At 29.1% G+C, this 144,179-nt stretch overlaps 1 long non-coding RNA gene across 2 annotated transcripts; it reads right to left on the bottom strand.

Moving 5' to 3' along the window:
- Window positions 1-32,966: 32,966 nt before the first annotated feature.
- On the bottom strand, window positions 32,967-98,733 carry LOC129908176 (uncharacterized). Of its 2 annotated transcripts, XR_008771231.1 has the most exons (6): window positions 97,782-98,733; window positions 80,713-80,757; window positions 69,285-69,319; window positions 57,276-57,318; window positions 47,893-47,924; window positions 32,967-33,619 (listed from the first exon to the last, which is right to left on the bottom strand). It is a non-coding gene; the product is annotated as an uncharacterized LOC129908176 (long non-coding RNA). The 2 variants fall into 2 exon arrangements; XR_008771230.1 differs by lacking the exon at window positions 57,276-57,318.
- Between the last annotated feature and the right edge of the window lie 45,446 nt (window positions 98,734-144,179).

Below are 144,179 nucleotides of genomic sequence, written 5' to 3'. Positions count from 1 at the left end.
AAGAAAAAATTAAGACCTCTTTGAAGATGCAAAATCATGGAAGAAAAAGTCTTTACGATTGATCAGAACTTTATTAAGAAAAATAATTAACTTAAGACCTCTTTAAGGATGAGAATACTTTATGTAAGAAAAAGTCTTCATATTGAATGAGGAATTCTAGAAACAAAATGTATGACCTTAAGACCTCTTTAAGGATGCGAATTAATGTAAGAAAAAAGTCTTCATATTGAATGAGAACTTCTCGAAACAAAATGTATGACCTTAAGACCTCTTTAAGGATGCTAAATTATGCAAACAAAAAAGTCTTCATATTGAATGAGAACTTCTAGAAACAAAATGTATGACCTTAAGACCTATTGAAATATGCGAATTTATGTAAGAAAAGAGTCTTCATATTGAATGAGGACTTCTAGAAACAAAATGTATGACCTTAAGACCTCTTTAAGGATGCAATTTATGAAAGGAAAAGTCTTCTTAATAAATCAGGAATTCACGAAGCAAAAAGTATTACCTTAAGACCTCTTTAAGAATGCGAATTCATGTAAGAAAAAAATCTACATATTAAATAAGAACTTCACAAAGCAAAAATTATGACGTTAAGACCTATTGAAGGACGCGAATTAATGTAAGAAAAAAGTCTTCATATTGAATGAGGACTTCTAGAAACAAAATGTATGACCTTAAGACCTCTTTAAGGACGCGAATTAATGTAAGAAAAAAGTCTTCATATTGAATGAGGACTTCTAGAAACAAAATGTATGACCTTAAGACCTCTTTAAGGATGCGAATTTGTGTAAGAAGAAAGTCTTCATGATGAATGAGGAATTATAGAAACAAAATGTATGACCTTTAGACCTCTTTAAGGATGCAATTTATGAAAGGAAAAGTCTTTATAATAAATCAGGCCTTCACGAAGCAAAAAGTATTACCTTAAGACCTCTTTAAGAATGCGAATTTATGCCAGAAAAAAATCTACATATTAAATAAGAACTTCACAAAGCAAAAATTATGACCTTAAGACCTATTGAAGGACGCGAATTAATGTAAGAAAAAAGTCTTCATATTGAATGAGAACTTCTCGATACAAAATGTATGACCTTAAGACCTCTTTAAGAATGCGAATTCATGTAAAAAATCTACATATTAAATAAGGACTTCACAAAGCAAAAATTATGACCTTAAGACCTATTGAAGGACGCGAATTAATGTAAGAAAAAAGTCTTCCTATTGAATGAGAACTTCTCGAAACAAAATGTATGATCTTAAGACCTCTTTAAGGATGCGAATTTATGCAAGAAAAAAGTCTTCATATTGAATGTGGACTTCACGAAGCAAAATGTATGACTTTAAGACCTCTTTATGGATGCGAATTTATGAGCTCAAACGAAACAGCTTGACGTTGGGCGCCAGATAAGATAAATCACTAAAAACGCTCAATATTTCTTAAATTTACAATCCTTTGAAAAGTAATGCTAAATCGAAATTAAAAGATGTTCGAAAACTCTCAATTGTTACCGTATAGCACTTTAGTATTAATGAATTCTGCTAAAGCACGTTGACATTTTCTTGTTGTTTTGTATTATTTTTTGTTATTTTTTACACATCACAGGTATCGCATATATATATTTAAATTTCCTATACAACAATTGAAAGCTAATCCCCATGGATGCACAGTTTGGCTTCCCGAACCGAACAGAACCGACAACAAAACCGCGACAACAATGTCAAAGATGTTTACAACAAAAATAAAAATTAAATCGACTCTCCCAACCCAACCAACATCTATAACAGAAACAACAACAATAAAAAGCTAAATCCACTTCCTATCATATGCTCTCGACTCTCCACCCCCTAAAGCAACACCACCAACAACCAGAGTGTAACATGGTGGGTACGCGCGGGTGACAGATACCCATTGCCCATATCAACTATCACCATTATAACCTGGAGCTGGAGTGTTGTTTGCTGACTCTCTTTCCGCCCTGCACCGCGGCCAATGTGGGGGTTCCTGCCATCAGGGCAGACATAGCGTCGTCGTGGACGTGTCGTCATCTTCATCCTCATCATCGCCAGCCACCAGCACCATGATCGTCGTCATCGGTCTTTTGTTGGAGTAACCTCCATTCCACTACCTACCTGTGTGCGGTGGGCAATGGATTCCACATGTCATTTTTTTTCTTTTCTCTTTTTTTATTTTAATACGCTTACCAATTTAATTTTTACATATATATTTTTAACAGCAGACATAACAATATGCATGTTTTTGTATTTAGCATTTAACTTTAAGGCATCCGCACAGTTTCCATTCCACACAAACAAAAGGCAAAAAGAAAGGAATTTGATGTGTGGCTCTATTTCATATCTTTGGGTCGGGCGTTGGCGTTGTTTGGTTGCTTGGTGTGGTTGTTGTGTTGGGTTGAAGAGAGTTTGGAGGCGGTTTGTGTCTGGGATTAAGTGGATTTGTTACTTTTTTTTTTTTTTTTATTTTTTGTCTTAGCAAATCGATACCGCAGGCTTTGACTGTGACACGTGCAACGACGACGACGGAAAGATTACAACAAAACAATAAATGTTCGCGAAAAATGAAAAAAAAAACCTACATTAATCCGTCAATTTGCTATAAATTTATTATTAGCATTTCGTTGTTTACACTAATTTTTATTTGACACCTACTTTGCACCTTTTGTGGCATAATATTCATCAGACTTCGACACAAGAATATATCGATATTTTTGTGTGGTGTTTCGGTTTGTTGCTATTGTCTTTGACGATGTTGTGTGGTCTTGTTGCATTGCACCTTGTTATCTAATTAAAGGTGTGCCTTTTTCCGTCTGTCTGTTAATTTTGCTATAAGAGTATGTTATCTCCAAAACAAGCATCTTAGTCTTTTTGTTTTGAACAAACGTTTATGTAAATATTTATGAAATGGAAATAGGTGTGAACGCGTGTTGGTTGTTCTATATGGCGCCTCTATGTGAGAGAAGATTGTCTTAACCATCGCAAATGACGCTATGATTTTTAAAGTGCGAAAAGATGTTAGATTAGGTAGTTTCACTTAAACCACTTTGAATGAATTCTTTGTATGAGAACCTAAGGTAACTTGGTTTTCAACTATTTTTTTTTTCTTTTTTGTATTTCACACGTTTTTTTTAAGGTAAGGGGTGATGTTAGTAGATATCTTGCCTACTCGTATATTCCATCCATGCAAAATAATCGCCTAGAACTATTGAGAATCCAAAAAAATTGGTTTTAGCACCTAGTTATTTACTTAGCTTGGATATTTGTGCAAGGTTTTTTTATGAAAAATGTCAAAAGACGAATTTTCAGTGATTTCACTAAAAAAAAATTGAAACTTTTTAAACCCCCAAATGATACTGACAAAAAAGCACATCCTTTATAATCGTGTAGTTATGTTGATAATAGGACGGCTTGTACCAAAACTCACTTGACTTTTTGAGATAAAATTTAAAAAAAATATTTCCTAAAAAATAGTTACACATACGCCACAGTGATCCGTAAATAATATTATTTGTTTCTTGAATGACCTACTTAGGTCTGATTCGTTTGGGGTTCTTTTGAACAACCATTTTTTAATCAATTTTCAAAAAAAAACATAATTATAAAATGTAATAATGTAGTTTTTTTTTCAAAATGGCAAATGGATATTTTATTGTCAGCTGGGAAAATTTATATCAATACGTAAAAAAATGATTTTGAATATTTTTTTTCCGTGGCGTTTTTTTAAACTTTATAAAAAATTATTTTACATTTGAAGGAATTTTTACACTTCAATTTCCATTTTTGTTTATGTAACTCCCATTGATTGAGAAATTTCTTAAACATCCGCTCAAGTTAAGTAAAAATCTTGACTTGAGGAAAGTTTATTCTCAATCCCGCTAAGCAACAAAAAATCTTTATTTTTGATACGTTTTTTTTTTTTTTTTAAATTGCTTAACATATCTTCTTAGGTAGCTTTTAGGAAAAAAATATTGTTAAAGAAAGCATAATATCATTACAAAAAAATTAAAAATATTTTGCTCAAAAACTTGGCTTTTTTTGACCAAATGCAGATTTTACTGTCTCTTCGAAAAAACACCCTTTCACCAAAATTTTTTTTATAAAAACTCTTGATTCTTGCTTTCTATCCCAAAATCAATGTTTTTACCAAATTTCATTAGGGTGACCCATCATTTTTGTTTTCACTCAAAAAAACACCGTGTTAACCATGATATTTTTATAGACACTTTAGATTCTTGTTTCTTATCTTAAAAGTAACATAATTGCTAAATTTCAATAGGGTACCACTAATATTACTCTAGTATTACACACTTTTTCAAATATACCCATATTTTCTTTACTTCTTAAAAAAACACCCTTTCACATAAAAAAAATTTATAGACTTACATTATTCGTAATTTCCATTGGAAAGAGAACATATTTAATGAATTTCGTAAGGGTACCATTTATACCATTGATTTTATCGGACTTATCGCGGATTTTTCCCTATTTCCCAAAAAAAACACCCTTTAACCTAAAATATTTGTATAGACGTTTTGAGTTCTTGGTTTCTGTTATAAATGAAACATTTTAACCAAATTTCATTGGTGTAACAATTTTTTCCTAGTTTTTGTGGTACTAATTCCGAATTTCATCATTTCTTAAAAAAACACCCTTTTACTCAAGATAATTTTGTACACTTTTTTAATTCTTAATTCTTATACCAACCAAAACATTTACACCAAGTTTTAAAAATTATTAAAATTTAGGCCAGCTGTTATGATACCTTCCTCACACACAACTTAACAAATCAAAAAAACACCCTTTCACCAAAACTAATTTTAAGAACTTTATGAATCCTTTGTCCCTGCTTTATCTTAAACCTTCATCCCGAATTTCATCAGTGTAGCATGTTTTTCCCATGGGTTTCGGTTATATTTTACCTGTTGAAGTCAAAAAACAAGCACCCTTGTTTTCAATCGGCTATAACTTTTTTTTAGAGCAATCGTATTGACTTAATTTTTATGTCATTAGAATCAGCATCAAAAAATACCTTGAAAACATGTGTCATATGATGATATTCGACAAACAATTTTTTTCAGTACCTATATTTTTGACCTTCACCCCCTCCCTCTTGTCCGCGAAAAAACACCCTTCCACCCAACTTTTTTTTATAGACCTTTTTTGTACTTGGCTCTTATCCCAAAAGCAAACTTTTTGCCAAATTTCATGAGTGTAACAATTTTTTTTCTTTTCAATGCCTATTTTACCTGTACCTACTATAAACGCTTCTGCATAAACATTTTCGTTGAAATCAGTTTTATCGCTTACGAGAAATTCAGAAATACAAAACAGCGTGATTTTGGCAGGCATCGTTAACTCCTTTTTTAATATTTTTTTTTTTTAACTAAAAAACTACGTTTTTGAAAATAAACTTTTCCATTTTCGTTATATGACATCTAAAATGCAAATAAAATTGGTTCAGTCTTTTACGAGATATATACGCAAGTAAAAACAATGTTAGTTTTAGCAAACAAACGGCTTTGCCATGTTTTCACTATCCCAATTTTTTAAATCAAATTTAATTGACATTGTTAGAACCCTTTTTGAGAAAATTGCAATAGCTCAAATACATATTACAAAATTACAAAAGAAAAAAATTCTGTAACAAATTTCAAGCAATTTTAAACATCAACAAAATAATTGTATTTAGATATTTTCGTCCGCAAACTTAAGACTTATTTTAGCAGGGCTTATTTTAGCCAAGGTCCTTATAAATGAATATTCGTGATTATGCTTTGATACCTGTAAAAGTTATTATTAGCGGCCATAAATATGGTACCTATATTAGTTAATTTCGGTTAAAATTTGCGAAAAAAAACATAAAACAAAAATAAATATTTCAACTAAAAAATTATAATATTAAATATTACATTGATGTTTTACAAATCAATTTAATTTGCTTAAAAATAATATATCTTCTTGTTGCATTCTACTACTTTTTTTTTAATTGTTAGAAGACACATTATTTTAAGGATAAAAAAATATATTTTACCACCGAGACACGTTTATTCAATAAATCTTTGTATGTACTTAAATAAAATGACATTTCCGTTCACATTCTCGTTGATTATTCAGGAAATATAAAAAAAAATCTTAATTAATTTAACGATTAAAAATAAATATAAAACAAATATGTATATCTACTTACTTGTCTTGCTAGGATACCTACTTTATTACTACCTACTGTTTCTAAAAAATCTAATAAATTTGATTTATAAAAAAATCAACTCAAAATTTGTATTTTGCATTTTATTGATTTAGATAAGATTTTTTGATTTTACTTTTTTTTTTTCATTTGATATTTTTTTTTATTTTTGAATATGCATAAAAAAAACAGTTTTTATTACTACACTTTCCAAACCTACAAATAAAACAAATTAAAAAAAAAATTAAAAAAAATCTTTTTTTATTGGTTGTGTTGATCAAATATAGATGAGAATTAATTGTTTTAAGTCATAAAATATACGTGCTACTAGAATAAATAAAAGTATTTAAAAGCTTTACGGCGTTATCTTTTGAATGTCAATTTTTGTTGTTTCTATTTTTTTTTTTCTATTCTATCATTTAAGACTACTGGGCATTTTTTATTACCCAATAGATTGATCATAAGTAGTCTTCTATGAATATTGATGCATTTGATTTTTCTACTGGATAAAAATAATAATTAAAAATATACAAATAAATTTTAAAGATTTTTTTTCTGAAATTCTTTGTTATTTTGAAAGGGTTTTGTCAAAAATTAAGAAAATAAAGGTCAAAAATTTCTGTTTCATCTAATTGCAAAAATAAAATTTATTTTTTTGAATTTACCTCCATCCGTTAAGCAATCTATGATCTAGCAACATAAATATACTCGTAATAATAAATTTGCATTTTTTTATTCATATAAAAAGCCATTAAAACATATCTATTTTTAAAAATCTTACTCGGACACTCTATGAGCATGAAGTCACAAAAAAAATTAAAATAAAAAAAAAAACACGAGTGAGTGTAAATTTATTGTAAATTTCCATGCGCTATTATCATATCTCTTTATATGAGAAGAAGATCCTAATCTGGACAAGACAAGCATACCGACACGACATTATAGACGCGCGCGTTCTTTTCCCTATCTCTGACAGTTTTTTTTAATTTTCTATTTATTTTTTTTATTTATTTTAATTTTTTTCTAACCACAATGCCCAGCCCAACCCTGATGTGTAAACCTCCATAGAGAGCTCCATCATTCTAATGGAATGAGTTTTTTTTTTTTTGCCTAGGGACAGGGTATAAACTTATGCGAGTTGTGACGTTATGAGCGGTGCAGCTTTCTAAGGTTAATAGACCTATACAATGTTTGATAATGATCATCATCAACATCATCGTTATTATTGTTTTGTGTGTTTTGACTTATTTTTCGCGCCAATTTTTTGTTTTTTTTATCAAAGCACGCTTGGCTTGGATTTTTAGGCTTGAAGATTGCCAAAAAAAAAGGGACTCATACTCGTAGAACGAAATTTAAATTTTGTTTTTTTTTTCTCTCACGCTGGATTATTTTTTTTTTCTACTTTTTATTTAATATTTTATCCACGATGGACATCGCTCATAATCACATTCACGTGTTAGAGAAATTTCAGCTTTTTTCAACGAGCCCCACCTTTAAAATATTTTCCTACTTGTTCCGACACAATCGGACACGTGGTTAAAGTGGAAGATGCTTAAGTTTTATTCCTTGTTGACAATTTTATTGACTTAACTGTGAAAAAAAAATAAGCAAAAATATATTATAAAATAAAAATAATAATAAAATCAACAATTTTTTGTATTTGTGTTTGGGTATAGCTTTCAGATCGGACAACTTGTAAGAAATGGTCATCGTTATTTTTGAATTGCATCATCTTTTATTTATTAGTTATTTTTTCTTGTTATTGTTGATAAACAAACTTTGTATAGAGTCAATAATTTCTCTGAGCGTTTTTAATGAGAAATATAAAACAAATTGTTGATGGGAATGGCCCTTAAGAAAATAAACAAAGTTTGTATTTAGTATAAATATTAGTTAGACGATATTGGAAAAACCGAAAAAAAGTTTCTTAGAAAGCAAACAATACATTTCAAGAGAATATGAATTCATGAAGATCGCTTAGATGTACAAGGAATTTTGGTGGAAAGATTCTTGGAGTTTCAAAAGCAACGATAGTAATTATTGTTGGAAAGAAAAATTCTTTTATTTTTAAGTTTTTTTTTACAATACTTATTTATGACACACAATGGCCTATTTCATAAAACCCTTTTAACAGCTTTTTACATCCTAAAATGACGTGGAATCATTTTCAGCTGATGCTGGTATGTGGGTTCAAAGTCGAATCCGTTCAAATCTCTCAAACTTGACAAAGAATAAATCTGTGTCAATTCTGAATTTCCATTAGCGACAAGAAGGAATGTTTAAGTCATTTTAAAATTTAATAACAATAAATCGACAATTCAAAAAATGATATATCGCTCATATTTTTGGATTTTATTTAAAATTAAAGAAAAAAAATTATTTGAAAGTTATTTTTTTTGGATGATTAAGAAGATAGAGAAAGTTTATCTAGAATTTCAAATTTTATCTAAATTATTATGAAAGTGTTTAAAATAATTGGCTTAACAATAAAAAGATCCTAAAATCAATACACTAAGAATGCATTATTAGCTTCAACTGAATTTAGATTCCTCTTACACCTTTAAGATATGAATAATATTGTTTAAACGATATTTTCTGTGAAGAAAAAATCATATTTTTACATATTTTCTTAAGTTTAAAAATGCGTGTGATTGCTAACCAAAATAGTTTGAAAAACAGCGTCGACAATTTTTTTTATTATTTATGTTTTCTCATTTTGGACACTAGCTATTTCTTTTTTTTTTGTATTTGATGAATTTTTTTACGATCTTACGATCTTTAGCACTTAATTATATTCATAGTAACAGGCAATAAAGTGTTTTTTTTTTCGGATCGAATGAAATGATTAAATGTTTTTAGACCAAATTAATGGAAGAGTGTGTTTCGTTTTTTTTTTTTTATTTGATTTTATTACATTAACTTTTAGTATAGATACACCCTTTCTCATCCGGTTGGAAATTTTGAACTGATTAATAAATCAAAATGTTGGTTTATATTTGGATCTTTGTGAGTATTCTTATCGTAAAAGGTGTTTCCGTTTGATCTATAACAATCAAGTTCGAATTAATTATTTGGTCAATTTACATGATTTAGAATCAAAACTAAAATATTAATATTTATGACTTAATGGGAAGACCATAAATTCTAATTTTGTCAAGGATTTAAGTGGGTTTGGTAAACCCTAATGGGTATTATGTATATTTTGTTGGTAATTTTGATCAAATTAAATTAAGACGACAAAAATTATAATTTAATTGTCTCTGTGTTTCGAAAGTGAGATGTTATTAAGAAATAAAAAGAAATAGGAAAGAACATTATTATAAATCTTATAATAAATTAAAATTTCTTTGAGACAATAGAATTTATAAAATGTTAATTTTCACTCAAATGTCAAATCTGTAAAAAAAAACTAACAAAAATAAATAATAAATATTTGGTATTGTTCGATTTGATAAATTTAAAAGTATATTCAGAATGAGAACTAGGGGTTCTAATATTTTTGATTTTTTTTTTTTTTTTTTCGTAAAGTAAAGTTGTCAAGCGACCACTTAATAAAATATTACGATGATAAGAAATGAAAATGTGAAAATTTGTAGAACATTATTGAGAAGAGCTGTTAAAAATTGAAAATGATGTTCATTACCGCCATAATCAAATCTGCAATCACATTCGAGAAATTTTCAGAATAGCCTTTTGGTTTAAAAGAAAAGTAATTATTCCTATAAAACTTATTCTATAAAATGTTGCTATAATCGATTAACCACTAGCGAGTTAGTCGGTTCTGATTGTTAAACATATTCAGGGGAAGTTACCCAAACAAAAAATTTCAAATGTTAGTTTAATAAATTTGGTAGGTATAAGGATAAAATATAAAACAAACGATGCATAGGTATATCATATGAAATTTAAATACACTCCTGCTCAAATTGAACGCACATCCTATTTATTTTAAAGTAAAGTCCTGCTATTACTTTATGCCACAGTATCATGGTTATTTTCTCAAATAAGACAAAAGTGATCTTAAATTCAAGGTATGGAATAAAATGTTTGTCGGGAAGATTTGGGAAGAGATTTGCTGAAGTCTGTCTGTTAACCCGCGAACCTTTTAGAGAAGAGTCATAAAATTTCATGGAGTTAAATCTGCTTTACAACACCTACGGAGTTAGCGAGCCTTTCTAGACATAAGTTAAGTACCCAAAAATACTTGACTGATGCCCTCGAACAGCATCTGGTTCCAATCACCCCTAGATTTGGTCCACAGTTTAGTCTGATGCACGATAATGCATGCTAGAGTAGTTTAAGAATATCTTCAAGATTTTAATATTCAGCTTCGGATGAACCACACAGGAATCTGGATTTGAATTCAATAGAACATGTGTAGGAAATATTGAAAAGATGCATTCGCGACCGAAATCCACCTCCAAACAGTCTTGATCAACTGAAAACTTCAGTGAAAGAAGTGTTACAACAAAACCTTCAAAAGTTAATTAGTGGAATGAACAAACGACTCCAGGTTGTCATATGCGCTAGAGGAGACTATACCAAGTATTGCATACAATTATGGGAAAGAACAGTCAATTGCTTTCATTTTTTTTAATTTTTCTTCTTAGAACAAAAATTATTTCATAATCAGTTTTCAGACCTTGAATTGTTAAATTTGGTTTATCTTTTTTTTTGGTTGATAATACTGTTGCATTTTAGCATTTTTTCGACTTGCTAAACAATAAGAAAACACAAAAAAATGCACCAAAGAATTTTAAAGCCTTTTAAAATAAGATGCAGGGGTATAACTTCAGATGAAAAATGTGTGCATTAATTTTGAGCAGGAGTTTAGTTTTAGTTCTTCATTAATAGTAAATTGAAAAAAAAGACTTGTAATCTACGAATACGAACGTAATGAATACCTTCTTCTTTTATTTTTTACTTGGGATATACATAGGTACTATAGGGCAAGTTTAGGATTCGTAAAAAAAAATCGAACTCGAGATAACAATTTTACATGACATTACGATGATGGAGAATGCCAAAAAAGTGGGTCCGGCAATTCTGTCTGGTCTGTCTGTAGGAACCTCGAGCTACAGCCCAAACTACTGGAGCTATTTTCTTCAAACTTGATAGTTAACAGTTTTGGGTGATTCCCTAGAGGACAACTTAATTTTTTTTTTTAGGACCGAAAATAACGGTACCTGTCATGTAACGGAAATAGAAAAGTACATTTTATTCAAAAACGGCTCTTACGATTTTGATTAAAATTTTTGTGTGTAGTGAAACACATAGGGGAAAGTGGCCTAAAATGGCACCCCAAGGTAAAATGGCCCCCTTGCTAGAAATCGTTGAATCGAAAATAATTAGAAAGTTTTATGAACGCGATTCTTTAGTTTATCTGGCAAAACCAACATATACGAAATTTCAAGCCATTATTTGAAATTTGACAGGTCAAACTGTCTCTATCCACATCAAAAAGTACACTCGTTAAAATTTTGTGAAATTTTTTTTGCAAAAAAAAAGTATGAAAAACATTGTATTTTGGAAAAAGAAGTTAATGTGTGTACGCATGAAGTATTTCTTATTAATTTACTGAAATAAGTTGGTTTAAAACGATTTTAAATTTTTTGGTGTAAAAATTAAATTGAAAAAACTCAAAATGGGCAAAATGGCCTACTTAGTGCTCGGGTAAAATGGCATACTTATTTCACATGTCATTTTAAATTTTTTTTCACATTTTCATTTTTTTAAAGTGAAAATAGTTGCTATTTATGAACGATGTACAGAGAGGAAGTCCTGGACTGAGGAAAGCCCTTGATTCCGTCAAAAACCTGGAAAAAAGCATCCAAAACACTCAAAGTTGCAAAAACTACAAAAACGAGACGAGCAACCAACATGAACTGGGTTTTGAATGACTCGATGAAAGATCTGGGGGGATTAAGCACCACTTGTTCAAAAAAAATGGAAAAGAAGACCTTTGACTCAATTTTGCATTTAAAATCACGTATGTTTGGACAGTGTGCCATTTTACCCGGTTAAATTTGATCAGTGAAATTTGTAGACGTCTTGAAAATTAAAAAAATTAAATACTTTTTGGAACTTTTTCAACTCGCAAATGAAAAAAATGTGAGAGTAATATATTAAACTTTGAAAAGTATATAGCATTTAAGTTTGAATGCTACTGGTTTTCGAGATATAGGACATTTTCCTTAGGGGGGCCATTTTAGGCCACCTTCCCCTAAAAGCTTTCTAAATAAAAAAAATATTTTTTGTACCGTTATCGGTACCTGCCATAGAACGGTTTTTTTGATTTATGAATTTCTCGTAAACGACAAAACATATTTCGACCAAAATTTTTATACAGAAACGTTTAAAAAATTATTATCTAAAAAATTTAAATATTTTTCAAAAAACAACTTTTTGTATTTTTTTTTTTTGTGAAAAATCAATTTTTTGGAAACGGGTTGGTGAAAAACCTACTTAGTTTTTTGTAAAAGATCATTTAAAGCTATATTTAATTATTTATAAAAACAGATTTCATTTTTCTTGCACCACTTATGAAATTCCGTCAATATCAAATTTTAAATTTTCCCTTATTTTGTTCAATGAAAAACTTTAACATAAGAGTTACTTTTGCATGAGAGCAAGTACGTGCGACCCCAGTCGTGCGATTTATTTTTTTTCAACTTCAGCTTGAAGTTTGAATAAACCTTAATATTTTTATAATCTACTATCTTTATAAAATTTAAACTGCAACCAAATTTTTTTTCTCTGAGAAAGCATGTTTTGTTGAATTCAAATTGTAATATTTTTCGATCTATAACTTCAGCTTTGAAAAATTTTATAGTTTTTTAAATACTGCAATATTGGAACAAGTTTTTAAAATAATAAACAACCACACAATTTTTCTTAGCGTGTTGCAATGAAATAAAAGTAAAAATTAAGAAAATGGTGTATGAAGTAAAAAAATTTTGTTCAATCAATGCTTTCTTACTATTAAACAATGTTTTAATGAAGGAATAGTAAAAAACAAAAATCAATTATGGGCGGAGGAAGCAAAATACTGTTCCCAAATAGGGATTTTTTTGAAATTTCACAAAAACTGCATTTAATCGAATCCCGTATGTAAGGATTTTGGATGAACAAGTTTCCAAAATTCATTTTTAATTGAATTTAAATAATATAATAATTTGACTCAGCACAAAATGGTAAAATTTTGTTTCTGTCCCAAGATGATTAAAATATAACATCAATTGAATATAACAACAAAACAATTTATAAACAAATATGTGAGTACCTGTGAGAACCCAAAAATAGTAAAAAGTTTAAAATTTAATTTAGCTTCGAATTTCATTTAGGTATCACATAAAAATTCATTAAAAACAGTTTAACTGAATTTTGCAAAGCATAAATATTGTTAAAATAAATTTACTAGTTAACTCAAATTAAATGGTGTAGTATTTTTAATTTATTAAAATTAATTTAACTAAAATCATTGTTAAAACGATTTCGTTTAAAGTTTAAATTTTTGGAAAGTTAAACAAAAATGTAAAAAAATTCTTATACAAATGTTGCTCTTGTAAAACTGTAGATATTATATTGGTGAAGCATATAGAAAACTTTGCTTTTTACGTTTGATATACTTAAAAAAAAACTGCTGTAGAAAAGAGAAAAAATAATTTAAATTCTAAAAAATTGGTTGATTTGAAAATTTATAACGTTTTGAGAAATTTATAAAAAAATAATGAAAGAAAACAAAAAATAGAGTTCTTCATAGAAATAGCTTAGAATAGTGATGTAGAGCAAATTCGCCAACCTCTCGCAGACCGACGGAAAAACCTCGATTTCAATAGTTTTCTGTTTCGTCCAAAGATCAAGTAAAAACTATTTTTTTCCACTTTTAAATTCGTATATTTTGAAAGCTTTATTATTTATTGCCATGTAAGCATATCATAAATTTAAAAAAAAAAAAAAAACTATTTCGTCAAATGAGGAGTGACATTTCACAAAAGTATAAAATCACTTTTTGGGTACTTTTTTTCAAAAATATAAGTATGCAACTCTGTTCTTCACATTCAAATTTCTTATTTAACCAGATCAAGTTAAATGAAAACAGCAAGTTTATCCCACAAATCATGTTTTGAACATGTTGAAAATGGTTTTAGTTTTTTCGATTTTTTGAGAAATTATAAAAAGTGTGTTTATCCTCTTTTGAAAAGTCGCTCCTCAAGTAGCAAAAGAATTTTGAATCTCACATTACTTTGATTTTATCTAATCTTTAAATTATTTTCTCCCCTTTTTACATAATTTCAGGAAATATGTTTGTCTTTTCGTAAGACTTCGAGTTCAGTAAGTTAAAATTTAACACACAGTAAAACAAGAAAATCTTAATAAGATTCATCTATTAGTTTCCAATAAAAATGAGTTGGGATAAATGCTTTGGAATAATTTAAATTATAGAGCATCCATACAAAAGAGCTTTTAAATAAAATTGGCTTTGGAGCGATCTCGTGATTCCGTGAAAAATTATCTCTTATTGTGAAAAAAAGAGCCAACTTTGAAATATTATTTCTCGAAGCTAAGTCCACTGTGAAAATCGACAAAACTTCTCGTCAAAATTACTAATGAAAAGAAACCACTTTAAAGTGCAAATTTTTTGTGAATTATCTACTTTTTTTTTTACCCTATCAATTTCAAATATTTTTGTACCTAATAATATTTCATTTAAAAAAGTGATACAAAATTTCACGTTCTTTCTTTTTTTTTTGGAGAAATATGAGCAATAAAAAAATACCAATCCATATACCTAGTAGAGGCACTACTTTCAAAAGAGTTTTTTCGTGTTTTCATAATAAAAATTTGAACACTAATTTAATCAATGTTTAAATAACTCTAGAAAACTTACAAGTAAGACCACTGAAACATAAATTTGTAGAAAGTTATATTTCCAAAAAAAAAATTTTTTTAACGGTAATCTAACAAAAAACAGACAAGTTATGAATTAATTTCTTAAATAAATGGAGAATTAATTATTAAATATCAAAATTTCACTAAAAAAAAATTTATAATATCTCTGTAATAATAAAAACATAAAAAAAAAATATTTTAATGTTCTGTTAAAATTTCAACTTTAATAGTTTTTAGTTTTATTAGGTAGGGACCACTTAAATATGCCACGTGTCATTTTCTCTTACGCATTACACAGAGAATCATTTATGAGAAAAAAAGGCGCGTAACTTGTTGTTTAAAATGTTCACATATTATTCTAAAGCCGCGAAGTGATGACGTAAACTTAAAAAAATAATATACAAAAAAACAAAAAAACACCACCATAAGTCCACTTGATTTAGGGCAGATCATAGGCGTAGCTTGTTTTTTTTTTTTTCTTTTATTTTTTTATTGGTCTTCAACTTTTTTTTAAATTTTTTTAAGATCATATCTGTTTAATATTTAACTAACCGGTATAATTTTAAATTTATTAGTTTGTTTTTTTTTTTCTATTATTATTATTATTAATTTTTGTATTTATTAAGGTTTTAGGGTATATTATACATAATTTTTTAATATATTCACTTTGAATCTTGAATGTTGTTCTTTTTTTTTATACTTAATTTATGTTGGCTATCGGCTCTCCAAGAGCACGGTATGAAGTTCCTACAATTCAAAATAATTCACGTAGGAACTCTATACCTCGCTTATGGCAAAAAGCAGACATAATTCTTAATTTTTTTTTTTTGTTCATTAAATATAGGTAATTCACATTCAATTATTTTTTTTTTTATTTTTTATATTTAAACGAATTTTTTATTACTTTCTTTTCAATCACACCCAATGAACGAAAAAAACACTTGCTATCCACTAAGTGTATGAACACAAAGTAGGCTTTAATATCCAGTATCCAGTTAGAATAAAAAAAAACGCATGCGTGGTACTTGATACTAATACGACCCGCGATCTATGGCCGATCAGTCACCGAGGTTAACTGACTGAATGAAATAACATTCCGTTACGCTAAGTTCCCAACAATCGAGAATCGACTAAAATGCACGGCCACTCGAATTCACGCTAATTCCGTTTTATCCGTTTCTTTCGTCGGAAAAGTTGTTTTTCTTACAACACAACACACCGAGGCATAAAAGCACACAAAAAAAAACGGTTTTTTTTTTTCTTCTTTTTACTGAGAACAAATTTTCCAATTAGGGAGACGTAGTGGAGAGTGTTAAAAATCACAAAACTGGAAGGCAAACACTTATTCGAATAAAAACCAAAGAGAAAAAGAGAGAGACTACGATCATATTCCTTCCAATAAAGGAATCAAACGAAAAACAGAAAAAAAACGATGACGAGACGATACAACACGAAAAAACCACCAACGAAGCGCAGCAACATTCACCAACAACGGTCCAAGTTAAACTGTACACCAGCACAGTTATTAGAACTTGGAAAACCACCAGCACAAGAAATGAGTAGGTACAAGAGCGCACCACCACCGAAACGACACAACTACAACGGGGAAACAACAACCGACGACTGTCGACAGTGACTGTGGTGGCGGCCACTGACTCGACTGTTGAATATTAAACCGTTGTTGATAGCCGACAAGACTTTTTTCTTCCCTTTTCGTTTATTTTTTTCGGTACACACTCACACTCACACAAAAACACTTATACTACATTTTAGGGGAGCGAAAAAGAGACCGATATAGAATAGCTACGAGATAACTGCACACGCACACTCCTTTATTTAACTGCTTTCCCCTTGCATTTTGTGTGCATGCACACATACATTCTTGAATTTATTTACAGTTTGTCGCGCGCGCGACTCCATAAGCAAACAATACACCCTCTGTCTCACTCATTTACGAGCGATTACTTTTGTCGCTTTGTAGCTTTGTATCTTTTGTGTATGCTACAAGACACAAAAACACACCCCCGCCCCTTGCAAGTACAAATTTCTTGGTTCCCTTTTCCCCTTCTTTTCATATTTTTTCTGTGTTATTCATGCTTTGACATATACGCACTTAAATTTTTGGTCGCAATTATAACGATTTTTTTCGGTTGATTTCATTTTGTACTTGCTTTCGTGATATTCGCCGCGTCACACATCTCGTCTCTGTAAGAGTGGCGGCCTAAATTTGGTTATTTGGCCTCACTGTACGCGTGTACCTACGTATCTATATGAAGTTCGAAGCGCACCAAAAACGGGATTAATGCTACTGGATAAAAGAGACAAACAAATAAAGAAGAAAGAAAGATCAAGATGAGAGGAATTATTTGCACACAGTTTTTTTTGTTGTTGTTGTTTTCACTGCTGTTGTTTAAGACAACAACAACAACAACAAGAAAAAAAGAGCCATAAACAAAAAATACCAAGACTGGAAACTTTCGTACGTCTTTCCCCCCATAACCCTTTTGTGTAAAGTGTTGTCTGTGAATATATGTGAAAGCCACCACGTTGGTTAGTGACGTTAACACGCACACATTTATAGATTCACGACATTCACCAATCATCGGACACGAACACAACAATAGGTCCACGACATTCACCACACCTCGCAGCTTGTAGGCAAACGTCAGTTGACCGCCGAGTTTCCAGTCTTGGTATTTTTTGTTTATGAAAAGAGCTTTCACGCTGTAAAAGTTCGATGATCGCTTGTTGTTTACGCGTCGGTGTCAGCGGCATGCTATTTTATTGGTTTTTTATTTTTTTTGTTTTTGTTGAAACCAAAATTGACTTAATTCGCTTTATACGTATATTTACACTTTTTTTAGGTTATTTTTACTGTTTTTTTTTTTTTTTTTGTATTTATTTTATTTTGACATTGATGAAAGTAGGTAAAGATATTTTTATGTTTTTTTCTTGTTCTTGTTTTTTGTTTACCGATACCTATTTACCTATTTATTGTATGGTTTTTTTTTACGCATTTAGGTATTTTTAAGTTTTTTTTTTTTTTTGTTTTATTGTTTTTATTTTTAGTGCGTGATTTTTTAAGTTTTATTATTATTAACATCTGTTGAGATGATAATTAAGCTTTTCACGTGCTAATGCTAATGGGATTTTTTTTTAAGCTGGTGGTCTAAGAAAATAATAGATATTAGTGAGTAATTTTGTTGACTTTTTAGAAATTGCGTTAAGTTTACACCTCTTTGTTTCTGTTAATCATTTTTCTTTTTAAATAGAATAAACAAATGGTATGGGTATCATCAGTAAAAGCTATTAGAGATGAAGCGTTTAGTCAAATAAATAATCAATCAGTCAGTCTTTTATGACATTTGAGTGGCGCCCAACTGGAGATTTTTTAGTTTTTTTTTTTTTTTTAATTTCGACGTCGTGTATGATAGGAGAAAGCAAATTGGTTATGGATATGTTTACACTATGATGGCCAAAAAGATATAAACAATTTTACAATATGTAACTTTTCGTTAAATGGCGCCCAATAAGGATGCGTCTAAAAAAAAATTATTCGTTCAATGGCGCCCAACAAATCACTTATTGTCAAGTATATTGTCATTGGCTCATAGGAATGCTAAATTAAGGTTTTAATTTTATTACATTAAGGACATACTTCAAAAGTTCAATAAATACAAACAGTAATTGTAAAAAAATGCAACTTTTTTTTTGTTAAATGGCGCCCAACTAGGGTGCAATTCTTTCTCTAGCAAACTTGTTTTACAGAAACCCATAGTTCTAAGTCATGAACATGATTAAATTATGTATTGTAAGTTAAAAGAAAGTCATAAATTGAATTAAAACTAAGAAAATTTGTAAGTAATGCAAATAATTTGTTAAATGGCGCCCAGTATTTTTGGTGACGCCCAGATAATAAAGTATACCAAAAAATTTTTTACTTCAGATTTTGTATGCCAGATTGGACATAATGTTAAATACAGTGAGTTGAGTGTGCATTATGAAAACTTGATAAATGGTGCCCAAATAAAACTTTCCTCTAGCAAATATATAATAAATGGCGCCCAACGAAAAAAAATATATAATTTTTTTTTTGAAAATATCAGCGAAAAACGTTTAAAAATAACATCCGAAAATGCTCATCTCTGAAACCTGCTATTGGATCTTTAATGACTACACAAAGCTATGGCTTTGTAGTTTAGTTAAGTGGAACTTGAAAACGTAGTTTTTCATATTTAATGCATTCGTGATTATATTTAGATAGGAATTCCAGTTTATTTCTACATTCTTGTTGAAATGTTCATAAATTAAAAAACAAAAATTTCTCAGAATTACTAAATAAGATCATCGCAATGCAATTATATATTTTTATAAACATTTAAATACATCACTGTCAATCATCCAGCATCGAGTATATACTTTATAAGGAGTTGAATCATTATTTTAAGAATAGGTACTTTTATTACTATAAATCACCGATAAAATATTTTATTCTTTTGAATTGTTTAAAATAAATGCATACAATGGCACTTCACATGTTCACACGTAATACAGTATGGTTAAAATTTTAACGAACCACAAAGATAACTTTGGTATTTTTTCTAGTGAAAAAAAAAAAAAAAAATTAAGTCGCAAAAATAAAGTGATAGGGTCAATGTGGGTAAATGTAAACAATTTCATGTCTTTTTTTTCTTTCGACTTTAGATTTTTTTATGTTTTCACGGAACAACTTGAATGGTATCTTCAAATGCAAATATGAAATGATGGCAATTCTTCTTTATAAATATAAACAAATATTTCCCAAATTGTTTACATTACTGTCAAATATGGCATGTTTACAAATACCCCACCATGTTTGTGTTTTTTTGCAAATTCGGGGTAAATGTAAACGGTGGTATAAAATTTAGAATTTCCTCTTTATCATATGGATAACAACTTGAAAAACGTTCAAGAAGGTATTTGACAAAAACTTTTTCAAATTCCAATAAAAGTTTTTGTTTTCTTCCTTTGATTCTTTATATAGGCGCCCAATATGCATCCTGAGCAGCTCTGAACGTAATATTTTTTGTTTTTTTACGTCAAAGGCCGATTTTGCAACATCATCCACTGAAAATGATGGTGTTGGCTACTTTAAAATGTGACTCCGCGGCACTTTAGCAGTAGTAATTGACTTAAAATATGTTATTTTTATTAAAACCAATAATTTCACCAAAAATGTATGTTTATATTTACCCCCAGAATACGTTGTTTACATTTACCCATTATGAAAAATATTCTGGGGTAAATGTAAACACATGCAAATCGACATAAATGTCCTGTATTTTAAAATTTGCTTGTATCACATAGAATCTACATCAAAATTAAAAACAAAAAAATATTTGCAAATTATACTGACTTTATTGAATCTGCAAAAATATTTAATTTTTCTGAAAGACTAACGACTTGTTTGGCACTTTAAAAAATTATCTTTCACGGAAAATACGCTCGTCGAATGAATTCTCTCTTGACAGCAATGAGCTTGACGTATAAGTTAAAAGATACATGCGTCCGCGATTTGTACTTATGTATGCATCAAATAGATTTAACTGAAGCTTGTTATGAGCCATGTTTTCATTTACCCCTGTTTACAATTACCCACATTGACCCTATCAAAACATTTACCATTGAATGTTAGTCATACCTACTATAGTAGTTTCTCTATTCTTTTCACATATTTTTCTTATTAATATAGAAGCTCTGACTAATGTTTTTTACGATTTTATACTGTGATTAGAACGTGAATTAAGTCACGTAATATGTTAATTGATTTATAAATTATTGCATGTATTAGTATATTTATTTATACAAAACTTTTTTTTTTTTTTTAATTTTTATAATTTACGCCCATGTCAATGTAACAAAGAAAAAAAAAAAGATTGATGCAACTTAAGATAATGAAAAACTGTCGTTTTTTTGATCATCACTTCTATTAGACATATGAACACACCCACAAAAGTGAACAAAATGTGCAAAAAAACAAGATTGCATCGAGAGATAAGAGTATGTGACTAGCAAGCAGTCATTTGCAAATTAAAATTAGCTAGTTTTTCAGTTTATAGTGATTGGGAGTGGTCTCTAAGACAAAATATGAAAAAAATGTTTTTTCTAAAAATTTAATTTTGGGTTTGAATAAAACAGGATATTCGTAAAAAAACTATGCAAGGTTTGAGCTTTGAAATCTAACTTGTCCCTTTTTAAATAAATGGGAATTTATAAAAAAAAAAATATATACATATTTATTTTAAAAATCCTGGAAATACTTTTAGAAATGAATTCCTCACATAAAAAAGTGAAGGGCTTAGTTATTGAAGTGTCTTGTGTTCAAGCTCTGTCAGTTTTATTGTATACAAACAAAAATGTATTAATACAACGAAACGAAACTCTCAAATGGCGCCCAACATAAGACTTTCCAGGCAAAATGTGAATATGCTTGTTACTTATTACACAATCATGTATAAGCAATGATATTTGTCACTATTTGAAATGATAATTTCAAATATTCATTCAAATTAAGGCGTTGAATGGCCTAAAACAATTTCTGAAATGGCGCCCAACGCAAGTCAATCAAGCTAAAATGTTTTAAAAACCGAAAAAAATCAATAAAAAATGGTAGAAACTAATAATCAAAATTGATTAAGAACAGATATTCATTCAATTTGATTATTTTTTTTTAAATGGCGCCCAACTGAGTTTCCCTAACTAGTTAATTTCTTACATTGCTTAAATGCCGCTGTAGAAAAAGTAGATAAAAACTGCATATGTCAGATTGTAAACCACAAAAGACCTCCCAACCTAACTTTTTATCGAAATTTTCTAAATTGATTTCACTACTATAAAACCATATTTGATTTTTTATAAATCTACAAAAAAATAAAATCAAAGGTATAGAGTAAATGTGTTGTGTATCAATTTCAGTACTAAGTGAACAAAAAAAAAAATATACGCTATATATCAGTAAAAATAAAACCAACTCAGCGTGTAGGTGTATCAAATAAGGCTTTTTTTTTTTTGAACAATTTAAATTATTTTCTGTCTGATTGCAAAAAAAAAAAACACTATCAATGCATTCATAGGTAAGGTATATAAAAAAAATATATATAAAATGCATCAGGGTTCCAGGTCGTTAATAAAAATATGGTCTCTTCCTCTCACTCAGACATTCTGATGATGGCATAAATGTCAGAGAGTCATTGAACGTAGTAGCAGTAGCGGATTGCATTCAACGCTTCGGCACGAGGATATCCAAATTTTTTAATACTTTTTTTTTATTTATTTTTTTTTTAAATTCGCTTCATTTTTTTTAAATAATATCTTTTTTTTTTCTTCTTTTTTTTAAAGTTATTTCCAATTGTTACGAAAAATATGCAAGTTTTTTTTTTTTGTTAATATCAAACCGCACATAAAATTCACGAATCGATACCTACTTCAATGTGAATGTGGTGTCGAAATGAAATGCACGATGCATTTGTTCAAAAAAAAAATGATTGCTGGCCTTTTATAGTAGGTAGACCTATAGAATTTATATTGAAGCGCGTCGCTCTTACTCCTCAAACTTCTCTGCGTGTGTGGAGATATATGCAATTTGGGAAATCAATTTTGTTTTTTTTTTTTTTTTTTTTTTTTTTTTTTTGAATTTGTGTATGGATTTCTCTCGTCAATTGATATTCTAGAGATAATATTTTTTTCTTATTTTTTTTGGAGATTCTTCTCATCAAGCAATTGATGCCATACACGTGCAGACAACAGAAATTCAGTTGATTGTGGTCAAAAAAAGAAAAGAAGAGGAATATCTTTAATTCGGCAAAAGAGATCCCAATAAACTGCAACTTTGTATTAATTTTACGATGGGAAAATTTTTTATTGATGATGATTATTGGTTTTGTGCTCGTGTGGTGGTTGGATTATTGTATCTCTTTTGAGCAAAAAGCTTTAATTAAGGAATCCCTGATGGTCAGTCTTTTGGAGCATGTTTTTTTTTTTTTTTTTTTTTTTTTTTTTTTTTTTGATAAAATACAAAATTTCTTAGTAAATATTTTGATTTCGTGAGGAAATGCTGTGAATTAAGGTGTCCTTCGATAAATAATTAGGTCATGTCTTCTGTTGTTTGTATGCCTAAAGAAAATTACTTCTAATGATTACTTATATAGTGTCGTGAGGGTCGATTTTTTTTTTTTTTTTTGTGGGGTGTTTTGTGAAGTATTATAATGGCGGCAATAACGCCCCCTAACTAAATATACAAACAAAGTTAAGAAAGAAATACAAAAATGTCCCAAATCGATTAGAATTCGTCCTTCCTCTTTCGAGGACATTCCACAGATATATGTATACTACCTACTTTGGGCTAAGTATAGATTCCCAACATGGTGGCAAATGCATGTCATGCGTGCGTACAAGTGCAACTTACATATGAATAAGGGTGTGTTACCCTCATATGTGAAGTCACAATTCCACATACTTACATATATCTATGAAGGATATATGAAGGATATTGTGTGGGATGTCCCGCCCCAAAAATTTCATGCGTAACATACTCCACAGTTCTAGTATAGAATATACCCTAACGGGATTGTGGAAAAAACGGATGTCGATTTCCTCTACCGTGAATGACAGGAAACGAGCCCTTAAGTTGGATTTTTTTTTTTTTTATTTTCAGGATATTCCTCCGACTATGCTACATATCGATTTACCCATTCTCCCCGAAACATATAAGCAAAATTAAACTAACGGCCGGGTATCAAAAAGGGGATTGCAATCTACGCATGTTGAAACAATGAATTTGCTGCCACAGCATGTGCGTGTTTTTCACTAAAAAAAAAAAAAAAAACAATCATAATTCATAACAAGAAAATGAAATAAAACAAAAAAAAAAAAAAACGAAACTTTGTTATGACATAACAACCCTTAAAGCTGGGGTTTTTAATATAACCTTCTCATACTTTCCTTCTTGTGTACCTACGAGTGCGGATTTGGATAATATGGGGTACTTGAAAGTTAACACAGTATAGACCCGACCCCTCTCTCTTGGAATTACTTTTTCCTGTCAGGTTGCTTTATGAAAAATTGGTAATAAAATTTATTACTTTCACTTCTTTATGTACGTAAGGACCCCCTTCATCTCCCTCTCTGTCTTCTCTTTCTGCATGGACAGAGGATGGGCGACCATATTTATGCAAATCAAATGATTTTTTTTTGTCGTGTTGTGTATAGTTAGAAATTCGTGTTGTTAAAGTGCGTGAGTATGTTTTTTTCCGAGGTATTTGCGAGGGTAAAGACATTTAATCCTTAGTTTTGTTGGTTTGGAATATAAGAGTTTTTGGTGAAAATTTATTAAGGGATTTGTTAAAGACAGCCATTTAAAGAGAATTATGATGACATTGTGAAGAAATGTGGAAGTAGGTTTGTTTGGGAAAATTGGGTTTTGTCCTTGAGAATAGGATAAGAGTTTGGAAGAAGAAGAAGATTTTGAATTTGAAAATTGATTTTATTTTTGAAACGTTTTACACTTTGGATGTAATAGATTTTTATTCAAAATACAGTTCAATTTTTTATAAATTTTTGTTTTCAGTGGCGCCCAACTGAAAAAAAGTTAACAAGTTCGGCTTCTTCATATGCTTAGAACTTTGTGATTTCTTGAGGATTTATTTAAGTTTAGTTCAGTGGACAGTTTTCTTATGTAAAAATATTCGATTTTTTGGTAGATTCTTTGAAAAAAATGGCGCCCAACAAAATTTTGGAGTTATTCTATTATCTAATTTTCATTTGCTTTTTAGGACAAACTGCTAAATGGCGCGCCATGGCGCCCAACTAGAGGGGTCAAACATTCTTTTTTTAGTTAATTGTTTTCCTATTCTTTTCAAATTTCAGTCCATACTTCCTCAGAGAGCATGCATATTCAATATTGTGTTTGCATGCATACCTACATCAAAAATGTTTTATCCTTAAGACTTATTTATTTTTTTTCTTAAATGGCGTCCAACTGAAAGTTTAAATCGTTCTTCCTCTGCTTGTTATTTTTTTTAATTTTTCAAAGGTTTAAAGTTAAATGATTAAAGTCTAGTAGTAAAATTCATATTGCGTTAGTTTTTATATATTTATTTTTTGTAAATTTTTGCTTGAAAAGTGGCGCCCAACACAGTTTGAAGTCAATATGAAGGAGTGTTTATGTTTTTCAATTTATAATTGAATTTTCGAAAAACAACTATTTCTTTTTTAATGTTATTCAATGCACTTCAATTCTCATAGAAAATAATTGCATAATAAAAGAGCATAGCTAAATTAGGCCCAGTTGGAAATTTTGGAAAAGTGGCGCCCAACAGAGTTTGACTTTTCGAAAGTTTTTCCCGTTTTATATCAAGTAAATGTCTTTAGGAATTAAGAAAAACAGATAAAAGCCTTACTAATAAGCTTTTATGATGCGAAAAAAAAAATTTTAATGGCGCCCAACTGGTGGCTAGAATAGTTCATACAAGGATACAAGCTAAATATTATTCTTGTTCTTTAAAATTTTATAGAAGTTTTGATATTTAATCTTTAAGAAAGATTTCATCATGCGTATGCTCTCAATTCTTATTTAATTAGCTTTTAAAAAAATGGCGCCCAACAGAAATTTGAAATCATGTTAAATGTGTGTTTTTAATCACTTTTAAGTGAAACCGATTTTGTTTTTATTTGACATTTGACTTAAATTTTATTAACCAAACAGCCCCAGAAAAAGTTTTTCCCCAAAGATCTCATAGCTTAAAACTGGACAAACTTTTGTCAAACAAGTGTTTTTCTAAACCACTGTCATAATTCTGTCATCTCTAAAAAACACAATCATAAAAGTCACTTCCAAAGACTAGTACACAATGTATCCTATCCCATACTCTATTCCATAAAAACAATTTGACATAAAACATAATTCCACACCGACAATCAAAATAATAAAGAGCATCAAGAATTTACAAAACTAAAAAAAAAACTCAAAAACTAAATTGTACTTCGTCATCTTTTCCTATGTTTGCCAACATACAAACACACATATTATTTTGTATGTGGGTTGCTCTTCAATGATGATGCTGATGATAATCATGATGATGTTGTGTTGCAGTAATTTTACACTTTTACTTGTTCATTTTGACATTTTGTCATGGCAATTTGCAAAATTAGACATTTGTCTCTAAAATTAGCCTTAACATTCCCCAGATGTTTTATTATATGAACAAATTTTTTAAACACACATATATCTCTTAAAAAAAAACACATACAAACAAAAATAATATGCATAGAAAATGCATACTATTACAATGATATAATTGACTTGACTCGCTCCTCCGCACATACAATAACCAAAACCGAAAAAAAAAAAAAATAAAATACTTTAACGTGCTTGACAAAAAATTCTTGTCATTTCTACAGAGACAAATTATAACAAGCTGAATGTCTACTTTATACAAACAACCACACACAGTATAATTTAGGAGAGTATTTCAAAAAAACATCCTAGTGTATCTATGTTTAGTGTATTTCTTTATTGTATATATGCATGATGATGATGATGCCCAGCGTCAATGAACTCGCACATCATCTCGGAAGAATGCAATATTTCATAAAAAATTTATTGTTTGTTTTACATAGAATTCATATTACCCTATTTTATGGAATTTGTTCGAACCAATTAAGCAAATTCAGTAAAGCTTTGAACTTTTAAGCTCTGAAAGCTTTTCTGAAGAAGTAATTTTATGTGTTTTTCCTTTATTAATCTAGGTAAGTTCTAAAGATCCTCTAAAATTATTTGAAATTTAGGATCTATCTTTACATACAAAAAAGCTTTATTGAGCTTTTTTGACAAAATGTCTTCAAAATAACTCTTAATAGAGTTTTCAGGTCTTAAAGATTAAATCCTTTAAAAAACGATTTTAATATTTAGTTACTGGCGCAGGTTTAGAATTATGGTTTTAAAGAGTTCTAATAAGCTTGTTTGTAGACGAAGAACTGTCAGAGCTTTAAAAAAGCTTTGTGAAAAGCTTTTTTGAACTACTAAACAAAAAACTTCTATATCCCAAGGTAAATAAAACTGAAAGATTTGTTGAATTTGAAAAGTAAGAGGTCCTAAAACAGGGTATATTGTTCTGACTTATCGAAAAGCTTAAAGCTCATCATCATCATCAATCCTTTGTTAATGGTAAAGTCAATTCCCCAAAAAAAAAAAGCGTTTCAATATGAAAACATTCCTTTACACTAATTAATTTTAATTATTAAAAGCTTTAAAGCTGCACAGATAAAGCTTTAAAAAAAACTATGCACGCATTTAACTTAAATAAGGACATGAATTTCAATGAGAATTATCTGTAAAATTACCTTGAAATCATCGTAAACAATTTCTAGTTTTTTTCCTCTCTGCTACAAGTTTCATCAAACTTATCATTTACCCTATTCAATATAAGGAGTATAATAATAATAAAAAAAAAATAAACAGTTAATGTTCTGTTGCTGCTGCTGTTGCCTCCATAAGCAACACGCTAAGTGTATCTTTTCCATCCGAATCTGCTACGTGCCGCACTCATTCATTTTATGCAAAAAAAAAAAAAACACAAAAATAACAAAAAAAAGGTCGAACTCAGAATTGAAATTCCGCAATTTTGAATTGTTACGCAAAAGTAAAGCAAAAAAGCAAAAAAAAAAATTGTATGAACCACAAGAAAAAAATAAAATAACGAACCGAAAAAATTACGCGGGACACGTTGAGCTCTAATTTAAACACAAACAAAGTGTTTATTTTATTTTTAGATACTTTACCCATTTTTGATTTCTGTCTTGCGTTATTTTTTTCTGAATTGTGAGGTTTACCTATTAGCTACTTTGCTTTGCTCTCATCATAAAATAAAATACAAATTTTATAAATATAGGTTTGCATATAAATATATATAAGACAAAATATTTATATAGATAAGAGAAAACCCACATAATTGCACAGATACACGACACATTCACTTGGGGTTTTTATAGAAGATACTACTTATATAGCACTCCTATGAAGCCAATTTAAATATTTCACATAAAGAAAAAAAAAATAAATAAAAACAGAATTATTAGCTTCATCATTCCCAAGAGGTGACATCAGATGTGTTTTGTTGTTGTTGTTGTTGTTAGGTTTTTGGATGGATGGTTTTTTGTTGTTGTTGTTGTCAAAGTGAATGGCGGAATGGTAATTGTGTATATAGATAGTTGTGTAGAGTAAAAAAAGAGCGGCAACAGCTTACCGCGAGTATCTATTTTTGATGCCGCATACGTAGTCTGAGTGTCTCTGAGTGATTTGTTTTGATTTGGCGAATTTGTGGTGAATTTTGAATATTTTTTCCAAATTCCTTCAGGCAGGGGTAATTGTGTTTCTTTTTTTTTTAAAGAGGGTCAAGTAGTGGTTTTTGAAATATAATGAAACTAGTTTATTCGTGAGAATAGATAGAAATCAAGAAAGAGAGCATTTCCAAAAACTGCTAAATGGCGAGCAACGAAACAAGGAAGCTGTAGAAATTTTAATTTGAAAGTGCGAATTCATATCCATTGATGCTAATCGTTTCTAATCAACTGGTTTTCAATTATTTTATTCGAATTTTTATTGTTAAAATGTTTTTCAAAAATATTTTTTTTTTTAAATGGCGCCCAACAGAAAGTTTGATACTTCTGACTTGAAGGAAAAATTTATTTAGTTCTATTTCTATAAGACATATTTAACCAATTTCAGATAAGAGAGCATCTTATCTTAAAAATCTGTAAAATATTCTTGTTTGCTAATTTATATGTCTTAAAGTGGCGCCCAACAAACTTCTGAAATACTTCATGTTGATAAAATGATAATTCAAAAGCGATTTTTTTTATTTCTTTGACTGTTTCAATAACAATTCAAAGCATTTTGGGAACTGAAGCCTCTTAAATGTGGGCTACAACAAGGAAATAAGTACCTAAATGGCGCCCGGGTAGGGACATAGTCAAGAAATCAGTAAAAATCTCTTGTCATATTTTTTCAAAAACGTTCAAATTATTCATATCAAAATCTTCGTCAAATTAAATTTAACAAAAAATACCAGAGTGACACATCAAATAGAAACAAAAATGCAAAATCCTGGAGGAGAGGTAAAAAAAAATATATTTTTTTTTTATTTTTCACTATAAATTCTACTATGCATTCTTAACATCTGTCTGGTAAAGAAACAATAGATCAACAACTATTTCCCACACACAAAACTTATACACATCAAAACGTGCGACAACTCTTATGCGGCGGCGGATTTTTTTCAGCCCCGGACAGCCCAAAAGTCTTGTTAGAAATCTCTTTTTTCTTTGTGTCTCTAATATGTGTGGATTTTTTTTTTTTTTAATTCAGAATGAGTTATTATCTCTGTGGGGACACAAAAGTTCGTTAACTGTTAGTTAAACAACAATATTTGACGTGCAAAAGATTAATGGCTCCGATGACGTTGTCTTATTTTAATTTTTGTTTAAAATTTATTTTGAGAACGATTCATATTTTTTGTGAGCCAAAATAATAAACTGAACAAAAAACAAAAAAATATCTACAAAAATTATTATGTATTGTACATTGTTAAAGTTTAAAAAAGAATAATGATTTGTTGTGGGGGATCAAAGAAAGTTTTTTTGTTTGATGGATTTAGTGAGGTAATTTTATTATTAAATTGAGTAAAGCTCTAAATAGAGGAAATAGAGATCAATTAAAATTGAATCTATTTTTATTCTTGAAATTCAAAATAACGAATGTACTAAAACAGTACTTAATAATCAACATATTAAGTGAAAAAATAATAGTAACAAAAATTAAACAAGAATCATAAAGTACTTTCTTTAAAGTAAATAATAATACTTTGTATTTACTTAAAAGAGGTTTAATTTTTCAAAAAAAAAAAAAAAATAATAATTTAAGTGGCGCCCAACAAAAAGTGTAATTCAAATTTTTTTTTCAAATCTTCAATAAACTTCGTACTGACATGATTTTCAACACTTTCAATGACCATGGACTTAAAATGGACCCAATTCATTAAATTAATGAATCTTATTCTTCCATAAACAAACATATTTTCTTTAAATGGCGACCAACAAAAGGTAAAATTCAAGCTTATTGAAAAATGAAGGAAATTTTCAAAAAAAAAAAAATTATTTTCAGAGCGTCCGTATTACTCGACTATGTTTGATTTATATATAATTTATCAAAAACTTGACAATTACTTCGCTAAATGGCGCCCAACAAAAGACAGATATCATAGCATTGCTATCTGTTTTTCAACGAATTTATTTCAACAATTTAGGATTATTCTAGAAAGACAATAAGAAGCTGGAGTTGATTAACTTTTTTTAACTATTGAGATCCTATATTTGAATGTTGTCCTTAAGTGGCGCCCAACAAAAGATAAAACTCAAGCTGGAGCAAACGTTTGGGAAACCTCCTCAGAAAAAATTATATTTATTGCATGTTGTGTAGTCAACAGACCTTAATTAAGTATTTAAAAAATGAAGATAGGTTACTTTTTTCATTTTAAAATTTTCGTTAAATGGCTCCCAACAAGAGATGGACATCAATATTATTCAAATCCATTAGGGTCAATGTGGGTAAATGTAAACAGGGGTAAATGAGAACATGGCTGATAACAAGCTTCAGTTAAGTCTATTTGACGCATACATAAGTACAAATCGCGGACGCATGTATCTTTTAACTTATACGTCAAACTCAATGCTGTCAAAGGAGAATTAATTCGACGAGGTTATTTTCCGTGAAAGATAATTTTTTAAAGTGCCAAACAAGTCGTGAGTCTTTCAGAAATATTAAATATTCTTGCAGATTCAATTAAGTCAGTATAATTTGCAAATACTTTTTAGTTTTGAATTTTGATGTAGATTCTATGTGAAACAAACAAATTTTAAAATACAGGACATTTATGTCGATTTGCATACGTTTACATTTACCCCAGAATATTTTTCATAATGGGAAAATGTAAACAACGTATTCTGGGGGTAAATATAAACATATATTTTTGCTGAAATTATTTGTTTTAATAAAAATAAAGTATTTTTAGTCAATTACTATTGCTAAAGTGCCGTGGAGTCACATTTTAAAGTAGCCAAATCCATCATCTTCAGTGGATGATGATGCAAGATCGGTCTTTGACGGAAAAACAAAAAAAATATGACGTTCAGAGCTGCTCAGAATGCATATTTGGTGTCTATATAAAGAATCAAAGGAAGAATACAAAAACTTTTATTGGAATTTGAAAAAGTTTTTTTCAAATACCTTCTTGAACGTTTTTCAAGTCGTTATCCATATGATAAAGAGGAAATTCTAAATTTTAAATCAGTGTTCACATTTACCCCGAATTTGTAAAAAAACACAAACATGGTGGGGTATTTGTAAACATGCCATATTTGACAGTAATTTCAACAATTTGGGAAATATTTGTTTATATTTATAAAGAAGAATTGCCATCATTTCAAATTTGCATTTGAAGATACCTTTGAAGTTGTTCCGTGAAAACATATTAAAATCTAAAGTCAAAAGAAAAAAAAGACATTAAATTGTTTACATTTACCCACATTGACCCTACACACTTTCTTATGAAAGTAATTTTCCAAGCTTAAAGGTTATATTTTCACATATAGTGGACCTGTTTCATAAGGTAAAAACTCTACTCTAATATTTTCGTTAAATGGCGCCCAACAAAGTACAAGCAAAAGCAATAAAATAATTTTTGCAAAAATATGAGTTTTTCTCAATATTTTTTATCAAATTCGATATAAATTTAGCACTTAACTTAACAACTCATCATAATACAACAACCATTTACTATGACTATGAGAAATATGAGAGCATAAAAATAACTTCATTCTTTTTATTTTGTTTACTCATAAAGATACATATTTTTAGATTAAAGGTCTTTCTTCAATCATCATTATCATCATCAGAGTGGTGGCCATACAGAATAAATAATACAAAGCTGAAAAAGAATAATGCCAAAGCCGAATGTGTGCAGTGTATATGTGCAATATGCAATGTGCATTGAAATTCGTTGCATATTGTGCGATTTATTCGCATCCGTTGCTATTTTAATTCACTAAATCAAGATATGGATGAAGAGAAGGAGGATTGCAAGCGCGATACAACGATGATGATGATGATGGCAAAAACTTGAGTCCAATCTCGATAAAAAAATAAAAAAAAAAAAATAGAATCTATGCCCTCTTGAACACTCAGATACTTCTAAATTCTGATATTGCACACTATAGTTCTTGGCTCTTTGAATGTAAAAATTTGTTCATTCCACAAACGCGATATGCAAGCACAATTGTGCTGCTTTTATTATTGCTTTTGTGTGTAAATTGCAATTCAATTATGACAGCTGACGTTTTGTAGAGAATCCCAAGACAACGACGCCAATATGCCGTCGATGATTATAACCGACAACGACGACGAATAGAAATCCCGTCGGGCGCATATCCGATCTTGAAGAGAGAGAACCTCAACCTCAAAGGGTAGGCTTTTTTTTCTAAGCAGTAAAAAATTCTTTTCATTCCTTAAGTGATTCGTTAAATGCAAATCAATTGACATTTTCTCTCAATCCGTGTTCCCACCCGTTACCCCGTTACACACAAGATGGCTATCATTGTATATATATTTCCATAGTACTATCATGAAGTAAAACGATCTTAGGAACTCTAGTGGTGACTTGAAAAAGCAGAATTTGTATGAAAAAAACACACTGAGCGCCACCTCAAAAAAGTGGCGACATCAACTAATACTAAATTCGACTTCATGATAGTACTATAGAAATATATATACAATGATGGCTATTCAAACGATGAACAATTTTCACACTAAAACTATAAACACCCGGTATAAGAAAAAGATACATGCCGCCTAGATAAAGATATGTCTTCTAGGTACCCACAGATACAAGCCAAAACCAAAGCCAGGCAGCAGCGAGCAGCTTCAAGCGTTAGCAGCGTATTGTAGTGGTGGATAGAGAGTGAGCATTATTGAAATGCAAATGAATTATGACATATCTGACAGATTCTCTTCTAGGGTATGTCATATTTCAAGTGGTGACGTGAGTGTACTCGTATAGTGTGTTGGATGTGAGATTCAACATTCAAGATTCGAGATGCGATGAGGAATTTTTTTCACTGCACCACACTGCACAGCAGATCTATCTCTTGATTGGCTTGCATATGTACGCGAGGCGAGTTGAGTCGAGTATAATTCTATTCGACGACCGACGAGAGTAGTTGAAGTTTATGATTGCGTAATCGATCATGGTTTTTCTATTATTTTATTTGTTTTTCTTGATTTTTTTTTTTTTTGTAATTATTATTTTTTTTTTTTCAAATAATAATGATTGCTCTTTGTGCCTTACTCTGTCAGTTCCACATATTATTATTAGATGAAGTAGTTTCTTGTTGTTTTTCTTTTTTGTTCTGGAATAAATCCAACTTGTTGAGAATCTAAAAAGAAAAGAAAAAAAATCTACTTGATTAAGACATTCGTTTTTGGTTTTTGATTTTAGTTTTTAAAGGATGAGTGATGGAAAAATGATTGAGATGTGACATCAAAAAAAAAGTAAGACAAAACAACACACCAATGGAATATACATAAAAGAAAAGAATTGAAAAATAAGTAAAAAAAAAAATGTAAATATAAATGCAATTTACGCACGAACTAGATTATTATTTATAGAAGTGCAGAATTTATTGACAGATGGTCAAGAAGTTGACGTCAAGTAATAAGTAATTGTGTTGTCAAGTATTATTTTTTTTTTTATATTTTTGTAAACTAAATAGATGATAATAAATGTTTTCAAGATGCCACATTTTTAGTTGGTCAGTGTTATTTGCTGGATTTAACACAATTGGCAAATATCCATAATTTATTCAGTTTTAATATAATTTCATATGAATGTAACTAAGATTGTATTAAACAAATACAAGGAATTATTATATTTTCAACAGATTTTAAATACTTGAAATATATTTCCGCTTTAGCAAACAATTTGGTGTTGTTTGTGTCATATTTTAGACATTTATTGCCAAATCAATAGTTTTTTTATGACGAATTATGTTTTACCTACTAATGACTGTCACACCCGTAACGGTACCAAAACGGATATTTCTTATAGTTTTTTCAAGATATTAATAACTTTTTATATAACTTTCTTCCTATTTTAACTTTACTAAAAATGAAAACCTGAAAACAAAATATCAAACTAAACTCCTGTAACACTTAACTCTCACACCCGTCCGGATGCCGAAATAGATATTTTTTGAAACTTTTTCAAAAAATGTTCAGAATATTTCCATATTACTTTCACTTTAGGTACTTTACCTTTACACGAAGAATTGTTAATAAACTATCAAATGTCACACCCGTAACATTTAACTGTCACAACAATTTGTACCAAACAAAATATTTTTGAAAGTTTTCCATAATGTTAAGAATATTTCCATATAACTTTCATCTGGTTTGTAACTGAAAGTTAAATTTTTAATGTCACACATTTTGTATTTAACTATGTACCTCACATCTTACCAAAACGGTTTTTTTTTTTGATAGTTTTTCAAAATGTTAGGAATATTTAAAATATTTTTCGGCTTATTTAACCTTTATGTTAAAATCTGAAAATAAAATATTAAATGTCACACCCGTAACATTTAATTGACCAAACAATAACTTTGCCAAAACCAATAATTTCGATAATTTTTATTGTTTTTTTCAACTTATATCTGGATAGATATTTCTTTTTTCATATGATCCCTTTTTTTAACCAAAACATTAACTACAAAGTATTGCTATTATTTTCGATGATAGCATCGAGCTAACAACAAACTATACGAAAAGGTATAATAAAAATCAACTTTAATTCCTCGTTATAAATAACACAAGAGTCATAATTATCAATTCACTTCACGACTCAAATAATACTAAATCTGTCACTCAAAAATGTAAATTGGTCCTTTGAGCTGGATTAAAACAAAAAGCAAAAAATACAAAAAACCTATTTATTAATTTATAATTCTAATCATACGAGCCATTTATTGATTGCATCTCTCGTCACACATTTCGCGCTGTCTTGCATCATCGCAATCATCATCATCCACACATCACATACAATTAATAAATCCAGCTGATTTTTATATCGAAAAAATCAAAATTCAAACACTTTATAAGCTACAATTTTTATTTCAACAATATTGCAATAAAATCAACAATAAAATTCACATTGCTATCACGTTCTTCACTTTGAAAGTATCCATACGATACGATCGACGTTAAAGTATTTTTATATTTTTCTTCTCCATTTTTTTTTTTTTATTTTTTTTTATTTAATTTTTGCTAAATTATACCAAAACAAGAACATTTTCTAAATGCCAGAAATATAAAAATACCAAAACTACTAAAATGGTGGTAAATTATATTTATTAAAAATTCTTAATAAAAAAAAAAAAAAAAAATCACAAAAACCTTTCGAATAAGAATAATTGTATATTTTTTATAATTAATTTTAATTTATATTACGTGACCGTCAATGGTGTTGCATATAGAATAAATATATAGAGGAACTCTCGCCATTATTCTCATAAATAATTATTCTTTGTTGTTTTGTTAAAGTATCATTTTTCTTAAATGATTTCTTTTACTCTTTGGCACCTTTGGTTTTGTTTGGTTTGCTTGGTTTGGTTTCGTGTGGTAAGCCCTGACTTCTGCATCGACACAACACAGATTAATTAAATAAAATACACATTGCCACTTGTTTAATGACTTTTGATACCATACATGGAATATCTATCTTTTTTCTCTCTCCGGACTCTCAGTTAAAAAAAAAAAAAGATACAATGTCTGTCTGGTCTACAAAGTATTGCCACTACTTCTGGTGGATAGTAGATTTATTTGAAATTCAAAAATCTATCTTTCAATCCAAACAAAGAAAAACCAAGATACAAGCCATTTTAAGCTCTGTAAATCTAGATTTATTTTATCATTAAAACTTCCACTCATTCTCAATTTTTTGTTTAGTTCTATGTTGTAAATGTATAGATACTTCTTGTGTATTTAATAGATACTTTTTTGAGAAGCTAAATTTAATTACCATAAAAGGAAACAATGTTGTGGTGTATCTTTGAGATTACTCTACTCTCTCGACGAGCACATTTTACCACATTACACACACCATTTTGGATGACTGCACAGAGATAAGATAGGATTTTAATGAGTTTTTGTTGCAAAATTACCATTAACACGAAATTATCATGATTAGGGGTTGCATTTTTTTGGTTTTTCATTTATTTTTCAAAAATTAAAAAAAAAAAAAAAAATCTGAAATTCAAGCCCACTTTTTCTTCATCACTCTCACACAGTCACGATTTTGTTATTTACTCTTCATCGTCACATATTTAAAATATTTTTATAATATATTTTTAACTCGTTAATAAAATATTGTTGTGATAATAAAAATATTGCTAAAAATAAATGTTTTTAATTTTAAACTTGCGATTTTATCATCGAACTGCGCGGAAATTTTAAATTATTTATAAAATACGAGACAACGACCGACAACCAACCGACACCGGGTTATAAAGTAAAGTATAAAAGAATTTATACATTTTATTATTGAAAAGAGGCAGGTTTTTTTTTTTTTCATTTCGATTTTTAATTGAATTACTTTTATTTTTATAAATATTTCTTTTTTGATAAACAATTAAATTTGTTGAGATGATATTGAACAATGTAATCAATTTTTATCAAAAAATACCTTTAAGCAGTTGCAGCCATACACTTGTTTATTATATGAAATATAATTGTTTGTGAAAAAGATATTTTTATGGTATAAGTAGGTTGTTATGGTAAACAAAAGAGAGAAAAAAAAGAGGACACAATCTGCAATCGATAAACAATAATGACAGGTTTTGTATGCGGGATTGATTCTTTATTGAAAAACACAAAAAATGTCAGGAATATTATGATAGCTGATGCGCAAAAGAGTATTGAAATATTTTTTTTTCTTTATTATCCCAAAATTCAATTATAAATGGAAATTATTTTCGAAAGAGGGTCATTACTCCTTTTTCAAGAATTTTAAGACTAAAACTGTGAACAATGTTATATCTTGACAAAATTTTGGGATTTTTTTTTTAACTTGGTATCTATTCAACTAAAAGTTTATTACAAATTTCAATCTCCACCACCCATGTCACTCTTTCATGTAAAAACAAACTTGGTGTGAACTATAATTTTTTATGCATTTATGCATGCTTGAGATATCATAATTTTATGGTTTTTCTCAAGAAAAGCTGTCATAGACATGATTTTATAAAAATTTCCTTTTGAATTCGCAATTTGTTTGTTTTTCTTGCGAAACGAATTCAAGTGTTGATCTCTTAGTTTTTTTTTCTTCATTTTGTCCTATCACCTTTCTATGATCACGATCACTTAATAATTCCTCACAAGAATCTTATAATCTGATAAAATTAGTAATTTTTTTATATTCAAAATAGATTTTGCATCATCATTAAATAAGATTATCACTTTAACAAAATCATTCGGCAATATTACCTACTATTGTATTTTAAAAAAAGAAAGATGTTTTGCTTTGCTTTTCACTATTTTTGTTTGGCTTTTATGTAATATCAACTTTAAAATTTCGCATAATTCTTTAATTATTTTTTCCTTACTTTTACAATTTTGCATTTGAATATTTTTTGCAATTTTTTTTCCGCAAATTTGCTTTCAGTGCTTGATTTTGCATTTAACTAAAAACTATGTCTCATTTTTATGAATATTATTAATTTAAAAGTTAGCAAAGTTAACTATGCTATTGAAAAAATTCCTTTTTTATATTCGCTGGCGCTGTTTCAATTCGCAGATTTTTGTTTTTTCTTAAGAAGATAAATAATTACAATTTCCCATTTTATTAAATAATAATTTTTCTCAAATAATTGAAGTTTACTACCTCATTTCGCAATAATTATTAAATATATTGGTTTGCGAAGTTTGCATTCGTTTGCAAACAAAAATTTAAAATGCCAACATTTTCAACAGATCAATACAAATTTTTCAAAATATCTTTTGGCAAAACATATGAATCATTGCATACATACTTATTATCTTCTTAGAATTCAATGTTATATTTTGAGAAGAAATGCAATTCAAAAGTATCATATTTCAATAAAAAATGGCTTAACCTACTTGCTAATTTATTATTTCGTCTCTTCGCATGAAACTGTATTTAAAGCAAATCGATATGATGTTTTGCATACAAATGATTGCGAAGTGTAATTTCGCAAATTAAATCATTTGCGAAGTAGATTTGATTAAGTTAGTCATTTGCGAAGAATATTTGAATACTTATTAGCAATTTTCTTTATCCGGCTCAAGGGACCAACAAAATGTATGTTCTCTAATCACCTACATAATATCATCAAAAGAAAAAGGTATTCATGTGTAACACCATTAAATAAAACATCGTCAAAAAACATGTAATAATGTCAGTAAAAAAAAAGTTGTTACAATAGAAACCATCAAACAACCAACACCTTGTCTATAAATTTCCGCTAAAAAATATATACTTTTTTATGAAACTCATTCATTTTAACAACTCTACTTCCCTATTAACCCTTTTTTTGTCTATTCGATTTTTTACACCTTCCAATTCATATAAAATATATCTATCTCCAGCCAAGTTTGACTAATGAATTGAATGTGAATGTCCTTTGGACTCTACATTATGTCCTTTTCATTAATTTCCATTTATTTGTCATTATGAAGTACCTATGTATGTTTTCCTTTTTGAAAACCATAAAAATGTTCTACAGTAAAGGAAATAAAATAAAGGATAATTCACAAAAAAAAATTATACATTCATGGTCAAAAAGTCTGAAATGTAATTTCATTAAGTGTGTTAAATACATAATCATTCACATCGACATGCATGGCCAATCAAAAAAGTATCTTTACAAAAAAAAGATACTAAAAGCAAACAAAAAAAGGAAAACCATGTCAAAAAGAAATATGATAGACTTCCTAATTTGGCACCACTGCACCTTCTCTCTGATGGCTCTACTCTATACTGGCAATGTCAATGCTGCTGGACTGGTAACATACAATTTTCACTTAAGATAAAAATCGCCACATAATTGCGCACAATGCATAAGCACAAACCACACCAAAGAGAGCCCACAGGAACTGTGTTGTACAGGACATGCAAACATCAGGGGAGGAAGTGGCATTATGCGAGTATACAACCAAAACTAACCTCACAAATTCACACAACCAGTCTCCCCATGTTGCTTGATTTATTTCCTGTTTTTCTCTGTTCTGTCATTTAAATGGATTTTCATTATAAAATCCAGAATTGGCTTTTAATTTTCTTTGAAAAAAAAAACCAAAAAAAAAACACAAAAAGTCGATACTAATCCAAAAAATAAAAAACATGTTAACGTAAAACCGAATGAATCCAATAAAAATGGGAATGTGATCCTCGAAAGGCGATATACACAGACCAGAGGGATAGACAACTCTCCAGTCTATAAAGCTTTAGACCGGAGCGCACCTTCGTGTGTCTAATGCATCTATACCTACGACTACGATTGCGACGACTAGGAGGTATAGATATACCTTCTCTGTTTTTGAAATTAAGATAAGCGATGTCAGTGTGTTATGTTTATTAATTAATAAAATATTTTCCATTGACATTATGACCGACCATCTGGTGGCAAAATCGAGAACCAAGAAGGACACTTGCGTTTGTGTGCGAGCAATTAAGGGTTCATCGACTTTTGAGATAGTAGGCTGAAAGTTAGGTATTTTAGTTTTTTGTCAACGTAGAAGTAGATTGGAATAGTAGGTAGTGGTTACTCCTGGTAATTAACTTCTATGCTCACTCGACTTTTTTACCGCACCACCGACCGCACCACCATCGTTATGGCTATCGTGGGCACATTTTTAATTAAATTTATGTCCAGTAGTTTGATTTTTATGACTATTTGTCACTGGTCTTATATACAACAAAAAATATGTTTATTAATGTCGCGACGTTGCGTGGTTTTATGTTTTGTGTGTTTTTTGGTGAATGGTTTTTGATATTAAACTTATGTTACTAGTTTTATAAAAAAAAGGTGGTATCCTATTTACCTAATAAATTTGTCACGTTACTTTCTGGATATATCCGGTTGTATGTTGGATAGCTTGAAACATGTACTCCGTCAGTATGCTATACCTGCATTTGCTTTTTGAGCTTAGGAGGTCTCAACAATGGTTATTGTCTGATAAAAACTCATTGAAAACAAAATAAAATTTATAAAAACGCCTCTGCAATTTCGCAAAGCTTTAAATACTTCGTTATGCAAAAAAATTGACTTTTATTCTAAGTGTCCGCTTTTTATTAACTTCGCAAGTTGTTTTGTTTGCGAAATGATACTTTGGAATAATTTTATTCGCAAAGATTTAATTCTGTTAAAATAATCGGTGCAATACTTTCCAATGAATTCCCAACATTTTTACCAAGCAAACATATAAATTACTTTGCAAAATGATAGTTTTGCAATCAATTTTTCCCAGTTCGCAAGTAATTTATAAAAAAAAAAAGAGTCCACGCAAAGATCACATCGATCTCTAAATGTAATTTGCATTACAAAATACAAATACTGACACATTTCGATATTTATTCTTGATGTCTCATGTTCTTATTTTGCAAGTGAGCAACTAAATTTGGAAGGCGATGCTTTGCAATCAAATTTGCAAATCTTGAAAGGAATCTTTGCATATTTTGAATTGCTGATGCTATATCGGTCATGTTGACAAAACATTTTAAATTCGCACTCCAATCATAGGTCTGTTTTGGTCATGCAAAATGAGAAATTCGCATTATATTTTTTAGCACTTTCAGTTTATCACTTTGCGAAGAACACGTACAGTGGACTTTCTGAAATGCGAACCCCAAAAAGTTGGAAATACACATTAAAGGTGTAAAATGGCCAAGAAGAGGAAATGCTTTGTAAAATTAATTCAACACAACACAATGTGCGAAGTAATCATTTGCTTACAAAAGTCATTACTTTCAGTATTTACACATTTTGATTTTGAAGTTAAGAAAATGACTTAAATAATTGTTGTCTTTGTTAAAAAAAAAAAAATCCAAAGTATGGTCAAAACGTTTACCCACATTCTAGAGATTTTCATATTATGGTAAATTGAACAAATCCACATGAGTTCCCATCAAAAAATCTTAACAAACCTCAATATGGATATGACTCTCTCTCTCTGCTGTATAATTTCAATTTCTCAACAAAAAAAAAAAAAACTTTTGTAACAACTCAAGTGAAAGCACAGTTTTCCACACAATATTTTGTTTTTTTTTTTTTTTTTTTTTTTTTCAATTCTTTATTGTTGAAAGATCTCTTTGTAAATTGTGAAGTGTGTGGTATATTTAGGCATCACACAACAGCAGGAATATAACTGAAAAACCAATTCCAAAATTTCAAACCCAGTAACATTCACACAAAACCCAACTGACATTCAATCAAAAAAAAAAAAAAAATAAAAAAAAAACGAATAAAAAAAGTTAGCATGTCTGCTACTTTAATATCCCTCCTTATTGAAACAGGAGATACCTATACTTATGTACTTATACAATATTTTTCGAATTATTCGTTTTGTATAACTTCAATTGAAAGCCTGTGATTAAAAAACATAAAAACAAAAACAAAAAACAAATCATTCGAGTATGTTTCGTTTTTTATTCACCCCAGAGGCATGTTAGTTGTTGTTGTATTGGTTCGGGTTTGGATAGTCTTCTTCTCATCCGATGATGATTGCTGTGGTTCTTCTACTCTTTTCATGATGATGATGAGGATGATGATCCATCTACCTACAACAATTCTACATGACAATTTTACTGCTCTGCTGCTTGCTGTGTTCAATGTTCGTGTTTGTTTCATCATTTTCATGGTCGGCTCGTCGGAAATGTAGTCCTCGTCAAGTTGTCAAAAATTATGACAACCATTATACAACACACACTGAACGTAAAAGCAAAAGCAACAAACCGAATGACGAACCAACAAACAAAAATTAACAAAAAAAAAATGTGAGTTTCATGTTTTCAACTCACACCCCCTCTAGCGGACGTTTTATTTTGTTCTTGTTGTTGTTGTTGTTGTCATCGTCATCATTATCATCAAGGCAAAGTTTTCTACTACAGTGGAATTGTTACAGACAAAAACCGAAAATTAATTGTAATTGTTTGTCAACAGTCATTTAGGAGTCCATCTCTGACAATGCAACTGACGACAAACGACGCCAATGGTTCGGGGAAACTCAACAACAACAACGACTATGACGATGTTTATCTGAAAGAAGGAGGAAAACAGAATACCTACACAATCCATATAACAATGGAACCACCTATTATCGGGAATCAAGCTCTCTTCCACATGCAATCCCGGTCTCGATCCGAATCCAGAGACAGAAACCCGAATGCAATGTGTGAGAGATGTTTAACAGGTTTTCTTCTTCTTTTTTTTTTTTTTTTCTTCTGTTGTGTTACGTTTTGCGGTCAAATATGACGAGTAAAATTGTTTCATTTTTCGAGTGAAGTAATTGTTTAACAAAAAAAAATTGAAAAAAAAAAAAATATAATAAGTTAAGGAAAGCGGGGGACGACATTCACGTCAACATTTGACGTCGACGACAACGAAAACGACTGATGGCACATAGGTATGCGTGACAGTTGTATTTTTGTCTGTAATTGATGTTAAATGTTGTCGAAAAAAAAAAATTAAATAAAAAAAAAAAAAAAACATATAAACTAAAACGCTATCATAATTAGCGACACAATCGTGCGTCCAGTCGTGCATGGTAAGATTTTGACAAAAAAAAACTTCAGCAGTCCACACATACCTTTGAGGTTGAAGGTGGAATTTTTTATAAATCCTACAAACCTCTAAAACAATTTGATTCTAGTCATTTGATTTTAAAAACAGTCCCTAAAATAGCTTAGTTGTTTAAACTTTAAACTTGAAATAGATTGCTTTGGAGATATTAGACTTTTTTCTGTAGATTTTTCAGTATTTCCTACCACCTTAATTTTGAAAAGTTTTTTGAACAAAAATTAAAGATAAAATAAAATGCCTCACAAAAAATGATCTCATGCAACCTATATACCTCTACCATTTTAATGCATACAAAATTTTCTCTTTTTCAAAATATTAAGGTCACATATTATTAAAAAAAAATAAACCAACAAATCAACAACTACAACAAAAAAAAGTCAAAACATCTCGTTTTTATAATGATTTTTTAATATTCACAATATTAACCACGCTATTGTGATTTTATGACCTTTTTCGAAACAATGAATAAATCATAAATCATAATTCCCAATAATGAAAGCTTTAAATCAAAAAATAATAAAAAAAAAAAACTTTCAGCTTGAATGCATAGCATACATATTCGATTTGTGTATAATAAAATATCTCTTTATGATAATATGCTAAAAATTCAGAGATATATGTAAATCTATATTAGTTTTCTTGTTTCGTTTTTATCACTCCTTAAAAAAAAAAATGGTTATATGGCATATCACATTCGATATAAAACATTTAAAATTAATTTAATAGCTTTTAAGCTGGGTTTTAAAAAAGACAAACGAAGTAGTATAGACAACAAATGAATGAAAAAATAAAATACTCATAAAACTATTCTATTTTAATCTTTAATCCGCCTATAAGTCTCAAATGGAGACAGTGTGCGCGCCTCCAATGAATATAATTTACCATAAACAGCATCATGATTTTTCCATTTATAGCTTTTTTCTAATTTTTTTTTTCTTTATTTTTTATAATTTATAGAAAAAAAAAAAAATAAATAAATATTTCCATTCGATCACTAATGAACCACGAAATATGACCAATTCCCATTTATAATTCATTAGCTCTCCTTCTAAGAGACATTGTTTCTATTTCACAGCCTGTTAAAAAGACTTAAATAAAGTGAAAAAAACTAATTTGCACCCACCACTCCCACTCTCATTTGTGTGTGACTTGACAATAATTATATATCGACTTCAACTCTGATGGCGATAAAAAAAATCCTCAAGATACCAATTGTCTTTCACTTAGCTTTTTTTAGCCAGAAATGGAGAAAAGATATATTTTTTTTTGTTGCTTAAAGATAAAAATAAATTTTATGTTCTTTATATTATTTATAAAAAAAGTGAGACTTGTAAATTTTATGCAACCACCAATCGAGTCCGCCTTTTTTTGCATTTTAAACGAATAAAAAGAATCACAAGACTGTTTCATTCCACAGTGGAAGGATTTTAACAATCTTATTATTGAGGTTTTATTGGATTGCAAGCAAAAGGATCATAAAATGAATTAAATTTGTGGTTGGTTTCAACGAAAGGAAATGGAAATAAATGTGATTTAGAGTTTGATACGAGTTCAATTGACTTCATTTAGTAAAGTCAGAGTCTCCATTTTTGATGATGGAGGTATGTGAAAGTTCAATGACAATATACTGAGGTTTAATGAATGTAACGAACCATGAATATTCAAAAAATATTCAGTAAATTTTATTGCTTCTTAAAGTCTGGATATTTTGAATAAGACTAGGGTCATAAGTCTGCATTAAACGATTTTCAGCTCGGAAGGTAAATTAAATCTTTTCTTTATCATTTTGGGGCGAATGTTCTTCTTGCTGTTCTAAAAATACTTTTAAAAAAAGTAGGAAAAGGAGATATTTAAGACTTAATTCACGAAATTTAGAAATGGCAGCCAACGACTTGTGACACGTTGTAGTGCATAATTAATTTTACTGCATTGCCTTTTTCAAGGCAGTCAAATACACTGCTCATCTCACATTCCCGAGACTAAACATTGTCTGCTAACTGATACAATTTGGCTAGCTTCTATACTGATATATCTACTTACATATTTGACTGATTTTGCTATAAGAAAACGGTGCACCTTTTGAACTAAAACGAATACCTTCATAAGAAAATTCATCACATGATGTCAATCTGACTATTTTTTTACAAGTTACTTATTTTAATATTAGGCAAAGCAATAGTAAAAAATATTTCATGTTACAATAAGAAAGTGGACACTCAATACTAACATTTTATTCTTACTTATTTTGACCAAAACTCAAAGCAAAATTTATAAAAATCTTTGAATAAGTTTAAAAATTGTAATAGATTAAAAATTTCGACTTTTGTTACTTTTAGTGTTTTTGTCTAGGTATAACTTTAAAAGCTAGCCGAATATTTTAATGATGCAACTTTTTGTTGAAAATTGAATTTCTTTTCGATCTTTTTTAAAAATTTAACCAAATAAAGTATTGTACTAAATATAAAAGCAAAAAATTAAAAAAAAACGTCAGTTTTGATGTTTTTACTAAAAAACTTATTTTTATGGTTTTTGAATTCATAAATATTCAACCATATGAAAAGGATGATGACTATATTTATTTACGTCATGAAATTAAATCCGGGTAAAATTGGATGTGAAATGTGACTTTTCCATTTGACTTTTTGAACAAATTTTCAATTTTTCTTAAACAAATGGCGACATGACCCAAAACAGTTTTTCTAGAGTGTTTTGCTTATTAGCTGAGCCTCAGCATTCATTTGGTGATTTTATTTTATCAGATTGGTCATTTATTACTCAAGATTTATCCCTGAATTATAAGAAAAAGCCCTAAAAATTCTATCCTTCCATTCTATCCGTCACACTTTGTAACGTTAGATTGTGTAGTCTTAAAATAATTTAAAAATTGTCTCTATAAATTAAAACCTCCATACTTCTTTAATGCCCACAATGCCTCATTGAATTAAAATAAGAATTAAGAAGAAGTAATAAAACTACCGAAATGCGATCAAATTTGTGTCCCTCAAAAACAAACTATACTCTCTGTTATCTAATACTCCCTTTTATATCAGAAACTAAATAGAAAAAAAAAATCCCTCCCACATAAAACAACTTGCACTTGTCCTATAATAAACCTGCCAGCCGAAACTATACATAATCTCTTCTCTCCCGAATCGACTTAAATACTAGATTTTTTTTTATTATTATTTTTTGGTTCCAAATGGTTAAAACTTAATGACATCCATTAAAAAAATATTTGAAAAATATTGATACAACCTAATAAAAATCAACTTCAATAAAATTAAGCCGCAACACATTCTCTCATATCGATGACACATTTTTTTTTTTTTTTGTTAGAAATGTTGATACCTACACCAAATTATAGTGCATCCAGATTGTTGTATTTGACAGATATTGAAAAAGAAAAAAATACGATTAGGTCTTAAATTTATTTAATCATTTCCAATAAAACAAAAATTAAACAAAACGAACTAGAAAAAAATCTCTATTATGGCATTTTGACATAGTTTTTATTTTCGACACAAGATACTTTTTTTTTGTCAATAAAGAATCTTGAAATCCTTAGGATGCAGATTTATAATATACTTTGTCATTAACACCAACCATGCATATTATAAACTTTTTGTAAATGCAAGGTGGGGAACACCATCAACTGATTCATCTTCGTCAGGGACGAAGTAAAGGGGCACGAAATGAGTACCCTCTCTCTCTCTTCAAATTTTGGGTGTTTTTTTTTTTTTTTTTTTTTTTTTTTTGTGACAAAAATATGTTTAATATTTTTAGAAAATATCTTTTGGCAGGTGCTTTGGTTGTGTATCTTTGAGCAATTTATCTTTCATATTCATAACAATCTTTTGATAGTATTAGTGTGGCGGTGTGACTTAACGGATATCGTTTAGTCACCAATAGCTCATTAGGAAAGACAAACAACAAAACTATCCTGAGAGATCGCTACTAACGATAAAGCAGGTGAGTTATAATAAAAGATATTGTATTTAAATATTAAAGATATAGGATTGAAAGTGAAACATAGTCTCTCAAAGAGAATACTTTGTTGTTTAGTAACAGAAATAAATTTAAAATTATTTTTTTTTTTGTTGTTGTCATAATAATTTTCATGCAAAGTATTAAAAATAGCCTCATATGAAAGAGTCCACGCAACGATGAATTTTTATACGCATTTTGAAGCTTTGTCATGGTTGTTGCACTTCACGCATGTTACGGGGATATAATATGCGTATCTGACAGTGCATCATGATTTTGTCGTCAGAATTTGAAAATGTAAAAATTACAAAAAAAAAAAAAAAAATCAAAATACACCTCATTAGATACACAGATACTCTCATACTATTCCTAAAGATACATTTTTGTTATTTTTTGTTATCGTATAGGTAAGATATTCACTATGATTGCGGTGTAAAATTTGGTTTGACACAGATACTTTACTTTTTTTTTTGTTCTGTGGTTATGTTTGTTCATCTTGTTTTTACTCGAGAATGTGTGTTTTTGTTGTTGTTATTGTTTATGCATCACACGGATTTGATTTGGAATTGATGATGATGACAGAGAGAATATTTGCCATTCCCATGCTTTGAACCAAAACATAATCGCTGATCTACTAATATTGACTGACGTTAACCATCAATGCGTGTAATTGTGTTACTTTTTGTTGTTGTTGTTGTTGTTGTTGTTGTTGTTGTGGTGTGTCAATAGATGGGAATTTTGTTTTGGTTAATCTTGATACTTAGAAATGATTATTTAGTTTAAAGTCACATCTTGTAAATATGGAATATATGGGAAAGTCATATAAGATTGGTTAACTTTAACGAAATTCTTACCATTTGAATCTTGAAGAAGATCCATCATGTATCTGGAAAAAAAGGAAAAAAATATTATTGTAGAATTTTTATAAGAAATTGAAAGATTAGTTATTTAATTCTAAAGTTGTTTGGACGAACTAACTCTATGACTGGTCCAAAATACTTTTTGGTAAGGACAGTGAATTTTGATTTACATTTTTTAATTTTTTAACTGCGTTACTTAACTGCAAACTTGAGTAATATACATATTATGCCACATTATATGGCAATTTTTTAAATTAAGTTGCAACCTAAATATCCCATACAGTTACATAAATTACAGAAACATTAATTTCAATTAAATATTTTTTAAATCATTGCGTTACCAAAAACTAACTTAAAAACTTCAACTTTTATAAAAAAACGCTCCTTTCTTAGGTTAGATGATAAATTCTGACGTTTTTAAGTAATGATTAGTCCAAAAATTATCAGAAATAATATGAAAAGTAACAAAAGTAAGTAACAAAAAGTAACGCAAGGGTAATCTTCATTAACTATGTAACTCAGTGATCACGCAATTAACACTCGCAAATATTTCATTGACTTTGCAGGTATTTATTCCCCCTGACCATTGGTTATCATTTATTTGAAAAGTTACAAAAAGTCAAACTTAACATTAAATATAACAACAAATACTTAAAATTTGTTTTTCTCTTGATAACGCAGAGTAGCTAAAAATGTTATTCCTTGGCGGATTAAGTATCAACTGGGATTTGGAATAAAGTTGTAGATTTCTCAAGCTTAGTGTAATAATAACTAAAGTGTCAAACGCGTAACGGAAGAAATATACAAATGAAAATGTTTCACCATCTTTTTTTTTTTTTATTTTCTGTTATGAAATAATGCCTAGAAATCATTTTATTAAAGTGGAACATGGAACATATTTATATTTATATGTCGAAATATTAAACTTGTGATAAATATTTCTTAGACAAATTATACTCGAAAGATGTTTCCATTTTTTTTAAAGAAAAATCTAATCCCTTTGACCTTTTTAGTTACAAAGTATTCTTAGTTTCTGATTATCTTTAGACATGGGAAATATTTTCACTAGAATTTTTACGAAAAAAAAAAAAATAATTCATTTATCAGCAAGTTATGGATGCTTACTCTTCAAAAATCCACAATATTCATCTTCTTTGATTATAAACTCTCATCATCATCATCATTATTATAAAATAAGATGACATCATCTATACATCGTTCATAAGTTATAACTCATATAGTTAAAAAATGTGCATCGTCATCGACCTAATTTTTTGTGTGTTGCTTTGCCAAACACACCACAGTTCTCATAACGTTTTGACCAAGTTTTTGAATGCGATATGACAGCAAAGATTAATTAGGTTATTAAGCTGAAACAAAGTCTTATTGATTGGTTAGCCTAGCAATTACATCATCATATCATAGTTTTTTTTTTAAATTTAATTTTCAAACACAAGACAAACTCAGCCTTTGTGTGTGCACTCAGCTTGTCATCAAGACTCTGCACAATTTTCCCCCTTCAAACACTCCAACACTCTTTATATACTTGAACACAAAAAAAAAGTGTCAGAAAAACATCTTAAAATTGATTATCATCCATTAATTATGATTATGAGTCTTGAGTTGAGTCTTGCAGGCATTAAGTTATAGATGATAGTTCCTAACTTGCTGATAGTTAAAAACTCAATTTGAATTTTAAGGAGTGTGTGAACTATTTGAGTGTGAATTCTCTTGGGTTGGTGTTCTACACTGCAGCTTCCTCACTTAAACTTAGATCTTTGACCTTTTGTCTTAATTTTTTGTTTTTGGGGTTTTAAAAATATTAGAATATACCCTGGGGAAACTATGTTTTTTTTTTTTCTTGTTTACCGCCTTCCAAACAAAATTAAGGCCTATTCATTATTTCCAAGCAACTTTCAAGAAGTGCGAAATGTAAATTATCACCCGAGGTGATAATACAAGAATAAAAAAAGACATAGTCATACAAAATATTTAGACTTTAATTGAAAGTACAACAATGATTATAATCGCGGCCTGCCTTGGTGATGCCTTGTCTTGCTGCCACTGATTTTTTAGCCTGCCTCAGGCATAAACAGATTAATTTGCGTATAAATGTTTGATATATTTTTTCGTTGTTGTTGCTGGTGGTTTTGATGTTTTCATTAAGTGAAAGAGCGAGAGTTTGCATGAATCTCAAAAAAAAAAAAAAAAGAAACAAATCTAAATCAAAATTATAGGGGTGAGGCTGACAGCTGACTTGTTTGGCGATGGCCTGCTAAATGCTCGCGAGCGAAACCACCAAAAAAATCATTATCAAAAAACCAAACCAAAAATCTAAATGCCAAATAGTTTTGTGGTTTAATATATCACGGGTGTAATTAAAATTCTTCATCAATCAGTATTAAAGTTAAACGTTAAGTAGAAAGAGAGATGGGGGCTATATTATATGATGTGCCACAAGGCTCCCACCTTGGGGACGTACTTTTTCATCGTTGGTTGTCGGCAAATTGTGTTTTGTTCTCTTGTAGTAACTCGTCATCATAGAAATTTGGTGTGAAGATATCAACAGTAAAATTTGATTTTAATTACGTATTACCTTTGGTCTTCGTTTAATTTTTTTTTTTTTTTTATATTTATGACCGAAGTGGGCAAAGGTATATCTTTTTATAAGTAATGGATGGGCGGCAAAGAATAAATAAAAATTACTTAAGATGTGCTTGGCGGTGTTGCGGCAGAAGATGAAAGATACTTTTTTTTTTGGTGTCAATAAATTTTAGATTTTTCAATATGTTTTTTTTTTTTTTTTCTTTCAGTTTTGGTATTTTGTCAAGACTCTTCGAGTTTTGGTGTAGGAATAAATTGAAGACTATGCACTTGACGGGTTGATGGTTATTGCTTAACCAATTTGTATTTCATTTTGGTATTAAAGTCAAGTCATAACAAATTGTTAAGTGCATTTTGAGCAATTTTAGTAGTTGAGGTGCTAATGAAGTCTTAACAGTTTCGGTTAAATTTTGTAGGTATAAATCGATGGGAGATTTTATGGAAAAAATTGTTGAAAAGTCTTTTTATGTATCTAGCCATGTTTTGAGAGATTTGAGTAGTTGTTTGTCATTTATTCATATAAGCATAAGAAATATGGTCCCTGTACTGTAAACTTGTATAAGAAAGAGTATTTTTACAAAACTAATTTAACAAAAAATCTTTGATAATTGTAATTTTTCAATCCGAAAAATCTTTTTTTTTGAAAATTTTGGATTGATATCGAAGTTACAATACATGTCTAAATAAGTTCTTATTTCATTCTTTTTTTCAAAATCTTTGATTTTTCCAAACAAGTTTCACTTCACGTAAAATTAAATCGTTTACATTCCACAACTTATATTTCCAATTATAAAATAAACTTAGCTAACACCATAATTTTAATACACTAGAACAATATTTCCTCCTTATTTTATAAAGAAAAAAGTAGAAAATTTCGTACAAAATCAATTGGAATCAATGGAACGTATTCAATTATTTTATTATGACGTCAAATTAAATTTAAAAAGTTTATGCCACAAACATGGAGAAAAATTATTTGTGTTAGTTTAGACATTGTTATAAATATGATTCCCACAAAAGAAATGTTACGAGTTTTAACAGCTCAAATTTTAACAAAATGACAATTTTGTGTGGAATCTAATTTTTAATTTGTTATCCAAAGTAGTACAAATAAAATGTAGTTTGTAGGATCACTATTTGATGAAAAAATCTACAAAATACTTCGGTGGAAAGAAAAAAGTTACATTCCACATTCGAATAAAAACTATTTACTCAACTTAGGTAAGAATAAGGTAGTGTAAAATACTGTAAGTTCTAACTATATAATTTTATATTAATGAAGCCCAGTATAGATTCCACTAACAGTTTCTATATCATACAAAGTTAGTTTAGAATTGCTTCATTTGTGGAACGTATCTGGTACGTTATAGATGTAATCAACTTTGGTGAAATTAAAAAAAAAAAAACCCTTCCGTAACGTGTTATGTTCTATAGCATCATTACATTCCACAGTTCCTATTCTTTGTTAAAGTTAGACGGAAAATTTCAAGCTCCTGAACATCACCCTTTGTGGAACGCATTCATATTTTCACTCTTTCTAAGGTTTTCGTATAAAAATTTTGGTTACGTCGTATTATTTTTTGGCTTTAGTACAAACAAATGAATGAAACGAAAGAGTCATTCAAACACGAAGCCTATTTGTAGCATAACATTAGTAAAAATGAATATAGGTATCCCATGTTTTACATTGGATTTCAATTAATTTCAATTTGATACACCGTATCCACGATCCACCTACTATTTCACTGTGACATTTTGACAAATTTTCACATAACTATCACATTCTTTTAATTCAAAAGATACACTCGAGAAGATCCGACCGAATTCAATCCCAAAGATTTACCACTTAGAAACATGTGTGGTGCATTTTGTGTTTCCAGCCCAGGTGCCTCTTCATCTCCATCACTTTTAATAGCAAAACTTGACTTTTGCTTTAACGCAAACAATGCAACATCTTCTGACATCGTCATTCACTTTCATCGGAATGTATCTTAAGGATGTGTGTTTTCTATTTATGTATTTTTTTTTATTTAACTTCTCAAGGAATTTCGTGGATCGTGTCGTGGATGGTATGTTTTGAGATATCGTACATTGGAGAAGATCACACTTGAGAGTCTAGTCTAGATCAATGGGAGAGCCTCTAAACTAAATACTCTCTAGGTTTCGAATGTCAGATCAATGCAAAGAAAAAAGAAAAAAAAAAACACAAAAATGTTTAATGGAATTTTACATAGATATAAAAAAATGTAGCTAAAGTTTTTCTAGATTAGTGTCGTCGTGTGCTCGTATAGGCCACGCAGTTTGCATTTGTATGTCAAATTGAGTGTCATTTCTCAGATAGGTACTACCTCTAACCAAACCGAAAACCAACAAAAAGTAAACACCGATTTTTAAGGTGCAGCCTTGTGCAGTCTTGCATTTGCATATGGGAGAGTTCGACGGCTATAAATCATGATTATAAGTCACATTCACATAGGTACAATACAATGGGATGTTTGCGATGCGATGCGGTGCAAAACGATGTAGCTTCATTTGTTTGTGGTGGCGAGGAGTCGAGTAGGTAAGAGATGCTTCACTGAATCCAAAGCAGGTGTGGATGTGATTTGGAATTTCACGTGTCACCCCATGTGGGAAGGGTATTTTTTTGTATTTTGTTCAACTTTTTGGAGATGTGCCACGCTATTTCAATTCTTTTTAGCTTTAAAAAATGTTTTCTAAATAGATTCAGTGAATTTATTTGTTAGATGAAAAACAAGAAGATATACGAATTTTAGTGATTTGTGGATTTTGTTTAGAAAAATTGAGCTAAGCGGATTAAATTAGATTCAAATTTTGACATTGAGGCAAAGAAAATACCATATTCTTATCGGTTTCTTGAAAATAGATAAAAAAATAAATGAAAATTGTATAAGTTCCACAATATTTTTCATGTGGAAAGTGTAAAAACATATGAAAACTGAATACGTTCCACAGTATTTTTCACGTTTAAAAAAGTTGAATGAGTAAACTTTTCGCCTTATTTGAAATTTCCCAAGAAATAAATTGAATTCTTACAAAAACAAGTTGTGGAACGTAACCTTCAATTGAACTATTTAAAAAACTTTTCAGGATAATAATAAGATCAACTAATCAGCAACTTACCCACAACTCACATAGGTCAAATGTTTGTATATTTTTCCTGTCACATTAAGATGACAAATGATGAAAAGCTGCTGATTTCATTAAAAGTCTGTCCAACCCATAATAATTCTAGAAGACAGATATAATACATTATAGATATATCTGCTTGCATAGAGAGCTCTTTATCTTGATCTAATTTTTTGTGTTTACATTGCGTGTATTATAACCATTTACCCAAAAAAAAAATATTCGGGAGGTTAAAACAACGAAATAAAAAAAAAACAGTCACCCTCTTAAAGTATTAATATAGTACAATCAGCGTTGGTAATTTAACGTTAATTAATAGATTTCACTGCAGGAACAAAAATTTAATGAAATGGCCTTTACTTCATTAACAGATGCAAATGTTCCGATAAGAAAATTAGAAAAAAAAAAAGTAAAAGGCATACCTACCGACTTTTGTTTTTTTTTTTCGGTTTTAGATATTTAGATACCTTCATCAATTATTTACATTTGGTAATGATGACACTAATTATCTAATGCAAACGGGACAAGTTTTCTATGCAGTGTGTCCTTTTTCGTGTTATATTGTGAAAAAAAGTATAAAACAGGACTCGAAAAAAAATATATATCCTAGAACTGGTTATTATTACCTTTGAATCGAATAAATTATAAATGAAATGAAAAAAAAAGAAGGAAGAAAAAAAAACCGTCAGTGAAACATCCCTTTTTTGGATTTTTTTTTGGAAAAAGGGTCAGTCGAACAACAGACAGAAGTTCAAATGGTCAGGAAAAGGGACACATTTATTCATATGTTTTACTTAAAAAAAAAGGTTTGAAAAGATTAAAAAAGGTATATGAACTGGAGAATAAGGATAAACATACAGAACTGATTATATCAGCTGGCGTGATGGTTTAATGACATGGATTTGAAAGAATTTATAATAATCGTGAAGGAAGTTAACCTTTTCTTTCTGTAGAAGCATCTGAATTTACTTGGTTTAAGGAAGTAAAAATAGAACTTAAAAACAGGATTGTGAGAATTCAGTGAATCACAATTATAATTAGTCATAAAACAAGTTCCGGTACATAACCCAGCATCATTGAGAAGTCGTAAACGTTTATGAACAGATGCAGGTATTCAAATGGTATAAAGGAATGCTTTAGAAAAGTTGTAAACCTTAGTCTGGAATTTATACTTTATGTAAGAATTCTAAATATATTTTTTCAAGAATTGGTACATTTCCTGAGAAAAGTGCAATTTTATAAACTTGCACTTTTGATAGTTTTGATAAACTAACTCAAGTTCATATACTGCGCAGTATTTTTTTATAATACCTACTAGAAACCCTTAAATTTACAGTGCATATTTTTTTTACCAATTCTCAAACTTTAAAAAATTCTTAAATTTTGTAATAGTTTCCCCATTAACTAACTTTTCAACGAGTTAGTTACCAACTATTAAGTTTAAAATCAAAATAATGCAAATCGGCTTATATAGAATTATGCTCTATCAAGTACCTATGCATTTAAGTATCTTAGTGGTTGTTTATGTTTTCAGCGCTTGATGCTAAGAAGTTGTACAAATATGGTACAGTCATAAAAAACCATCTTTTGAAAAGAAGATTGTAACTATTTTGTTCGAAATCTATTTATTAACGATATCTAAGTTTATGGTTAAAAAAAACATATTCTCAGGCCTTTTTCTATCAGCTTACACATCGTACCTATGGTAGAAAAAAAATTGTTTGTGAATAAAATTATAAAACTTCCACTAATAAAATTCTCTCTAATAACAATCGAAGCTCACATCCTTATTAACGATCAAATTTCTTACACGAAACCAAATCCCCACAAGCCTTCCACAAACAAACAAAAAAAAAATTCTAAAAATTCCAAGACACCCAAAAGGCTACCAAGATAGGTACAATTTGATTTTTCAAAGTAATAAAATTTAATGCTTTTTATGATAATGCGTTTCAAGAAACAATCAATATGAGAAATTTTATGACACAGTCAAAAATGTTCACAGGTCAGAAAAATACAATATTTTTTTCTTTGAGAAAAAAAAAAAAACAAAAATTGTAAAATGCGTTTGAATTTTTTGACTTAGAAGACAAATCAAAGTTGAATAACCGGCAAGGAAGTCGAGACGACACATTCTGGAATGATTAGCATAGGTATAGTAGAGAGATATACCCCCACATGTGTCTATATAATATATATGGAGTCAGTGTCGAATTTTGATTACAAAATTAATTCGGGAACGACATAGGTAGGTAGGTAGATAGTATACCAACTACCTATATAGGCGTAGGTATACCTAAGACGAAAAAAGAAAAAAAAAATAAATAAATGGAAGGAAGACAACAACGTGTTTTTGTGGATCATCTATTCAATTTTGTGTTTTTTCTTTTTTTTTTCTTTTAAGGGACAACCCATGAATTTTTTAAAATTTTTTTTGTTCTTTTTTTTAATAAAAAATGTAAACTGAGACCAGAAAAAAAGAGCAACAGACAACATTTTTCATCGACAGAGTTCACACCCAGGCTAAAGTCAATCTCGTCTTAAAAAAATCCTACGCGCGAAATATTTATTTATTTTATTTTTTTTTTAGAAGACAAGTTAAATACAAAAAAAAAAAAATACGTGTGTTATGGATTTTTTTTATTTTTTTTTTTCTAAGAGCAACCTGATAGTTTAACTCAAGGAACTGGTTGAAAACAAATCCAAAAATAATTCGAGTGTAGGTATCTAATTCCTTTCTTTTCTGCAAACGATAGCAAAAATTATAACAACAACACAAGAATCCTTTAAATTTTAGATCTTGAGGATGTTGTTTTTTTGGTTGTTGATGCCATGTCTTAAGCCATTTATACAATTCTCGTCTACACCATTATGGGAGGTATTTGCTTACTTTTGGTTGGGTCCAGTCATCGTTTAGTTATCGTCACTTTATAAATGATATTCGATGTTCTCCATAGGAAGAGGATATAAAAATACAAAATTTATGGTTGGAAGGAGAATACAAATTTTGATTTTTTTTTTTCTTCAGCTATCCATAATTCTATGTGTCGTTATGGCCTCCTATCAAAGGTAGGTACCTAATAGATATATTTTTTGAATGAGGTTATTTTCAAACCACATATCTAAGAATTACATCAGTATGCGGTGAATACGTCTTTAAATTTGGGTTAAAAAACTGACATTGACATAGCAGAATGTAGAACAAAAACTATTATTTAAATTGTGAAAAAAACTATACCATCCAAAAAACAATGAATAAAAAAAAACTAAATTTTTTGTATAAAATTAAAAAAAAAAATCTAGGTTTTAAGTGAAAGAATATTTTTAAGTTATGAAAGATGCCTTGTGATTATATGCCACCAATTTTTTTTTTTTTGCTTTCGGTCAAAAATCTCTTTTTTTCACCAAATAAAATTTCATAGAAATCTTTGGATTTTTATTGCGAATGAAAACGTTATTTGGCATTGAATAATGTAATCAAAGATAACTCAAAGTTCTAAAAACCGTTTTTTCTTTTCTGAGTTCTTTTGATCAATTTTCTATAATTATTGAATTGATCCACTAATATTCCAATAAATTAAGACATAAAATAATTATTAACTAATGAATTTTAAAATATTGCTTACCTCGTAATTACGGTTTAAAATCCGTTTTCACGATATTAGGTATCTGTAAATTAAAAAGAAAAAATATTAAAATTTAATTTTCTATTTTCAATTTTTTTATAATACATAATATTAATTTTATCAAAAAAAAAAAAATGGTCAAAAATCACGGTGGTCTTGAAAACTCGGCAGGTTTTACAAAAAAAATGGACCCCAAAAGTAATGATGCAGATTTGTTCGAAATGATCTCAGGATTCAAGATTTGTAAATTTCAAAATCGTACCTGATCCCTTTTTTGAGTTACAGGCATTATACAATGTATAATATACAAATATGTACATTTGACTTAGAATGAAAAAAAAAAAAAAAATAAACAATAAACAAAAGCACATTATAATGTCTTATACCTTTTTGGAAAGCTTAAATATACTCCTTCAATTTGATGTTTATTTGAAGTTGATTAAGTTAATAGATTTTGAGAAATTTAATTTTAAAGTAGGTAATCATTTTAGAAAAAATATTTTTTTTTCTTTAAGTTTATTTTATTCAATTGTTTTTAATAAAGGGTAAAATTTTTTTACACAAATCAATGAATTAATTGATTTTAAGTCAAAAACAAAAAACCGCATGTTTCAAAGTATCTTAGTTTTTGAGATTCAAGATTTTTTTTTATCTTTTTCTTAATTTTTTTTTTTTAATTAAAACAAAAAATTAGCCTCAAATCAAAATTTAGAATCCTGAGATCATTTCGAACAAATCTTTATCATTACTTTTGGGGTCCATTTTTGTAAAACCTGCCGCATTTTCAAGACCACCGTGAAATGTTAAATAGTAATATTGTCTCGGTTTTTATTATATTTCCACTAGTTTTATAAATGCATTACACGTTGCATTTTAATTAAATTGAAAAAAAAGCAATAAATAAATAAAAAATAATCTTTAAATGAGTAATATTTGCAATAATACCTTTTACTATCACTCATTTCCCAAAGAATTATATAAAACTCAATTTATTGATTTAAAATTAACATCAACCCATCAATCATTTTTTGAATATTTTTGTCAGTCATAGCAAAACGAAAGTTCAAGTGTTTCTTTTTTTTTTTTGAAATCAAACCTAAATAATGTAATCTGTCATTTTTTATTTCCTTTTGATTTATTAAAGGTCATCGGAAGTCTTAGTTGAAAAATACCTCAAGTACCTACCTACTTTGCGTAACCTAAGAAGCTGGAAATATGTCAAAAATCACGTCTTTCAAAATTCAAGGTTAAGAAAGAAAAAATAAAAATGCTAATTGTGATTTGACAAATGCTAATACTTCTTATACCTTTACCTTACCTATACAAATACTTAAATATTACTATGGTATAGAACAACCCTATATTCATTGGAATAAAAAATAAAACAGAAATCCTTGAAACATCTGCCTAAAAAAATTTGCATATGACTGCGGATTTCTTTGGATTTAAAGTACCTTTACTACTATGCACTCACTTAAATGCTCAGCATGAAGAAGTAAATTAAGAAGAGTGATCCAGAAGAAGAATAAGGATATTCATGGATTGGAATAATTTCTCAGTATAGTTGAATTTTTTTTATTTGATTTTTCTAACGATATAGGTATTATTTGATATTCAAATTTTTGCTTATTCATACCTTACCTACACAGAAATCTATCTCAAATCACATGCATAGGTATAGTGAAAGACAAACCGTGAGAAATGTCAATTTTTGTTGAGAGTTCGAGCATTTGTCAAAATCATGTTAAATTTGTATTCCCTCTTTCGAATGAGGATTTTTTTAATCCTTTTTTTTATTTTTCAAATAAAAATATCTACATAAAAAGGATGGGACATTTTTATATTTATGGAGGAATTTTAAATACTCTAACCGGTTTGTGTATTTGGTATCTATGTTTGCCTTTAAACTTTGTCAATAAATTATCAAAAAAAAAAAAGAAGGAAATGTTGTGTTGTATATCCTCATTTGCATAAATTGATGCGTCGCGCCGTGTCGTCGGATAGGATCAGGAATACAAATAAAAATAGTTAAAAAGTAAACACTTTGTCAGTTTGGGAAAATAGTATTAAAATCCTAAAAGGGAATCTGACTGGTATAAAAACAAATTAACTGACATGACTGGTAATTGACAGTTGTAACCATTTAATGGTGTATGCAATCGATTTTTAAACAATTATTTACTATGAATTAAAAAATGGTATAAACTGGCATAAAATGCTTTAAATTGGTATAAAATCTTATTGGTACAGAATTGGTACAGTATTGAAGTTATAGGTACGTCCTCTTATAAACTGCTATTAATGTTTACAATTTTTGTTTTGTATGAAATCACATAAGCGATTGGTATAAACTGGTCTAAAACTAGGAATAAACTTTAATAGCGACTACTTGTCTTCTATGTTAAAATCAAATTTTGATGTCAATTCCTTAAAAAAATTTGTATACCCTTTAATGACTGTATTATTGATTATTGGTATAAAATTGGTATAAAATAGTATAATTTGGCATAAAATAGTATAATTAAAATTGATACAAAATTGAGGGCCATAAGTGTTTTGATTGTATGTCCATTTAACCATTGATTTGCATGAAAACACGTAAGTGATCGGTATAAACTGGTCAAAAGTAAAGTAAAGGCTTGTCTGTAGGCTTCTTTTGTTAAAATCAACTATTTTATGTCAATTTCTAACAAATTTTAATATTTCAATTGCTTCTGTAATTAACCCTCTACTGCATGAATTAATATTAGCGGACGAAAAAATTAAAAAATGCTTTACATGGGTTCTTTGGGTTGTTTCAAAACGGTTTTCATTAAAAAAATTTGTTTAAATTAATTTGTTTAAAAAATTTGTTTGTAAGCCAAATTTGGCTTCGTATGCATTAAGGGGTAAGAAATCTTACAAATTTTATTTATTCAGATTATGTAAAAAATACAATTAAAAACATCAAAAGATAAATATTTATCATTTAAAAACAAAATAAAGTAAAAAAAAATACATTGTATTACAAAAGGTTACGAATTAATTCAAATTTGGCTCATTTTAAGACATGGAAACGAGAAAAGCAATTTGTTTTCGTCCGTTTTAAACATTTCTTCTGGTTCACATTCTTTCCACTGTCGAAGTTAGTCTTGCTCCAACATTTTCACCCACTCCCAGATCTTACAAAAACTATAAAGTAATAAAATTATTGAAAAATATTATTGGTGAGCCCCCTCCCCCTAAAATTTTAAAGGTTACGCCGCTGGAAATGGGATTAACATGAGAAAAATGTCTCTAAAGGCGAAGGGGCTCCATTTCTGAAGCAAAACATAACTTCCAAGCAAAATAACAATGTAAAGAAACAAAATTTTCCAACAAAAAAATTTAACTAATTGTGTAGATTTACAACCCCTTAATGCATACGAAGCCAAATATGGCTTCCGTACTTTTTGCCCTCCCAAGACCAGGCCAATAATTTTTTTTCAACAAAAATTGGTTCATAGCATACACAATTAGACAATCGATCAAAAATAAATTTTTAATTCCACTTTACTTTCCAAACAAACGCAGTAATTAACACTTAAAGTATGAATATATTCTACATTTTCGATTTCAATGCACAAGACTGATCGACTCACCTGTGATCATAAAATACACCTTTATTTTGTGTCGGACACACGAAAAAACTATCTCTATGGGTTCTCAGAAACTTAAAGAAGAGGATTGTATTTAATCTTTACCATTTTTTTGTGACAGAGAAGAGAAAAGTGCATACAAACAGACAAAACCATATTTGGCTTCGTATGCAGTAGAGGGTTAAAATGTGATCACTCAACTAATAATGTCATCAGACACCATATAAACTTTTCATGATCAATTACTGAATTACACAATATTGCTAAATCAATTTTGTTTCACACAAAAAGTGCGTAACACTGACAACTAGAAGCTGACAAAATTGATTTTTTTTTCTCAAATTACCTTCCAGCTGAAAATATCAAAAGATCGATCACCGATCTTGAGACCTTAATTGGTAAGGAAATATGTAAATATACAAAAAAAGTAATGACAGTAGTTTGAAAAAGACACACTTAAATTAAAACCTATTCACACAAAACTTTCAAAAAGACTAAGATCGATCGTACTGATCCTCATAGATGGACTTTAATGATCTCGAGTTTATTTTACTTTTTTTTTTTTGAAAAAAAAGACAAAAACAAAAAATAGATTGATAACGAAACTAATCCTACCCTATTAGTTCTCATTAGCTCCGATAATGATCTATAAGTTTGAAAACTTTTTTTTTGTGGTTGTATTATGTAAATTGCCCTCATTAATATTGTGCGATATAAAATACGATCTTATGTGGAAAGACCAAAAAAAAAAGCCAAAATGACAATCTCAAATCTCGATCGATTAAATATAATCAAAGCTTTACAAGTCCCCAAATAAGAAAAAAAAAAAATTAACTTGATCAATCGATCATATAGACCAATGTGATATCAGTAATATGTATGAGACTTTTTAACACAACTTTGAAATGAGTTCATATGAGTTTAAAGTTTCAAAATATGCTAATCAAGTCTATAGAGAAGCTTGATAGATCACTTGGTTAGGTGACTTTTTCTTAAGCTTACTTAAATGCTAGGTAGATTATGATCAATTTGTATCATTAAATTGTGTTATCTTAAAAAAATCAGTTGAAATAGTTAGCTGTCAGCGATGACAAAATTATAAATCAGAAGATCAATGATTTTTGATAAAACTGATTTTTATGTATTTAGATCTTTAGAGATATGTATTTGAGACTTGCAACAAATTTATGTGAGATTGAATAGCTTGATGTGGTTTTAAATTTTGTTCTAAATAATGTTTCACTCGCCTTTCCGTAACAAAAATTTTGTTTAACTTGGTTTCCACAGGGTTATTTATTTACTAAGTTTTCACACGGTTATTTTTTGGTTATTCCTATATATCTTCTTTATTTATGAATGAATTTTGTTCTCATTTTGCAAACTGGCATTATATTTTCGAATAATATTGGTTTTCAAAAAGTTTTACAATTTTGTCTTGAAAATCAACATAAAATATTATATTTTTTTTTTAAATGAAAACGTTATATTTTTTAAATGCAGTATTATTCAACATTAAAAGAAAGACTTATATACGAAATAAGAACAATATCCATTCATAAAGAAGGGAAATACCTAGGAATAACCAAAAAATAAAAGGTTTAAGTTAAAAAATAACCCTTTGGAAACTTAGCTAAAAAAAATAAAATTTTAGAAAATCGAGTTAGAATGTTTGAAAAAAAAAAAAATAATACCTATTTCAGATGAAATCTCAATATGTGTTCTTCTTCATTTTGAAAAAATAGATTGAGATATTTAAGACTTGCAAAAAACTTTTGTGAAATTGAATTACAAACTTGTTTTGGTTATAAATTTTGTTGTATATAAAATTATGTATTTAATATTAGAATGATTTACTTGGTTTTCAGATGGTTATTTTTTTACTTGGTTTCTATAGGGTTATATTTCGGTTATTCCTGTATATATTCTTCATTTATGAATGGATTTTAGACATCTCTTTTAATTTTGAGAAACAATGCATTTCCAAAAATATTAAAGTTTTGTCTTGAAAAATGATTAAAAGACATTGTATTTTTTAAGATAAAAATTTTATATTTTTGAAATGCAATATTGTTTGAAATTAAATGAGGTTAGGATCAATATACAAAATAAAACAAAATTCTCACATTAATAAGCAAATAGGTATACCTACAGAAATTCTCAAAAAATAACAGTTTGAAAACTAAGTAAATAAATAACCCTTTGGAAACCAAATAAGCAAATTTTAAATTAGAGAAGAGTGGGTCGAAAATTTGAAGAAAAATTCCTAAGAACAGAGTCATTTTTTATTTAAATCAATTCAAATGTTTACTAACATCAGATTGTTGTACAAAATTATAAATTCTAAGCACAAAAAACCCTAAACATGCGTTTACCTAACTCACTTCTTCCATCAACTGCATGCCTAACCGTCATGCACTGAAGATTTTTTTTCCAACCCCTCTATAAACTATCTGATTTTCTTGTCCGCAAAAAAAAAATCACAATTGTATGTTTTGCAAATTCTATACATTTGCCTCTTGCAAACAAATCCTAATAAACGGTTGTTTGCCATTAATGAGATTTGAAAGATATTTATTCAATCATTGAAAATGATGCGATGTCCCTTTTTTTTAATTCCATCTTTTTGCATATTATTATTTTTGTATCTTTTTTGCAGGTATACGTTGTTGTGTTCAAGACCGCGCATTAAATATGCAAATAACATGTCAATGCGCATATTGTTTGTAAATTACCCTGACAATGGGCTTGTTATACATTATTGTGTGTTTATAAAATTGTTGTGCAAAAAAAAAAAAAAATAAATAAATAAATACCCTTTTCAATGTTGGTGCGGGACACATATAAACATAGAAAAGGGATAATTATTATATGAACAAGGATATTATGAGTAGACATTAAAAAGGAATCCTTTATACTTAAACAGGAAGCAGTAGAAAAACATTGTATACATTTTTTCAACGTGAGGATGTGCAAAAATATGTCCAGGTAGGTATCCTTAACAAGGATTCAATATCAACTGGTTGTTTTTATTTGCAAAATTTGAAAAAAGGGATTAGAACAAAAAAAAGTATTGATTGATCGATTGCTGTGACAAATTGTTTTTTTTTTTTTAACTTTCTAACATAATGACAATGAGAAAGGAGTGCATACTTTTATCTAATTAAAATGTGCATGCAACTTTTTTTTAAGGTAGGACTTCACAACAACAACACACAAACAAATGAAGCACACAGAGAGTATAGAAAGTATAATGATGTATAATCCTTTGACACCTGACTTAATGGCTTATAAATTCACACCTTTTGGTTAGGTTGAGGGGATGGCCGGCAGCACAAGGAGTCAAAAAAGGGTCCTTATTTGCATATTAAATGCATTAGATTGTATTTTAATAATGACTGGGAAGACACATTTTTTGTGTGTCGTGTCTTGAAGGTAGACATGCAAATTATTTTATATATTTTTTTTAAAATTTGATAACAATCTGGAATTAGGTAAAGGACGGCTGGTTTTGTTGAAGTTTTTTTTTGCAGGATGTCCATTAAATATAAAAACAACAGTGTAGTAAAGAAGAAAAGATTTAACCATAGTTTTTATTTTAAGATGCAGTTTTCCAAAAAAAAAAAAAAAAACAATTGAGTTTCGTCAATTTTTTTGAAATTTAGTGAATAGCAAAATTTTGAGACCCCCTTAGACCTCATTTTATAAAATAATGTAGAAGGCATATTAAAAAAAATGTATAAAGCATTTATTTATATGAATCTTTCAAAAGAGAAAGATATTCGTTCTGATTCATTTATGTGCTTTCTTTTTTAATAAACCAATACAAGATTTTGAAAAACTAGTAACTTTAATGATTGATTTTATAAAAAAGATCAAAACCTTTTTAAAATCTCGACAGATGTCAATTTTTGTCCGATAAATACTTCATATTTCATGTTTAATTTTGAAATTAATAAAAAAAATCGTTTTTTATAGAAAATCTTAAAAAATAGTCTAAGACCTCCTTTAAAATGCACTGTTCTAAGAGCTTGAGTAAGAAATTTTACAGTTTATTTGGAAAAAGTTATTATGATTATCTTAAATCTTTGTCTTTATAAATATTGATTGATCGACTAAGATGTAGGGATATCCAATTTATGCTTTAAGACCTCTAAAGTAGATCATTCTTTATCAAAATCAATGTTGAAATTCCGTACTTGAATTCAAAAAGTATTTGAAGATAATTTGAGTAAAAACTTTAAAAAATAATCTTAAAATTTAAATCATAGACCCCAAAAATATAAACAATTTGTTTAAGACCTTATGCCAAAGTAGATCAAAATTTAGTTGTAAAATAACTATGAAATAACAAACTTTAATTACTTAAATGAAAAGCTGTTTGATCTAAGAAGTATTTAAGGCTCATTTAAGGCCTTCGCATTTAAACTCCATATTTTAAGTCCTTTAAGCTAGATTAATGCTAGTGGATTGCATTTAATAAATCAAGTTTGGAAAAAGTATTGTTGACAAAATTCAAAAAGTCAAAAAAAGAAAACAAAAAATGAATTCTTAAGACCCTATGAACTTTGTAAATCTTAATTTCTTGGTAATTATTTTATTTAAAAATTCTCTTAATATTTTAAATATTTTAGATCATTTCTTTCTTATCATACTGTACTTTCAGTACATATAAATCATTCATTATCGAAAAAAATCCCTATTCAAAACCTTAAATGTTTAAATTTTTGACACCATAACACGCGCATCTAAATATAAATATACCAATTTTACCAATCTTTTGTGTTATCCTCTTTCACCAAAACTAAATTCCCTAAATTGTTCGACTTTGTCCATATTCCTTCCACACTTTGTCCAGTGCTTATTCCTAACACATCTGCTAATGGGTGCTGCTCCCTTCCTGGCAAAAGGTGCACACACTCCAATAATAAGTAAAAAAAAAAGAAATAAAATATAAAAAAAATATATATATTTCATAGCCACCATTATGAAGGAGTGCTCATTCGTCTGAGTTTGGTGTCTGTCTATCCTTTTACTTGGGCCATATAAATTTACATAATTACATACATTGGTATAGGTAGGTACACTAAAATGTTAAAAAAAAAAAATAAAACTCGACTTTCCTCTTGACTCCTCTGTCCTCTTTTTCTTTCTCGCGCTATCAATCGAGTTTATGATTTCTTTTTATTGCAATTTTGATCGAGTGCAATAAAAAAATCGTAAAAACTCATAATTTTCAGCACATTGCACTTTTGGTCTTCAGAAAAAAAAAAAAGAAAATAATAAAAACCGCCGACGGCATTTCGCCAAACATTTGGCTCCAACCAAAAAAAAAAAGGACTTTTGCAAAATTAAGATACAAAATGGTCTTTTTCTAGAGGGGAAATATTTCAATGCTTATTTTTTGTATTTGAGGGCGATCCAACCCAGTAGGAACCTTCTTCCTGCCAACCCTTGGGTGTTATGGCCAAAAAGGTTTTCAAATACTTTTTTTTTGTAAACCAAATCTACTCTTACGATCGAGCATTACTCACGATTCTAATCGATCAATTTTATTTTTATTTCTTCAATTTTATTTTCTTTCCCCGAAAAGAAAAAAGCCCAGAATATTGAATTTGAAATCTTTCGAACGTGAATTTGCTTAACATTCCAATTTATTTCTTTTTTTTAGGTCGACCAACATCGAAAGGATAATAATTACGATGTTATACGGTGTGTGGTTGTATGTTCTTCGTTCATAACACGAGTTGTTGGTTGGAGGAGCATCCAAAATTATGCGTATCTGATGCAAAAAATATCGTGCCGAATGATCGGTGGCCTTTACGATGTGCGAAAATTCATGTGAGAGATTGAATTGAATGGGGGCTATTGTTGTTGTAAGCTGTTGTTGTTTATTATGGAATCCCTTTTTTTAATTTTAGGGATTGGCCATCAGACCCAACCAAAACATCATTTTATATGAACATCATGCAAAGAACGTGGATAATTGAAGGGAGGCAATGGTTTCGCATTATAATATTCAAGCCTCCGGGACGGGCATTGAATTAAATGATAAATTATGGGAATGGCCAAAAATAATAATAAAAAGAAAAAAAAAAACAAAAACATAAAGTGAAAGCACGTTTTATAAGCATATTAAAAATTTATGGAATAAAACAAAACAAAAAAAACAGAGAATTAAAGAAGATTCAATCATCAAAGTGAATGGATGAATGTTTATGAAGTGCGGATACAAAATGACAATTAAAGATTGAAATATTTCTAACTCGCATCATAGTGATTGATGGTTTGTTGATAGAATATTATAACAAACTAAAAAATTATGTTAATTTTATTTATTTTTACGTTGTTTGTATTTTTGATGTTATTGAAAGTTTAACAAAATTAAATATTGACATAATTTTTACGTTTAAAACTCATTAATTATAAATTTTATTTTATTTTACCAAACAAAAAGTTTAAATTTTTTTAAGACAATTTGAAGGTTTTTTATTGGTTTGGAATATTGATGGGAATTTTTGCTACATTTATAAGTTTATTTGTACAATCAAAAATATACAATATTAATGGTTTTTTAATAATTTTAGATCCTCATTGCGGAACTGTCAGTATATTATTTTACTGACACTATCTGTATTAACAAATGGAAAATAATTTAAAACAGTTCTTTAAAAACCTTCTTTTGTTCGACACACCTTTGTTAGTCGACAAATCATTAACAATATTTATAAGGCTATCTTGTTTCTATAAACTATCTTATCTCATACATACTTAAAAGAAGAAAACCCATCACATTTAGAATTTCTATAGACTTAAAGCGTGCGGCAACTTAAATTAAAATTCAATTATTTTAAATAAATCAAGAGTTCTTTCAAAAAAGAAAAAAAAAACCTTCTCTAACCAACCACAATAATAAATCTCAATAGCATTAAGTTAAGTTTAAACTTAATCGAACAATATTAATCACTATCTCATGACACAAGCCTACACTCGCATGTGTGCCATATAGGCAAATTTAAAAGAGGTGTTAAATTGAACAAAGCCAAAAGAATAAAATAAAAAAGAAAATAACAAAAAAATTAAGATAAAAATCACTAACAACTTTTTTTTAGTTGATCAAGTCACAAGTGACAATTTATTATCAAATGTCAACCCGCCTTAGTTTTTCTCCACAAACTGATTTGAATTTTTAATTTTTTTATTTAGTAGTTTTTTTTTTCATTGTTTTTGTGTTATTTTGTATTGATTTTCGATTTTCTATAAATCTTAAATAAATGACAATAAATTATTTTGAATTTTTTTTTTGTAATATTTTTATCTTAATAGATCTAAACATATTTTAATAGTTTTTAAGCGTTCTTAATTGAAAACACGTGTAGATGTATTGATGATTCAAAATAAATAAAAAAAATAAAAAACAGAAAATATCAAATAAAAAAATACTATTTAACCTACGCTACGCTGAGATTGGTTAATTTAAAACAAAAAGAAATGTTTGATTTGCCAAAAACAAAAAGCAGTTGAATAAATTTCAAATCAGATATCGATGTTATCTAATTCAATCAACTTTTAATATTTACTAAATTTTTTGTTGACAAATAATGACAAAGCATTTTTATATTTTGGAATGCTAGAATTTTTTATCATTTTAACCATCAATTAGAAAGTAATTAAAATTATCATATTTTATGATTTAATTAATTTATTTTAAATTTTATTAAATGCATTTTTAATGCAAACTTAATAATTTTGTTCGCTAAAAAACTTTTAAAGTTCAATAGGAAAATTAATTTTTAATAAGCGAATAGTTTAGTAGTTTCTTACACAACGAGTTGTTATTGAATTATGATAAATGACATTTTGTATTTTTTTTTAGTTTAGAACGTAATTTGGAAACTAGTTTCATAAATAACATGACACCGAGCAGTAAATTATTAATACATTAAAAAAAACTGTGATACATTTATATCAGGCTTGAAATGTCATAAAAGTAGGGGCATAAGTTTTAAATTTGTGTCAACATAAACTTATACGTACATATTTTACAGCTCACAATTTTCCTTGTACAAAAAAAAAAAAAATAAAATACAAACATGGTCGAAAGATTGTTGAAAATTTTAATTTGTTCTTAATTTAAATTGAAATTACACAGAAATCTTATGAAAAACGGTTTTTCTAAAAATATCAAAAAAATGCATTTCAAATTAAAAAAAAAAAAACAAATTAATTGGAAATAAAAACAAGCATAGAAAAAAATATTTATTGCAACCAAACAAAATTGCATTGAAAATTAAATTTTTATTGCAAATATCACCTAAAAATATTTTGCACAAAAAAAAATATATTGAATAGTGACTGTGAATTATAAACTTCATATGTAAAACAAATTGTTTACCTTTTGATTGGATTTAAAAATTATCCTTATTGTATCTGAAAAACAAATAGAAAGAAAATTATTAAAATTCATTATTTTAGTTACTAAGAATTAAGAAATAATTTTTTTTAATTTTGAGTTAATTTTTTAAATCTCAGTTTTTGTAAGCCCATTTTGGCTTATAAAACAACACGCCATTAGTAAAATCTTGAATTTGTTGCAGTTCAAATTTACAGTGAAATAATGGTTCCGAAATTTCAAGTGGTTTCACTTTAACTTAATGGGTCACTATGGTGTATGTGTAACTTTTTTTTATTGAAAAAATTGAATTTCAATTGTTTTACTTTTGATTCAAAATACATTTAAATAAGGTCAAACTATTTTGATGTAGTAAGGTATTGAATTCAAACTTCAAAAATATGAGTTACGAAACATTTATTCTATTTATTTTAAACTTAAAATCCGTACAAAAATAAATTGTGAAAATATATGTATATACATATCCTTCACCGGATATTATGAAACATGAAAAAAATAATGTCATTTTGAATTACATATCCACTCTCACTTCTTCTACCAAACCAGATGTAAATTTCATTAACTGGCCAATATCTCTCTACACACTCTACCACTATACCATAAATGTTACTATGTCAATTATAAGATTATACAACACTCCGTTGAGTTTCTCCTTTATCAAGCAAGGAAAAAAAAAAAAAACATAAGTTTGTTGATTTGTATGAGGTCCCTCAGAGGCGATCTATTCTCGTTCAAAAAATAATCCTATTTAAGTCGTATTATCTGTAGTTTATTTATTTGTAATCACTTTTGATAAATAACCAATTCCCAAAGGCAATTTTACACAGCATTTTGCCAATTCACAATAATTACACAACACCACTTTGGCTAATAAAGTACGATGGATACGTTAACACGTGCAAAATATATACTCAAATTGTACTTCTTTACGTTCGGAATAAACTCATAGTCGTTGTCGTCATTAGAGTTCTTTTTTTCGTCGATTTTTTACTCAAACATATAGCAGCAGTTTGTACAAAAAAAAGGAGAAAAAAAAACAAACTTCAAGAGCGACAACTCTTAAAGCCATAAAGTGTGTTAACTTGGCTCTATAGCTGTTTGTTAAATGAGGTTGTTTTTTTTTTGCTGCAACACGTTCGTTCGTTCATTCGTTTCGTTCGTTGTCCATCTGCAGCTAAATGGTAAAATTACTATTTAGGCGCCAATCTATTGGATCACCACCATGTGCTTAAAGTATCTGCTAGATATAAAGTACGGAAATTGCACCCATCATAGAGATACAATATTCGTTTATAAACTTAGTTTATACACTCTATACCTTGTCCATGTTGCCCCCGAGGACCTCAAGTCTTTAAAAAACTTAACTTACATTGCTACTGCCAGCTAGCTACTGGTTGAACGCACTACAAACAAAAATGACGAAAAAAGAAAAATTACCAACAAAATGGTTTTTAGAATGCCTAACATCAATATTGCAACTTTGTTGGTATGCAGGTATCCTAAAAAATCATATCTTAGTATCTTTTCTCATGTAGGTGGTAGATAGATAAAATTATGTATCTTTCGTTGTTGTTTTTGTTATTTTTGAAATTAATGCAACAAGTTTTATGAAAATAGTTCTCTCCTTAGTCGATAATGTTCGATGCAAGATGGTTATTTTTGTGGTTTGAGGTTTTTTTGAGGTTGGGTGGATAGGAGTAAAATATCGACAAGCGATCATAGATAAAACATGAATAAGAAAAAAACACTTTTTTAACAAGCGCAGCCAGCGATTTACCTCAAACTTCAAACTGAAACTTGAATGTTGTAGGATATAACAGATTTTGTATTTATTTCATCTACACATACTTAGTTAATGAAATTATAATTGAAATACCTACATATACAAGTGAGGACAAGAAAGTTTTGTAAATTTTTTTTAAAAATCATCAATACTTTACTAATTTTTCAAACCTCTTCTAACACAACTTTAAAAATAGCTAAGAACTTGAACTTGACAAGCAAGATGCAAAACAGGTCTTAAAAATGACCGGCCAAATTCCATCAGCCTGAACTAACTGGTTTTGGAAGTACAGATTTTCAAATTTCCCAATCGTCAATACTTGATGCTTTTTTCAAACTACTTCTAACACAACTTTAAAGATAGATAGAAACTTGAAATTTACAAAAAACATGCAGAATTAGAGTTTAATGTTACTCGGCAAATTTCATATATCTCATCTAACGGGTTCCTGAATTACAGACTTTCAAATCTCTTTAAGTGTGATTTTTGTAAACTTGATTCTGATCGTTTGCAGCAGAACAAAAATTATCTTGAGCCTTAAAACAACAATAAGTACACCCAAAATCTAAAAAAATTGTTTTATAGCATCAATTTACATTGACAGAAAATTACATCAACATTTTTTTATATCAGAAGTTTGATACACAGTGAATAAAATCATATTATCATAACATATTAAAAAACAGAAAAGTTTTAATTACTTCAAATATAAACAAATGAAATATTTAAATTAACCAACAATCAAAATTATTAAAATTCAGTAAGATTTCCAATACCTGGAACATTTTTCAAATCACTTCTAACACAACTTTTAACTGAGCTAGAAACTTAAAATTTGCAGGTTTTGCTAATAATAATTCTTAAAGCAGGCACACCAAATTTCACGTGTCTAACATTTCTAGTTCTTCAATTACAGATCTTTAAAAACCCTTAACTAAATTTTACCATATTCATCTACAAATTCTCTGCATAAATATAATTTGTTTTCCCCCCTTTTTGATTATAAATACCATTATTTTCTCTTTCTTATGTTCATTTTTCTAGGAAACAAATTAAAAAAATTAGCACTCATGTAGGTATCTTTATAAAAAAAACTAAACAACAACAAAAAACCTGATTGCATTAATTCAAATTCCCTTCACTTTAATTTATAAACAAAAAAAAAAAAACACATCATTTAATAAAAAAAAAAATTAAAATTCTGCAAAACAAGATCAAAACAGAGAGCATCATCGACAGCAAAAATAACAAAAGAAAAAAAAAACCTTACATAGAATTAAACAGAGGAAAAAGTACCAGCAGCAGCAACAACACATATTCACATCCGAAAGAACCAACAACAACATGTCGTTGTTGCATATAAAAATATCTTTTTTTTTCGTTTTCCGCACTTAAATACACAGGACGACAAAAAAAAAAGATACAAACAAAAAAATATAGAATTAAAAAAAAATTAAATACCTACAACAACAAACAAAACAAAAAAGTATCTAGAACACAACAAGAGGAGTGCGAACAAGTAGTAGGTACTAGATGTTTGTGTGTTCCTAAGTGCGATGCTAACTAATTTTAAGCTTGTCTTGTTTTTCTAGCTTGGTGGGATTTTTTTTTGCTTCTTCCTTGAAGTCCCCCTCTCTCCTCTGAACCAAGTCCTCTCTATTTATTATTTTTATTATTATTATTCCAAAGCAACAAGCAGTAGCAAGAGCACTTACCATCAACATCACCATCATCAAAACAACACACACCAATCAATTTTTATAATATTATAGTGCAGAGTTGATTTTATTTTTAATTTATCTTGACACAGGTAGCAGCAGCAACAGCAGCAGGAAAATGTATCTACAGCTAATACAACAGTCCATCAGATACACAGGGTTAAGTACAGATACAAATTGTATCGCGCTACTTCTCTATCTCTATCTACCTACATACGCTCGCTCAAGCCATGATAGTTGTCCTATTAATTTGTGCCAATCAGGGCCGTCTTTAACTATCCTGAGGCCCTTGGGCACACAACAATTTGGGGGCCTTTGGGAAAGTAAAATTAGTACAATTGTTTTTTTTTTTTTTGACGGTACCTACCTACTTGCCATAGAACCGGTTTCTTAACGTAAACGACACAACCGATTTTAATGAAAATTTTTACATAAAAAGGTTTAAACTGATATTAAAATTAAGATAACTTAAAAAAAAATTATTTTTGGATTTAAAAAAAAATGATTTTTTTTTTTTAAAGTTACCTTTTTAATGAATTTATGTGTCAATCTTTAAATACGAGAGCAATTCGCAATTCAAATTAAAAAAAAATGTGGGGGTGCCAACCATTGTACCATGGCGTTTTCCATTGAACCAAAACATTGATGTACCGTCGACGAGCCGGCAATAGTTTTTCTTAAACGTTTTCCAACGTCAAAAGTATTGATGTTCTTTTGCCGACGAATTGATTCTATTTTCGTCTTTTAATACGAATCTACACATATTTTTACACTGATTTTAACACACACTACAAATTTGACAATTTTGCAAACTTCAAACGAAATTATTATTTAAGGATAAAGATAATGGAAAAGAAATCATTGTTTTTATTAATAAATAATCTTACCTACAGTGGAAAAAAAAAGATATTTTTCTTGTTTTTTTGAAAATTGAGTTTGGGTTTGGTCATTTGGATTTAAAATTTTGTCCGCATACAACGCCACATAATTTGCCCGACAAAAATGTTTTGAGAATAAATGAGTGAGAGAAATTTTCGTTACTTCGGGGCCCCCTTGAGAATGGGGGCCCTGGGCACGTGCCCCGTGTGCCCTTATGGTAAAGACGGCATTGGTGCCAATATCATTTTTTTACCCTCTTTTTGAAATATCAGTTTTTTTTTTTGTATTGATCCACACGTCTTTCGTCTTGAAAAGGATGTTGAAAAAACTATATAATTTTGTGTCCCTCTGAAGTGGTGTAGATTTTGTGGTGGTTTAATGATTATCAAATGAATATTGAAGTATTTCTTTAAGATAAAGTCAAAACATTTGAAATTAGATGAAGTTCAAAGATACGTCTGTCATAAAAATTATGAACATTCATTAATATCGAATTGGAATTATAGGTTTTTTGTCGAGTTTTTTTAATTATTTTTTCGAGGAAATATAATCCGCGCGCGCACACAGACACTACACGCCCAATACTCAATTCCAATACCAATGAAAACTATATGTACTAGAGTCTAATGTAGATTGTATCTATCGGATAGAATTTCATATATGAATGCTTAGTGACAAGCAGTGGTCAGTATTTGCATCTAGATAGTCAATATCTCTTTTTTTTTTTGCCTGAGGATATAATCAATAATTTTTTCTCCAATATTTTCAAAACTCGAGACTTGATCTTGCCAGTTTTTTTCTTCTATCTTTTTTTTATATAAACTGGATAGGTAGAGAAAAAAATTGCAAGTTAATTGCAGATACATTTTGAAAACTTGTTGCCTGCTATCTCTACACTCTTTATAGAGAAGGTATTATGACTCCTAGGAATTTAATTTATGATGTCATTTTCCATTTAAACGTTTATAGAGAGTGTCTTTTTTTTTGTCAAACTTAATTTTTTCTTTTGTTTGAAAATAACAAAAAAAAAAAAACATATCGTAGGTATCTGATAGATTTTTATAATATTTTTGCGTTGGTTTTTTATTAAGATTTATTTTAAACGATTTCGGGGGTGGACAAAAACAGTCATACAGCCATTCAGCCAGTTAGCCAGACAGACAGCAGCTGTAATTACAGAAGCTTTTTTAGTGCCGCTTTACAATCTCTAAAACTTAACCTACCTTATATCGAGTAACTCTGACATAGAACACTCATATCATGTATCTTTTGTATCTTGATAGTTTTTTTTTATTTTTTCAAATTATGTTCGAGCAATTTATTTTTACAAAATATATCGGTACGCCTTTGTGGTGCAAATCAAGCCGGCAAAATATATTGTTGTAGTGGGTGGGTAGAGTATTGTCTAACGCTGAATAATATGAGGCTTAAGATGACATTAAGTCTCGTATAAGATAGAATTACATTCACTTTTTTTTTCTTATGTCTGTGTTTTATTTTTTTTTTTTATTCCATTCAGCTGCTAGGTAGAGTTGTTTGTTTGTTGAAATTGTGACTGTTGTAATATATATTTTTTTAATAATCATAAACTTGAATTACAAAAGTGGAATGTGAACTCTTGTATAAGAGCTTTTAAATAATTGGATTTTAATTTTTTATTGCATTATATTTTATTATTTTAAAAATATCAATCTTACAATAGGAAGATATATTGTGGAAGTATTTATTGGAATAACCAGTTTTTTTTTCAAGCAAAATCTGGGCTGAGACTAGGAAATATAAAGATACCTTTTAGTTAGACATTGTGGATTCGACTTTAAAATTTGTGTCTGTGGGAGAATAAATTTATTTTTTCGACTGTTGTCAAATATGAAACTCAGCAAGTCACTTTTTTTCGACAATTTTCTACACATTATGTAAATTTGAAGTTTTTAACTTTTTTTAAATTGGTGTTAGAAGAGTTTTCAAAAAAACTATATCAATTTCTAAAGAAATCGGTGGTTAAGGCTTTTGAAAGTCTGTAATTTATGAACCGAAAATCTTAGATATTTGTAATTTAGCATGTGACCTTTCACAATAATTTTCTACATTGCCTGCAAATTTCAAGTTTCTAGCTTTATTTAAACTTGTGTTAGAAGTGGTCTGAAAATAGCTCCAGGTATTGGTAAATTTATGTCAGTATTGTACAAAATTAAAATATTTACCTAATTTTATATCTTTTTATGAATTATATTCGACGATAAAAACTGACTCAAAATTAATTGTTATTATCTTAATTTGAATAAAATATGGACACCTTCTCCACATTAAAACAAGAAAAATTAAATCGAAGACAAAAGAATACCTTAAGGCTCTCAAGGTTTAACTTTGACTTTTTATTTCAAATTCGATTGAATTCGAATGAAATTCATGCTTAAGGCTAATTTTGTCAATAGAAAGAGAACAAAAAAAAAAATCAAATTTTTCGTCCGATGACCCAATAGATTAAACTTTTTTTGTTTTGTTTTTCTTTGTTAAAGTTAAAGTATTGCTTTAGTTTTTTATTTTAATCGTCTCCATTAGCCTTAGCATAATTTTTAATTTAATAAGCTAATTTATGCATTTTAGATAGAAAATCAACTCAAGTATTATATTACTTATTGTTTATGAACCCATTGAAAAAAAATACAATGTTCAAAAAATTAAAGCAAACCAAAAGTGTGACTAAATTGATTTAAAAGCTAAGAAAATCATAGATATACAAGAACTCTCGAAAAGTATGATAATAAAAATTTTTATATTTTTTACTATATTATGAGAAATAGTAAATAAAAAAAATATCAAACTTGTTATAGATTATGGAAATTATTAAAAAAAAAAAAAAAAAACAAATAATTTACATAAGCCTTCGATGGGCTTAAAATTTATTCAACTTGAGATTATTATTATGATTTTTTTTTTTTTTTCTTAAAGAAAAACTTAAGTTTTTTATCCGAGTGTAGGACCATTTTTCTTTATGCCAACACGTTTTTTTTTTTTTTATTATAATCAAGAGCAAGCAAGTCTAATGATTAAATATGCCTTTATTGTGGTTGCTGGTCAAGTTGGTTTTTATAGATTTATGACTAAATAAAGAGAAAATAAATTAAAAATTCAAATGAGATAACATAAAGAAACGAAAGGAGTGAACAAAAAATGTAAATCGATGACAACAACGACGGGTTGAAAATTTTTGATAATAAATTGTCACTTTCTTGACATTAAACTATGGAAATTGTAACACTCTATTCCTTACGTATATTAGTTTTGTGTATAATTTTCATGTTTTCATTCGATATAAATATGTCAATAATTTTGTGATTTATTGCATAAGAAAAGTTGATTTTTTATTCGGATATCGATTTTTTATAATTTTTGTGTAGGTTGAAGGAGATTGAATTACTTTTGTTTTCGACAAGATATGTGAATAATTTACTGCAGTTAACAAGAACACAAAGTGTTTGTATTAGAGTTGGGAATCTCTTACACTTTAAACAATGTCGAAAGTCTTAAATGAAGATTTTTGAACATCTATAATTTAATAAACTGTGAGGTTTGACAACTTAAAGTTAGCATGTCTTTTCTCAAAATATTTTAACATATAAATTGAAAATTTTAAGTTTCTATCTCAATTTAAACTTGTGTTAGAAGTGGTCGGAAAATTTTTTAAAGTAATAGCAAATTTAAGAAAATTGATGATATTAAAAAAACCTATGATTCAAAAACCTGTAAGGCTTGACACTTAAAATTGTGTAGAACATTTTTTGCAACTGTTTTTTATGAACCTTGAAAATTTGAAGTCTCTAGCTTTGTTAAAACATATGTTAGAAGTGATCCGAAAAGGGCTCCAAGTATTGGTTAGTTTTAGATAAATGTTTTTTGTATTTATTTTGTTTTTCAAAGTTTCTAGGAATAAATTCTTCAACGATTTGTATTTCAACGACGTAATCTTGAACACCTTACACAATAACAACAACAAAAATAATGTCAATGATCTTCAACAGAAAACACAACCCACTCAATAATATAAATATAAATGTTTATTTATTTTTTCTTCAAATAAGGCCAATAGTGTAAAATCAATCGTCAGTCGTCTGCTTACTCAAATACTAACTGATAATAAAAAAAAAATACCCTCTCCAGAAAAGATACCTATCTCATAAGTAACAAATTAATTTTTCAAGTGTATTACAAGTTGAATTAACCATTATCGATTTAATTTTTATTGTTTATCTATTTTTATAAGTAAATATTTTCCTTTTTATTCATTCAATCTACCACTCATATTCTCATTTGTGACTTTTTCACTAGAAAAGTGTCTACAAACAAAACAACTATACCACAGACAGAGGGGGGAAGTAAGATGAAAAACAAATGTATGTATTTAATATCTAAAAGATACACAAAAACCATAAATGTAAAGCTACCAAGTTGTGTCTTCTTATTCTACTGTTTGCTCTCACTCTTGTTTAGAAATTGTTTATCAAGCAAAGATAAATTTATAATTGTTGATTTCACTCAAAAGATTACAATTAGGAGATATTTACATTATATCATATAGTCAGTCCTTTTGTGAGGGGGGCTTAATGTGTGTGATTTTTGGTTGTTTTTCTGCTACTCAAGAAGCCAAAACTGGGTATAATTCAATATTTACAGAAAAAACAAACATTTTTTTTTATTTTGAAAATTAAGAAAATACAGCAGCCGGTGTGTGTCAAAAAATTTAATTTTTATTTGTAGGATTGTATGAGAAAGTGGCTTTTAATTTTTTTGTTCGTTGTTTTTAAGGAAAATTTAAGAAAAAAAAAAAATCATGCATTATACCTGAAACTAAGCATGGAAATGTTAGTAAACTTATCTCTATAAAAGCAAACAGCACTTTATATAGCAAATAGATAAATATTTGTGGAACGTAAGACGGTTGTTTGGTATATTAACTGCCACTTAATATAATATTATATAGCCTCTATGTACTGTAGATAAGTTTTTCTTGTTTTTTATTTGAAGTTTGAAAGAAAACATTTCACTTTACAACAAAAGTGTGGATAGATAATGAATTGACTTGTGTTTTGTCTACAAAGTTATAAAAATGCGAAAAAAATATTAAAATCTGGGCAATGGATTTTTTTAAAAATATTTTTCAGTTTTCAAACTTAGTCAATTTAATATTTTTTATTTGAAACAAGTGAAGGAGATTTAATTGTCGTATATAGACACGTTTTGTAAAAAAATTTACAAGTTTTGATCATCTCTTTTCTTAAAAGACTGAAATTAGTAAAGAAATAAAGAACTTTCAAAAAATTCACCAATACCTAAACCATTTCCCAGACCTCTTCTAACACAACTAAAAATTAAGATAGATTTACCAAAATTACAGCATATAAGCATAATTGCTGTAAGAGTATGCGTACTAAATTTCAAGTGTCTTACATAAGGGGTTGTTGAGTTAAAAATTGTCAAAAACCAATAATAGTGCATTTAAAAAATCGACTTTTTTTTAAATTTAGAACCGAAATAAGAAAAGAAAACTCGAAAAAGAAGATTTCAATCGATTCAAGTATACGATTCAAGTCAAATGGTATATTGGTGACAATACAGAGTGTGAATTAAAACGTCATATCTCAAAAATGTGCAATTTTGTACCTTCTACCTACATTTTTCTTTCAAAAATCTTTCATTTCTTCAAACTTGCTGTTTCGCAAAAATAAAAACGATCTGAGCCATGCAATCTTCAAATACAAGCCTTTTATTTTAAGTTGCTACTAATAGTTGAAAAGAAAAACTTCTTCATTTTAATTAGGCCTAATTCCTTGAAGTTATTCTATAAAAGTTGTTTTTTTTCTATTTTTATTCCAAGCAGGTGGTGCATCAAAAAAGACATATTACATTTTTCTGTTTAATTTTAAAACATGAAAAAATAACGCCTGAGGCATCTGTGTGTGTGTGCTAGCTGGGGCAAATTGTAATCTTCTTATCCATTAAAAGTCATCAACCCTCAACTAATGATGATGATGAGCTCAATTTATGGCCATTTAAGTCATCAGAACTTATCAGCTCACTAAAAATTATTATTATTATTATTTTTTTTTTCCTTTCGTTGTTTTTTGTTGTGATTATAATTTGACACAGAGAGAGATACAAACAGAGAAAAAAAGACTGATGGGCAATAAGCATTAAAGTGTGATATCGTGTATTTGTACGAATAATTGTTTTTATTGTTTCTTTTTTTTGTTTTATTTTTTGTTGCCACTGTGTCTATATGATAAATTATATTTTCATTATAAAAAAAAAAACAGCCCCAAACAATAAAAAAAAAATAATATTAGCAACAACTCAATAAAACCAAAAAAAAAAAAAAACAGAAATTTAATTGTTTTACTTGATTAACATTTTATTGCGGTCTCTTCATTTTTATGGAGCACAGAGAATATTATTATTATTATTGTGTTGTTCTGAGGGCTTATCATTATTCGAGTGAAACAATTTGAATGCACTTGTTGAGATTCAAATAAAAAACAGAAAGTTTCGGTTTAATGCAAATTAATTTTTATTATTATATTTTTTTTTTTGGTTTTAAGTTTAACGAACATGAACAGAAAACATGGAAGTTTTCTTGACTCTGTTTTTATAGGTTTTTGAAGTTTGTATAAGTTTTGAAGGAGGTTATGACCGCATCTAAATCTGATACGTGTATCAACTATAAAAAAATAATATTTATTTTTAACTGTTGGCAGCGACGCGGCGGCATGCATGACGGTTTATAAGAGGATCTATTGATCTTTGAGCGGCAAAGTGATTTCAAAAGAAATTACATCTAAATCATGATTTTGTTTCTTAGAAACATTTTTTTTTGTGACTTTTTGACCTTTTCGTTATTTTTCTTGTTTTTAGTTGTTTCAATTTTTCGTTATCACTAATTAACAAAAATAATTACTGTTCCTAATTTATTTTAGTGCGATAGAGAAAGCTAAAGTTCAACACTTCTAACCGATAACTCGGAAGTTTAGCTTACCTTTGATTAATTTTAAGTCCAAATTATTTTATCCAGAAAAACATCCTGAAAGAAAAAAAAAAAGTAACTGGTTAATTGGCAATCCTTAACAGGGAAAGGTTTTATAAAAAAGTTGGTAATCTTGCTTAATGAACATTTCTTCAATGATCTTCTTTTTCCTTACAATTCAACTATTAGGTGTGTCATCAACTTATCCATAAAGATGTCCAAAGCCTTTAAAATTTTAGCCTGCTCCAAGATAATATATCTTTATCTTTTTTATTACAAAAACACGATCGGATTTTGGAACTCACTCAATTATTTTTTTTTTTCTTTGTAAAATTTTAACTATAAAATGGTCAACAAACTCTGTCAAGCTGTTTACATGTAAATTAGATGATTTTGAAAAAATAAAAAAAAAAATTGTAATGTTTCATTTTATTGCGTGTAATTTACGTTGAAAACCAATTTAAAAGTTATAAAAAGTTTTATTTCTGTTGGAAATGTGTGCCATGCCATTTTATTTGTTTATTTTTAGTTGGTGCCTTTTTTGAGGTCTTTAAACCAGGAAGAAGAGTTTTTTTTTTGTTGTTGTAATTTTTATCGTTTTGAGTAACACACACCTACGTGATATGTATCACGCATGTAATATTAAATTTAATGGTGTTCTGAAATTGGATTGGAAGTTAAGAGATGACACCTAATATCTCGGATACATTAAAGATCTGCTAAATACCAATACCCTAATTTGTTGATGGTTATATGAGACGTTAAAGATTTTTTTGGAGATAGTATGTTTATTGATCATTTTTAAGAGTATTGTGAAAACAGTCAAAAAATTTCAATACGTATCGATGGAGTCTTGAAAATTTTATTTTTCGATAAGTTTGTTCACAAAGTGGTTTTTAGTGTGGGAAACATTGCGTGAAGCTTTTGATTCTGAAGGTTTTTCTAACCACATTAGAAACTGGTGTTTGTCTAACTTTTAAACTTATGTTTATTTTACGGTTCTGTTGGCATAAATTTACCAATCATATTTGTCAAAGAAATAGGCCGAAATAATTTCGAGGAAAGAGGTACTCTGACTTACATAGTTCGAAGTTCTGTATTCTAGAGTCAATTTTTAAGAAACATTTTCAGGGATGCCTTGTTGTTTTTATAGCACTTTCGTACATTAATTTTGAGTTTCCTTTATATAAAACACTTATTTACTAAAGCTAGTGATAAAATAAACAACATACAGAAAGATTTTTTTGTTTATTTTTAACTCACCAAAAACCTGGACTATTTTTAGAACCTCTGAACAAAGATAGATAAATGAAATTTAAGAAAAATATCTCTGAAAGTTAGCATACCAAATTTCAAGTGTGTTTAACTTTAAAGGTTGTTGAATTAAAAAAATCATGGAAGCCTTCAGAAAATTGGAGAATATGACTAGTTTCAATTAAAAAAAAAAAACTTTATGAGTAAGACTTTCAAAGGTGAAAACGAAGTTCTATGAACGAAGAAAGAATAATCAATAAACTTTAAAACCTTGAATGGTAGTGTCACTGTCTAAGGAACAGCGCTCGGAACCGCACTCGGCGGATAAAAACTTATCGAAAATACAAGGAAAACAACAACAATTGGCAGTAGTTTCCGACTCCATCCGCCAATTATGGTTCTGGCTTAAGACATGTCAAGATTCAAAACCTGGTGTTGAAGAGTCCATAACTCAAGAACCTGTTGGAGAAGAAACTTCAAATTTTTTGTGTTTACTCTTCTACTGATTATCATTGTAGAATTAAAGTTTAATGTATCTGTCAACATATTAAATTGTGTTAGAAGAGTTCTGAAAAATACACTAAGTATTGGTGAATTTTAGAAAATTTTACAAAAGTAAATATTTGACTAACTATTGATAAAACCCATAAAGGAAAAAATTATTTTAAGAGTTGAACACAAAAAAAGTATTTCTTTCACATATTGTCAGAAAAAAAGCAGACATTTGAAAGCAACGTTTTTAATCAGCAAAACATGGATTAAGCTTAAAAATTTAAAAATCTTTAAATCAAAAGCTGCTATTTTTTTTATAAATGATACTCTTCTGTCAACTTAATGTCAATTAAAAATGCAATCTAAATAGTCCTTATTTTATCAAGTAAAGTATTTTGACATTCGACAACAAATCAAAAATTAGTTCCGCTTAAAAATATATTTATTTCTTTGAAGTGTCTCTTTCAAAAGTGAATACAAAGTAACCAAAAGTCTTATCGTATTTAATTCAATTAATTCCAGTTCTAAAAATAAAAAAAAAAAAATTTTAAATTTATAAAAAAAAAACTTCAAAGGAATAAATGCCGCTCTTCAATTACTTTCGTTACACATTGTCATACATTATAAACGTATATAAATAAGAAATTCTTTTGTCTTGATCAGTGTCGATCGTTGGTCGATTGGTCATTTGTTGAACTTCGTGTTGATTATGAAGAAGCCGACACATCACATCAAACAAAACCTAATGATAGTTTAATTAACTTTAAATCGACAGTTCTTTACTGTAGGTATGTATATTCCTATATGAATTATTTTTAACAAAAAAAAAGGAGATTATTTTTGCACAAAATATTAAAAACTCACACATTCAAAAGGAGTGTCGTGTATAGAATGAGTATCTTTTGTGAAATTAAAAGTAAATAAACTGACAGAAGGATACAGATACCTTAAAAAAAATTCCAACTAAATTATCGCAACACCATGATCATGATGAGAAAATTATAAAAAAAAAATAAACACAACACTTCTCCTAAATGCCTCCCAGTGTAGGTATAAAAATCGAAGACGGAGCGCGTAATAGGAAAAAGATACTTATACTGGAATAATGTTGCATCTTTCTAAAAAGATACAGATACATGTGTGTATAATGCATTTCCATTGACGAAGATGACGACGGACGGACGAACAACCTAGCCCGGTAATCGCCTAATCTTTGACTCACATGAAACAGGTGCAAACGATTTTTTATCCTTTTATCCATACAAAAAAAAAAAACGAATGAATATGTGTGGATAGATGTATCTATACATAAAAAGATACAAAAAACAGAAAAATATCTGATATCTATTTCCATAATATTTTTTAATCTTCTGTAATGGGGTTTCATTTAAAAAGGAGCCTATATAAGATGCATGCGTATTATTTGAGCTGTCCATCCCGTCCAACATCCCGCTGTGTATTGGTATTATTTTTCACAATTTTTTGTATATTTTTTGTTTCTTCAGGCCTAGAGTGCGTATACAAGTTTTTATTATTTTTTTTTTGTACTTCGATTGTAAATTATATGAAAAAGATAAATATTTTATTTCGATTTAACCGTCTCTCTGAGATGCACACTGAGTCACAACTCATTAGATAATGACATCTAAGTCGAAAAGATACAACATCGTCGTCGTCGTTGAAACGAAAGGAAACATAATTCTTTGGCGATATAAAGCGTCATCACGTCACTTGTTTTTTTCTATGTTTTTTTTGTTGTGTCTTTTTGTTTCTATCCCTGGAGCTCTAAAAGAAGAAGAACCCATCCATACACAAAAGATGATGATGATGAAGAAAAAAAAGTTATAGCTCGTATCTAAAGGATGGTAAACTATTCTGATTCATATGAAGAGCATAAAAAAGTCTCACTGTAGCTTTTTACTTCACAAATCATATAAAAAGATACAACATGTAGTATCTATGGGATACCTCTTTTTCTACTACTATAACCAAGTTGAAAGATAAAAGACATAACAAAAAAAAAAAAAAAACTTCACTTCTGTGGTGTAATTGAAAGAAGATCGTTAGTGTCGAGATAAGCATTTTGATCGATGGTACTCTTTGGTCACCTTATAGTTCTTGAACTTCTTTCTGGGCCGCTGACTGCTTAGAATAGGTATACCTTTAGATAAAGTGAGTTGAGGGAGGTGATATCAAGCACACTATAGTGAAAAAAAAGGTGAAAGGAACCTCTATAGATATATGTATCTATGATGGAAAGAGGATCTAACCAAACATACCTGTAGTACCTAAACCAATGTTTCCTTTTGTTTTTTTTTTTTTTGTTGTTGTTACTTCTCTATTGCATTAGAATAAGGCATCAGGTCGCTTCTACATTGCATCGGTCCTTCTGTAGCAAAAACACATATCTTTCCTTTTTTCACAGTCATGAATGTTTGTTGTTTTATTATTTTGTTTTTTTTTTTTTTTTTTTTACTTGAATGTACCTATCTTTTTGTAGAAATAATGGTGATAAAGTTGTAAAGTTGTGATCATAAATTGCACTGGAAGAGTGTGCAAGGTGTATAGTTTTAGATGTCAGTTTCTTTTCTAATAAAATGAAGACAGAACTAAAAAAAAAAAAAATAACAAACAGAGAACAAAAACAAAAAATATTGAAAAAGACGTCTTTATAAATAGTGGCGCCACATCTGCAGGTGATTTTTCAACTTAAATTGGCTAAAAATAGGTATAATTGATTTTGAAAAAAAAAATTAAAAAAAAAATATAAAAGGAGACAGAGTTATGGGTGAATATACCTACAACTTTTTGTTTCTTCTGTTTTTAATTTGAATTTATTGACAAGGATGTGCAAGAGACATCTGAGACACCATATAAATAGAAATTGAAAAAAAGAAAGAGTTGTTATTAGGTTCAAAAATTTTATAATAAATTTTGACATTTTTGACAGATTTGGCAGGCTGGTTTATTGCCACGAAATAAAACACTTTTTATGATAAAGAAAAAAGAAAGATTTTTGAAGACAAATTTTGTTAATACCTTAAAACTTGAAACTGGTCAAATTTCTAAATTTTCATTTAATGATTTCATCAATTTTTAGTTCAACAACACTTAAAGTTAGACACTTGAAATTTGGTATGCTTATTTTTAGTACTATTTTCTTTAAAATATATTAATTTCATTTATCTATCTTTGTTTAAAGTTTTGTTAGAAGAGGTTCGAAAAATGCTCTAGGTATTGGTTAGTTGCAAAATTCTTTATTTATACAACAAGGCCAAGATTCCCATCAAAACATCAAATTTTTTAAGACTCCATCGATACATATTGATATTATTTGACTGTTTCCACAAGACTCATAAAAGTATTCAATAAACATTTTATCTCCAAAAATCTTTAGCGTTTCTCATAAAAATCAACAAATCAGGATTAAGCAGATCTTTTATGTATCCAAGATATTAGGTGTCATCTCTTACATCTTATCCAATTTCAGATCACCACTTACGTGCGTGGTACAAATCCCGTAGGCGTCTGATGGTCTTCCTTCAACATTTAATTTCCTTGACACATCTTCCTCTGATCCCAAAATAACTGTTAATCTCTTCGCTAACTTCTTTAGTCAATCCTATACCACAAATCCTAAAGAACCCGACCTCGAATACCACAAATTTCTTTCAGATAGTCCTCACACGTCTCTGTCTTCCGTTAACATTTGTCCCCTGACCGTCCTTGAAAAGTTAAACTCACTGAATGATGAATTTTCTCCTGGCCCCGATGGCATTCCATCAATATTACTTAAAAAATGCGCTACTGCACTCTGCGAACCCCTCACTAATCTTTTTCAACTCTCGCTTTCTCAGTCTGTCTTTCCTTCTCTTTGGAAAGAATCCTTTATTTTTCCAATTTTCAAAAAGGGCTGTAAGAAACAAATCTCAAATTATAGACCGATTGCTAAACTCTCCGCTATCCCCAAGCTTTTTGAATGTATAGTGTATGACTCCCTTTATTTCCACTCCAAATCAATTGTTTCTCCACTTCAACACGGCTTTTTAAAGGGAAGATCCACCACGACTAATCTTACTCAGTTCGTCTCCTCAACACTCATGGCAATGGAAAAAGGTTACGATGTTGATGTTATAACTACTGATTTCAGTAAAGCCTTGGACAAGATCAGTCACAAAATCATCTACACAAAGTTACAAGCCTACGGTTTTCCACCATCGTTCATCAAGTGGATCAAATCTTACCTCGAGAGCCGTATTTACAAGGTTGCTTTCAGAAACGAAGAGTCTGATCCGATCCTCGCCTCCTCTGGTGTTCCCCAGGGTAGCCATCTCGGTCCTCTTCTTTTTGTACTAGCCATTAATGACGTCAGTAGAATCTGTTCGTTCTCAGATCTTTCCATCTACGCAGACGACATTAAAATAATAAAAGTAATTACATCATCTCATGATTCTTTGCTGCTTCAACTAGACCTAAATTCTTTTCTTACCTGGTGTAGCAAAAACTTTCTTGAACTAAATGTTAATAAATGCCAATCCATGACCTTTTCGCGTAAACGCTCACCTTCTACTCCTCGAATCTATCACTTCCGTAATATACCTGTCCCTACCGTTTTCTCAATTTGTGATCTTGGGGTAACATGTGATAGAGAGTTAAATTTTCGCTGTCATATTGACAATATTATCGCGAAAGCAAATTCCACCCTCGGATTTATCAAACGATGGTCTAAAGAATTTTCTAACCCCCATGTTACCAAATCGCTTTATATCACGTACGTCAGACCTATCCTCGAATACGCTAGCCAGGTTTGGTCTCCCTTCCAAATCACTCAATCCCTTAGAATTGAAGCTGTGCAGAGGAGATTCCTCAGGTTCGCTTTGCGTAATTTACCTTGGTCCGACCCCTTTTCTTTACCCCCTTATGAAGACCGTTTGCAACTTATTAGCTTATACCCCCTTTCTGAACGTCGTCGTATCGCTGACATTATCTTCGTATATCAGCTTATCATTGGAGCGATAGATTCTCCGGCGTTACTTGAATTTATTAATATTAATACCAACCCACGAAACCTTAGAGCTGTCCCATTTTTCCGCCTCCCTATTCACCGCACTAACTACGGCCATTTTAATCCAATGAGCAGAATGCTTCGGCTTGCCAATGCAGTACAAGATATTTTCGATTTTTCCCTTAGCTCCCCTTCTCTCAGGAGAAGACTATACAATTTACCTCCCATTCATCAATCTATATAATTAATTAATTTTTCAACTAGCGAGTATATTTTTTGTATACACTTATTTCAAAAATGTACATATTTCTTATACATTTATCTTTTTTTTTTTTTTCTTTTCTGCTTTTGTTTAATAATTATTAATTTGTAAATAATTACTTTGTAAATAGAATCTAAGTTATCCGCTTGCAATAAGCTAAATAAATAAATTACTCAAACTATAAAAATTACAACAAAACAACTCTGCTTCTTGATTGAAAGATCTCAAAAAGCCAGCAAACTAAAAATAAATTAAATAGCATGGTACACATTTCCGAAATAAATATAAAAACTTTTTATAACTATTAAATTGGTTTTCAACGTAAATTACACGCAATAAAACGAAAATAACGATTTTTTTTTTGAAAATCATCTAATTTACATGTAAATACTTTTTGACAGAGTTTGTTGACCATTTCGATAAATGTTACAATAAAAAAAAGAAAGGTTTTATCGTTGTTTTTGGAATGTTTATTTTTGGTTTATTTTTACTTCTTTTTGGATTTATCAGTTTTAACTAAATAAATAAAAATCATGATGTAAATGTTATAAAGGACTAACTACAGCCTCTGTTTTCTCAAAAGTAAGAACTGTGCACTTAGAACTCTAGAACCCTAAGGTCATGAAATTTTGACAATTTGGTTTTAATTAAGTTTTCTTTTCTTAAATTAGTTACATATTTTAATCGACCAATATTTATTTGAAAACAAATAATAATACCTAAATAAATTTATCGACATACATACATTTCCTTGTTCTCTTTATTCCACAATCAAAAATAAATATCGACTACCATTTCCAACCACATTATCACAATATACATATTTTAAAATGTCAAATGAATCATTCAAAAAGATAACGCCTATTTTTTTTATATAAAAAAGGATTAATCGACGCGCCACCATTCCAAATTTAGCAAAACCACTATATCCAATTTATTTATGTTTTTTTCATCACTCCGAAAAAAAAAATAAAAAAAAATAGAGAGATCATTAAATATAACTTATTTCAACAGGATTATTAAACAAAAAAAATATACACACCAAACAAATAGAATTATTTTTCACTCATTCAAAATCTGTCATCCTGACCTTTTTAATCGAAAAACAATGTCACAGAGAGCCTTTCAAAAATACATAAAAAAAATCAAAACACAATTAAAGCAAAAAAAAGCTCTCAATATAACCACAATATATTAAAAAAAAAATAAACCAACTCTCCCAAAATTGGTAATGCCTGCTGTTGCTGGTAGTTCTGTTGCCTTTCATCGAGAATTTAAACAAACGCCATTTGAATAAATAAAAAAATTTATATATACAATCCACAAATAGTATTGCAAAAAAAAAAAAAAAATCCAGTTAAAAAAAAAAATACTAAATTAAAAAAAAAATTAATATATAAATAACAAAACATAAAATAAGAATTTAAATGGTGACTTTTATTAAGTTGCAGATACAAATTTGTATCTGGTTTCGTTGTTCTTGTTTGCTGTCGTCGTTTGTTGCCCATTTATATTTAATTCTATGTCACATTAAGTGAGTTCTGAGTGTGTCGCTTGATTAAAATATAAAGTCCCCAAACAAAATGGTCAGACGATATAATTCCCGTTCACTTTGTATCATTATTTTATTTTTTTTTGATTTTTCAATTTTTCACAGTGATGTTGTTTTTGTTGTTGTTTTTTTTTTTTTTTATTATATGGCTTGTTGGTGGTTAAGCTTTATTTTTTAATAAAGCCAAGTGCGGACACAGGCACATATTGTATCTATAGATACAACAACTACATCGTGTATAGATTAAATTGCATTCACACATTTGCAAAAAAAAAATGAAAAAAAAAATCAGTGGTAAATATATGGCAGCAGTGGCGGAGAGAAAAAAGGGTATCCGGGGGATGCAGAAGTATCTGTATATCGCGAGAATATTGGGTCGCGAGGCAATCGCAACAAAAAAAAACTTCACTTTTCAACCAACATACATCTAAAAAGCGAGAGAGAATAATAAAAATTGAAAAAAAAAAAAAAAAAATGAACGCGATTGTAAAAGTCAGGCCGCGCAAAAATATATAAAATGCCATGCATTTTATTTATTTGCTCGAAAAGGGGGATTGTTTGTGTTATTATTTGATTTTTTTTTTATACTTTTACTTGCCCTGTTCCCAGAGACCCTTCGATATAGCAGCAGCAGCTTCTGGTAGAGATACAAAGTGTATCGCTCTTTGAATTGTTACTTCTGCTCTGTTTGATGATGATGATGATGATGGAGCAAAAGAGTGCCCCATACAGAAGCAGCAGCAGTTTTGTATAGCAAAACTATAGTATTGCTGGCATTTAATATAAAAATCTCTTCCAACAACATCACAAACGTTAATATAGACAATTCACTGTTATTGCTTTGGGTTTGAGAATGCCGTCTTTTTTTTCTATTTTTTTTTTTGCAGAGTTTTGGGTTTAAAAAAAAAGGTTCAACTCGAGCTGGAGATGAGTTCGCCTAGGTATATGTTGCGGAACGGAGTAAATTGCATAGTCAACATAAAAATACATTGTGCAGACTCAAAAAAAAAAAAAAAAATAGATATTATATCTACAATATGTATCTGAACAATGCATTTAGACATAGCAGCAGCAGCAGTAGCAGTAGAAAAAGCAACAGCACACATCCCCCAGCATGTACCTTGCATATTAATCACAATTGTGAAACTTGCTTGAATAGATTGATAATAAAATTGCTAGTTTGCATTAGAGTTTGCTTTTGTGTTTTTTTTTTCTCTGCAATTTTTAGTTTTATATTCAGTTTGCGCTGCCAGTTTTTTGTTTTTTTTTTCTATTTTATTATTTTTTATATTTTTTTTTATAATAAAAAGTCAGTACCTTTTATAAACTTGTTGACTTTCGCATTTTCTCTCTTGTGTTCTTTAATCTTTTTTTTTTATTTTTTTTTTTTAATATTGTAGGTACTTCTCATTTTTATTGCATTCCTTGAGGTATTCGAGAGGCATCTTTTTATAAAAAAAAAACAACAGTCAGTTTGAAAAAAGGGTGTTGTATTTGAACGGAATATAGAATGATAAGCCCTACCTTAAATGCATTCGAATATCTCTCTGTACTTCCTATCTTTGTTTTTTTTTTTGTATAAAGGTGGAACACCAAGATATCACTACCTTCCTTAAATTCATTAAAAAGATTTAACATTTTTTTGAATACAAATATTCATCATTCAATTTGTAGGTATGTATATGACTTAATCAAAATGTTTCTATTGAGATACAACACAATCAAAAGCAGTAGGGAGGCTTGGGAGGGTATTTAGAGGGCGACCTCTTAACAATGACTGTTAAGCTTAATGACAGCATTAAAAAAAAACCTTGACAGATACATTTATGGAAAGCAGTTCTATGTTTTTTTGTTCATTTGGAAAGTGTTTTTCTGTATATAGTTTTTTTTGTCATGGTTCTAACCCGTATAGATAGTTTGGTAGTGTTTAACATAGGTATATACATATACAAACAAAGTTTTTTTTTTTAATTTTTTTGTGATGACTATTTGATGCATGAACGAGCTTAAAAGTTGAATACACTAAGGTGTGTGCGTTTTTTTTAATTTTTTTATAAGGGGTAATTTTGTTTTATTATTATTATTTTTTTTTTTTAAATTTTATTTCTCTATTTAAAGTTTTTTTTTTGTAGAAGAACTTTTCAGATAATTGTATTCGTTGTGCATTTTAAATGTCATCAATTAGATATACCTACAGAGAGAGGTTAACTAGCAAACTGGAAATATCTAGCTTTGAGGAAGATTTTAGTGAGATTTGAATTGTTGGTTTGAGTCTTTCTGTTTGTCTCAGGGTGAATGCATGCGGTTTTTTTTTTCATATTTATCGCTAAACTTGATAACAATTCTGGAAAACATTTGTTTTCCAATTTTTAAATCGGTCATATTGTATCACATAATTTCCAACTTTTTTGTTTGCAGTTTTTTATTTATTTATTTAGTTAATTGGTAATTAAAGTAATCCATTTGCAAACAAACCCTTTTGCAAATCACTCAAATTTAGAAAAGATAGCAGAAGAAACAAAGAACGAAAATTCAAACTGAAACGGTCACTGTGGTGTATGTGTAACTTTTTTTTGTAAAATTAGCTAATACCATTGTAAAACCCTTCCACACCTAAGTATAACCTCAGATATTGGAACTATACGCAATACTTATGAAAAATAACATTCTGCTTGTTAAAATATTTTAAAAAAATTAAATTCTTGAGTTCTTTGGTAAAAAACTTAGATTTAAGCGAGATTTATAATAAGCTGATTCGTTATTGAAAGCTTGAATGAGCATATTTTACAACTTCAAATTTTAAACTCTAAATTTCATTGCGGGACCTGTCATTTTTGTACTTTTTACTTCATGTTAAATTAAGCATTCGTAAAAAATCTTTTTCATAAAAAGTTACAAATTATAATTTTGAATAATAATAACAACCCAATGATGATTTTGGTGTATAAAAAAAGATCAAAACTTTCTGTCTATAAAATTGAACAATAAGGTCCCTACATAAAACTAACACTTTCGAAGTGAAAAATTACAAAAAAAAACACTACTACTTCAACTTTTAATATTTTGGTTTCGGATCAAAATTTTCTTGGTTTCCCGAAAACCCACTTTAAATTTTCAAAAATTCAAATTTCAATGCTAAAGTAGGTACTTTAAAACTAAATAAGGAATTAGAAAAGTAAATCAAGTCTATTTTAAATACAACTTACGATTCGAAATAAGAAAAGTTGAGATAATTGGGATATCTTACCTGGAAAGAAAAGAAAGAAAAAAATTCATTAGAAATTTGATTAAAATTTTCAGATTGAAAAGCAATAAAAATTGTTATTAATAGTAATAAAATGAACAAGCTTTGTGTTCTACGTAAAACATATTTAAATATAAACTAATGGAAGGATCTGAGGGCACCAGCCAATGATCGTATAGTTTTGAAAAGTCTCCTTGAAAAATTTCGAAATTATGTAACTCAAACAGACTGATTTTTTGGAATAATTTTCATTCTAAACGAATCACCTTGTACTATTGACTACATTGTATTAAGTGATTCGTTATGATACATTTCTCCATCTAGTAGATTTCTATAAATAAATCTACTCTTGCAACAATCGTGGGCGAATATATAATTTTCACAATTTAATTTGCACAAAAAAAAAATAAATAATTCACTTGAAATATAATTTTACTTGAAAATACATACTCTTACAAATAATTCTCTCTCAATAAATAACCATACTAATTCTGTCATTTCATATTACAATTATTATGATCTGAATGAAAAACTGCAGCAAAAATAAGACAAAAAAAAATTGATCTATCATCCAAAATATCCTCATTTCCTGCACAGCACAAAACGAAGATCACCGCAAAAAGCACAAACTCACCTCGAGCATCATCATCATCATATAGTATTTATATGAGCCCAAGGACATTGCAATTCGGTCATAAATATTCCATTATGCAAGTCACTACACAAGTCACAATAATAATTCTTTATGCATTTCCCTAAGTCTCATCTTATAATATAAGATCTCTCTTTTCCTTTTCATACAATAAATTATCATATTTCTGTCATCGCTTTACGCAATTTTCAAAACTAATTTCCCACCAGATTTAATTTAACGCTAAATTTTTAAAAAAATACATTCATACTGTATAAATGTGGACATAGACAATTGTGTATGTGTGTATTTTATAATTAAAAATAATTTTCCATTGCCAATATACCTACTAGCATTTTGCATACATTTATATATATAAAAAAAAAAACACAAATTTTAAATATATGCATAGAATTATGCATTCATATTGCTATTGCTATGGCTATTGCATATGGCATTGCATTAATGCCACTGCACTTTCAAATTTTGAAAGATTAATAATATTAATTTATTTTCGTGTGACATTAATATTGGATATTTATTTTGAGTTTCACTACTCTTGGCATTTTGGCACAGAAAAAAAAAAAAAATATTTGAAATAAAATTCACAATCAGAATATTGCACATTCACAATAGAGCGAGGGGATATTATATTAGATTTATATAAAAATAAAATAATATTAATCTGACACGTGTTTGGATATTTTATTGCTTGTTTCTTATGAAATAAATATTATGAAAAAATTGTATTTCGAAGAAACTAAATTACCCAAAATCTTTTAATTCAGTTTGATTTAGCTTGAAATCCAAAGTTTAACTACTTTTTAATATTTCCGCTTTTTTCATGCATTTATCTATTTTTTTTTTATTTTTTTTTTTTATGAATATAATTTAAATTTTATGTCATTTTAATTTGATTTCTTATCATTTTTTTCTCTCTTATGAAACTTTTATTCCTTTGAAATAAATACAAAATATATATGCTAATTAAATACGTGTGAGAACAAGAAATATAATTTTTTTAGAGAAAATAAAATTTTTGATTTGTATCAATTTGTTATTCGAAACAAAGAAAAAATCTGAATTTATTATTTAATATTTTATAACCAAGGAGATTAAGTCCTATATAATTCTAATGACATCTTTTAAAGAAGAGATAAGTTTGGTAATAAAAAAAGAAATTATGATGAACTGAATATTTTAAAAATTTTATTTGATCTTTCTTTAACTTTTTCTTTACTTTTTTGGTAGAGAAAACAAAAATACATTTATCAAATTATTAAATTCCTTACTTAAGACCACAATCATAAACAAAATGATTTATAGGAATTTGAAAGCTTTTAGACAAAAAATTTTGATTTTATTAAAAAGAAATATTATTTTGAAGAACAAAAGAAAAATTTTGATAGCAATCAGAAAATTTTTCATAATTTTATTCACAATCATATGTAATTAAAACTGACATAGAATTTTTTTTATAAAAAAAGATCTATACAACAAAATTGCTGTTTTAAACACATTTATATTTTCAGAAATATTACAACTTGTAGATTTGCCGACGGCTATTATTTTCGCTGATATTTTATACTAGATGCAGTATAAGAAACATACAAATTACGATTCATTTTTGACGATTACCAAGAACTTATTATTGAATCACTATTGATCTCACAAGATCTATGTTATACTAGACTAATGAAATGCACTTTGGTCAAAACCACGAATTATAGATACTATCGCTGAATGTAGAAATATTGCAGTTTCCATAAGAGTTAATATTCTTACAACATGCAACAGAAATTGGAACGAATTCTGAAATCCAACATTTTTCTCTGACTTGTACCTACTTGAATTGTATCGGAAAGCTTAGGTTATGACCTAAATTTACGAAACTTAAAAAATCGCTTCTTTGATATTGAACAATTAACTTGCATAGCTTTGTCTATTTAATTTACAATTAATAAAGTAATAGTCTACTGAAAAACTGCCTAATCTATTGCTAGAAAATCACATTTTTGTAGACATAAGAGTTTTTTAATACAAAAACTTTAGCAAAGTTATTACGAAACTAAAAATTAAAGAACTGTAGATTGACTATTTCTTATTTCCTGACTTTGTAGAATTTTAAATTGTTTGTAATAATTTAATGACTTTGTAGAATTTTAAATTGTTTGTAATAATTTAATGATGAATATAATCAAAAGGCACTTTATAATCTGTCTTGTGTTTTATGGTTTATTGATCAATGATCACGGAACAGACTTAAATCAACTGCAGGATTTTCTATTTTTAAACATTTATAGTAATAACTTTTATAATTGTTTGCCGTTTAAACACGTCTTTAAAAGTTATGAATATAATTTTTTGGAAAACTAAAAACTGCAAATAATTCTTTATGCTTTTTTTTCAATACTTTGAAAGTAAGTATTTTATTAAGCTGTGAAGGTTTAGATATTAAGATATTTTTATTTAAATACATTTCGATGAAAATGTAGAAGGTTCTAACAAAAAATTTGAGAAATAAAGTCAATTTGAATACTGTCTCAAGAAATATATCTTAAAATCTATTTATTCTTAAGAAAAATAACCGTGAACAAAGTAATTTCACGGATTTTACGCAATGATGATTTCCTCGTTTTGAGTTGGAGTTTTCACGATTTAGGGTCATAATTTTTATGAGCCGAAATTCCGTTCCCAAATCTCTTTAGGTATAGGTACCATGATATAGTATTTTAAAATTCTTTAAATCTAAAATTCTTTATTTTAAAATCTTCTGAAAATTCTGTTAATGGAAAAAGAATAATAGTTTTAGCTGTGCGCACTTTTGTCATACTTTTGTTTTTTTTTTTTTCATTTACATAATTTTGGAATACAGAGTTTTAAAAATTAGAAGAAATGGAATAGCACAATTATGGATTTGCAGAATTTTGAAATACAGAAACAACCCGTTACTTTTTGCTCGTTTTTCAATACGGTATTATTAGAGGCCTGCCTTTGGCTATGAAAATTAATTTCGTTTGATAGTTTCTATGAGAATGGAAAGTTACTTCTTTTGAAGAACGAACTTTTGATTTAGTTTAAAATATAATACGAAATAACGTTTCAAAAACGTTTAAAAAAAAATTGCTTAAATTTAAGAAATCAATAGTTAACAGAAGTTTTAATACATACTACAATTGCTAAAGAAAACAACAGATAAGTTATTATAACTTAACAAAATAGTTTTTTAAAGGACATGACCTGGCAACAAGATAAAAAAGAAACGAATTCTTGGACTATTGGAAGGCCATTATTGACTATCAAAAACAAACCAAAAAAGATAGATACAAGATATATTTAATTTTGTTGAATTTCACAATTTTCAGAATTTTTTTAGTCTATAGTTTACCTAAATTTTTAATATCTTTTAATTCATGTTTTTATTTTTTGTATAATATATAAAGAAGAAAATTTTTGTAGTCAATGTTGAATAATTAAAAAACGTGTTCTTCTATTGCTTCCACGTGTTATCTGATTCCATAAACCTATCTGGGAGTAATTTAATATACACTAATTATTCAAAAACTTTTCTGCGCATACGCATGGCGATGCAACAATTCGCGTATATTTTTATATTTTTTTTTTGTGAAACTGATTGCTTATAAATTGAACAAAAAGTTCAAAAACAACACTAACATGTAGTTACTTTATCACCGAAAATTTTACGAAATCGTTGAAATTTTGAAAAAAGTCAGTTGAACACGTTGACAGAAAAAATTCTGTGCAGTTACTTTCGTTATTTTTCGTATTTATTGAAATTTGTTAAAATTATATATGTAGCTAAATCATCAATATTCTAAAACTTTTAAAAATATTCCAAATATATTAAATAATTATTATTTAATCCTTTTTTAAGAGTTCATTGTATTAAGCTACTTCACTTCAAAAATATCTAAATCAACTTCATATTAAATAATTAGTGACACATGCTATGACCAATTTAATTTTTTTTTCTTCTTCCTATATAAACCCATTGCTAATTTTGTTCCCCTTAACTCTTTCTAATTCTCAATCTAATAGCAATTTGTCTCCAAAGAAATAAAAAAAAAATAGTCGGTGTATGAAAAAAAAAATATTGCATGGTAACACAACATTTTAATTTAAACTCGCTCTCTTTCGCTTATCGGGCATAAGGTATTTTTTTTTTTTTTGTATTCTTGTTCTTGTATTTTTATTTTTAAAACGAATATACCCACCAGCAAAAATAAATTTGAAAAAAAAAAAAACTAAAAGAAAATTACACTAAATTGGCTTCAATTATTGTATTAATTTTTTGGGTTGGTTAGTTTCGGCATTTTTCCGTCAATTCTTTTTTTTGTTTTAATTTTATTTTCAAGGAACCTAATATAAGAGCCAGCCATTTCGTGTGCGCCTTTTTCGCTTATCCTATTAACGCCCTCCTTTGGCTTTAATTCATTTTTGAAGAGAATTGAAAAAAAAAATACAAAAAAGGATATGAGTGTAGGTAAAACGAACATTTCAGAACATGAAGTCACTAAGGATATTAGTAGTAATGGGGTTTGAGAAATTTGGGAAAATAGTTTAAAAAAAAATTAGGTACAAATTTTTAAGGAAAAAAAAAAAAATAAATAAAATCTTTACCTATTTGAATTTGTTTTTGTGGTTTTTAACTTTTCTTGGGTCGATTTAAGTTTTATCCCATTTTATGTGTGTTGCATATTTTTAGGAACAAAAAAATGATTTTTTCACTGTCACTGTGTCAATTTTTATTTTTAAATCGCACATTTTTTTGTATATTACTTTTTTTTTAATTTTTTATTACATAAACCAAAAAAATAGAATTAAATTATTTTTTGTTATAAAATCCACACTCTTGTCACATAAGTTAGTTTATTTTTTTTTTCTAATAGTTTTGTCATTTTGTAAATTTTTTTATCGCGTGGTAAGATTTTTTTAGAATTTGCGAAAATCTTGTAAAAAATAACCCGCCGCACACAACGAGCATTTAAAAGCGAATGCGATCTTAACTAAAGTTACTCTTTAGACAGAGCTTAGTCTTATAAGCACTTTTGAATCGGGGGGATACAAAAAAAAATCACTTTTTTTTTTTTTTAAGTTTTTTTTTATTATTTTATTTTTTCTACAGAGTATCTAAAGTGGAAAAAATACACCACCACACTTTATGAATCTCACACACTGGTTTTATACTATTACTTATGCCGCATGCAAAAAAAAATTAGTATCGCAAAATTATGGTTAAAAAAAAAAAAACCACCAACAGCAGCAGCAGTACAGAGAAGTATAAAGATACGAACAGCGAAATAGGCAGAAAAAAATGATATAAATTGAAATTTTCTCGTATCGGTTAGATACACTTTTAAACTGAGTGCGAGTACTGTTTCCTTGAACGTTCGTTTGTTGCTGCTGCTGGCTGCTGTTGCTTGCTGTACGGTTTACTTGATAAGTAAAGTACTTCGCTGCTGTTTATAGTAGTTGCTGCTGCCGCGACGGCAGTTGCGATTCTGGCTTTAGATGAAATTTTGCACGAATCGTGAACCCAAAAATGAGGTTGTTTTTCAAAAAAAAAAAAAAAAAAAAAGTGGCAGCAAATATACCTTTTTGCATGGATCCATCCACATCCACTTTGTACAAAGTTAATATTACACTCTCCATTCTATACAACACTCTCCCGTACCACAAACTTACGGTACGACGGAATGAGTATATCTCTGGAAGGAGATGATGATGATGCGAGACGATGATGGTGGTGGTGTGGTAGTTAAAGTGTGGTGTGTGGTTTTTACTTGGGGTAGCGATATATTTCCACCAAAAAATACAACACAGTAACACAGCAGAACGAAAAAAAAGTTCAAAAAATAATTCAGCGCGTTTTTCCTTCACACAACCGTCATCCACGTCACTGTGCGGTGTATTGAAACTTTGATGGCAAGTTGATGGACATTGAAGTATCTTTTTTTTGCATGTTTTTTTTTTGTTCGGTTTCCGACGACTTTTAAAAACTGTGTCTCGTGATCCTTCTCCTCCCATATTTTATTCAACCTTATGTGGTAAGCCAGTTGTTTGATGGCGAGGAACACTCAACACAACACACAAACAAGCCCAAAAGAAGAACGAGAGAAACACATGAAACAAACAAACTGAAGAAATACAAAAAAAAAAATGCAACGCCCCGCCACATGAGGTGGCAAAAATTATTATATTCACCACTCTCAATGAAAATTGTATCTGCGCCGATGTATCTTTGTGTGCAAATGTATTATATGAGCTCCCCTTTTCAACTTGACGATGCGATGCAGTGGGGGCCAATTTGCACCACTTTCTACGACTTGAATAAAAATGTTTTGGGGAAAAATGCACACAAATACACCGGTGCAAAACCGAATTCAACAAAGCGGAACCGTTTTTACTTCTTTTTTTTTTTTTATTTTTTTGTTGTTTCTTCACAGTGACGTTGAGTTGAGTTTGGGAAAACTCACCCAAGCGGAATTATTTTCAATGCATTTTCCCCAAAAAAAAGAGCATAAAAGAGGGGGTGATTGTAACTCACCACGTAACACGTCTGCATTTATAAATTTGTATCGAAAAAAGGGTTGAATAACAAAAACAACCCCTTTAACACACCTTTAATACACATTTAACACACCTATAGAGTACAAAAATTTATTAATTACACAAAAATACCTTCATCCAAGAGTGAATGTGAATTGTAAACCGGTTTTTTTGGTAAGAAAAGAAATTGTCAAAGGGGTTGTTGAAGGGGTTGTTGGGGGTAGTTACAGTGTGGTGGTGCATTTCTCTCACTAGTCACCTGTATATTCGAATAAAGAGGGGATTCATTATATTTACTGCGCAAATTCCACCACAAGGTGAGTAATTATTCACCATCTTTCAACTCTTTTCACCCCCTCACTTTTCAACCAACAACCCCCATAGAAATAGAGAGATAGGTAGTATGTGTATATTGTTCTAAATGGCATATCAAATGGAAAAATGATTTTCATGTTCTCATGTCGTTCTTTATACCTACAAACACAGTAGATTAAGTACAAACAAACAATAAAAGAGGAAAAAAAAGGAAAGGAAAAAAGGCAACACAACTCAAACTCAAATAGAAAAAAAAACAGAAAGAAAAGAAAATTATTGTGGGTGTTACATGTATGGGCTATTAATATCACATGACTTAAACACTTGATATGGTTCATTGGGTGGAGTAGTAGTATAGAACCCCGAACCCATATCATTGAGTTGAGTTGCTATTGGAGGGAATTTTCGCACCAATTAGTTCGTTGTAATGGAAAATAGAATTAAAAATTTTTTGTTGTTCTTTTTTCACATATTCACAAAAAAAAAATTGAAATTCATTACATTAACAGCATCCTAAAGGTTGAAAATGTCATTATATCTTTCTATCTTTTCTATCTATCTGACTCGGTATCTATATGTAAGCCCCTAAGTGTATTTGGTCATTTTGATGATTTGAAGGTCAGGGCTAATTTTAAAAACACATTTTATTACTTTATAATAGCTCTCTGTTGGTTTTTTCACAGGGCTAGAAAGAGAGAGAGTTAGAATCCGAGACGGAGGGAGGGGATGACAAAACAACAAGTTAGAAAATTGAAATATTCATCCCTTGGATTTTGTAATAAATTTGATGTGATAGAAAATGATTTATATTTTATTTTTGTATAGGTACCTAAAACTTTCAACTATACAAATAGATAGGGAGTTAGATATATCCCAAGAGCTATGAAGAGATGATGTGACTTTCTCTAGAAAATTGAATAATTGTCTGAGCCCCCAAAGTGCTATTATAGTGATGGGGTGTATATTGTTCGTTTTTAGGGTTTTTGTGGTTACAAATATTGGGGGGATGCGGTTGGGTTTTGAGATGATGATGTTAAAAGTGGACGAAGTTGATAAGACGTATACAGACATACCTACATATCTATATCTACAAACTTTGATATAAAATAAATCCCAAATGTGGTATATAGAAAACGGAATGGATGAACGACTGGAAACATGGATGTGGTTTTTTCGAAAATTTGATATGGTCAACTTTTCATACATATATGTATATTTTTTATTGACATTTATACACAAAACGAGAGTGTATATGTGTGAGGAAAGTTTTTGTATATTTTTGATTGCATCAGGCGTCATGATGAGGGAAAGATTTTAATTTTATTATAGCCCAACATCATTTAGCTTGTTGATTCAAATTAATATATATTTCTTGCCAGAGAGAATGAATTAGAATCATTTTCTGTTTCTATTTGTGCAAAATATGTATGAAAAATGAGATTAAAAAGGATTTATTTGGTGACATAATGATTAATTCAATTGTGTGTTTATTTATAAAATGTTTTTGAGTTATATGACTTTTGACAATTTTTAATTAGAATTAAGTTATGGTTTTTAAAAAGAAGTTTTTATAATATAAGGACTGAGGTTCCTACGTCATAATTTCCTTAATTTTTTTTTTTTTTTTTCAAAATGAATGATTTAAATTCATTTTTCAAATTTTTGTGACTGAAAAAATTGAAGAAAATGAAAATAATGTAAAATAAATGCGATATTTTAAAATAAACACATTTTGTTGTTTATTTTGTTATTTATAATATTCTTTTTTGATTAATATTTCAATAAAAAAAATATTTTATTTTCATTACTTTTTTATGTTATTATATTTTTAGTTTTATTTAATTTAGTTTTTTTTACAATTTTTTTTTTAGATATACCTAAAAAGAAAGAAATAAATAAATAAGAAATAAAATTGTATTTAAATAAAATTGTATTTAAATTTAGTATAAAAGATTTGAAAAAAAACCAACACAAATGTCGAAAAATTAAAAACAAAAGTGATAATTTCTGGCGGTTTGTGCATAATGTGGAACAATTTTTTGAAATCAGTTGCAAAATCATTTCTCTTGTTCTCTAAAAATTCAAAGTTAATTGATTTGATGGATTAAAAATATATTTGAAATCTCAAAATTTGGCTGAAAAAGGTAGCCAAAGATGCCTTATTTTTAAAATCAAAGAAAAATTACATATATGATTTGGAATTTTCAGAAATCTGGCATAAAAATCTATGAATTTTTATAATGTACCTCATCTGTAATTTTTCATTTCATTTTCATTAAATTTTTTTAAAATATTAATTTTTTTTATTTTTTATTTTAAAATCTTTTTTAAGTGTTCCTTAATATTTTCTTACAAATAATGGCAATTCGATTTTTTTTTCTATAAAAACGACATACATTTTTTATTTAAAAACAAAACGACTCTAATGATTTTTAAATTTTCTTTTTCTAAAAATTCCTTTAACAAAAAAGTCGCATACTTTGTTTTGTTGGATAAATCATTAAAGTTTTTAAGATTTTTGTATAAATTTCCATAACCCACAAACATTTTATCCAGATATTTCAAAATTACTAAGAATAGGGGTGTGAGACCAGAACCTTGTGGAATGCCAATTGATAAAGTTTTATATTCAATTGAATCTAAGTCTCATTAGTCGAATCGTCCGAACAAGAATTTAAACCAGTTAGACTTAGTTTCCTACCACTTTCCAACATAGATATCAACCACAACATATCACTTAAATTCTTTCAAAATTTTGTAAATGCTGTTAACTTCCTAAAATAAATTAAGTATCTTAACATGGAGCTCCTGTAAATTATGTATCTCATAAGTTTGATATTTTAAGAGATTTTCATGTAAAGTTGCTGGTAACCAATATTTTCATATTATTATAAAGTTCTTAATTAATTTTTATTGTTAATGATTAACTCTGTTACAACCAAAGAGAACTTGGTATAAACAAGTTTCTACACAAAACCTCATAAAATTATATTTTTATTTCCTTTTTATCCATTTTTTCTTTTTGTATTTTTCTTTTGAATTTTAAATTAAATATCTAATTTAAATGGTAAACAAGGAGTTATAGTAGAAAGGTACCTAGTCTAGCCATAGTCTTTACAATCCTGCTGAATTAAATAGAAGGGTTTTTGATTTTCTTGTTCTTTTTTATATGAAAAAAATTTTGAAAGACTATTTATTACCATTTATGATTTTTTTTTTAACTTGATTTACTTTAAGTGTAATTTGTTACACTCATAAAATTAATTAACAAGCTGTCGAATCATACACACACTTTAATATTCAAATGAATTTGTGTCTAATGTCGATTGGTACATGAGCTACCTATAAGTAAATTAAGACTTCGAAGTAAAAGTCGCAAAATCATATGCACAACATGAATATTAAAACAATTAATTAATTAATGAAAAACAAACTAAAAACAACATTTAAATTGCTTAATCTATAGGACATTGAACTATAAGAAAAAATAAATTATTGCACATGAATTTTAAATACGAGATTTTTTTTTATTTCAGTCAATTAGAATTGGAACAACTATAATCAACAGGTCATGGCTTATTTGTTGTTGTTGTTGATTTTTTAGTCAATAACTAACTTATTTTATTGGTTAGTTATAGCACCAACCGGAGGGAGGGGTTTAAATAGATTGTATGATATAGATATAGCATTTTGGTGCATAAAGTAATTTTTTTAACTCAGCAGGATGCATGATAAGCATTAAATTGTATTTGTAGGAACATGCTGGTTCAACACATTTATTGACTACCAATTCCGAGAGATAAAATACATATAAGCAAAGAGTTTTTGACAAACACAATCTGAAATTGATTGAAGGTTTTTTGTAGACAGACTCATATTGAACCTTCTAATTTTCTTAGAAATGAACACATTCTTCATTTATAACAACTCTAAGTTTTTAATATCTTAAATTTTTTGAGTTTAAGTATCTTATTAAATTTTATTTCAGAAATTCAGAATTTTTTAGATTTTTATTTCGGATTTTCGAAAATATGCTGTGGGTTATTGAAACATTTTTTTAATGTTTTCAGCTTTTTACATTTAATTTTTTTTTTTAATTTGGAGTATATACCGATTTTTGAAAATTTACGGTTTTTTAATTTCTAAAATATTTTAAATTTCTTGAATTAGGTATTTTATTAAATTTGAGGATTTAGCAGTTCATTGTTTTTAATGTACCCAAGAATTTTCTCAGATTTCCGTTATAAACTTTTTTTTTTTTGTTAAGCTTCTAACATTTTCAATTACTTTTATTTGGGAATTTAGGTGCTCCAAATTTTTGAATTGCATTTTTCTATATTTTAACAGGAGTCGTTTACTGTTAGAACTTTTGCGAACCAAATTCATTCAAAGCTTAGCTCTTGATAATAGTCAGTAGTTTAATCTCGAAATTTAAGTTCACTAGCCTAAGGACACAGATACACCAGATTTTTTTGGAATCTTATTTATTTTTTTTTGTATTGTAATTTAATGAGGTTTTTCTGGTTTGCCAGATGTATGCATGTTCCTTCATAAGTTCTAAACTGTTAATCATTTGAGAAGTGAGGTATTATTTGAAGCGTCTATTTCACTCGGAAGTTATAGGTTATGTAAAGAATTTTAATATTGAGCTCTCTAGTGACAAAGGCTTTGGGTTTTAGTTTCTGACCTTTTTTTTCAATTAAGTTAGGGTTTTAATATTATTATTTAATATTATATTTTGAAAAATACTTTTTGGATAAGACTGTTAGGTACTAGACCTTCTTCACTTATTTTTTTTTCTTTATTTTTTAAGTTCGATAAACCTTTTGCATCATTCACTTAAATAAAGATTCTCAACAAAACCCAAAACCATTTCCTGCTCCAAAAAAAGAAAGAAATAAAGAAAAACAAAAACTGAAACCTTTTTATTTTATATTAAACCACAATATGCAATAAAATCAAAACACCAAAACGTGTAGGTAGTAGATTGTTTTTGTTTGTGTTTCCCAATCAAATTCGGTAGCTGGAATATTGGTTGATCGAAGTTAAAAACAAACCAAGTCAAAAAGTCTATCGATATATAAAAATGTATCTTTATTTGTAAATATATGTTTGTGACTACATATAACCCCACACAAAGTGACAGAAAAAAGACCGAAAGACCGACTTTTGGGGAAACGGGCGCATGGATATCGAAGTCGTTCTCTGTCGCTAAAGTCGTCGATGATTGTGGACTCTTGGCGCACCATATCATCAACTTTGCAACATTGTATTTTATAGGTTTTTTGCGGATAAGCTCCATCAGTGTTTGGAGGTTGTGAGCCCGTAGGAAAAGGAACCCACTTTTATAGTTTCGGTTTACCAGCATAAAGCAAAAAAAAAAAAATACACAAAAGCCACTATGCTTATAGATACCATGCAGACACAAAAGCCTCCCCGAAGATCTGAGGACCTCCACAAGAAGACCTATAGAGGACACTCAACTTGAGAGATTCTCTTTATGGTCAGTTGTTGTTTGGCTTTTTTTTCAATTTTTTGGCCTTTTATTTTTAGTCTTTGTTCGATTTTTGTTTTTTTTTTTTTTGTGTTTTCATCGTCATCTTGTGGTCTTGAGAGATATGCGGTAGTTGTTGGTGGCATGAGAGCAGCACAATACACAATCTTGTTGTTTATATATGTCCACCTTTTTTTTTTTTGTTTTCCATATATCTACCTTTAGATACGACACACAAAATAATGGCATCCAAGAGATGAAATTCTTTTCGGACAATTTTTTTTTGTTCTTGCATTTTCGATGAACGGAATAAAATACCTACTCGTTTTTATATTTTTTTGTGGTTCCTTCTTAAAAGTAAAAAAAAAATAAAATAAAAATAATAAATGACTAACTCGTTTTATTCTGGCCATTTCGTCACACATCGTCCAACGTTATAAAATGTTTTACAACCATCATTTAAGGTGCATCGTTGAATCTTGTCAAAAAAAAATGTGAAACAAAAAAAAAACGTTTTGTTGTTTTGGTTTTGTGCAAAAAGAAGTCCTTCAGTGTTAAGATACCACAAAATCCTTCAAGGCAAACAAAAGATCAAAAAAAGAAAAAAAAAAAAACAATCTCGACATAAAGCCCCAAAGAAGCAAACGGGTTTCTTATAATTTTTTTTTTTTTTATTTTTCTTCCTCGCGAAAAGATTTCTCGCGATTTACCTGTTTACTTGGGATTGGGAGCACACGGACGCAGCCAAACACCATCTTGATGCTCCAGAAACCAAAGTAAAGAAAAAAAAATTATATATAAAACGAATTAAATCAAAGACGTAGAAAAAAAAAAATTATAAAAAAAAAACGGTATAAGAGCTCGGGGAAATCACAGATAGCCTTTACTGCTTTCAGAGTACTACCTGCAGCAGAGACCTATATCTGGTCATCATAAGGACTCGTTGCTACAGCATCAACAGCAGCAGCAGCGAAAATAATCGCATAGTAATAATCAACCCAAGAAGGGGGCTGGAATCGCCACAACCTTTTTTTATTATTCTTTACTTTTTTTTTGGCCAATGTTGTTGGTTATTTGAGGCTTGCTTGCTTCTCTGGAAATTGGGCCACTTGGGAAGCAATGAGTTTGTCAACAACAATTGCTTCTTTTTGCCGGAAAGAGAAAGTTTTTAAGCGTTCGTGGTTGTGTTGTGTTTCCTTTTTATTTTAGGGGGGAATTGGGACTATATCGCGTCGTTTGGTTGCTTTGGTTACTCTGGACTGATGATGATGATGGACTGGCGCAACTGACCCTTTAATGGTTGGTATCTATGTATATGGTATGGGTATATTTTTTGAATTGTTTTTTTTTTTTTTTGGTTGCGTTCTATTGGAATTCTTTTGCGTAAGGCTCGCTTGCTCTGTAAAAGGAACCAAGGTAATTATGTGTAATTCAGGGCTTTGAATGATGGTCTTTATTTTTTTTGTGAAATTTTCTGTCTTTCCTTACTTATTTTTATTTTGTTTTTTGCTTGTTTTTCTTAATTCAAAAATGATTTAGTTTACGTAAATTACGGGATTTAATAGGGTCGCTTGGGAGATGGGAGTTTTTTTTTAAGCCTGATAGGTTTGTATACGAGTAACTGCTTATTTTTTGTGAGCCTATATCAAAAAGGCCATCAGAAATTGCAAGGAATTATCTTATAGGGAGGAACATACTTATGAGAAACCCCATTATAATGGCTGAACTGGTTTTAGTTATTTTTTTTATCTTTTTGATTTTCTTGAGGAAATTGATTTCTGTTTGGGTTAAGACCTTTTAAGGGTCCAAAGTTTTTATAGATTTTATCAGGAAATAAGGACAAATTCTTGAAACTTGACTACATTTCTATTAAAAAGAAATAAGTTTTTAGTTTCAAACGGGTGACTACTGGTTGAAATATCTAATTTCCTAATGGTTTGCATTGATAAAATGTCAAAATTCTTACTGAAAGAAGGCTTCAAAGTTTTTAGGAGTAAGGCAGTAAGGCATTCTGGACGTCCCACCTCATAATAAATTAAACAAAAGTAGGTACACATACAGTACCTACCTAATTATTATTTTATTTTTAACAGACTATATTGCAATAGTCAATATATTGGCTTGATCACCAACAGAATTATATCAACTTAAGAGCAGAAAATATATCAACTTACTACTGAATCAGGGAAAGAAAATTAGTGGTCCTAGGTGATTTCCCTGTGGAACTTCAGATCTTGTAGATATTTTTTGAAGTTCATACACTAGAACAATGCAACTGATTCAAAAGAAACCAAAAAGAGTTGAGTTCTTTGTTTCTAAATAATATATATTTAAGTATCAGAAGCTGTGCAAAAAGACTTAGATCGATAGAAAATGCATCGCAGTAAAGTAGACACAAAACTCTATACGATTAGTGTGTTTCGAACGACTTTGAAAATTCTTTGCTGATCAGTGATCAAGAACACTTTGCTAAACTATTATTTTGTGAAAACCTTTTTTTTTATACCTACCTAAAATAGGTTTTAGTAAAGTGATGTTCAAAAATAAGCGGGAAGTAAAAATGCGAATCAAATTTGGCGAAATTAAAACGTTGCGAGTGAAATCCAATGAAATTTCGAAAAATAAAAACTGCGATAAAAGCAAATTTTCTTGTTATAATGATAAATTATTATGAGCTCGCAAAATAATTTATAGTTAAATGTAAAGCTCCAGTTTTAGATTATTGACCACGTTTTTAGATTACGTCAACTCCAAGCACGAACATAAAATAATCAGAAATTAACTTAAGGCGCAGTTTTCTACCGACATACAGTACATTTTGAAACATTATTTTATTATAAAATGAGTTCGAAATTCTTTAACTTTTTTATAGTAGATAGCTACCTGTCTATGAGTTAAAAAAAACAACTGTTGTGTGGCAACTTTCATACATTTTCATACTCATTATGACTTAAATGTAGGACCATAGAAATTCTGAAGTGTGCAGATTGTTAAAGTTTTGGAATTGAACAAGAAACTTGCTTTTAAAAATCGGGCGAACCTAGTTTAATATTTTGGATGAAAAAGTAAAGTCAAGTTTAAGGACTTTCTTGGGAAAAATTATAATTCCTACAATTCGTACAGATTTTCTTTATTTTTAAATATTTGTCTCAAGACTTTATTTTCAAATAATTTCTCTTAAATCTGAACAACTGCATTTCTTCTATTTTAATTGAATAATGAAATTATCTATACTTTTTTCCATTTTGAATCAGAAAAATAGTTTTAATAAAACCAGAGTTCTGTAGGTACTAAAACTTAAAAGTTTCATAGAGGTAGAAACATAAGAAAAGAAACTAGATATTACTTCATTAAAGGTGACTTTATGCCTTTTCCTGTCAAAAGGATTGTTGATGCAGTTTAAACATTTTAAATAAAAAAACATGTAAGGTGCCAAGCCTTTTCGTTGTTGTATGAAATTTTACAAAAAGATCAATCTTAATTTAACAATCCCCATAACGAAAAAATCATTGACGAAACTTGAACAAAACGTTGATCACATCTAAATATTTTTTAGCTTGGAAACCGGGGCTTATGGAATTTTTGTCTAAAAAAAATTAACTGGCGCCCAACGACCCAAACTCATAACTTTTTTTTCAAAAAAGTTTCAAGAATGTTTCTTGAATTTTAGAAAAACAATTTTTTCTATCTAATATGTACATAGGTACATGATGTACTAGTGCAAAAAAAAACTTTTTCCTATATTTTATTTAACACCTTACAGAAATTACCTAATGAAATCGAAATTCATTGTAAATTTTAAATAAGGAGATATTATCTATTTAATTTAGAGCTAAAGCTTGGCAATGAAGTAGTTTTTTTTTATATTTTCTTCCAACTAGATAACTAAATGCATTAAGGAATGTTCAAAGCAGGTTTTTATTTTATTGCTACGAGCCGAACAACACAACATTTTATAACCCTTAGTCGTTTTTCTGTGATATCTTTACTTTGAACATCATGTTGATCCTTATCATTCAACCTTCCTTTCTTATACCTATTCTGATTGAAAAAATTTTACAACGAGAATTCCCCTTTATAAATCTGGCAGACAGGTATTATTCTACCTGCTTTAACAAAACAAGAAATCACGATCGAGATCGCGTAGCATCTTATTCGAATCAACATTCACGTTAAAATAGGTCACCAAAGGAAACGATCAAAAATTTTGTCTTCTTTTTTTTTTTCCTTTTCTTCAGATATCTTGTTTTTTATTCAGCAAACCCATTTTTAATAACTAAGTTCAACAAAATAAAAGGATAAGAATTAGTTAAATTGAAACTTACATTTTACTTATTATTTTCTCTCGGGCGCCATTTAAATATATTTATGAAAATTATATTTCACTGGTCACTATATAATTTTTTGAACAACATTTTAAAATGCACTTGTTCACTTTTTGTATCCATATAAGGTGTCTCACTTTCAGGGCGCATATAAACGAATTTGTGTTTTTATTTATTTTTGTATTTCTTGTTGGATAACGCGCACTCCAACCGAAACGTCCTGCTAACCAAACGGATATGACTCCAAAAATATTGAGCCTATTACTATTTAAAAGTCATCCAACACTGATATATTTTTACTTTCGCTCTTTTACTCTCATAAATCCGTCAAAAAAAAAAAAAAAAAAAAACATCCTTTTCATCCTCTTTAACCGTTCGTTGGTAACTTACTCTTTTTTTCTCTTTGAATATTTTTTTTTTTTTTTTTCAAAAATAAAAAAAAAATAAATATAATTGGCGGGTTTTTGTATTGAACAAAAAAAAAAATTAGAAAATTTTCGTTACACCAATAAAATAGGTACGCGACGAAATTTCTGTTCAAGTGTGAAAAAGAATTATCCTTGGACAGTTTTTTTTATCATCTCTTAATCAAATATGACTGTCAATTCACCTGTATTTTTTTTTTATTTTTTTTTCTTCATTTTTTTTTTGTTGTGTGACAATTTAATAATAATGTGTGACCAAATTTTTTTTTCTTCTATGAATTATGGTGTAACGGAGGAAAAACTACTGCGTAGACCGGCTGTCGACTAGAAACTGGCTAAGACTTGACAACAGGATAACCCAAGGAGTCTCTTGCACTGATAAATCATACGTATAAAGTTAAAAGCAACACACACACACTCACACTCAGTTACCACCACCAACGCACATTTCATAAGCATGAAGCAAACAAAAACCCCATCATTATCATTATCGTGAACCACCTTCACTCCGCATTGAAGGCCATCTCCGGTGGGCCAACATACAGACCTACTCTATCTACCTACTCCTTCCCAGCAGAATATAATGCATGCACGACTACAGGTTATACCTTAACCAAGGAAGGCACACGAAGAGGGGTGGTGTAAAATGCATCCCATCATGCTGACGACCAGCCAAGGATTCCTCATTCTCCAGTGCCGGCGCGCAAGAAGGAGTAACAGAGATGGTATATGTTTTGCAGACATTTAATTTCCACCCTCATTCCACTTGTAAGTCGCTTAAAAAAAAAATCGAAAAAAAAACGAACCCTTCCACCCCCTTTAAACCTCATCATCGCCATCGTCCTCATCTGCACAGACCTCACTTCGCCCCTTCTTTCCCTAACATGATTGCCGCGATGTTTTTTTTCTGAGGGTTGTTGGTAGAGGTATAGAAATTGTCCAATATGGCCTGAGTTAAGGGATAGCGGCCGAACGAAAAAAATATCGGTTTAGGTACTTACTTTTTTTTCGTGGCGATAAAAAAAACTTAAAAAAAACTCCGCCTCTTGGAGGCGCTTGCGTACCTTGTGTTGTCGACCATGCCATTTCGCATCCCACCCCAGGGCAAGAAAAATATAAAAAACTGTGCAAAAATGCACCCCCTCTCCATCCCCCAGCGGTGCTGTGGTGCCATTTTTATTTTACAGAAAAAAATCCGAATTTCCCTTCTGCCCACTCTTGTCATCACTTCAAAACACTCACAAAACACACACATATACACAAATTAACTCACACAAACTTGGTTTTAGAAACGTTTCGTTTTTGTTATTGTATTATTTACTCTCCACATTCCACTTTCCACGAGTTACCGCAACAAAAAAAAAAAACTGTTTCCTAGGCGCGCGGCCGGCGGCGTTGTGCAAAAAAAAAATATAACATCGCGTGAGACTCACTCACACCTTGCCAACACACTCAGCACATTCGCTCAACCGAGACTCCCCTGTTTCTAGAGTGCAGAAATTAACAAACAAAACAGAAAAAAAGCCGCCCCCTACTCACTCGCGAATTGTTGTAACCCCCTCAATACTCCCCTCACGATCTTTTGCATAGAAAATCCCCATTAACCGTTGTAAATCACACTGCGATGAGCGAAGCACACTGTAAGCAACTTTTTTTTTTTTTTTGTTGATGAGGAGAGACACACATCACACAACATCAACTCAGAGTGAATTTCTCAAGGAAACTGAGTTCGTCAACAATGAGAATATTTCCTCTGCCCCTTCTTGGGAAATGGAAATAAATATTCTTCCATAAGCAAAAATGAGATGGAACTATGTATATCTCTCTTCATTTCCGGATGCGCGCAAAATCCACTTAGGGGTAGGTAAGGAAAAATGTCGCATACTTTGTAGGAAAATGGTTCCGAGGGGGATGAATAATTGTCACCGCCCGGCGAGTTGTGGATGGGTGAAAAGCAATGTAGTTTTCTTATGATGCTATGTGATGCGATGTTTTGCGATGTTACTCACTCCATTTGTAATGAGCTCCGCCCTTTTTTGTTTTGTTTGTGAGGGGAGATGCGACGTTGATATGGGTGACATCTAGTGGTAGATGGTGGAAAGTATCAGACTGTTCTCGTGGAGAAAGAGTTGTTTTGGTAGAGTGTGTACTAAATATGAACATAGAATGAGTGGAATACAGTTTTGGATGAGAAATTGAATTGAGTAGTTTTTGGTAGGGGAAGGAGAAGAGTTTTAATGGGAACAGATTGATAGTGCGATGAAATTTTCATAGAATTGAGTGAATGGATATGTTTGCTCGCCAAAGTAAGAAACATAGCATTTGCAATATAACTTTTGTAACTTTTATTATTACGTACAATAATTTGTTTAAATACCTAGTTTTAAGTTTTTACCAATAAAAAAATAATATTAAACTTATTTGACATCAAAGTTAAACAATTATAATTCTGTATTTTTGATTGCTTTTTACGCTCAGTGATGAATGGAATCTAACTAATTCTAGAAAAGAACCAGTTCAAAAAATGTTTTGTCACATTTGAATTAGATAATTCTTTGTAACAGAAATTTGGCTACGAATACTCAAATAACACTCAGAACTCGGATGACGCGACGAGACAATATCAGACGGAAGATAAAGAATCTTTTTCCATCCCACAATACCGTTCGTATAGTTCCAACTTACTTATCAAAATAAAATTGAAAGAAGTTGAAAGTTTACATTTAATACTTACACGAATATATTTTTCTCATTTTCAGAAGAAAATTGAAACTTTAACTATTTCCCAATTTATATTCAATTTGTATGAAAAGGTTGATATATTTTGAAATATTAAAAAGTATTAAACTATTAACCTTAGACTGATTCAAAAAATTTTTTTTTTTCTTTTGTTCAAAGCATTGTTGAAAATATTGTTGGAAATGACGAAAAAAAATACTGTAAAAGTTTCAGCCCTTAATGTTAACATTTAGGACCGCCGCATCGCAAATTTCTATTTCCCATACGATTTGTATGGGAAAGATTGTGTATTTGTGTTTAGAATTTTTTATCTTTTTAATGGGTCATCAAAAAGGCTAGATTTAATCATTTTCTTGTATAAAATTGAACGCTCTACAAAATTGCATTTATGAAATTTAAAAAAAAACCGACGCTAAAAATTAATTAAAATAATTTTTAGTTGAAAAAATGAATAATTCGAATTTATTGAAGAAATCTAAAATGGTAGTATTAGGGGTTTGAGAGTTATATAAAAGGATCAGTGAAACCAAAACACAACATAGAATACAAATATTCGAAAATTTTGCCAAATTTTTTGAAAAACCTAATAATTTCGTCACAAAATCGGAAAAAAATGAGAAAAAATTACTTTTTATATTTTAAAGTTGAATAACTTCGAAACGCGGGGGTAAATAAAAAAAATTATTAAGAGCTTTTTTGTAGAGCGGAAAATTTTAAAAAGAAAATGATTTTGCCAAGCCTTTTGGATGAACCATTAAAAAGATAAAAAATTCTAAACACAAATACACAATCTTTCCCATACAATTGTTGCAAATCTACAAAGTAGGTTACTACAAACCCCAAACATTGAATACGAAATTTTCAAAAATTCCTTAAGTCGACATAAGCTATTCTGTCTTATTGCCACAGATATGTATCATTCAAAATTGTTAAAAAAAAGTGTGGGATAAAAAAAACAAGTTTATTTCTTTCTAGTATAAAAAAGGTTTATTAATTCATCGCTTCCTATTTTCTAAATACTAAATGTTTTTCCTATGTGTCTTGTTTTTTATTTCTTAAAAATATCTTACCAAAACATAATATCTACATATATTAATGAAGATTCGTACCACTTGATAAAGTTAATATGACACAGCCGTGCGTTTAGTTAAATGCTGAATGCAAAGCCGATGGGAAACAAAAGACCTGAGCAGCAAACTTGATTAGTTTTCGTATGCATAGTTATCGCTTTATATTTCTTTTCTGAACACATTGCTAGTAAGTAAATTAAAGCGGTTTACATTCAACAACAAGCTCATAAAATGGTTAAAATTGCATTGGTTGTTGTTGTCATTGGAAATTTGTAATCTTGATAAATTTTGCTATGATACCTACATTTTAAAAACAAAAAGTTAATTATTGATACAATTAAATTTCTAAATTAATTTGTTCTCTGTAAATCATTCTTTTATTCATCACATTTGAAACCACCGATCTTGTAAGGTTATGGTAAACATCGAAATTTATGAAAATCGACAGTTGGGTTTGATATAAACATGATACTTTTCAATATTTGCATTTGTCATTTAAATTTCTCAATTTAATTTTTATATTTTTTTGACTACTATGCAGTTTTTTACTTCAAATTTAGAACCTTTGAAATATTTAATTTTCTAGTATTTGATAGAAAAAGAACAGATTAAAATCAATCTCTTTGGATGACATTAAAAAATAAGTATTAAATTAACATCAACAGTATAACTGTTATATCGTTTTCTATCCTTCTACTAATGTTAAGAAATGGATTTTTTTTTTAAATTATTGAGATAAAATTAGTTTGTATTAAGAAAATTTTTTCATACATAAATTAAAAAAAACTTTTACCTTTTATTGTTTTGGACAGTAATATATATTTTGGAATTTGTAAATGATTCAGCGATAATGTATTACATAGATTCCTTACCTGCACCCTTCTTAAAGTTTTTACATGGATGATTGCATCCATTTAACCGTTTTATGTTTTTTGTCTGTAAAATCTTAATGCTTTCAAAATTTGGCTATTATCAAATTTCGATAATAGCCGGCATTCACAAAATTTTCTGTAGGCAGTCTTTTATAGTGAAGGTAACTATCGAATCATTTGAAATTTGAGCTAACGATAGGTAGTAATTAAATTTTTTTTAACTTAGAAAGAAAATCATAGCGGAAAGGGTGTGAAAATTACGGTAGGGGTTGTATACCATAAAAAATGTCCTTGTTTGGAAAAACCAAAAATATGTGGCCAAATGCCTATCTATGATATTATGATCTAAACTAAAGCTAATTGGTGCAAAGCCCTAGTGAGATGGAGTAACATGTTATGCCAGAGAATCAAAAAAGGACCACTCGATTGAAGTTTTTTTTTTCAGACATCAGAATTTCTAACAACTATTTAAACTAACATCAACAACAATTGGATTATATTTGCCTATCCCATTAACAACCACTTACAAAAAAATTCACTGTATATTTCGTTATATCGAAAAAAAAATGTTTCCACTTTATTTTTGACCACCTGATCAAATGTGTTTAAAACTATTATTTTTATTATTATTTCAAAATTTAGTTACATAAAGAATTAATGAATAAACATGGTTTAGTTCTATCGAAAAATTGAATATAGGTACAGCAATTACCGAATATTTCGATAGTTTTTATTCGAAAGTTCCATTTCTAATGACGGACGTTAAATTATCGTCCGTAAACCGACTTTATAGACAACCAATTTTTTCCTTAAATATTTACATTTGTACTTACAAAATAATAGTTTTTAAGCTAAAACAATTTTTTTTTAAATTATACACTCATTTTTTAATTATCACACAAACCAACTTTAGCACAATTTTAATATTCAAATTAGTTATTAGTTAGAAGATTAAGCAATCTTATATGAAACTTTACCATTCTCTTGAAACCTAGGACTGAATTAATAAACACTGTAAGGTTTTAACCATATAGTAATGCAAAAGCTTCAGTTAAACGTTTAAAATAATAAAAAAAAGTATAAACACAGTTTACTCCTGCAAACTTAATTGTTATATTTGTTTTGATATTTTTTATTTATAAAATTATATATCACCTTGAAAAATGCTTCCAGGAAAAAAGTTTACATCATTAGAGGAGTGCTCATCATTGTTAAAAATTATAATTGGATTAAGAAAAAAAAAATCCTCCATTTTGTATATAATTGAAATATAAATTACCAATTTGCCTTAATACTTATTTATCTTAAATTAATATTAATAACTCTTCTTCAACCGATTTAATAAAATTGATGTTGTTGAAAATTCCATTCAATTTAAATTCCATGTCGAAATAATTATCTTGCCGATTCAATACCCACGAGTTAAGCCAATCCTAAAGCCAATTTTTCGTTTCATTTCGTTTCGTTTATTTATATGAAAGCCACCTGCGGTGCATTATTTGAAGTTTTATATTAAGTCAAACCTCATGTCCCAGAAGTAAGCGAGGACCGAAGAGAAAGAGAGAGATATTCTTCCGCTGATGGAGCAATAATTATGCACCCTTTGCAATAAGATTACGCGGATAAGAATCATTATAGCTGTCAATTCGTCGTTGACGACGATGTCGATATGTATATAGAAAGACAATATCGTGTTTACACAGTTAAATTAGAATTTAATGAATGACTTGGCGAAATTTTTGTACAACATGATGAGGTAATGGTTTTATATTTGGCATTAAGTCTTTTCGCAATAGTTTGTTGTTTTTTTTTTATAATCTTTTGGAAATGTAAGGTTTGTGTTTGATTTTTTTACAAATTGAATTTTAAGGGCTGATTAATTTTAAAGACGATTTATAAACATAAATAAATTACAACAATGGCTACATAATTGAATATGTGATTAATCATAGATCCGGTATTTTAATGTCTTCAATATTAAAGAGAAAAATAAGTAATGTATAGGAAAATTTTGTTCATTAATTACAAAGATGCTGTGAATACCTTTATTTCATTCAAATATAGATACATTTTTATATAGAGTATTTAAAAATCAATAAAATTCGTTTCAGCAAACAGCCCTTAGAGTATTAAAGCTTTTCAAAATGTATACAAAAAAACACACTTTCTTGTTGGTAACTTCGAGTGTCATAAAATTCAATAAAATTCATAGAAAACATAAACACTTCCATGCAGTACTTGTCATTCTTTTTATGGTGCTGGATGTTTGTAATAAAATAAATTTTTGTTAGAACCAAAAAATTGCAACATCAGGGAAAATGTTTAGAATTACCTGTTAATTTGTTTGTATTTAAATGATCATAACTTTTGACTCTCACATAATTAACTCACTCGAACGTGGTTCAAATTTCAAAACAGTGAAACAATGCTTAAAACACTGCAAACCTTAATAAACTTTGCATTACCTACTCTATTTTCCTACACCGAAAAAAAAAATTCATAATAACAGCTATCAATTTAAAATTTTTGAGTGACAAAATACTCCAGTCAAAGCGTCGGAAAAAAGGGCCTCACCTTGCGATGAGAGGCACTGTCTGTTTTTATTTCATGGATCGATGGGGGTATATTTAAAAGGCTTAAACCCAATTTCTCACCACCTGATCATTCTTTTTAGCGGAGTTATTCACAAAAATGCATTTTTTGGGATATTTTACTTCTAAGCTAATATCTTTGCTCCAGATTATCGTAGACCAAAAACTAAACATACATTCTCTTCCTTATAATATTTTCTATCGTTATATGTAATTTCATTGTATTTGAGTGAGTAAATATAAAATGGCAGCCATTTAAAGTCAAATTTCTGTTGTTAAAAAACACATTTTTGTCATTATTTCGAAAAAAGCTTATATCATGATTGACATTTTTCTAACCTATTTTGTAGCCCTGTTCATGTCCTGCATTTTACAGAAAAAATGAGCTCTTTATCACCAAAGATGGCCGAGCTATTGATAAATGAACGCATGCAAAACCGGTGCGAAAACACCCAAAAATATCGTTTTTTGGGAATAACTCGACTTCAGATTGTCCCACGGCAAAAAATAAAGCAATGAATTGTTCGTTACAACATTTTCTATCAATTTAGTGCACAATCTTTTTGTTGAAACAAATAAAAAATAAGTAATATTAAGTCAAAGTCGTTTTTTTGTTTAGCAAACTCTTGCCTTATTATTTTGCAAACGGTGCGAGTATTGGCTAAGAAAATAAAATATTATTGTAGACCTTTGAATTATCTACAATTTAAAAAAAAAATTAACTCTCTACGACCCACACGAGCCGAGTAATTAATTTTTTAAAAAAGGTCCAAATGACCAACGAAAAAACATAAGACAAATTCTCTTATAACAAGAAACAATGAAAACAACCCCTCTCACTGAGAACTAGTATTCGAATCATAAACAAGGGAAATTTTTTTGAATTTTCGTACGGATTAATGCTTTCTTAAAATTATAATAGCTCGGCTCCCGTGGGTCGTAGAAAGCTAAATTTTTTTTTGAATTGTAGATAATTTAAAGGACTACAATAATATTTTATTTTCTTAGCCAATACTCGCACCGTTTGCAAAATAATAAGGCAAGAGTTTGCTAAACAAAAAAACGACTTTGACTTAATATTACTTATTTTTTATTTGTTTCAACAAAAAGATTGTGCACTAAATTGATAGAAAATGTTGTAACGAACAATTCATTGCTTTATTTTTTGCCGTGGGACAATCTGAAGTCGAGTTATTCCCAAAAAACGATATTTTTGGGTGTTTTCGCACCGGTTTTGCATGCGTTCATTTATCAATAGCTCGGCCATCTTTGGTGATAAAGAGCTCATTTTTTCTGTAAAATGCAGGACATGAACAGGGCTACAAAATAGGTTAGAAAAATGTCAATGACAAAAATGTGTTTTTTAACAACAGAAATTTGACTTTAAATGGCTGCCATTTTATATTTACTCACTCAAATACAATGAAATTACATATAACGATAGAAAATATTATAAGGAAGAGAATGTATGTTTAGTTTTTGGTCTACGATAATCTGGAGCAAAGATATTAGCTTAGAAGTAAAATATCCCAAAAAATGCATTTTTGTGAATAACTCCGCTAAAAAGAATGATCAGGTGGTGAGAAATTGGGTTTAAGCCTTTTAAATATACCCCCATCGATCCATGAAATAAAAACAGACAGTGCCTCTCATCGCAAGGTCAAATGACGCTTTGACTGGAGTAAAAGTCGTCCAACAATTAAAATATCAATTTTGATATTTTATCATATCATTTTGACATTTTTTAATTTTAGGTGGATAGTGAAAATTTCACTTTGACAATTAAAATATCAATGTTGAGTAGATTTTACGTTTTAGTTTATTATAATGAAACCTATTTCTTTCTTTTTTATTATTTTTATTATTTTAAGTATTTTCTTTCTTTTTTCAAAACATTACTGAAAGTGAATATTCTTTACAAAATAGTGGTGTTATAGGTGATATAATTGTTTTGTTATTTTCTCCCAAACTATGTGAAGTAAAATCTTATTGCCGATCAAATTTTCTCAGTAAATCATACATTTTACTTCAAAAAACACAAAGCGCCTTTAAATTAGTACACATTAAGAATTGTTTATTTAATACTTTTCAATAATTTGGAATGAGAAATTGATGTGAAAAAATGATAATAAAATATCAAAAAAAAATTTCCAAAATGTGACATTTAAATATCATCCTGATAATAAAAATATTGTTTTAACATTTCAAATATCATAAAACACATTTTATAGAGCATTTTTAGCTTATATTTAAAAAATGTTAAATTGATATTGGTTTTTTTTTCGGTGAAATATCTGTTACTATTTATTTGTTCTTTTCCTTTTCTTGTATTTTATTGTGGAAGCCGATTTTTTTACCAAAAATAAGAAATGTGAACGGCTTTAAGCCTTAGGAAATATTTCACTGAATGAATCGAAATTTAATATACTCAACAATTTCTAATTCTTAAAAATGTTTTTTTAACCATTTTTTGTTTGTTATTAATAACTTATAGAAAACAAAAATTTAAAAAAAGTTACTGTGCCATTTTGTGGTAAGTATCGGGAAAAAATTGGAGCTACGCACTTTGCGAAAAGTTGATTTAAAAAGAATAAACAACTTCTGTCATACGTTAATAAAAAATTTGTTTCTATAAAGTTTTGGTTTTGATTTTTATTGAACTAATGCAAAAGGTTTTATACAAAAAATTCATTGAAATGAACTTAGTATTCGTTTCTGGGATGTTATAAAAGATACAAGAAAAAATAAATAAAAACAACATTCAGAATTACATATAAACCATCAGCCTATTTAGGTAGTAGAATTAATGGAAGACAAATGCAAGTTTTCAAAAAAAAAAAAAAACAAAAAAGCCCACTTTTTCCTCTATCCAGATATTCGTTTACTGAGTTTGTTTTAACGGATAGATTGCGAAAATTTTGCTAGTTTATTAATAAGTAATGTAACCAAATATAGTATTTGCTAATAAATTGTTATTCTTTTGAACTTTTGTTTATAAATTTTAAAGTAAAGTATGCTACTTGCACAAATTTCATTTAAAACGAATGTTCCTAAGCTTTAAAAAAAAGGCACGAGGAGGCACACTCTAGAAACAAATTTAAAAAGTAGCTAGACTATATGGCTTTATGTTTTATATAAAACTATGTCCTACAAGTGGAAACTTTTTTCGCTCTATCTCTGAAAGTTACCTTCCATATTAAGTAAAAAAACTTTTGTTCGCGTTAAATGACACCATTTTCGAATTTGATGCGTTTAAAACTTCATAGAACTTTTTTTTTGTTTTTACCAGTAATATCTGTTGTAAATTGGAAAACCTTATTTAACATAATATTTCGTTTATTTTTGTTGTTGTTCTTATGTTTAGTGTCTGTTGCACCATAAAATTATCATTATTACATCATTCAACATCATCTTGATACCTTTAACTGCATTTTTAGACTATTTCGAGAATTTCTATAACTAAGCTAATAAAATAGCGTTCTAGCCCACAGTGCGTCGTCGTCGTTGTTTTGACTGTATAATCCACTACTTGCCCTACAAAGCACGGTTTCTCGCACAAAATTGCTCTGATGATAGAATTATGTAAGGAATATTTAATATTTTAAAGTAAAAAATCATTAAAGAATATTTTAATTTTTATAGTTATTATTATTATTTTTTAAACTACAAACAAAAAAATTGGAAATCGTTTTTTTGTATAGTTTTTCATGCAAACAAATATTTAAAAATTATTCGGAATGTCATTATAATAAGAAACATAAACATAAACACAAATTTTTTCAAAAATTTATAATTTTTTTTTATGAATGAACAATTTAAGCAAAATTAAAAAAATGTTCACTATGGTGCATATGCATACGTACTTTTTTATATTGTTATTTTATTAAAAACATGAACATTAAACAAATATTAAATTTCTTAAAGTAAAAATAAAAAACAGAATATTTTAATTCAATTGTAAATAATAGTTTAATAAAAGGAAAAACTAAAAAAAAAAATAGTATAAAACGTATATTTTAAACTACAAAAAAAAAGTAGAAATCGTTTTTTTTTTAATAGTTTTTCATTCATACAAAATTTTTTGGAATGCCATTAAAATAAGAAACATTTACATAAAACAATTTTTCAAAAATTTGTAATTTTTTTTTAAACGAACAAAATAAATGTTCACTATGGCGTATACGTCCTTTTTTATATTGTTATTTTAAATATGAAAACTTATTAAAGAATATTATAGCGACGGTATATTTTGCACACTTACTGGAAACATAACATATATTAATAGGTAAATTAATAACGGTAGGTACAATCCAATTAGAATTCATATTAAGTATAAATTCCAATAAGAAAGAAATATAGTAGAAAAATCCCAACCCAATTACAATCATAGAAAAAGGATATTCTATTTTTATCTAGGACACATTTTTTTCATACTGCATTATCGACATTAATTTTGTATTTCCTATTTTCTAGTACGCCATCTGTTATTTTATAAAAGTATTAGATGAAATAAATGGTTGATGTATGGAAAAGGTAATTCTAAAATTGAGGTGAAATTTAAAATTTTAAGTGAAACAAAGTGTACATATTAATGTCTATTTGAATTCAAGGTAAATTCAATAAATTTCATACCAAGGCCTGAAAATATTCAAAAATATTAAAGTATTAAAACTTTCGACTATCAGTTTGCTTGGCTAGGATTGAAACTTATTTTTTTTTTTCAAAGAAGTTTTTGTCATTAATAAATTTTTCAAGAAGGAAATTTGAGCTTAAACTCATATTATTATTATTTCATTTCACATGCTTAAAAAAAAAATGCTTCTTCTGAGAAATGGTAAAAAACAATATAATTTAAATTCTTCACAGAAAATACGAATCTTTAAAGGAGGAGAGTTGAACAAATTCATGATATAAACCTTCTTAACGTTAGTAAAGTTTAATACTGAGTCCAAGGTGACTTCTGGTATAAAAAACATATATTTTGGTCAAAACAAATTCAACAAAAATATTTAACAAAAAATAAATATAAGTTTATCTATTAACTACCTAGCCGCTATTTCGTTGAATAGATAACTATTAACTATTTTCTACTTTTAAAGCCATTGATAGCACTATGAATATTTTTAAAACCTCTTAGGCCATTAGTTAAATATTTTTTAAACCCAAATCCTCTTACTGTAAGACATTAGAAAAAAACAATATTATCTCGTCCTTGATTAATTGAAGGATAATATCTTATGGGTCATCGATCACCCTTTCTCCCTTAAAAAAAGAGGTGAACAATTGAACCGATAACATTGCCAAACAAAAGCCATTAATTTGAATGAAAATCCTTAACCACTTTCATTTGATCTTTCTTTTGATCGCAGACTTTTTGCAAGCGAAAATCTTTTTTTTTCAGTTAGACCTCAATTGTTCGTCTTGATTTTTCTCATGAAGATAGTTTTTCAAAGATATCTCACAAGAGCCTTAAAAAAAAAGGTGCAACGACCTTTCGAATATCTATCATGCCTATACACAGCCAAAAGGGGAAGTTCAATATAGACAATAAAAATTGCCTATATCAAGGATAGGCAATAAATTGCAATAAAAAAAGGGTTAAGACACCCATTTGCATCAATGATCCTGTAAGCATAGAGAAAAGAAGAGTAGTTGCAAAATAGAAAAATAATGAAAAATCGTCCTTCGGTTGATTGCATGTGCAAATTTTCCGGCCGATATTAAAATTGATGCACGGATGTATTTTTTTTTTTTATTATAACTATCCTTGCCTTTTGCATGGATGTTATTTAGAAGTAAGAGTGCGTGCATACGAGAGCATTGTTTCGGATTTGCAATGATCCTTATTGGAAATCTCAATTCATCCGTAAAGTTATGAATAATAAAACAAATCCTGGGTGCCTTTTGTTTTCCATTTAGAAGAACGGCGAAGAACAGACATGTGTAATGTAGTAGTGTTTGTTTGTAGAACGAGAGTACATCCTTGTGGCCGGGGGGGTAAAAAAATGGAATCGTGTATGTTATTTTTTTTTCTGTCGGTGGCGATATAGCATATGTACATATCTTCAATTAGCTAAATGGTTATAGGAAAAAGGTTACACGGAAAAAGGATTTTTTTTGCTGTTGTTTTTATTTTTGTATTTCCTTGGTTTTGTCGTTGTCGTCGTCATGATGTCGCCTGTTGTGAAGTGGATTGGAGCATAATCGAATATTCTTAAGAGAAAAATCAGAAATGGAAAAGCTTTTTAGTTTTTCTGTTTTTTTTTTTCTTTCATTTTTCTCTCACCTCAATCTAATTTGTTCCGTTTTTTTTTTTTACTTTCTTATTGCAGTGTGACTGAGTTTGGTTTGTTGTGTTGCAAAAGAAAAAAGTAAAAAAGCAAAGTGGCAATATGCGTATGGTGGAAGAGGATATGAGCAATTTCATTTGGAAAGAATTTTTCTTTCTTTGACGGCAAAAGTAAAACAAAAAAAAAATAAACGAAAGGATGTGATGGGACAAATAATTAAGTTAGAGTGGTATTATCATCTATATGTGTGCTTTGTTTTGATTGAAGAAGACACTTCGTGTTATACTGTTTGTCAACTTGTGTGTCAATCTTATTTGGATTTTCTTCCATCATGCATATCAAATTGAATTGTGATTTGTGCGCTGAGAGTCTGTTTCTGAATTACGAAAATGGCAGACTTATAAATGTCAATGTGAGTGAGGTATCAAACTTAAAAGTGAAAATTTTATAACGGATCTAAAGAATACAATTTTACTTTGAAGATACATACTAGCATCTTTTAAATTTAAGGAAAACGGATTTTGAATGCAGAGAATTTAATAAACTTGGTATAAGTGCTAATAGGCTAATTTTATTTGTAATCTTTGTTTTTGATATTATAGAAGAATAAAACTTCAGATTATGTCAGCATTTGTCTATCTAGACTAATGAGGTAGCTTATAGAATGCAAAAACTAAAATTTTTACAAACCATTTTTCTATTTGCCAATCCGACGTTATACTTTGACTGAAATAAACTAAATATTTATTTAAAGAACAACTTTAATCACTAATTGTAAGATTTAGGTATCTTAAAACTATGTAGTACAGTAGATACGATTTTCATTACAATAATGTTTTAAAAAATATTTCCTTAAATTTAGTACCTACGTGCTTTATCTAATCTTAGGTAAGATATTTCGTAGCTCAAAATGGTTCTGTGTTAAAAAAAAACTGATTTGTTTGTGTTTTTTTTTTTCATTTCCTGAATACTTTTGATTGTGATACCATTGAATTTTAAGACTTTGAAATATATGTTTAACACAATCAAAAAAATAAATAACTCTACGCCAAGGACATAGGAACAGAAAAAAATCCCATTGAGTACCTAGTTTGTTTTTATTAATTACATATGTTTTAAGAATTTTCTAGTTTTCAATAGTGAACTATACGAAACTTGAATTGTTTAAATTAAGTTTCAACAGAAATATTACTGACTTAATCTTTCATTCTAAGAAAAATGCAAGGATTCGTTTTAATAGCGACAAGAGAATTTTTTGGTGTAGCCTCATATGATCAAAATTTCGGTGAAAAATATTCAAAAAACTGTCCCAAAATTTTTGCTCTCACCCATTGAAAAAAATCTATCTTCGTCAAATTTTTACCCATTTTCGATTTTTCGTTTTAATAGCGTCAAAAGAATTTGTTGGTGTAGCCTCATATGATCAATATTTCTGTGAAAAAAATTCAAAAAAACTGTCCCAACATGAAAAAGTCAACATCGAAACTAACGTTCTGAAAATTGTTCTAGTAAGGAACTATTCCCTCGTTTTTTACACCTAAAAAAAAAAAAAAACATAGCTTTATGAATGAAAATCTGTTTAGTTTTAATTTAACTGAAAAAATAAACAAGATCAATAAAAAAAAAATACATAACCTTACAAAATTTAATTTAATGTGCAAATTAAAAAAAAATATTATATTACTAGCTAATATAATTTTAAAATACATAATATGGAAAGTAAATTAATATAAACAATATTAAACAACTATGTGTACAAAATGCACATCTCGTAAATCGTAAAAAAATCATGAAATTTGTTTTTCAAAGGAAAAAAAAAAGAATCTTCAATTAATTTAAGTCCCAAAAAAGTACACAATTAGATTTCCCTTAATAATATTGCAAACAAAATAATTATTCAATATCGTTAGAGCCTTATTTTTGATTTAAATTAGTTTTGTACAAACATGTTTAAGCAAAAACAAAAATTAAATAAAGTTGGTGTGTCATTGTTTTGCAATATTATTATTTAATCAACAAATAAAACCAAAAAAAAACTTGTTTTGTTTCGAAAATTTGACTAAAAAAAAAATAATTAGTATCCAAAAATGTTTTTTTTTTTCAAAATTTCAATTTTGGTTTAAATTTAAGTTGAATTTCAACAAGCATTTTCTAAATAAAAATAAAGTTTAATTAAATTTCTGAATTACCCATTTCAATAATTATAACGCATTTAGAAATAGCTATATTTGTTTAGGAAGAAAAGTTTTCATTTCAAGAAAGCGTTCCCGAAGGATTTTTTACAACTTGAAAAATGTGCATTGTGCATACCTACAAATATTTAAAAATTCTTTAATTAAATTATTTTTATAAAGGGAGATTTTTTTTTCTTGAATATCATTATTTATATTTTAATAAAAGCTAACCCAAGAAATATGATGCATTGTACCAAATTGTCTTAAAGTGTCAACATTTTTATCATCTACATCTACATACAAATGGTACTGTAAGCTGTTTTTAAAGTTGACATTTTATAGATTAATTTTTGCATTCCTAGTTTTATGGTTAAATTAATAATTCTATAATTTAAAAGAAGCAAAGATCAATTAACTGTCATTCCGGGAAATCTTGTTAAATGTTTTAAATTAAGAATACAAATTTTTTTTTTTTGGTGTGGTTTGATCAAAAATCGAGGTCACTGCAATATAATCTTAAAAAACTTTCGTTTTACATTGTGAGATAAAAAATTGAAAAAAAAAAAATACAATTGTGGTAAAAACGTCATTTTCGGGATCGCTTTTCTAAGGATATATTTTTAATTTTTTTTTACCGACTTCCAAAAAGGAGGAGGTGACATTTCAATTTCGTTCAGTTATAGCCATAGGAACTATCTATTAGAAAAACCATAAAACCCAGTTTTGATCCATGGAAGTCGGTTTTGTTTTTTGATAAAAAAGATTATTTTAAATTAAAAATTGGTTGAATTTTCAAAACGATATTCTTATTTATATTTTCAGAAAATTATATAATATTTATTAGGTTTCAAATAAAATGAAATACATTATTTAATTTTTAAAAAATGTAAGGTGTAAATTAAAGAGCCAAGTGTGTAATTTTTAATTTTAAATGTACATGAAAAATATTTCTCAATCAAAATCCCTAAGACAATTTATGAAGGAGAATTTCAAAAATACAGAGTTAAATAGTCTAGAAAGTTATAGAAAAAACGTTAGAAAAAATTTTTGAATCATTTGTTATGTTATGTCGAAAGATGAATTTTGTCACGCTTAAATCAAATTTTAAAATCCATTCTTTTTTTTAACGAGGTTTTGACAGAAGAAATTTTATAACAAAAAGAGTAAATAGAATAGTAATACGTGCTATTTTCAGACCGAAATATTCTATTTAAATAATTACACGGTGTTACAAAAATGAGGTTTTAAAATATACGCTGGCGGAGACCTATCACGTTTTGTAGAATTAGTCGCACTGATTACGAAACGGTATTTTAAAAGTCATTTACACCCCCAAAATCTGGAGTTAGGGGCAAAAAACGGTTTTTTTGACCTTCACCCATTGAAAAAAATCTATCTTCGTCAAATTTTTACCCATTTTCGATTCTTTTACAGTTTCTGATAGGAAATAAATATACCTTTTCAACAATGTATAAAACATGTAACTCGGTTAAACCAACTAGAATTTATGAACTGTCAAAGTTCAAAAATTCCATTTTTTTCGTCATTTACCCAACTTCGACATCAAATTAAAGTATATATTTTCACAACAACATGCTGTTCTAAAAATATATTCTAAAATAATATTTATTTCCAAATCAAACGAGGTATTTTTTATGAAAATCAGTTTAAAATTGGCTTAGAGAAAAAAAATTTTACGATTTCAACCCAGATACAGAAATTCGAACTTTTAGGTATAGAACAACAATGTTGTTTTGGCACGTATTAGGATAACTTTAGCGCCAGGATTTGATAACAGGTTTTTTTTAGAGGAGTTCAATACAAACATTTTTTTTTCTCTGGGAGGGGGGTCTATCTCCCCCCGTTTAGGTGGGAGGGGCAGGGGTAGGATAACTTGGGCACCAGGATTTGGTAACAGGTTTTTGTAGAGGAGTTCAATACAAACATTTTTTTCTTTGGGAGGGGGTCTATCTCCCCCCGTTTAGGTGGGAGGGGAAGTTTTCTAAAAAAAATTATCAAAATAAAAAAAAATTATTAAAAAACAACGGCAACACTTACAGTAATAAATGATACCATTTCCGAAAGACAAAATTGTGCATTTAATTGTAATTTTTAAATCAATATATTATAACCAATAGTTTTTGAAATAATCGATTTCGAAGTTAAGAATAGGCGAAAAAAAATTTTAAACTCATTTTATACTATTTTTGTCCAGACTGTGAATTTTAATAAGAAAATTACCCACACAAAAAACTGCCTCAATTAATTCCTTATCGAACAGTAAAAACTAGATATTTCTATGTCTTCTAGTTTTCGAGAAAATAGAAAAATTATTTTATCAGATTTTTCTTTTTTCAAAATATTTTTTTTTTTTATTTTTCAATTTTCTCAAAAACTACAAGACATAGAATCATATAGTTTTCACTGTTCGACAAGGAATGAATTGAGGTAGTTTTCTGGGTGAGTAATTTTTTTTTATTAAAATTCACAGTCTGGACAAAAATAGTATAAAATAAGTTTTAAAAAAATTTTGTTTGCCTATTTTTATTTTTGAAATCGATTATTTCAAAAACTATTTGTTATAATAATATATTGATTTAAAAATAAGAATTAAATGTACAATTTTGTCTTTCGGAAATGGTATCATTTATTACTGTAAGTGTTGCCGTTGTTTTTTAATAATTTTTTTTTAGTTTGATAATTTTTTTCTTTTGAAAACTGCCCCTCCCACCTAAACGGGGGGAGATAGACCCCCTCCCAAAGAAAAAATGTTTGTATTGAACTCCTCTACAAAAACCCGTTACCAAATCCTGGCGCCCAAGTTATCCTACTACGCGCCAAAACAACATTTTTGTTGTTGGAATTTTTGAACTTTGACAGCTCATAAATTCTAGTTGGTTTAACCGAGTTACATGTTTCATACATTATTGAAAAGGTATATTTATCTCCTATCAGAAACTGTAAACAAATCAAAAATGGGTAAACATTTGACAAAGCTAGATTTTTTTCAATGGGTGAAGGTAAAAAAAAAACCGTTTTTTGCCCCTAAATCCAGATTTTGGGGGTGTTAGGGACTTTTAAAATACCGTTTCGTAATCAAAGCGACTAGCTCTACAAAACGTGATAGGTCTCCGCCCGCGTATATTTTGAGTGTTACACCGTGTTATTGATGACTAAAAGTTTGTCAAAAAACTTAAACTTTTTGTTTGAAGGCCTTCTACTACAATATTATGTATTACTTTTATTATTTGTTAAAATTTATGTAATTTTTTTTTGTTTGATAAAAATAGTTATAACTTCACTTATTCTTTAACTTTTGTTATTGATGAGCATCAGCCCTCCAAGAGCACGGTATTAAGTTCCTACAATTTTGAATAAACACGTAGGAACTCTATACCTCGCTAATGGCAAAAAGGCGATTTAATATGACGTATATACAGATTCACTCACTTCACTTTTTTTCACTTTCAATTTTTTATGTATGAAATTAAACACAAATACTTTTATAACAAAAATCAACAAAATCACATTAAAAAATATTAATTTAAAACTCACCTTCAGAATTTCACCCGACAAACAAAAGCTATTAACTTTTTTTATTCAATAAAAAAGGATAATCCACGTCATCGTCGACAAAATGTTGCGGTCGTTAAATAAAAAAGTCCACAATAAACTGCTTCTTGTTGTGTTTACATATGTATGTATGTAATCTTCTATAATCTGCATCTCGTCAGAAATCGCCACATGTAACTTGTAACTTAGTAAGTATCCTTTCACTTCGATACGGGATTTATTTTTTTATTCATCCGTCAACTCAACATAAAAATTGAAGTAGGTATAATAAAAAAGTCAACAGCATAAGAAACAAATTCAAAAATGCAACCCGGAAACTCGTTCAAATTAAATAGCCTCTCAATTTTAATATCCTTATTTTATTAGCGAATAATCATAAAAAAAAGTAGCAAAGCACACAAAACCACGTATACGTTTATTTATATTTTCTTTTTTTTTTTTCATTCCTTGTTTTAACGATGTGGTCGTATAGTCATCAGGCTATAAGACTTTTAGCCAACATTAAACCAGCCCCAAAGTCTATATTTGCATATGAGTGTCTATAAAGGACTACAAAATTAAGGAAACACTTAAAAAAAACCCGAATAATGGCAGACACAAACTCAAACACCAAACTGCAGTATAATAAAAATCAAGTGTGTTTAGAGAAAATATGTGAAAATGAAGATTCTCATATCAAGAAAAAAAAAAAAAAAAAATGTGTTTAACGGATTACCTACTATTTTGTCTACAAAAACGGCTCACTTTCTGTTGGATGTAAAAAAAATAGTGCGGACAATCACAACCACCTAATCGACGGATCACGTAACTCTTTTAATTGAAAATGTTAATAACTTTGGTTGCACACCGTAATTTAATCTTTTTTTTATTGAAGAGCAAGAATATTAAAGAAAAACTGCAACTCTGTTGGAAGCCTTGTGTTATTGTTCGTAGTGCTTAAAGAAATCCAGTGGTTAACAGTGGGAGTATGCAAAAACTATATTGGTAACAAAATACAATATCATGGTCTATGTGAAGTAAATTGTGGATTAAAGCTCATTATACCTCTTTTTTATCTTTCAAACTGATAGAAACTTGCTTTCAATCAACATAAGACTGAGTAAAATTAATTTTGATTAGATTAATAGAATCTACACTTAAGAGCAAAAAAACGGAATCAAAAAAGATAATTTTTATTTAAAACAAAAATTGCAATGGATAAAATAATGTTTCTTCAAGTTTTATGGTCTCATTTAAAAGCTTGAATTTTTTACTTTTAATTGTTGGTAAAAACTTCAAAATGCATACGATAGTATCATAGCTATCTGTCAATAAATTGCACTTAATTTTTTTAAAATGTTAAATTTTCCAGATACTCTCTGTTTCAGTTTCAGTCTTTTTTTGCTTACATGCTTCATTTATGTTGATTGGATCCTTATAAAGTGAACGGGTTTTAAAGTTCCTAGTATTGATTTAAAGCCTTTGTTTCAAGCTTTTTAATGGTGCAATTAACATTCATGTATGTCAATTACATCCTGGCCAATTAACGTTTTAAAAAAACGCAAAAGTCTGATTCCATTTTTTTGCTCCTAAGTGTAGATCAGAATTTGATTTCAACGACAATTTTCAGTCAAGTCAAGACATTTTATAGCTCATAAAATAAATTATTAAAAGTGCTTTTAATAATTTCTTATTTAAACAAAAATCATTTGAAAAATCTTTTTTCCATCTAAAAATATCACTCATAAAATATATTTCCATGTCTCATACACAAATCACAACTTACAACATAGCCTCCATTAACTTGTAGTAGCATTTCTGAATGATCATAAATTTTTTCTCACAACAATTGAATTGCCATTTGCCAATATAATTAATTAAACCGCCATTCCATGGCCAAACAATTATTCAATTTTAAAACGAGAGTCATTTTATTGGTTGTTGGTTCGGGGGGCTCTTTTGTAAAGTTTAAATCTATATCGTATAATACAATCTAACGACACAGCACAACTTCTAACAGAAGTTATATTGTAGATTCTCATTCTCATAAAAATTACCGCCCACATGGATTTTATAATCCAGCACCATAACAGCAGTCTTATAACTCAAAGAACATGATGTAGCTAGTAGGTACTTATTGTGTGCACAAACCACCAAAGACCCAACCCTTTCTTTTTCTTGAAGCTTTGGAATTTTTTCTTGTGTGTCTATTATTTTGAATACGTTTCGAGAAGAGAGATGCTTTATATTGAAGTTGCACGCCGCTACACTGCCAAGCTCCATCATTCAACTCCAAAATATATGTATATTTGTTGACGGATGATTGTTGATTGCACCTCTCTCGCTCTTCTTGTTCGCCAATAGTGATGGTCTGTGAATAATCTCGCATGTGATTATGCTAATTGTATTAAGAAATGGCAAAACCATCCTATTACATGCTTCCATGGGCTCTGTGCATTAAGCCAAAACGCATTCAACTGATTTACACGCAAATGTTGTGAGAGACTTTACAATAGATTGGTTGGTTGGTTTCGGTTTTGGTTACATGTAGCTTTTTGTATGCATGCAAATTACTATGAGGGAAAAATAAAAGGCACACCCGAAAATCAGTTAATAGAGAGGTGCAGCAGCCAGTGGTGATTGGTGGTGTGTTCTTCGCTATGATGGCTTCTGGGTGTCGTGTACATCGTGAATCTTTTTCTTAAACTATTCAAACTGTTTTGGCATTGAAATTATAATTTGAATTGGCTTTTTTTGAGAAATCGAACAATTGTAAATGAAGACACTTTTGAATTTGAATTTGTTTCTCATGATTTGTTTCGCTGGTTGGAAATTCTACAACAAAGAGTTTAGATTTAAATATGTGTCCACTTTTAATAAAAATATAATTTGCAATAAAAATCACTTAGAAGAACTTAAAAAAACATGGAAACTAAAATTAAGTTCGTAACTCAGCTCTTTTGTTTGCTTAAATTTCAGTCAATTTTAGTGTGCCTAAAGAAATTTTTTTAAGATTATTTCACTGAAATGTAAAATGTATTACAAAATATCAATAAATTATTCATTTAATATATTCAAAATCAATTAAAAGTCTCAAATTTTTTGAAATTATTGAAAAGAGTTGTTGGAACTGGATCAAAATATGGAATTTAACATATAACAAAAGGTACAGTGAAGTAAACAATGTCCATGTTTACCAATGTTCATCAATAAGAGCATAGTAAAAAGATTTAAAAATAATTTAAAATTTGTCCTTTATAATTCACACTAACTCATTACAAATAAATTTAAAGAATTATAAACCTAAAGAAATTGCAACAAATAATTTTTGTAAAATCAAAGATTTCTCAATTCTTATGAAGATATTCTAATCCCATTGAATATTAAAAGAAGTCTTCTATAATTTCAACGATTTTCAAAAAGTGATTTGATCGTGTTGAATCCGCTTTCTTGAAAAACGTTTCTAAAATGGATTTTGCTCCGAACTATGAACAAATACAAATTTTTATTAGGATCGCCTTCTGTTTGAAGTTCACAAAAGTTTTTTTTTTTATTTTCTCATCAAGAAACAATCTTTAGTTATAAAGACTGCTTAGTAGAAAGGGTTTCTCCAAGCAAATAGTCCTTAAAGAAAGCAAAACAAACATAAAAAAGAGTGACAAAAACCATTATTAAAAATATTTTGAGCAAAATCGGGATCGAATCATATAATTGTCAACTTAACAAGCTTATCTGCATAGAAATAAATTTTTGTTAAAAAATGATTAATTTTTGTGTGGTAATTTTCCCTATTTTTTGTTGCTCTTCATTTTTGTTTATTGCGTATCCTCCCTTCTCAATTGCTAAAAATCTAGCATTTTCATTGCAATTAACTGTGTGTCACCACACAATGATACCAACACTCGAACAACCACAAGGGTCAATCCAATTTGTAACAACAAAATATCCTTATTTTTGCACACAAAAAGATACATTATCCCTTAAATTTGGTGTGCAAAAAAAATCGAAGGGTCTACACAGTATAATAAAATCCATTCAAGTACCTACTCGAAGCGAGCTATAATACTCTTGAAGCCGTTAGCAATTTGATTGGTTTGTGTTTCTTTTTTGTTGAGTTTCCTTCGTCCCTCACACTCAAAATGGTGGGTGCAATTTTACACAAATCTCTCTAAGCAAGCCGATATCAACTGTAAAAAGAAAGAATATACAAATGGCGACCATTATGTTTGTAATAGAGTGCCAACGATAATATGCTCAAAATCAGATGGTCTTCTCCATCAAAATTGCGAGCTCATATTGCATATTGCACAGCAGGTGAGCATTGTAATTATGTGCGAGCTGCTCTCTCTCTTTCATTGTTGTGCCACTGCTGCCGTTAATATTACAACAACAACGAAAAATAAAAAAATCATAACATCCAACAAAGGAAATCGACATCAGACAAAAAATTTTATTGCACTTTGATTGGAATGCAAAATTGCATATCACTAACATCACTAACATCCAGCAGAGAACAGTATTATACCAGCAGCAGCAACACATGGAACCTGCTACTGACTGACCAGCAACCTACCAACGACGACCGGACCGTTTTTACGTTATTACTCGTTTATAGAGAACCCAGGCAAACAAAACACTCTTTTATCATTTTGTAAACCCAGCTGGCCATCAATCATATATTGTGGCAGCATATTGTGCCACAATTGGTAAAGCGGAGGACCGAACAAGTTAAACATTCCAATTGGGATTGTGAGGGGGCCTGCGATGGGCCATACATCATATAAATGCTTCTACACCAAAGCAAGCCAAATCCAATATGCAACCATCATTTTCCAATTCCAGGCATACAGTTACATATCTTTCTGTGATGTTTTATAATAGTGTCGAGGTGTTGAGTTCGAATAAGCAATGAGGCGAAACAATTGTATCTATACACAACACATCCATATATGGATTGTGTTCGTACCTATTGCAAAAGATAGATTTTCAAAACAAAAGAATTCGACAGAAGAGGTTGTTGTTTGTTGATTGAGTGCAATTGCAGGTTATAATATTAAATACGGAACTATTTTGTATGCACAGAGTAATAAACGATGACCTTGAAGGAATATTGCAACTTTGTAACAATTTGTAACAAAGCATAAAGAATGTACCTTATATTAAAGGCTTGTACGAACAACTTTATGGGTTAATCGTAGAGGTAACTTTGTAATGGGCATTGAGATAAATTTATTCAGGCATGTGATTGTTATCTCTACAGAATCAAAAGGTATAAGATATTTTCTTCCTTGACATTGAGGTTCATTATAATCGATGTTGGAGGAGATAGAAACTATTTTAATGGTACCTACAAGAAGTGGTTTATTTTGAGCAATGAGCATTTACCATGCAATCAGACAACTCCCATTTTATTTAATTCATGATATCTTTTTTTTTTTTATTATTGAAATAACAGGAATGTCTATGCAGATTCAAAGCTTTGTAAAAGAGGTATCAGATTCTAAGGAAATAGTAAAGAATAAACTGGAGCAACTTTGCTTGTTGAAAATCTTTCTTTAGGTAATCAAAAGGCTTAGTTTATCGATTGGTATTTAGTATTTTTTCGAGTTTTGAATATTTTGACAAAATAAGGAAAACAAAATTTGCATCACTATAGATTTTGAATTCCAATCCGCTGGGGAATGAAAAAAAAAGCAAAAAATAAAAAAAATAATTGTCATGTATATTAAAAAAAAAAAAAAAACAATTATAAGGACGACTTTCATTTTTATTTTTCCATTTTGACTTACATATTTTTATCGTGCGTGGTTAGCGTATAGCCACATATAAACATAAGAAGAGAACAATCGAAAAATCCCATCAAAAATACAAAAGTTATTTTATTCCATCGAAAAATAAGATATATGTATGCAAATTCTCTCATATAAATATGAAAATTCGGTGTTGTTTCTTTTTTTTTTTTTTTTTGGAAAACGTATATTTGAAATTTATCACAATTTTATTTTATGTTATATAACATATATATTTTTGTGTCCCCTTTTCATCTTTTCTGTTCGATTTGTTATACTCGTAGCTTGTAGGCTTTCAATTCTTTTGGCTTTGCTATGTCTATTTTTGGATTTAATTTAAAAAAAAAAAAAAAAAAAATTATAATAATATTTATTCGTCATGTTTGGAAGCTTGTTTGCTGAATATGTGAAATACGAGACAAACAAGAATTTGCCAAATGAAAGATAAGATTCTATTTATTACTTTTTTTTTAGAAAGAACAAATTTCATTTCGTATTATGATTGTTTTATTGATAAGAAATGGCACAGATTATTATTTTTATATACGATTGCTTAAAAATTTAACAAATGCTTACATCTAAGTAATATTTCTTTCTTTATTTTTTATCATAAGGAAAAATTAAATTAAGTTCGAACATCAGCTCTTTTGTTTGCAAGAATTTTCACATTTTTACTAGATTTTTTTTTTTTAATTTTTTCCACTTAAATGTAATATATATTTTATAAAAATTAAAAAAATGTTTAAAATTTCAAATGCTCATTAAAGTCTTTTTTTGTTAACATTATTGCTGAGAGTTGTTGGAAGGAAAGTACAGAATTTGGAGTTTTATCTTAAAAATAAATAATATACAGAAAACATACGATATACATAAGTATATCTTTTCAAAGCATTTGAATAAAAGCAAGGTAGAGATATTTATGAAATCTTACACTTTTGATTTTTTTCTGGGAATATTTGTTGATGAACATGGATACAGAAATTTTATTTTAGAACTTGTCAATTGGATCAATAAATTGATGTTTTGAAGTTTTAAAATCAGAAATTTAACAAGAATTGAACATTTAAATTCTATCAAGCTTTTTTACTGTATTACGGTTGATAAAAAAAGAAACAAAAAAGAAAAAAAAATAAATTGAATAAGACGCATTGCTATCCCACATAATCATTTTTGCACTACGGGGGATGATTGTTGCTAGAGCTTCATACGCCCTTATTTTCGTTTTTATTTTTTTTTTTTTTACTGTTAACTCAGTTATACGTTTGTTCGTCTTTTTTTGCGTTAACATATTCAGAATATACAAAAATACAATTTCCAAAATTCGCAACTCACACCAAAAGTCGATATATGGGGATTGGGACATGTGGCGTGTGTTCTAAAAACCAAATTTCAAAGGGATGAAGATGGATCATGAATGAATGGGTGGATTGGAATAGGAATGGGATGTTGATGGTGGTGTGTATTGGGTGTTATGGTGTGCGGTGGTGGTGGTGTTCTCAGAATAAAAAAAAGAGTAAAACCCGGGGGTAATAAAGAAAAGGGGACTTAATATCAAACAGTAAGTGACAAAAAGGAAATGCGACATCCATTTGCAAAAAAAAAAAAAAACACAAAACAGAAAAAAATAAATTCGTTCATCTTGTTAGAAAATCCGTTTTACCATCCCATCATACTACTCCCCCTCTCTCTCTTCTCAATATATACAAAATACTATATATAGCAAGCCAAAACCCAAGCTACCATCTCATCTGGCATCCTTTCTGCCATACTTTGTTCTACTTATTTTTTTGCGTATAACTGTTTGTACTTATACGTTTACGTATAGAAATATATACGTTTTTTATTATTATCCTTTTTTATGTTCGGTTTTTGCATTGAAATTGAAGATCGAGCCCTAAGGAGTATGGGTTTTTGAGAGAAAATAAAAAAAATGTTACATCCTCAGGTATAGATACACTGTGCATTTTTTTTCATCTTCTCTCTCTGGTTGTATCCAACTGATATAGTGATGGGTTTTGTGGGGGTATAGACAATCGTAAAAAAAATACTCATTCTGGAAGCTGACAAAAAATATTACATCTCTCCTGGTCGTTGATGGTGTATTTCGACGACGACAACGCCAACGTACAGTTACGAGTTACAGCTCACGGTGTCGAATGGGGTACACTCTGCCGAGATATATGTCGTGTTGAGGTATTCCTTTATTTCTTATTTGTATCCTTTTTTTACATTAATTTTATACTCACTGCTGGGAAATTGATATTTTCTAAACGCGCATGTGAATAAATTGAATTTTTTTCAGGAGTTCGTTTTTCAAAAAAAAAAAATTAAGTGCACAATTTAAGTTGTACAGTCATGCTCTTATGACTGTGAAATTTCTAAAATTTGCATACGTCACATATTTGTCCTTATTCAAAATTGAAACTGTGACATAAGCTTGATCACCAAGAACACCTTAATTTTGGTAAACGGTAGAAGGTTCGCACTTATATTTTTTTGGGTCAACCGTTTGTTGCATGATTGACTGAACAATCAAAACCTTTTTGAAAAGGTTCTGAAGGAAAAATGAATTCCTTGTAAAATGTCCCAATAACCATTGAATTTAACCCCAAATTTTTGGTGCTTAAAAAATTTTTTTTCTCCAAATAAAAAAAGTTTCAAGTTGAGTTGTTTTATCTCTTTCAATTTCAAAATATAGAAAATTTTAAATAAGTTCGATCCTCAGCTCTTTTGTTTGTAAGAGTTTTTCATATTTTTACAGTCTTTGAAGCATTTTTTTTTGGAATTTTTCCATTAAAATGTAAAAAAAAGTATTTAAATAAAACTTCCAATTCTAGTAAAGGTCTCCAATTTTGAACATTTATTGGCAAGAATTGTTAGAAGAAGAAAAGTACAAAATATGGAATTTAAGTTAAAAATTAACTACACTTAGGAGCAAAAAAACGGAATCAAACTTTTGCTTTCTGCAAAATCGATAATTGACCGGGATGCAATTGACATAAATGAACGTTAATGGTACCATTAAAAAGCTTGAAACATCCTGGTCAATTATCGATTTTACAGAAAGCAAAAGTTTGATTCCGTTTTTTTGCTCCTAAGTGTATCATACAGGACATATGTATAAGATATGAATTTCTAAGACTTTCTATTTGATATCAAAAGAGTCCAGAAAACACTAACAAGAGTCACGACACTTCTCGTTAATGATAAATAGCTTACCAAACCCCTATACCCGTATAATAATCATTTATAGTGTTCCAAATAAAAAAACAAAAACATTCATCACGAATCACCTATTATTTATATGAAAGTCTGCAAAAATAAAAAAAAAATACTCTTCATGAATCCAATTTGAATTATTGCTCCACACATGCCATTTGAGACAGAAATGTGAAAAAAAATCCATTTCTATAACTCGAAATAACAATTGAACTCAAATCATCATCATCATCGCCAGGCTTTTTGCATGTTTTATTCCATGTCCGATTGAATCAATTCTATATGCTAGGCAACCATGTCCGGATCATTAAGTTGCATGTCTATCAAACACAGCGAGAATGCAAAAAAAAAATAAATATCACGTTTGCCACAGTTGAAAATCTCCCAAATTGACAATTAAAACTCTCAAAAGCGCCACCGTCGTCGTCGCGTCGAGTCGGTCGTCATCATCATCAACCAGGAGTTGAGGGCACACAGTCATATCTATTTTAGCCTTTTTTTTGTGTGCTGTCAATTATTTCAAAATTATTTCACTTTTTTCCAGCAGAAGCAAAAGGCCACCACGGAGGCCAGACTTTGACTCTATGACTATGACGGCCAACAACGACGACAACAACGATGACAATGTTGCGACTAAAGTCGGCACAAAGCGTGCGATTATCAACTTGAATATAATTGTGTAATAATTTAAGCGATCACTATTGCAACTGCAAGGAAAACAACAGCAGAAGCTCTGGGTACTCACCATCATCGAGCAATTACCAGCATAAACAACAACACTGATTGGGATCACTCACGTATAAAAGAGAGAGAGAGACTCGAACGTCCAACTTCGACGACGCGAATACCGCGACGACTTGGAGGTTCTTCTTTGCTATGGTGGATAGCCTTGAAGCTCCAGCTTCATCCAAATCAGCTCAGCTCTCAGCATCATCATCATCATCATCAGCCAAAGCAGTTAAGATCCATCAGTGTATAGTAGAAAATACAGGCCAATTCTCTGGAGGTGGTGTGGTGGCTGATGCATCCATCTTGCAACCTGCCAAATGAACACTTCTGTGTGCCAGTGCACGAGAGTTATTACACGATCCTCTTTCTGTCGGACCTCATGAAATATCCATAAATCCGTTTTACTGATCGCTTTTCGTGAGGCATGAAACACCGATTCTCGACGATGATGCTGGTTGCAAGTCCACTTTACAAGCTTGAGAGATTTCGTTTGTGGATTGTTTTTTTTTTTTTTTTTGTGTGTTGTTTTGTTTACCCCCACAGTTCACGATCCACGCTCCAGAAGCATTGCCACGAGAAAAAGAGAGAGAGAGACAAAGAGAGATGGATAAAGGAATATACTACTTATAGGTTGTGAAAAGATGAATGGACCATTGGACCTCATCTGTGCACTGATTGTGGCCACCATCTGGACGTAATTATATGCAAAGTGCCTCCTGTGCATTTTTATATTTACGACCAGCACCGTTGCATATTACTCACCTCACTCTCTTTGGGTCTCTAGTGGATTTTTTTGCCATCAGTGGACCAAAGCAGATACGACCGATGTGAGTCTCTTGAACTATTGAGTTGAATCTCATGTTATGGACGATGGTGCCGGTCTGGGTCGCTCGGCTGGACTTCTAGCCACGATATTTTTGCTTGTGGAGTTGATTAGTCGTGATGCAGCGTGCTGCAAAAGCTAGACCAATGGGTAAACATTTATTTTCATGAACGGATGTTCACATCCTTAATGGGGGCCTATACAGTAGGTATTATGAGGTCGATGTTGATATGTTTTTTTGTGCGGGTAAATATTGTTGCATAAGTCTGCGGGAGTTATGTGATCGAAATGACCTGGTTTCGTTTCATAACGACGGACGTGTGTGAATAGCACGAGAACATTGTTTCTAGGGGAAACAACGCAAAATTGTATACTGCAAAATGTGGAGATACAATGTTGCTGAGTTGTTTGAGAGGATATTTCTTGTAAATAAATTACTTTGGGGTTTCTTAGAAAATATGTTATGATAACTGTTCAGGAATTGGAAGCAAGGTGATGACTAGTGTTAAATTTTGATCTTTTTGACTATTTTTGAAAATTAATTCATAATTTGTATTAATAATTTATTTTGAAACTCAAAAGTCCGAAAAATCAGGATTGAATGTGTACTGGTCGAATTGTATACAGATCCAAAATGTTTAGTAATATAGGAATCCAAGATATTTTTTGAAATTTAAGGACCTCTGATTTCAAATATTTGGTCTCTTTCAATAAAAATATTATTTGTTCTGAAACTCTCTGGAAGGGGTGTAAAAATGAACAAAAATAAAAAAAAAAACATTAAAATTAAGTTTGTACCTCAACTCTTTTGTTTGCAAGAATTTGTCACATTTTTTATGTCTGTGAACTGTGAAGCAACTTTTTTATATTTTTATTCATAGAAATGTAAAATAAAAGGCAACAAAATAAAAGTGATTGAGGCTTTATTTGTCACCTTTGAAATGAGATACATTTAACATTCATTCCTCTCTCTTTAAACTGAGGAAGTGGGCATACATTTGGCGATAGATTTTCGAAATATCACAATAAAAAATATACTCCAAACTAATTATCTAAGGTTGTCTTGTGTCAAATTTCAAAACTCTCAATGTCAATATTTCCGTTCCGTAAGATCACCCAACTCTTCTATTACAAGACCTCAACTTATCACAATGCCATTTTTGAATGAAACCATTCCATAAGACGGCTCCTATAATTCCCATAGTTATAGACAGCTCTTTTACTATATCTAAATATTTCTTGTATTTAATAAATAGATTTCCTTAAGAGTTTCCCATAAAGCCTTTTTACATTTATCAAATCCGTAAGCAATTGACATTAAAAGCAATCAGATAAATCGATACACAGAACCCAGTAGCTCTTTTTTTTTTTTTAACTTGTCACGGCTTCCATATAAACTTTGCAATACTTCAAACTATTGCAATACAAAACTATACAACAACTACCATAGTCTTCTTAACTATTTTCGCCTCCTCCATATAATTGTGTACCTAAGGAAATGCGACAGCATTCCAATTTATTGCAAAAAAACACCCAACAACGAAACATTCGTTGTCGTTCAATTTCGATTCCACAATAATAAATCCAAACGGAAACTCCTACCGCCGCACACTCTCCATCCGATCTGGAATTGAACGGGACGGGACGACGACGACTATAAATATACGAAAGACTACGACAACGACGACGATGATGATGACGACAACGACAACGTCGACTACTTCGACTCTATACTACGTTTTACTTGCCAAAGGTTTGTCAGCTATATACACTGCGATGATTGATTGCATGGAAATTAATCTCACGGATTCATAGAATCGGTCAGATTCGATCAGCCCAACAATAACTCAAATGAAATTTTTCTATACCTACTTTTTTGTTCAATAGAAGAAGCAGGCTTTCGGTGGTATATCTCTCTTTCAGGGCTTCTATAAGAGCTCTATGATATGATGTGCTGGCTGCTGCTTGGCACAAAATCGTTCTTATACAATCAAACAACCGCCATGTGCAACAACAACAAACTAATATTGCACCATAACATAATAGCGTGATTTCATGAATGCACAGAATGTCCTTGGAGCAAGCGTACCCTATACCACCTATACCTAAAAGATAGATTGGTATAAACTTCCTGGGAACCTGGTGCACTTTGCACATTTTTTCAGTGGGATTTTTCTTTCTGGCATTTTGTATAGGTACATAAAAGTCTCGACAGGTATGCAGGGAGCGACAAGTATTTTGGACAAACAACGACGGAATGGAACGACGACGACAACACGTGACGTGCGAGAGAGCTTCGATCTGCAAAAAGGCATAAACGGGGCTAGCTCTCAGGTGAAGTTCCTCCAGCAGCGCAGTCCTACAGCAGCCAGCCACCACCGCCATCCAGACAATATAAAACTATTTCGCCTCTCGGAATGCCATGTACATAATTGAAAGATACAAATTTTTTGTTGCCATATGGGTGGCTTAAAGCCAAATACGTGTAGGTATCCAATCCAGTACAAAAAATTGAAAAAAAAACGTACTAAAATCAAATGTCCCTCCCAACGGCACCACAGAGTAGCGAGCCTGAGAGATATCCAACAGATACGAATAAGTACAAATTTAACGTCGTCTTCGATTGGTTTTTATTTCTTTTTTTTTTTTTTTTTGATTTTTCAGTTTTATGGGTAAAATCAGCATCAAAAAACACAAATCACTACGCGACGTCGAAATGTGTGATAAAATTGCTGTTAACATGTCAGGGCTTATTCCCCCGAAGATCCGAAAGTAATGTCCGGCTAAAGTACATATAACAAGCATTCCATTGAATGATTTTTAGAGATACAAAGTTGTTGGCGAGTAGTGTATTTATGCTTTTTCGGCAGGTGGTGTTGCAATTTGTAGTTTTTTTTTTATCCTTTTAATCTGATGGCTGACCGTTTGGTTTGTGGGTATCTCCTCCAATATAGTGGCTCAGTTTTATATTTGTAATGAGAGGTCTTGCAAAAGTAAATAGATGTTTGTCTTTGATTAAGATTCTTTTTTTTATTCACTTTTCTGATGGTTTGAACAAGATTTTCTGCGTATCTTCAAGATAGCTTTTGGATTAAGTATCAATTAGTTTGCAACTTGTTAGCCAGCAGAGAGACTAATTTACGACATTTGGAATAAATTAGTTATGGTCTGCAAGTACACGCAGTTTTTCTTATTGACTCGATGATATGTAATAGTTTCTAGAAATCAGAAGGATTGATTTATTAAATGCAGGGTCCAGAAAACAAGCTACGAAAATTTTGCTTTTTTCAGCAAAAGAACAGGATAAAAACAACCACAAGACTGCCCATACTGCTTTAAATAGGGATTTATAAACCTAAGAAAGAGTTGAAACACATTCTCTGTCCTTAGTAAATGTCCTTTTTTCTTTTCATTTTCAAGGAACACGGAAATTGATAGAAAAACTGATTATTTTCCTATCAAAAGCATTTTAACATTGTCTGATGTGAAGGGTTTATTTTGACATCAAAAAGGAGAATGTTTTAACTAAGAAAAGCCGGCAAGAAGAGCAACCCCTTTCTTTGGAAAAGAGGATTTTTATTTTATTTCTTTTATCTTATTTTAAAAATCCTATTGAATTCTTTTATAAATGCAAAGTGAAGAAGGGTAAAAGAAAACCTCATATGAATAAAAGAGATCAAAAAGGCCATGTATGTTTATCTAAATTTCAAATAATTGATTTATTTTATTTGAATAAAAGGTCTATTCAATATATAAAGGGATTCTAATATAATTTTAAGTTCACTTTGACCATTTTTTCCACTCAAGGTTCATTCATTCCTTAAGAATATTGTACACATATCCCAAACCTAATTTTTTCAAGTTTACTTCGTTATATCTTTTGCCCATTTTATGTTTTCAATAACTAGCAAACTCAACCCAAACTCTTCGGTGCTCTATTATATGTTGCTATAGTGGTGTATTAAAATGGAGTTTTATTGATTAAAACCTAGAAAAAAGGTTCAAGGTTCTAAAGTATTTTTATTAAACATTTTTATTATAAAATTTGTGTTAAGATAAACA

Source organism: Episyrphus balteatus, chromosome 2 (genome assembly GCF_945859705.1).
Source record: "Episyrphus balteatus chromosome 2, idEpiBalt1.1, whole genome shotgun sequence".
Lineage (NCBI taxonomy): Eukaryota > Metazoa > Arthropoda > Insecta > Diptera > Syrphidae > Episyrphus > Episyrphus balteatus.
The sequence above is the reverse complement of the archived record's forward strand: the minus strand, read 5'-3'. Positions and strand labels throughout refer to the sequence as shown.